The 123,196-nt window shown below is 35.7% G+C and overlaps 7 protein-coding genes, 3 long non-coding RNA genes and 2 other non-coding genes across 15 annotated transcripts; 9 read left to right on the forward strand and 3 right to left on the reverse strand.

The window, feature by feature from the left end:
• Positions 1-11,375: 11,375 nt before the first annotated feature.
• On the forward strand, positions 11,376-15,803 carry LOC122044055 (solute carrier family 35 member F1-like). Its single transcript, XM_042604598.1, has 10 exons — positions 11,376-11,427; positions 11,508-11,544; positions 11,815-12,074; positions 12,804-12,880; positions 14,433-14,515; positions 14,773-14,824; positions 14,993-15,061; positions 15,206-15,292; positions 15,371-15,432; positions 15,514-15,803. The coding sequence occupies exons 1-10, from the start codon at positions 11,376-11,378 to the stop codon at positions 15,593-15,595; spliced, it is 861 nt and encodes a 286-aa protein (XP_042460532.1). The 3' UTR covers positions 15,596-15,803.
• Positions 15,804-17,385: 1,582 nt separating this feature from the next.
• On the forward strand, positions 17,386-38,637 carry LOC122042479 (COP9 signalosome complex subunit 3-like). Of its 3 annotated transcripts, none has more exons than XM_042602623.1 (12): positions 17,386-17,667; positions 18,581-18,696; positions 18,782-19,028; positions 23,278-23,335; positions 23,409-23,498; positions 23,886-23,948; positions 32,319-32,540; positions 33,186-33,275; positions 33,506-33,664; positions 33,750-33,871; positions 38,233-38,305; positions 38,377-38,637. In XM_042602623.1, the coding sequence occupies exons 1-12, from the start codon at positions 17,483-17,485 to the stop codon at positions 38,440-38,442; spliced, it is 1,491 nt and encodes a 496-aa protein (XP_042458557.1). In that variant the 5' UTR covers positions 17,386-17,482; the 3' UTR covers positions 38,443-38,637. The 3 variants fall into 3 exon arrangements, with proteins under 3 accessions (XP_042458557.1, XP_042458558.1, XP_042458559.1); XM_042602624.1 differs by having other exon boundaries at positions 32,319-32,504; XM_042602625.1 differs by lacking the exon at positions 32,319-32,540.
• Positions 38,638-54,773: 16,136 nt separating this feature from the next.
• Positions 54,774-56,945, reverse strand: LOC122044056 (U3 small nucleolar ribonucleoprotein protein MPP10-like; the record flags this gene model as incomplete). Its single annotated transcript, XM_042604599.1, has 7 exons — positions 56,912-56,945; positions 56,058-56,158; positions 55,922-55,963; positions 55,748-55,816; positions 55,112-55,183; positions 54,984-55,037; positions 54,774-54,905 (listed from the first exon to the last, which is right to left on the reverse strand). Coding segments are annotated over exons 1-7 (504 nt in total), but the record flags the coding sequence as incomplete, so codon positions are not given.
• A 582-nt stretch (positions 56,946-57,527) lies between these two features.
• Positions 57,528-57,879, reverse strand: LOC122040100. Its single transcript, XR_006128506.1, has 3 exons — positions 57,845-57,879; positions 57,672-57,760; positions 57,528-57,576 (listed from the first exon to the last, which is right to left on the reverse strand). It is a non-coding gene; the product is annotated as an uncharacterized LOC122040100 (long non-coding RNA).
• Positions 57,880-62,109: 4,230 nt separating this feature from the next.
• Positions 62,110-62,794, reverse strand: LOC122040101. The gene is made up of 3 exons (XR_006128507.1): positions 62,659-62,794; positions 62,318-62,359; positions 62,110-62,217 (listed from the first exon to the last, which is right to left on the reverse strand). It is a non-coding gene; the product is annotated as an uncharacterized LOC122040101 (long non-coding RNA).
• A 17,640-nt stretch (positions 62,795-80,434) lies between these two features.
• LOC122042480 (eukaryotic translation initiation factor 4B2-like) lies at positions 80,435-92,656 on the forward strand. Its single transcript, XM_042602626.1, has 3 exons — positions 80,435-81,714; positions 90,013-90,447; positions 92,252-92,656. The coding sequence occupies exons 1-3, from the start codon at positions 80,531-80,533 to the stop codon at positions 92,274-92,276; spliced, it is 1,644 nt and encodes a 547-aa protein (XP_042458560.1). The 5' UTR covers positions 80,435-80,530; the 3' UTR covers positions 92,277-92,656.
• Positions 92,657-93,197: 541 nt separating this feature from the next.
• Positions 93,198-93,270, forward strand: TRNAA-AGC. Its single transcript has one exon. It is a non-coding gene; the product is annotated as a tRNA-Ala (tRNA).
• Positions 93,271-93,310: 40 nt separating this feature from the next.
• On the forward strand, positions 93,311-96,433 carry LOC122042481. Its single transcript, XR_006129262.1, has 3 exons — positions 93,311-94,730; positions 94,828-94,980; positions 96,130-96,433. It is a non-coding gene; the product is annotated as an uncharacterized LOC122042481 (long non-coding RNA).
• Positions 96,434-97,235: 802 nt separating this feature from the next.
• TRNAA-AGC lies at positions 97,236-97,308 on the forward strand. Its single transcript has one exon. It is a non-coding gene; the product is annotated as a tRNA-Ala (tRNA).
• Positions 97,309-101,938: 4,630 nt separating this feature from the next.
• Positions 101,939-105,349, forward strand: LOC122042482 (plant cysteine oxidase 2-like). Of its 2 annotated transcripts, none has more exons than XM_042602628.1 (5): positions 101,939-102,006; positions 103,282-103,400; positions 103,537-103,693; positions 103,790-103,993; positions 104,984-105,349. In XM_042602628.1, the coding sequence occupies exons 1-5, from the start codon at positions 101,955-101,957 to the stop codon at positions 105,106-105,108; spliced, it is 657 nt and encodes a 218-aa protein (XP_042458562.1). In that variant the 5' UTR covers positions 101,939-101,954; the 3' UTR covers positions 105,109-105,349. The 2 variants fall into 2 exon arrangements, with proteins under 2 accessions (XP_042458562.1, XP_042458561.1); XM_042602627.1 differs by having other exon boundaries at positions 101,945-102,551.
• Positions 105,350-108,928: 3,579 nt separating this feature from the next.
• LOC122042483 (auxin-responsive protein IAA30-like) lies at positions 108,929-111,427 on the forward strand. Its single transcript, XM_042602629.1, has 5 exons — positions 108,929-109,222; positions 109,857-110,101; positions 110,715-110,856; positions 110,969-111,030; positions 111,146-111,427. The coding sequence occupies exons 1-5, from the start codon at positions 108,975-108,977 to the stop codon at positions 111,181-111,183; spliced, it is 735 nt and encodes a 244-aa protein (XP_042458563.1). The 5' UTR covers positions 108,929-108,974; the 3' UTR covers positions 111,184-111,427.
• Positions 111,428-115,081: 3,654 nt separating this feature from the next.
• LOC122040102 (chitinase CLP-like) lies at positions 115,082-116,503 on the forward strand. The gene has a single exon (XM_042599462.1). The coding sequence runs from the start codon at positions 115,218-115,220 to the stop codon at positions 116,457-116,459; it is 1,242 nt and encodes a 413-aa protein (XP_042455396.1). The 5' UTR covers positions 115,082-115,217; the 3' UTR covers positions 116,460-116,503.
• The last annotated feature ends 6,693 nt before the right edge of the window (positions 116,504-123,196 follow it).

The raw sequence follows: 123,196 nt of genomic DNA on the forward strand, positions 1-123,196 counted from the left end.
GTAGTGGAAGCTCAAAGAAAGGAGGTCCTACTTGGCTGGCTACAATTGCAAGTGAGGCTCTGGTGCTTGTGGTAGCAAGGTGAATACGTGATCATTGAGTTTGTGGTGAATCTCAGGCTATGACAAGACTAAGCAATGACAGTCTCTCTTTCTCCTAGATAAGTGCTTTAAGAATTATGTTGGGATCAGTGGGAAGTCTAGATCGGTTGAGTTTTTCAGTTATCCTAATTTCATCAAATTTTAACCAAATTATGTCCAGTTTCTCAATTTGACCAAATTCAATTGATTCCATTAATTTCATAATAAAGTCAAACTATTTCTTTGAATCTCTAAGCTTTCCCTACATAGTTGATCATTGCAAGATGTTGATTTATCAGAATCAGATCAACCTTTGCCGATGCTAATTCAATTCAAGCGATCCATATCAGTATCAATGGATTTTCCAACCATGGAAGATCTTGGTTGTGTGAGTTAGAGTGGGTGTGTTTGCAACAAGCACCTGCGCCTCACTTGCAATTGCAGCCGGCTCATGTAGAATCTCCTTCTTTGAGTTCAACATCTTAGCAAAATGCATTTTCTCCTAGCCTTCTGTTGCAAATTCCTTTGAGTCTCTTTACTACATGATAAATCTTGCCTTTTTTTCAGATCCATGACCTACGTATGAACAAAAAAACCTCACACACACTCCACTTTAATTATTTATTGGTGGCATTCTCATTCATTTTTTTAAAAAAAGATACATGTAAATGGTGCATTCCATCCTTTTGAGTGTGCATACTTGAGTGGAGGAAGAGGAAAGAAAGGAAGAAAACTAGGGAGGAGGGAGGGGAAGGGAGAGGAGAGAACTTTTTCTTGTTTTGTCCTTGAAAATAGAGGAAAGAAGAGAAAATGCCAAATTAGATCTTTAATTTTGTTGTTCTTAAGAGCTATGTGGTTAAAGTAGTCCTTTCTCATCTAGTTGGAACCAAAACTAAGAAAGGAAGGCAAAATTATTCTCTTCTTCCTCCTTCCTTTTTCTTGGTTCCAAAATAGGCAAGGGATTCTTACTCCTTTCCTCTGTTTTTTCTCTCTTGCTTGTGCTTCAACCCTCGCATATAGACGTGCCCTTGAAGTTTTATTGGGGACTCAATGCTAGAAGAGGCTATTGCCTTTGAAAGTGGAACGAAGAAAGATTTAGTGCATATTTTATTTAAAAATTACAATAGAAAAAAAAAAGGAATATTGAAAGTACAATCACCTAATTGGTCCATTAAAACCTAAACCTTGTGGCAATTTCAATAACCGACTAGGTTCACATAATCCTTGTACAATCACCTCTTTAGAAAATTAGTTTTTTTTAACAAAAAAATTATCAATTACTTTTAGTTTTGGTATTTGATTAGTTTTTCTCTATAAAACCCTATATATATAATTCTACTACCGAGTATAACTAAATGCTTAATGAGCTTAGCCTCATGAGAACTAACATGAACAATGGAGAGAAAGACATAAAGAATATGTTGCTAAGTGGATAGAACAACAAAAACCAAACCTTTAACCTACTATGTGGGGTCGATATTCTCCTATGTCATTGGACTCGATCCTCTATTATATCATCATTTATATTTAAATAATTTTATCCTACTTCATCATTGCTAACCAAGTCTTCTTAGATTTCCCTTTTCCTCTATTAATGTGCGTATTTGTCATGGCCTCACATTGCATAACTAGACATTTATTGAACCCCTAAGTACATGCTTATACAATCTTAAATGTGTCTTTCAGAATTTTTCTAGAAATAGGGGCAACCTCAACTTGTTTTAATGTTGATAAGTATATTTTCTATATAGTTGGCAAAATGTGGATTAACTTAACAAGTAAGAAAGTCATAAAGAATATATCGATAAATGGGCAAAGAAAAATGTTTCTTATATATTTGGAATAATTGTGTGGTACACAATTTATATCATAAAATACGTTACAATTCAAATGTAAATTGATAGTGCTATTGTATGCGAACTAGAAAGAAAAAGAATATTCAATTCAATAGGATTTCATATTAATCTTATTTTATATGATTTAAAACTAAAAAACTACTCAAAAGTTTAGTCTAATCAACTAAATATATATTTAACTCGTTAATAAATTAGATTAAACCTAATATATTGGAAATTAAGCTAGAAGAAGAAAAAATGATGAATCTTATATTATATGATAAGTATAAAGGTCGAACAAAGTGGAACCTTGAAGTAAACAATAACAAAATAGAAAAAAAAATCTTGTCATGCCGAGTTAGAAAGTCGAAGATAGCCAAGGTTATCAGGATTGAAATCCTGTCAAAGACAAAGAACGAGAAGAGGTCTCTAGGTCTTAAAATTTTAACGAGAAGAGGTCTCTAGGTCTTAAAATTTTATTAAAATATTTTAGGTACCCTTGTTCCCTAGCTTTATGAATGCTATTATTTGCCTTTTGCTTAGTTTGGCATAGTAAAAGGATACATCTCCTACTGCAATATAGTATATGAGAGATGATGTAGATATTAGTTATAAGAACCTTAAAACCAAATCCTCTTATATGAGAACCCACTTAGGCTCATGAGAACTAACTTTAAAAATTAAGAAAGTCACAAAGAATATGCTTATAAATTGACAAAAGAAAAATATTTCCTATACATATATCATCAATCTGTTATAATATTATCCTAGCTTGCATCATTGTCCATAACACAATCTATCATCTTATGTCTAGAGGAAAAGCATGCTTTTTTTTTTATGAATACCATGTTGATTAGGATATCGCATGTTAGACCCTATTAAGTTGGTAAAATTTGGGATGTCAATTCGGGTGGGTTGGGTGAGTTCGAGTCAGGTTGAAGCAAAGATTTTACAAAAAAAAAAAAAAATCCCAATCCGACCTGAACCCGAAACACAACTTGAAAACCCTAAACCCGAATAACCCGATTAAAAATGACTTTTTTTTTTTTTGCTATTTTTCCTATAATTCTTCACTTTTATCAAATGCTTCATGATTATCATACTAACTTTGATATTGATATATATGATTTTCAAAATAAAATTTGATTTAATCTAAAAAAAACCACTAAACTCTAAATTCAGGTCAACCTGAACCCAACTCGAAACTAACACAACTCAAAAACCCCCCAACTCGAACTTGACCCAAAAACCTCCAACCCAAAACCAATATTTTTGGGTCGATTTGGTTAGGTTGGTGGATCGGGTTTATTTTTGACACCCCTAGATAAAGTTGATTAGTTAACTATTTATTGCTAAATCTGATATTATTTTTATTTTGCTCTCATACCATTTTAAGATGATTCCTAACCACTTATCCTAAAAGCTCGAGATATTAGAAAAGAGTCCAATTTATATATTTATATTATTAATGGATCCAAGGAACTTATTTTTAGTGACTAATCAAATCCAAGTCATTCTTTAATTGGATACATGACCAAGAAGATTATTCTATTTATCTATTATGACATCACCAACCACCAACACAAATATGTTTGTCTAAAACAATAATGACTGAGTCACTAATAATTTTGATAAAGTGTTCAAATAAAATTAGAATGAATTAGATAAGAAACTATTAAATTTTGGTCGAATATGAGTGTAGAGTTATAGAGGAATAATCTAAGATTGATACCAATTTTAAAATTTGCATAAGCATTAAAACACTATGGACCCTTATTTAATTGATCAATGAACTTATATTAAAAAGTTATAGCGATGTTGCACTATTTTTTATTTGCTTCTATTGAGGAAGCTAAGAACGAAATTTTCAACGATTATATAAAAAATTGGACACAAAAGAAGAGAGAGACATTTATAAAATAGTTCAAGAGAGAGACATGAAGACAAGAGATTTTATCCAAATAAAATGTATTAAAGATGAATGTAACAGGGTACTAGTAAATAATGGTGAAATAAAAGAGCGATGGAAGAGGTATTTTTATCAACTTTTTAATGAAGGTTTAAGTGACCAACTTACCAAATGTAATTTAAGTAGGTCAAATGAGTATAGAAATTTAATTTTTTTCATTGAATTCAAACTTCAGAAGTAGAGCAGTTAATTTGGGTTAGGCCCGTTGGGTTGGTCAACCCCGTTAAATAATTTAAGCGGGTTGGGTTGGAATTTTATTAACCCAAACCTGTCGCAGGACGACCCGCCTAGGCCCTCGGCCCACGCCAGTTGGCTCGCGACGAGTTTGGGTTGGCCTGCGGATTGAGAAATAAGAACACCTAATGAACGATTCTAGGGATGACAATTTCACCCGAACCTGATAGAGGATCCGATATCCGACCTGAATGGAGGAGGGTATGAAAGGACATCAATACCTGATACCTGACCCGAATACCTGATTAGATAATATATATACATATATTGAAGAAAGTTTTCTTTTCCAAAAATTAACTTACTATTTTTGTTGATATTAAGAGGAGATTATATAGATGTTTAATCTATTTTTTTTAATTTTCTATATATATATATATATATATATATATATTTTAATAGGTTGTTAATTTTAATATATTTTTGTTGAATGATAATAGTTGGATAGAAAGAAGAAAAATTATAAGTATAGAAGATACCCGATTCTTTAATGGGTATGGGTATACCTATCGAAGATCCTATACCCGATGGGTATGGGGACGGAGGATATTGAATCCGACCCATTGCCATCCCTAGACGATTCCACCATCGATCCACTTTTGGTGAACATCTCTAGCAAGGATACATGGCAACTTGGCAAGTGAGTTTCAAGATCAACAAAGCAAAACAATAAGGAATAGATGGAAATGCTACAATCACTCGAGGCATTTGAATAAGTCTGTTAATCCTTCATGTACGTCTTTATTTTCAAGGGCCAAAACAAAATCTAGAAAGCTTTCGAAGTCCATCTCATGAGTATTACCCCCTCCAGCTTTACTTCAGCGTACATGCTCATCAAAGACTTTGTACATAAGCAAACAAAGAAGAGACTTCAGGTTGTGCATGCTGTTATGATACATTTCCTATTGAATAGAATTTTTTTATCATGGCATTCTAGGTTCTTAAAAGCAGTGAGTGTTTTTAAAACATAAAAAATGATAGCGTCCTATGCTGCACAGAAGTTCCTATTGTATGGAATTATTAATCTAGCTAAAGAACAACATAGTGGTAGCATTAGGTGTCATGAAGGAAGTTCACATGAAAAATGGGCCGACTTGTGGGTTCTCTACTCGTTTTTATTTTTTAAAATTTTTAATGGGCCCGTGGGTTGGTCTGCCTAACCCGTCTTGGATTGGATTGGATGGGATTGGGTTGGTGATTTTTCAATCCGTCGAGATGACAGGTTGGCTCGCCTCGTCTCGCTAAATGGCTAGCCCACCATGAGCCGACCTGCCCCGCCACGGATTGACTCGTCTAACAGCTCTATTCAGAAGTAGAACCAGTTTTAAATGGGATGCACAATGGAAAGACTGTTAGACTGATATTCCGATAGAGGTATAAAAGTGCTTAAGGAAAGGTATTGAATGACTTACAAAATTATTTAATATGATATTGAAAATGAAAAAAATGTTTGATCAATAAAGTGTTAGTACTCTAGTTCCCTTATATAAGAATAAGAGAGACGTATAAAATTATATAGGGCTATTAAACTAATGAGCTATACTATGAAATATTGGGGAAAAAGTAATAGAAAAAAATTTAAAAAGACCACGGTACTGAAAATCAATTTAGGTTCATACTTGGAAGGTCGATAATAGAATCTATACATCTTCTTAGACAACTAATTGAAAAATATCTAGAGCAAAAATAAGATCTACACTATTCACTTAGAAAAAGCCTATGATAGAGTCCTAACAGAAATTATATGGAAAATTCTAGAAAAGAGAGGTGTTAGCGTAATATATACTAAAGTAATTAAGGATATGTACGAGTATATAACGACCAGAGTAAGACTTCATGTCGAGTAAATGTAGCATTTCCAATAAAGATAGGGTTACATCAAGGATTAACTCTAAGTCCCTATCTTTTTATACTAATTATGGATAAACTCACTACACACATTCAAGAATTACCTTTTTAAGCACGGGCACCTACTCTTGTAGTGTCCCATCTCTCCACACTCAAAGCACTTGATGTGGACTTTCCTGCTCCTCTCGATAGAAGTGGTTGAGTGTTGAACTTCCAAGACCTCTTCTTCACTTGCCTTGAATTACTCGTCTTCTTCTTCCTTCGAAGATGTGGACGATTCCACTTCTTCCTCCTCTTTGGATGTTGAACATGTGTCCACATCCGATTAGTCCTTCTCCTCCTCTTGGACTAATGAGCCCTTCTCCTCGGGCTCTTTCACTTCTTGTGTTTGTGAGGTGTTCCCATGATAAGCAATTACCTTCTTCCAAAGGTCACTTGCATACTTGTATTCACCTACACTAGACAACACATTAGAAGGCAATAAATTTAATAAAATTTTAGTTACCTCCTTGTTCGCCTACCATTGTTGCTTTTTTTCCTTGGTCTAATATTATGGACGGAGACACTTTCCGTGCTTGTGCGTTGGAGCTTCGAAAGGATCTTCCAATTCAATCCAATGGTTCCAATCCATTTGGAACCATGTCTCCAATCACAACCTCAATATTTGAAATCTCCTTGCATGTTTGGAAGAGGATTCAGATATCGCATCCTAGTGCTCCCTCCGACTTCATTTCTTTCTCTAGCACTTGCTCCTTCTGGCGGTTAGTCCTTCAAGAGCGCTCCTTACTTTGATACCACTTGTTAGGACCTTGATCACCGACTAGAGAGGGGTGAATAGCCGATCACCCATTTCGTTCACTTCCTATATATTCGTTAGTGCATAGAGGAAATACAAAACTAATACGAATGCAAAAGCCAAGAACAAGAAAGGAAACAAACAAACCCTAACATGTTTCGTTTAACGTGGTTCGGAGATAATACTCCTACTTCACGACGTGTTCGTAAGGTGGACGATCCCTTCGGTGGATCAATCCCTGGTAAACTTTGGTTAGTGAACGACTCCTCAGTGGAGAAACCTCGCCACAAACTCGATCATGCGCACTTGGATCACGAGAGCTTAGAGACTCTAATTAGGGGTTAACCACCTCTAATTTTGTCGCCCAAGCCAGCTATCCCGAGCTTCATTATATAGAGCTTGGGGAAAAACATCCAAGCTGTTTTCCTGCTACCAGCTGATTCGTAAAGTCACTAGTCGATCGGCCTATATGGAAAATCGACCGTTACATTTTAACGGCTCGATACCAGGCAACTGGGGAAGATACTAGTCGACTGGTCCACTTCGATTGAGAGAATAGAAATATTATGTTCTCTCCCAGTCGACTAACCAGTCGACTGATGAACATACTAGTTGACTGGTCACCCTAGGCTGAGCAAATAGAAGCTCACACTTGTTGTTTCTCAACTACCAATTGATTGGGGCATATACCAGTCTACTGGTAAACCCTAACACTAGGGTTTTTACTCTGAGTACAATCACTCAACACTCGTCCTTGCCCGCACAACTTAACCTTGCCTTCTAGCCTCCTTCATTAGCCTTGTGTTCCTCAGATACTTTCTCATCCTTCACGTTTTGTCTTCAAGAGTTTCCTTCAGCCTTGTCCTTGTTGTCTGGTCTTTCATTGACAAGAGGCTCCTCACCTTCGGGATTTCAACCTTGCCAAGAGTTCCTCGCTCCGGGATTTTATCCTTGCCAAGAGCTCCTCGCTCTGGGATTTCATCCTTGTCAAGTCACACTTGGATTTACGTTGCCAAGATCACACTTGTACTTGTGTTGCCAAGATCACACTTGTACTTGTGTTGCTAGATCACACTTGACTTACTTTTGCCAAGATCACATTTGGACTTTTCCTTTGCCAAGATCGCACTTGATTTTTCATGTTGTACCTGTCACCTGCACATTTAACAACGCATATCAAATACAATAAATAACCTAACTTAACCTTTGCTCAAACATCAAAACCTAGGGTCACACTGATTGCTCCAACACATAGTGGGAAGAGCCTCGCTGACGCTTAGACCAACATCCGATCAACAACTTTGAGAATCAAAATAGCCATCAAAATCAAAATGGATAACTTCAAAAGTCAAAATGAGCATCCGATTGAAAATCTTAAAGGACCAAACTTTCAATTCGATCAACAACCCCCAAAAAATTTTAAATTGTGGCAATTTCATTCAGCAAATCCTTTCGGCATGTTCATTCAGAATAAATTTCAATCTCCACTTGGTAGCTCCAACAGGCAACTTAGCTATACCAAGTGGCCCATTCGGGTTGTACACCATGCCTCCACCCTACAAAGCATTCGAGTCATACACTGTGCCTCCACCCTCCAAGGCATTCGAGTCATACATCGTGCCTTAAAGCTTTAAGGAATTCAGGTCATATACCGTGCCTCCACCCTCCAAAGCATTCGAGTAATACACCATGCCTCAACCCTCCAAAGCATTAGGGTCATACTGTGCCTTAAAGCTCTAAGGTATTCGGCCATACAGGTGTGCCTTCATTGTCCAAAGCATTTGAGTTATACACGTGCCTCAACCCTCTAAGGCATTAGGGTCATACATTGTGCCTCCAACACCGCGCCTCCACCCTCGAAGGCATTCGAGTCATACAATCCTCCAACACCGTGCTTTCAAGCTCTAAGGCATTCCGGCCATACACCGTGCCTCCACCCTCCAAAGCATTCCGGTCATATACCGTGCCTCCAACACCATGCCTTCAAGCTCTAAGGCATTCGGGTCATACAACGTGCCTCAACACCGCACCTCCAAGCTCTAAGGCATTTGAGTTATAGACCATGCTTCCAACACCGTGCTTCTATCTTCCAAGGCATTCAGGTCATACACAATGACTCTAATATCGGGCCTCCACTCTCCGAGGCATTCGAGTTCAACACCATGCCTCTAACGTCGTGCCTTCAATCTTAGAGGTTAAAATCCATACTCTCGTGCCAATTGACCGAGTTATAAGCGAATTTGCTCTTGTGTCCAAGTTATAGACTCTTGTATGGCTCGGTTGAGTTATAAGCAAATTTTCTCTTGCGCCTAAGTCTCAAACTCTTGTGCTGATCGGTCGAGTTATAAGCGAACCTACTCTTGCGCCCAAGTCCCAAACTCTCGTGTCGATCGGCCGAGTTATAAGCAAACTTACTCTCGCGCCCAAGTTCCAGATTCCCGTGTCGCTTGACTAAGTTATAAGTGAGCTTGCTCTCAGCCCAAGTTTTAGACTCTCGTGCCGCTCGGCTGAGTTATAAGCGACCTTGCTCTCGTGCCCAAGTTCCAGACTCTCGTGCCGCTTGGCCGAGTTATAACCAGCTTGCTCCGGCGTCCAAGTTCCAGACTCTCGTGCAGCATTGGCCGAATTATAAACGAGCTTGCACCGTGCATGCCGATCGATCGAGTTATAAGCCAGCTTGCTCTCGTGCCCAAGTTCCAAACTCGTGCGCTCTACCGAGTTATAACGAGCTTACTCGCGCCCAAGTTTTAAACTCTCGCCGCTCGGTCGGGTTATAAGTGAGCTTGCTCTCAGCCCAAGTTTTAGACTCTCGTGCCGCTCGATCGAGTTATAAGTGAGCTTGCTCTCGTGCCCAAGTTCTAAACTTTAGTATCGCTCGACCGAGTTATAAACGAGCTTGCTCTTGCTCTTGTGCCCAAGCTCCTGTCTCTCTTCTTGCTCATATAAATTATAAGCGAGCTTGCTCTCATGCCTAAGTCCTAAACTTTAGTGTCGATTGGCCGAGTTATAAGCGAGATTGCTCTCACGCCCAAGTTCTAGACTCTCGTATCGTTCGATTGAGTTATAAGCGAGCTTGCTTTCCCGCCCAAGTTCCAGACTCTCATGTCGCTCTGCCGAAGCTTGCTCTCGTGCCCAAGTTCCAATTTCTAGTGCCACTCAGTTGAGTTATAAGTGAGCTTGCTCTCGAGTCCATGTTCATGACTATCTTGTCGCTCGGACTAATTATAAGCGAGTTTGCTCTCGTGTCTAATCCCAAACTCTCGTGCCGATAAACCGCGTTATAAGCGAGCTTGCCCTTGTGCCCAAGCTCCAGACTCTCGTGCCATTCGACCGAGTTATAAGCGAGCTTGCTGTCACGCTCAAGTCCCCGACTCTCGCGCTGCTCAACCGAGTTATAAGTGAGCTTGCTCTCGTGCCTAAGTCCCAGACTCTTATGTCGATCGGCCGAGTTATAAGCGAGCATGCTTTCGCGCCCAAGTTCCAGACTCTAGTGTTGCTCGATCGAGTTATAAGCGAGTTTGCTCTCGCGCCCAAGTTCCTGGCTCTCTTGCCGCTCGGACGAGTTATAAGCGAGTGTGCTCTTGCGCTTAAGTCTCAAACTCTCGTGTCGATCGACCGAGTTATAAGCGAGCTTGATCTTGCGCCCAATTTCTAGACTCTTAGGCTGATCGGCCAAGTTATAAGCAATTTTCCCCGTGCATTTCGTCCATTCGGTCGTACGGTCACTTGACTAATATTACCTAAACAAGTTGTCGCAAAATAGTGCCGAACGGAAGATAATCAAGTCAAGCGTTGTGCTAATACACCAAGGCGAAAACCTTTCGATTGGTCGAGGTAATGCTTGCTCGAGTCAGTAGTCGTTTAAGCACTACTCACATGAATTGGTGTACACACATTAACATAACGCCTAGGAAAAATTTGAAGGCTGAGAAACACAAAAAGACATGAGTGTCTAGTTAGTCGAGTTTGCAGCCTCCTTCGACTAGACTTAAAGGGGTAGGTAAGGCCCCCGAAATTGGGGTCGAAGTCAAGAAGACCGGATGATATGGCTGTCAAAGTCAAAGGGGTCGGTATTGTCGCACAGTTTCGTCGAGTAGTCCAATCGATCGGACATTTGGTCTGGTCGGACACCGAGTCCCCCCTAGCCAGATGAAATCCCGTGCCGGTTCAATCGGGCCCCATATCTGAGCAGACCTCTAGTCGGCCGGACTCCTTGTTCGGTCCGAGCAGATACCGAGCTTTCAAGAGGCCAGTACTGAGATGTCCAACGCTCTTTAGCCTATCGCACCTTGCCACCGAACTCCCGTCCGAGTGGATATCCAATCTTTAAGAGGTTGAGTCCTCAAACTAGTCAGTGCTCTTTAGCCGATCGGACTCCTCGTCGCAAATTAGATTCGACCTTTATCACCAAAAGCGCATTAATGACCCATCAACCCAACAACCTAATATTCCTTTTGACGTTTTGTGTAACCGTTGTCAAAGAATAAAGAAGTATCCCTTGTGCACGCTATACGGAGGAAGCTTCTACCCTGCAATACACAGAAATGATGAGTTTATTTCGGAAAAGTTGTCAGAATGTCAGAATAGCCGGTTCTTTTTCAGAAATGCATTGATATCCATGCACAGAGGAAAATTAGCAATATATAAGGGGTCTCCTCCTACAGGTGCAGGTATGTGCGCACGCACACATCCACATTATTATTCTACTATTCATCTTCTTCTTCATTTCGCTCGGCTATTGTTCTGACAGCGTTGGAGTGCCTGCGCCGAGACTTCTCCCTTGTCTGGTGACTAACACTTTCTTCTCCCAATTCTTGTTTTTGCTGCGCAGGTTCGTCCACATCATCAACGTCTTCAGAGCCACCTAACTAGCGCATCATCTTCCCCACTTTCAAACAGGAACATATACCATTGGACCTCACTAATAAAAAACTATAATTGATGTATCTCATGCCATTTAGCTGAATTAAATTTCCAATTTCATCTAGTCTTATATTAGTGTTTGCTAGTTGTACTTATATATCTATGCAATTTACAATATTTTTTTCTTCTTAAAGTTTGGGTTACTACTGCTCCTTACCTGTTAAACTTGATTCATTGACTTCTTTTTTTGTTGTAGTTGTCTTGTCTTACCAGTACACGTCTTTGACAAGTGTCATGCTCCTGGATTGTTGGTCAATTCCATGTGTTATACTTTTCACTTGGCTGTTTCTGGGTACAAAGTATGGATTCAGGAAGTTTGCTGGTGTTGCTATTTGTGTTGCTGGCCTTGTTATGGTAGTATTTTCCGATGTTCACGCTAGTGACCGTGCACAGGGTCAGTTGATATTTATTGAAGTGGTACAATTCTGTTTTTTAATTTCTCTGTTACTACCAATGTCTTTGACAAATACTTTTATATTGTTATGGTGATTGTACTATAGTTTCAATAAATGCACCATCCAGGATTGTTTAAGTTTGATTTGGCTTACTTGACACACACTATAACCCATTTGAATAGGTACATGAAGCAATTTTGTTCCAAAATAAAATTACCGAAGTGGCCAAATCCAATCAATCCATCAAATTAATTTGATGAAGGCAGAAGAAAGATGAATGATATACCCATTCAGCATTATTGTTTTAAGTCAATTTTTAATTCATTTACTAGTTTTGCAGCCAAACTTGTGCTATTAGAAAATAGTCTCAAGTTTAATAACAAGTTAATGAACTGAGGGGAATTTGTTTGATCCATTACATGTCTGTCGGCACTCATAATACCAAAGAAATTATATTAGTAATCACATTCAATTGGAGCATGGGCACTTATAATGTCAATGAAATTAGATCAGTGTTCATTCATTCTATTTCCTTCGGAAATAACAAAAATAAGAGAATTTAATTTCTGATGCCTTTTCAAATCTTTATAGTTCACGCAATGTGAACATCTGATCAATCTTTATAGGCACCTTTTATCTTGGAGGATAATCCAGCAACTATGTGGAATTTGTGCAGCATTTTGATTAATTGACTTACCCTTTCTCCTTTTCCTATTTCATTGTTATAGGAGGACCAAATCCTGTGAAAGGTGATTTGTTAGTCTTTGCTGGCTCTACACTCTATGCAGTTAGCAACGTTAGTGAGGTGTGCTTCACTTCCTCATACCCGCCACTATATTTTTATCTAATAATTTTATAGTTTTTACTTTATTTTGTTTCTATTTGTACTCTCAAGGAAATAATGGCATATTAAATGATTGTTTTTCCCTCTTTCATAAAACATGTCTAGTGAAGTCAATAATCTGATAATTCAACTACTTTCTGTTTAATGTAAGTCTTTAGGTATTGATTTTCTAAGGCAGGGACTTCTTCTATCCTGTTGATATGTTGAGTGGTGTGTAAGAAGAAAAGACGTATAAAAGTATGATTAATTGGAAGAAAAAAAATAGAGATCTTTGGTTCGTAGTCTCTAGTAGGATCTCATTGATACTAATGCACGAGCATCTGTGTTTGTGCAACCATGTGGTTTTGTGCAGAAAGATTGCAAGGAATCTCCTTGTTTTACCACTTTCTCTTTTTGTCAAGGATTTAAGACCATGGATTGGGCCTTTCCTGATAGCTTAAGCATTTAGGTATTTATTTATCCACTTGACTAAACATGATATTGGAGCTAACATTATGAGCTCAAAACCTCTCATCGTCTGTTTCCCTATGTATTCTACTATGCTTTGCTTTTGGTGAAGCTTGGTTTGAGAGGAATGGCATTTGAATTTGATGCTTCGATTATTGTTCTTACATCTAAAAGGGTAATTTAGTGCACAAAGTTTCCACCAATGCGGGTCCTAGGAAGTGTCGCAACATTGTGTCTATTCTACATAGTCTTATCTTGCATTTTGCAAGAAGTTATTTCGTGACTCAAACCCGTGACCTCAAGGGCACATGGCAGTAGCTTTTACCATTGCCCAAGGCTCCCATTCATTATTGTTCTTACATCTGAGACCAGAAAAATAAAATCATTTCTGATAGCTTAGTTTTTTGGTCATAGTAAATCTAATTGAACTTAATATGGTATTAGACCAGAATTGAAGTTATGATAAAATCAGGGTCGTATGTTCAAAATTCAAACGATGCAAGACAGTTTTGGTTATTACTTCAATCGGTTCAGTTTGTTTGTCCAAAACTCAAGGGGAATATGAACAATACAATACTGGGTCGAGCCATTTCCTGACATCTTAAACTTTTGGGATAGTTGTTTGCTTCTTTTTATTTTTTATATTATTTGTAAGAACACTGGGAGATGCATTTACATTTTTCAGCCATTAATAATCTTGACATGTGATCAGATTAGATAAAACTCCATATGGTTGTTTATTAAGTAATTGTAAATTGTTCTTCCCAGGAGCTGCACAACTCTTTATTGTTGTTCAGTAATCTGAGGAATCTCATGAATCATGACAGCATAACCTTGGGTGAGAAATACCGAGATCATCGAAGGACATAATCTATTCACTGAAGAAGATTGTTTTTTCATTTTCCCTTATAGTCTTTTCTGTCTATAGCATCTTTTATGTTTTCTTCCTGTTTTATAAACTCTGTCTAGCCTTGCATATCTTTCTTGCTTCAACACAAACTTTAACAAAAGTGATTCATTCTCAACTAAGGAAATTCTTTTCATCTTGTTTTTTGCAAATGATCAGGAATTCATCATAAAGAGGTCAACTAGAATCGAATTGATGGCAATGCTTGGAGCATTTGGAGCTGTTGTCAGTGCTATTCAAATGTATCCTTGTTCATTTTGCGATGGACATATATTGCAAACTTTAAATAGCAAGCTTCCTCCTTACTTTGATGAAGTCTGATAAAATAATAGATAACTATTTACCACAAGGAGTGTTTAAATAGCAAAAGATAGTAAATGAATTTCTCAAGTAATCAAATGCAAAACACATATTAGACCTTTGATTAAACCAGTTTTGTTCTCTTATTGGTTTGGAACATCGATTGTTTGTTTAATTTTTTTTCCTCAATTATTCATAGAGCCATTCTCGAGCGGAATGAGCTTCAAAATGTCAATTGGACGGCTGGAGCAGTAAGTCTATTCTTTATGTTTGTGCAACCATACATGCATGCACTTAAAGCTTAATACACAACAAGAACTGCAGTTGTGAGCTAAAACAAAAATATTATGCAATAACCATCAAGATAGACAATAGCACTGTCATAGTCCCTAATTTAATTTTCTGAATATGTATTTCAGGTACTACCATTTCTTGGGTTTGCATTGGCAATGTTCTTATTTTATTCTACTGTCCCTATAATTCTCAAGGTAGGCTCGATATGCTAATGGATTTATGATTTGTTACTTATTGTTGAATAGATAGTTCAAGATACAAAACTAAAAAGGTGTCTGTTTATCGAGCTACTATTTGGATATAAAAACATCTGTTTAATTTGTTTCATCATCATTCAGATATGTGGAGCCACAATGCTCAACCTTTCACTACTGACCTCAGACATGTGGGCTGTTCTAATCCGAATCTGTGCCTACCACCAGAAGGTTAGTCACTTTGCCGCGGCAAAAGATTGAATCGTAAAAGCTAAAGGCTAGAGATAAATCTCTTTTGGTTCCTTGCAGGTGGACTGGATGTACTTCATAGCTTTTGCAGGTGTCACGATTGGGCTCATGGTTTATTCGTGGTATTTCTTAGTCGTCATTGAGTTCTTCATCGCTCTGTCGTAGAAGATTGAATGAGCAACCTTTCTCGTCGATTTGTGCAGGAGCAGGGAGGATAAGAGTTCTGAGGTTGCAAAGGACAATGAGGCTGCAGGGGACCGTAATGTGAATCTGAACAGCTGTTGAGGCTCTGCCAATCCTCAAGCTTAATCTATCACGAGTTTGCTACCATAGATATCGAAGCAAATCCGCGGGGAATTGCTTATTCGATTAAACGATGCGCGGTTGTTTGAATGATTTTTTGATGGAACATACAAAAGCACAGCATGATCAGAACACAAATCGTGATCAGTTGAGTGTTTGTCTATTTTAAGTACCATCTTGTTCTTGTTCTTCTTGGTTGTCAAACATAAATAATTCATTTAACTGAAAGTAAAAAAAAGATAGATATTGATCTTATGAATCTGATCATACTTTAATTTCTCATGATAAAGTTTTGCAAAGCCAAAAAAAAAATAATAATCAGTCATTCAAAGCTTTAAATAAAAAATAACATCGACTACGGGTTCTATAAGTGCCCAATTTTAAATAAATTTTAGATGCTACTAATTTTTATTTATAATAAATTTTATTTTTTTTATCTATAGTATTACTCCGTTGCATCGACTTTAAACAAGTTAAAATGCATATTTTACGAGATTTATTCAATATCGTTACAAATTAATATCATATTAATTAATTATATTATTTATATAATTGCTCATTTTTTATTCTCCCACGAAAGAGAATATCCTAAGATGTTACGTCTAAGAAGACTAATTATTAAGAAAAATTAATTTGTCACTAAAAATCAGTATTTTGAAAATCAACTTCACAGTATTCATAAGTTGTATTTGGAGGCCCACGTGCTGACCCATATAATTAATGTAGGTATATTGTCATTCATAAGTTTGGGATTGAAATGTCTTGTTAGTTGCCTCATCTTTTTACGTGTAATATTATTATCGGATAAAATCTTCATGATTTATCTCTTTGAAGAAAAGTACTATTAAAGTGACGATTTTATCTTTTTACCAGTATTTTAGAGTTATCTAATAGATAAATAATAATTAAATTATCATTGCTCTATCAAATATTTGTTTTATTTTTTAATAATCTAAATATTTGATTCTTCAAACTATTAATTTTGAAGGTGATTATCTATGAAAATATTTTATCAACTATCATAATAAATTAGGAAGTACTCGTAAAGATCTATTTAAGAGTGAAAAATATCTATATGTACCATAAGTTATATTTTCAAGTTATCAGATATATAAATCATAGAAAGATTATTTATCTATAATAATTAAATTATCATTGCTTTATCAAGAAAATCATTATTTTTTTAGTAATTTAGATAGTTAATTTTTTAAATCGATTAATTTTAAAGATAATAAATTTAGTCTCATGAAAATTTTTCATCAACCATAGGATAAATTGAAAAATGCTCATAAATACCTATTTAAGTTAAGAAAAATCTGTATAGTGCTTTATAAATGAAATTTAACCTTTAAATACCTGATTAATCACTAGAAGAACCTAAACCGTGAGGTAAAATGATCCTTTGACCTTAGTTTTTATGTTAGTCATCCAGATAATTAATTTGGAAAGGTTGATAGAGGGGAGAACGTAGAATTTTAATAATATATTCAGATAATAACTAGTAACATATTTCTTTAGATTTTTGATAAATAACTATTTTTTAAAAAATAAACTATAGAAAAAATGATATTAAATATGCAAATATAAAAGCTATATTTATAGCTTATTTACTTAGAAAGACAGATTAAGAAGAGAGTCGAGATAAATTTCACCTCTTACAAACTTTGGACCAGGCCGGGTTCCCATTTTGGCCCGGTCCATTCATCGGCCCGTTCGCTGACCCATTGCGACATTGGTATTAGACGAAGGGCCGGCGAAGAACCGAAACCATCGACCGGCTTTTGAGCTGCTTCTCATCCCGAGCCTCGTGGGATTCAGTTTCAAATTCAATCAGGAGGGTCTGCGATCGGCGAGGGGAAGAGCACGGCGATGGAGTCGATTGAGGTGCTGGTGGCGCACATCCAGGGCTTGTCCAGGAGTCCCGACGAGGTCTCGCACCTCCACTCCCTGCTCAAGCAGTCCGAGGACGCTCTCCGCTCCCATGCAGCTCGACTCGCCCCCTTCCTCTCCCAGCTCGACCCATCCATCCACACCCTAGGCTACCTTTTCCTTCTGTGAGTGAACGCTGACCCTTTTTTGTCCTTCGCTTTATTTCCTCCGCCGAAAGCTACGCTCTTGTTCTTCCGTCTCTAGCTTCTTTTTTTGTATGTTTTTTTATTGATTTATTTTTGTTTTTAATGCGTATGTTTAATCACTTGGTGATCAGGCAGAAAGCGCTCGTTTGATCACGCGCTGACAACCATTGTTGAGAAATTTATCCTCCTCCCATCATATTTTTACATAAGACTGTACCAAAAAAAGAGAGTCTGAGTGGCTTCAGAAAGTCCCGGAGTTGTGAGAATATGCTAAAAAAATGAAAGAACTGTGAGATCGAAATAGAGGTAGTGTGCTATGTTTAGAATCAGTTGTGTTACTTAAGTTCGTGAATTTAGAAACTGCTGTCACATTGTGGCTTTAAATTGATTAGTGCAAAGAGGATTGAAATGATTCTAATCTTCAGACATTATAGTTATCCAGTTTGACAACTATTTATGCAGTTCGGCCTACTGCCAATCAAATAAATTATATATGCGTAGGACATAAAATTCTAGCAAATATGTACCAATCAACCATTATTTAGTTCAGTTCATGTACCTCCACATGCATCTGAAGGGTTCTTCCTGAATCAACTGAATAAGTTATAAATAGAGTCAGTATTTTTTCTTTTACTGGTCATCCATTCATTATGTACCATATGAGCTGGAAATGAAATCAATTTTCTTTCAACTGTAGCATTGGGGTTATCCTTTATATCTTTTTGCTGATAAGTGTTAGATGTCCTTTTCTGAAATTATTTTATTGTTGAACTGCACTTAAGAGTGCCAATTTGTATTGAGACAATTTCTTCCTGTATAAGTTTGCCTGTTGTTACTCTCTCTTTACTTGTAAACATGGTTCATGCCTGATTTTAATGTGCTTGTCTTGAAGGGAAGCATATTCATCTGGGTCAATCTCAGGGGAGGAGGCTTCCGGTTTTCTTTTGACTGTAGTGGAATTTATCAACTCATGCTCAGCAGAACAGATACAGCTTGCACCAGAAAAATGTATGATTTTTGACCTGTAAATAAGAACTAGTTTCTATGTTATAAATCTTATTTGTCTGAGGTAAGAATTGTATTTTCTCTGCAGTCATTTCTGTTTGTAAGAGTTTCAAGGATCAGGTTATGCAGCTTGGGGTTCCCATGCAAGGAATAGCTCCCTTGTGGATGGCTGTCCGTAAACTCCAAACTTCCACAGAGCAATTAACTACCTTACACTCGGATTATCTTCTTCTGTGTCTTCTAGCTAAGTGCTATAAAGCGGGACTAAGCATTCTGGATGATGACATCTTTGAGGTTGATCACCCGAGAGATCATTTCCTCTATTGCTACTATGGGTTAGTCATTCGATATGGTTTCATTGGCTGTCATTATTTTGTTGAGAATTATATAATAAATATTGAAAGTTATACCCTCTTTATCCATCTTATATAACACAAAATAAATCATGATTTTGTTGATCTACAATCAAATTATCTGAAATTTACATATTAAAGGGAATATGATCTGGAGGTTCACTTTCTGAAGCTATAGAATGTTAGAATTCAAGGAGCAATGGAAGGCAATTTATAGGATGCCCTTGTTGTCTTATGTGGTAGCCCTCCACTATCTACACATTCTTTATATTACTATTGTAGTTTCACCTTCAAAATGTCACGATATCATGTGGTATTTTGCTCACACAATAAGATCTGAGCAGCTGTAAAGATAGAGGATGAAGATCAAAGAACAGGTAGGAAAATGTGATCGGTATTCAAGAAATATGCTTGTTTTGGGAAAGTAGGTTCAGGGAATTGTTTAAGTATATGGAGTTGCACTCAGCCCTTTTTTTAAAACTCAATCAAGGCGTTGAACCTGTCAACCTGATGATTGCAGTTTTCTTGGTTCAAGAAATTTAAAATTCAATTCAGTCAGGATGCTGCAATTATTTAAACTGGACCTGGTTGGCCTCTAGTTAGACATGACACCTAATAGTTATGGGATAGTCTACAAGATAAAACTATTGGCTACTGATAATGGGAATACATTCTTGTTCATTTGATAAAAATTCATAATTCTTTTAGGATCAATAGCTAGATTAGTCATCTCAATAAAATAGCAAATTTCTTTTGTGGATTCACATGTTATCCAAAACTTAATCCCTAATATTTCCCATCACCTGCATAATGGTGGAAAATTGCCAATTTTCTAAGATTGGATGAAAAAGGTTGTGGTTGCATTAGGGGTGGACAACCAACATTAAAATTGTCTAAACTTGTCATAATTATTGTGTCATTTGCCACTTTTTAGTAAGTTTAGATCATCACTTTTTAGTGCTCAGGGGGCGTTCACCACTTGGATACCTCAATATGCACGAAGTAGGCTTGGAGGCCTCCTAAAATAGGCCCATCGTAGCAATTCTTGGATTTGATGTAAAAATAAGCAAGAGTTATCTTATTATTATAGGCCAAGATGGGTAAAGAAACTAACCCATAACTATAGGATAAGGTTAGCAGATGACATTATTAGGAGTAAAATAAATATATATGCTTACAATAAATACAAGTTTTAAACTTTGTTATATAGGAAAATTAAAATAAAAAATGTATCATACCAAATAAATACTATAAGAGTAAGGTTTTCAATAAGTTAAGAAATTTGGTGATAGAACTATTGTGCTATAGTTCACTTTAGGTAATGAGATTCCAAGTGTTAATGCTTATGCCCCTCAAGTAGGATTGAATGATCAAATAAAAATGAAGTTTCAGAGAATAAAGATGAATTGTTCATGGTATATTTATAATTGATAACAAGGATTAAGGTATTAAGATGTGTTGCTTGACATAGGTGGAATTTACCATTTTGCCTGTTGACTAATATTGAAACGTTTTGGCATCAACATTGGAGTAGCAACTTGCAGCATAAATAGAGAAGGTGAAAAGACAAAGAGGAATATCTTGGAGAGAGATGGGGAGGGGACGAGTTCCATGTGTTCAACGAGGGCCGGCTAGTCAAGAGAGATGGTAAATATAATTTCTAACCTTTTAAAAATACTATATTCAAATTAAATATCATTGAGTCTATCTTATACATAAATTCATGTCAAATCTTAATCTTAATCTTAATCACCATGTCTACGATGGGCTCTACCAAACCTAATTGACTTTCAGTTGAGCCTAGTTTACAATATTGGTTTGGTTTAGTTTAATTATTTATTTATTTTATTTAAATTAAAACTGGTTTAACTTTTGAGAGATAGTGTGAACAAGCGATAGAAAAATTAGGGTTGAATGGAATCGTGTTGAGCCTCTCTTCTCTTCCTTTGGTTCGAATGTCAAGGAACAATTATTTTTTGATATGGCGCTTTAATTACATAAAATTTATTTATTTAAGTTAAAAATAAATTATTTTTAATTCATTTATTGGAATATTATTGAAAATACATGATGGTTGCAATATCTGTGCAATGTCTATTTTTTTTTTAAAAAAAAAACTCTATCCAATCTAATTTGAAGGGATTTTTTTAAATTTAAATTTAATTTTATTGAAAAAATAAAAAAACCAGAATTTTTTAAAATTTTAATTAGACAAATCTTCAAGTTTTAATTTTTTTAAAAAGATTTTATACTTATAAAATTTAATAAATTTAATTACAAAATTGAAGATTTAATTTAGACCTAAAATAAAATATTTTTATGTCTCAAAATTTGAAAAATTTCGGATCTCTTTATTTTTTAAAAACTTTAGTAATTTTAGTCATGTATTTGAATTATTTCACTAAATCCAAGAGTTTTATTTAGGTCTATGAAATAAAATACAAAAAACGATGTTTAATGAGATTTGTCAGTTGTGCCAAATGTGCTCAGCACTAACTTAGGTGGAGGAGAAGCAAGCAAGATAGAGGAAGAGGAGAACGAAGAATAGGAATAGAGGAGAACTAGGCGAATGAGGCAGAGAAGAGGAGAATTGAGGTACATAAATGAAGGAAGAGGATAACGAGGTGGTAGAAGAGGAGTTAGTCATGTACTACAAAGAATCTTTGCCGCATTGAGAATACTTCATTGTACAACTTGTTTTGTCAGGGTACCAATCTCGGACCACATTACAAAAGTTGACTAACCTCATACTTCTAGCAGAATCATTGCTGACCTCATACCACATCACAAAAGCTTGATTGACCTCAGAGGAAGCTTCTAAGTGCATTGGATGTAATGTTCCTATGACTCTAGTCGTTCTGTGTGTTAATTTGCCTGTGGAACAAGATGTTTTGCCAGTTCCTATAACTGCATTCATTTAGTGAGATTCTAATCCATGGTGATGACTTTATAATGGTGGATTTATGAATTAGATATGGTGAGGTGGGAGCAAAATAAGGATCTCAGGGACAAACACACATATAGTGACTAGTGAGGGTCAAAAGCCAAGAAGTGACTATACCAAACATTCTTCTTGAGGCTAATTTGATCTCTTCACTTTAGTGGAAAGGAAAAAAAGAAGAGTTTTTACTTTCCTTAAAAAAAATCCTATTCTCTAGATCTCCATGGAATTATGTAAAAAAAAAAGGCTTGAATTGTACACTACATATGTCACTTTAAAATGAAAGGACTGGTCTCATAGTTCTTGGTGTGTGAAGTGGTGCTTCTTTTTCTAGGTTGTACCTAGACTGAAAGGAGTTGTCTTTGAGGTGGGGGTGGTGGGAGCAATATGAGGATTTGGGACAAGTGCATGAGATTTTTTCCACCAATAATTTTATTCTTGTTTAGTCAGAACTTAGGGATGTGGTTGCTGCCACCGTAACCTTTCCCCTTCAACCTATAACTTTCCTCAATAGAACTAATCAAATCCTGTTAATTAACTTGAATGATGCTAACTAAAGTTTAGATTCCATCTGAAGTTTTTAGAAAGCCTATTGAGGCGTTATATGGCTGAACATGTCACCTATAGCATGTGGCCTAACCACTACATAACACATGTTTTTTTCCAGATTCATATACAGTCAGTATTTTTTTTTAAAAAAAAATATTGATTATATTGAAATATTGTACAATTTAAAAAAATGTATAAATTTGCCTCTATAATATATCAAATTAATCAACCTAATCAATCATTGTAAAGAATATTTACAGCTATCTCTTTATAATTAAATTCATCGCCTTGAGTAATCCAATCTCTTTTAAGATATTTTGTATATAAGAATCTGAGCAATACAAATGTGACATACAACACAACATATAATAAATTAGGCTAATCAGCCATCACAGTTTAATTCACATAACAAAATAATTATTTATTGAGCTAAGCAATGCATATGAATTCCTTCTTTTTTTTTGTTTATTTGGCAAAATTAATTTAATCTAATCAATATGAACATTACTTGGAGTTTAGTAAGCTAGGATTTGTATAGCCTGTATGACTTTTTTGTGGGTTCTTGATGTGTAAGCTATGTGGCTGCCTTACCGGCTTAGGAGGCGGCCTTTTAAAATAAATGATTCCACTGCATTGCTGCAGGCGGTTGCATATATATGCTGATTCTGTCTTCTCTTTTTTCTGGTTGGATTTTTTGACATGTTATACTCAAGTTATGATTATTGAAATTTATTGCAACAGGGGAATGATAAACATTGGATTAAAGCGTTTTGAGAAAGCATTAGCGTGTCTTCATAATGTGCGTAAATGGTATAAGCAATCTGATATCTAACTGATTAAATAATTTATGGAGCAATGGGCATATTTGTCAGGTTGTTACTGCACCGATGACTACTCTAAATGCAATATGTGTTGAAGCATACAAAAAGTATATTTTGGTTTCACTCATCCTGAATGGACAGGTATGCTCTGTATTTTCTTTTTTTAGCCCCTTACTATGTTTTCTTGAATTATAATGCGCATCTGGCCCAATGAACCTTTGTGAAGTATGTAAGATTGTGGTAGATTACAAAACAATTTTTAAATCCTTAGCAAACATCTAGCATTTTGCTTAAATCTTGAGCAATAGATTGATTACTGGAACAAAAAGTGCTTTATATAGGATTCAGAAGAATGACTCTTGAAACCTCTTGCATTATTTGTTGAATGCTTGCTAGTATAGGTTGTTCGTTTTTCTGTAGTCATACATCTTTCCTTAATACCATAAGAAATGACATAGTTAATTCTTATTTAGCTTCTATGCAAAGTTTTTAGTATGCTCATTTTAAATTGAGTTCAAAATTGGGCAGGTTCCATCATTCCCAAAGTATACTTCTTCAGCCGCTCACAGAAATCTGAAGAATTATACTCAGGTTTGCATCAACTTCATAACTATTATTTCCTAAAAACGAAACTACATTTCTTCTGTATTATTTCCTAAAAAAAAAAAAAAAGGAGCAACCATTTGCAACACTATTGTTGAGGACAGTATTGTTCTATATCGTTGTCCTTTTTCTACAGTAGTTATCTCATCAAAACTTAATTCATTTTCTGCATAATACAACCTTTAGTTAGTCTCTTTCAATTATAACTCCTTGTCACAAGTTGGAATCTTTGGCCACTTTTGCTTGTGTGGATCGAGATGCAAAGGAAAGAAAAAGGAGAGAAGAAAAGAGGGTTGCTGTGTATTTGTGGAGATGAAGTTTGATGGAGATGAAGAGGCAATAGAAGGCAAGGGGTGAATGCATTTGCTAAGTAGTGGAAGCTCAAAGAAAGGAGGTCCTACTTGGCTGGCTACAATTGCAAGTGAGGCTCTGGTGCTTGTGGTAGCAAGGTGAATACGTGATCATTGAGTTTGTGGTGAATCTCAGGCTATGACAAGACTAAGCAATGACAGTCTCTCTTTCTCCTAGATAAGTGCTTTAAGAATTATGTTGGGATCAGTGGGAAGTCTAGATTGGTTGAGTTTTTCAGTTATCCTAATTTCACCAAATTTTAACCAAATTATGTCCAGTTTCTCAATTTGACCAAATTCAATTGATTCCATTAATTTCATAATAAAGTCAAACTATTTCTTTGAATCTCTAAGCTTTCCCTACATAGTTGATCATTGCAAGATGTTGATTTATCAGAATCAGATCAACCTTTGCCGATGCTAATTCAATTCAAGCGATCCATATCAGTATCAATGGATTTTCCAACCATGGAAGATCTTGGTTGTGTGAGTTAGAGTGGGTGTGTTTGCAACAAGCACCTGCGCCTCACTTGCAATTGCAGCCGGCTCATGTAGAATCTCCTTCTTTGAGTTCAACATCTTAGCAAAATGCATTTTCTCCTAGCCTTCTGTTGCAAATTCCTTTGAGTCTCTTTACTACATGATAAATCTTGCCTTTTTTTCAGATCCATGACCTACGTATGAACAAAAAAACCTCACACACACTCCACTTTAATTATTTATTGGTGGCATTCTCATTCATTTTTTTAAAAAAAGATACATGTAAATGGTGCATTCCATCCTTTTGAGTGTGCATACTTGAGTGGAGGAAGAGGAAAGAAAGGAAGAAAACTAGGGAGGAGGGAGGGGAAGGGAGAGGAGAGAACTTTTTCTTGTTTTGTCCTTGAAAATAGAGGAAAGAAGAGAAAATGCCAAATTAGATCTTTAATTTTGTTGTTCTTAAGAGCTATGTGGTTAAAGTAGTCCTTTCTCATCTAGTTGGAACCAAAACTAAGAAAGGAAGGCAAAATTATTCTCTTCTTCCTCCTTCCTTTTTCTTGGTTCCAAAATAGGCAAGGGATTCTTACTCCTTTCCTCTGTTTTTTCTCTCTTGCTTGTGCTTCAACCCTCGCATATAGACGTGCCCTTGAAGTTTTATTGGGGACTCAATGCTAGAAGAGGCTATTGCCTTTGAAAGTGGAACGAAGAAAGATTTAGTGCATATTTTATTTAAAAATTACAATAGAAAAAAAAAAGGAATATTGAAAGTACAATCACCTAATTGGTCCATTAAAACCTAAACCTTGTGGCAATTTCAATAACCGACTAGGTTCACATAATCCTTGTACAATCACCTCTTTAGAAAATTAGTTTTTTTTAACAAAAAAATTATCAATTACTTTTAGTTTTGGTATTTGATTAGTTTCTCTATAAAACCCTATATATATAATTCTACTACCGAGTATAACTAAATGCTTAATGAGCTTAGCCTCATGAGAACTAACATGAACAATGGAGAGAAAGACATAAAGAATATGTTGCTAAGTGGATAGAACAACAAAAACCAAACCTTTAACCTACTATGTGGGGTCGATATTCTCCTATGTCATTGGACTCGATCCTCTATTATATCATCATTTATATTTAAATAATTTTATCCTACTTCATCATTGCTAACCAAGTCTTCTTAGATTTCCCTTTTCCTCTATTAATGTGCGTATTTGTCATGGCCTCACATTGCATAACTAGACATTTATTGAACCCCTAAGTACATGCTTATACAATCTTAAATGTGTCTTTCAGAATTTTTCTAGAAATAGGGGCAACCTCAACTTGTTTTAATGTTGATAAGTATATTTTCTATATAGTTGGCAAAATGTGGATTAACTTAACAAGTAAGAAAGTCATAAAGAATATATCGATAAATGGGCAAAAGAAAAATGTTTCTTATATATTTGGAATAATTGTGTGGTACACAATTTATATCATAAAATACGTTACAATTCAAATGTAAATTGATAGTGCTATTGTATGCGAACTAGAAAGAAAAAGAATATTCAATTCAATAGGATTTCATATTAATCTTATTTTATATGATTTAAAACTAAAAAACTACTCAAAAGTTTAGTCTAATCAACTAAATATATATTTAACTCGTTAATAAATTAGATTAAACCTAATATATTGGAAATTAAGCTAGAAGAAGAAAAAATGATGAATCTTATATTATATGATAAGTATAAAGGTCGAACAAAGTGGAACCTTGAAGTAAACAATAACAAAATAGAAAAAAAAATCTTGTCATGCCGAGTTAGAAAGTCGAAGATAGCCAAGGTTATCAGGATTGAAATCCTGTCAAAGACAAAGAACGAGAAGAGGTCTCTAGGTCTTAAAATTTTAACGAGAAGAGGTCTCTAGGTCTTAAAATTTTATTAAAATATTTTAGGTACCCTTGTTCCCTAGCTTTATGAATGCTATTATTTGCCTTTTGCTTAGTTTGGCATAGTAAAGGATACATCTCCTACTGCAATATAGTATATGAGAGATGATGTAGATATTAGTTATAAGAACCTTAAAACCAAATCCTCTTATATGAGAACCCACTTAGGCTCATGAGAACTAACTTTAAAAATTAAGAAAGTCACAAAGAATATGCTTATAAATTGACAAAAGAAAAATATTTCCTATACATATATCATCAATCTGTTATAATATTATCCTAGCTTGCATCATTGTCCATAACACAATCTATCATCTTATGTCTAGAGGAAAAGCATGCTTTTTTTTTTATGAATACCATGTTGATTAGGATATCGCATGTTAGACCCTATTAAGTTGGTAAAATTTGGGATGTCAATTCGGGTGGGTTGGGTGAGTTCGAGTCAGGTTGAAGCAAAGATTTTACAAAAAAAAAAAAAAATCCCAATCCGACCTGAACCCGAAACACAACTTGAAAACCCTAAACCCGAATAACCCGATTAAAAATGACTTTTTTTTTTTTTGCTATTTTTCCTATAATTCTTCACTTTTATCAAATGCTTCATGATTATCATACTAACTTTGATATTGATATATATGATTTTCAAAATAAAATTTGATTTAATCTAAAAAAAACCACTAAACTCTAAATTCAGGTCAACCTGAACCCAACTCGAAACTAACACAACTCAAAAACCCCCCAACTCGAACTTGACCCAAAAACCTCCAACCCAAAACCAATATTTTTGGGTCGATTTGGTTAGGTTGGTGGATCGGGTTTATTTTTGACACCCCTAGATAAAGTTGATTAGTTAACTATTTATTGCTAAATCTGATATTATTTTTATTTTGCTCTCATACCATTTTAAGATGATTCCTAACCACTTATCCTAAAAGCTCGAGATATTAGAAAAGAGTCCAATTTATATATTTATATTATTAATGGATCCAAGGAACTTATTTTTAGTGACTAATCAAATCCAAGTCATTCTTTAATTGGATACATGACCAAGAAGATTATTCTATTTATCTATTATGACATCACCAACCACCAACACAAATATGTTTGTCTAAAACAATAATGACTGAGTCACTAATAATTTTGATAAAGTGTTCAAATAAAATTAGAATGAATTAGATAAGAAACTATTAAATTTTGGTCGAATATGAGTGTAGAGTTATAGAGGAATAATCTAAGATTGATACCAATTTTAAAATTTGCATAAGCATTAAAACACTATGGACCCTTATTTAATTGATCAATGAACTTATATTAAAAAGTTATAGCGATGTTGCACTATTTTTTATTTGCTTCTATTGAGGAAGCTAAGAATGAAATTTTTGAACGATTATATAAAAAATTAGATACAAAAGAAGGAGAGAGAGACATTTATAAAATAGTTCAAGAGAGAGACAGGAAGACAAGAAATTTTATCCAAATAAAATGTATTAAAGATGAATGTAACAGGGTACTAGTAAATAATGGAGAAATAAAAGAGCGGTGGAAGAGGTATTTTTATTAACTTTTTAATGAAGGTTTAGGTGACCAACTTACCAAATGTAATTTAAGTAGGTCAAATGAGTATAGAAATTTAATTTTTTTTCATTGAATTCAAACTTCAGAAGTAGAGCAGTTAATTTGGGTTAGGCCCGTTGGGTTGGTCAACCCCGTTAAATAATTTAAGCGGGTTGGGTTGGAATTTTATTAACCCAAACCTGTCGCAGGACGACCCGCCTAGGCCCTCGGCCCACGCCAGTTGGCTCGCGACGAGTTTGGGTTGGCCTGCGGATTGAGAAATAAGAACACCTAATGAACGATTCTAGGGATGACAATTTCACCCGAACCTGATAGAGGATCCGATATCCGACCTGAATGGAGGAGGGTATGAAAGGACATCAATACCTGATACCTGACCCGAATACCTGATTAGATAATATATATACATATATTGAAGAAAGTTTTCTTTTCCAAAAATTAACTTACTATTTTTGTTGATATTAAGAGGAGATTATATAGATGTTTAATCTATTTTTTTTAATTTTCTATATATATATATATATATATATATATATTTTAATAGGTTGTTAATTTTAATATATTTTTGTTGAATGATAATAGTTGGATAGAAAGAAGAAAAATTATAAGTATAGAAGATACCCGATTCTTTAATGGGTATGGGTATACCTATCGAAGATCCTATACCCGATGGGTATGGGGACGGAGGATATTGAATCCGACCCATTGCCATCCCTAGACGATTCCACCATCGATCCACTTTTGGTGAACATCTCTAGCAAGGATACATGGCAACTTGGCAAGTGAGTTTCAAGATCAACAAAGCAAAACAATAAGGAATAGATGGAAATGCTACAATCACTCGAGGCATTTGAATAAGTCTGTTAATCCTTCATGTACGTCTTTATTTTCAAGGGCCAAAACAAAATCTAGAAAGCTTTCGAAGTCCATCTCATGAGTATTACCCCCTCCAGCTTTACTTCAGCGTACATGCTCATCAAAGACTTTGTACATAAGCAAACAAAGAAGAGACTTCAGGTTGTGCATGCTGTTATGATACATTTCCTATTGAATAGAATTTTTTTATCATGGCATTCTAGGTTCTTAAAAGCAGTGAGTGTTTTTAAAACATAAAAAATGATAGCGTCCTATGCTGCACAGAATATGTTCCTATTGTATGGAATTACTAATCTAGCTAAAGAACAACATAGTGGTAGCATTAGGTGTCATGAAGGAAGTTCACATGAAAAATGGCCGACTTGTGGGCTCTCTACTCGTTTTTATTTTTTAAAATTTTTAATGGGCCCGTGGGTTGGTCTGCCTAACCCGCAACCCGTCTTGGATTGGATTGGATTGGATTGGGTTGGTGATTTTTCAATCCGTCGAGATGACAGGTTGGCTCGCCTCGTCTCGCTAAATGGCTAGCCCATCATGAGCCGACCTGCCCCGTCACGGATTGACTCGTCTAACAGCTCTATTCAGAAGTAGAACCAGTTTTAAATGGGATGCACAATGGAAAGACTGTTAGACTGATATTCCGATAGAGGTATAAAAGTGCTTAAGGAAAGGTATTGAATGACTTACAAAATTATTTAATATGATATTGAAAATGAAAAAAATGTTTGATCAATAAAGTGTTAGTACTCTAGTTCCCTTATATAAGAATAAGAGAGACGTATAAAATTATATAGGGCTATTAAACTAATGAGCTATACTATGAAATATTGGGGAAAAAGTAATAGAAAAAAATTTAAAAAGACCACGGTACTGAAAATCAATTTAGGTTCATACTTGGAAGGTCGATAATAGAATCTATACATCTTCTTAGACAACTAATTGAAAAATATCTAGAGCAAAAATAAGATCTACACTATTCACTTAGAAAAAGCCTACGATAGAGTCCTAACAGAAATTATATGGAGAATTCTAGAAAAGAGAGGTGTTAGCGTAACATATACTAAAGTAATTAAGGATATGTACGAGTATATAACGACCAGAGTAAGACTTCATGTCGAGTAAATGTAGCATTTCCAATAAAGATAGGGTTACATCAAGGATTAACTCTAAGTCCCTATCTTTTTATACTAATTATGGATAAACTCACTACACACATTCAAGACAGTACCGTGATGCATGTTGTTTGCAGATGATATTGTTTTGGTAGATGAAACACATGAAAGAGTAAATGTTACATTAGAATCTTGGCGGGAAATACTAGAAGGGAATGTTTTAGACTTAGTAGAATAAAGACAAAATATATAAAATTTAAGTTTAGCAATATTAGACATAATGTGACAATTGTTACGATAGGAGATGATGAGTTGTTTGGAACCAAGAGCTTTAAATATTTAGGATTAATTTTACAAAATGATGGAGGGATTGAGAGAGATATTTTACATAGAATACAAGCAGGATGATTGTAATGGAGGAGAGCGTCGGGTGTCTTATGTGACCGTAAAGTGTCTCTAAAACTTAAAGGAAAGTTCTACAAAACCACAGTTAGACTTGCTATGTTATATGGAGTTGGATGTTGGACTATGACTCGAGCACATGAGCAGAAGATGAAAGTTGTAGAGATGAGGATATTAAGATGGATGTGTGGACATACGAGGATGGACAAAATAAGAAATGAGAGCATTCGAGAGAAAGTCGAAGTTGCATCTATTGAGGGAAAACTCTGAGAGACATGTTTAAGATGGTACGAGCATGTACTTAGACGACCAATAAATGCTCCAATTATGTGGCATAAAACTATAATAAACACACATATCAAACGAAGAAGAGGAAGACCAAAAAAGACTTAGTTAGTAATAATAAAATAAGATAAAATTTATTTAAAGTATAGATGATGATATAGTAGGAGATAGAGCTCAATGGTGTAAAAGGATCCATATATCCGACCCCACCTCGTGGGATAAGGCTTGGTTGTTGTTGTTGTTGTTGTTGTTGTAACATATTGCCACAAGGTGTGAATACAACCTTAACGACAACAAATTTTATCATAAGGAGAGAATGAATATTAAAGCACAGAATCCATCAAACCCAAAACACAAACCCAAGTTACAAAGAAGGATAGGATCCAAATATAACATCAACTTTACTACCACATAAGGGACAGGAGAGCAGGAGGAAGGGAGAGATGAACAGAGGAGGGGGGAGTGTGATCCACCCAATTTGTTTAAGGAAAGAGGACAAGCAAAAAGAATGGAAGAATCAAACTGACAATATTAAGTATCTTCCTCACTTTCCTTGCACTCATATATTAGTGTGCATTGATCAACACCCTCCCTTCCTTAATTCCTGTTTTAGCCCCTTCTCGACCTTGCTTGAAAGCATTTGTTGATCTGCCCTGCTTGCGCTTGTGCCTCATTGGCCTCGTTGAAGTCTGTGACTTACCTAAGAACCTTGTCAACATTGTTCTAAGTTCTTGTTGACCTCCACTACTGTGCCTTAGCCATCGTCAATCTCCCTCATTGTGGCACCTAAGCCTTTGTCGAACTCCCTTGTCAATACTTGCAGAATAATGAAAATTATGAAATTACTTGTCTTCCTTGCTATCCTTTCCCTTACATGTCACTTGCAGGTTACCAACTACCCTCCCTCCCATGCCCGTCGCTCAAGCTCACATCTACCTCGCACGAATCCTTGTCAACCTCATCCATATGCACTTGAGCCCTTATCAACCTTGCATGAGCGCTTGTCACTCTCCTATGCTCGCTCTGAAGCTCCCATCAACCTCGTCTCACACTCATCGACCTTGCTTGAGCCCTTCTCGACCTTGCTTGAAAGCATTTGTTGATCTGCCTTGCTTGCGCTTGTGCCTCATTGGCCTCGTTGAAGTCCGTGACTTTCCTAAGAACCTTGTCAACATTGTTCTAAGTTCTTGTTGACCTCCACTATTGTGCCTTAGCCATCGTCAATCTCCCTCATCGTGGCACCTAAGCCTTTGTCGAACTCCCTTGTCAATACTTGTAGAATAATGAAAATTATGAAATTACTTGTCTTCCTTACTCACCTTTTACATGTCACTTGCAGGTTGCCAACTACCCTCCGTCCCATGCCCGTTGCTCAAGCTCACATCTACCTCGCATGAATCCTTGTCAACCTCATCCATATGCACTTGAGCCCTTATCAACCTTGCATCAGCCCTTGTCAATCTCCTTTGCTCGCTCCGAAGCTCCCATCAACCTTGTCTCACACTCATGCCATCACGGATCTCATGCAAGCTCACATATCCTGGAAATTGTTTTCCTAGAAGTATGAATGGCACTGTTATATTTTAGCAGGGTAAATAGAGGAGACAAACTTCAACTTAGTGATCTCCTCTTTTAGGAGACGAAACACAACCTTTTTATACAGCCAAACCTTAATAGAGTCCAAAATTTGACTTTTAATGTCTCGTAGTTTGTTTTCTTGTCTATTGATGTCCATTAGACAGATAGTTCTATTGAGCATATATTAGAGACATGTTGATATATTGATTATTATAAACTACATGTTAATGCAGTAGACTATACTATTGCATTCATAAAACCAAGTAATCACATAAAAACTCTGATGTTTGTTGTCTTCTTTATTAAGTCAGATTAACTTAAAATAAAAACTGGTTTTAATGCTTATTTATTAAACCTACCAATTACTTTTAAACAATAGTTTAATTTTCGACATGGAAAATATGCTATCTTATGGGGAGAAATTTTGAAACATATTTTACACTCCGTCTTTGCATGTTGACTTGTACTAAATGTAAGCCCATGTATTCCCATTATGCTGTTTATTAATACATGGACTTGCAATTGTTGATGCTGATAAAATGGCTCTTAGGAAGCTGTTTATTGCACTCTTGGATTTAGTTTGTAAAAGTTTGGTCGAATCTCAGCAATTGTGAATTTATTTTTGCAGCCTTACGTTGATCTTGCTAATTTCTATGCCAGTGGGAAATTTTCCGAATTAGAGGCCTGCATCCAAACGAACCAGGAGAAATTTCTATCTGTAAGTTATTTAAGTATTTCTGTTGTTATGTTTGAAACTGATAATTTTATATTCCCGTCTAACTCAGGTTTGTGTATATATAGTTATGCACAAATTTCAAACTTTATTTGTTTGTTCATTTTCTATTGGCATGAAATAAATTAATTCCATTTACACTAGTAATGGTTGATAACAAGGTAATAATTAAAAGTTATTTTACAATATGTTTAAACTAATATCTTATTTTTCAGGACAGCAATCTTGGTTTAGTAAAACAAGTATTATCTTCCCTGTACAAGCGCAACATCCAGAGACTGACACAAACTTACTTGACCTTGTCACTCCAAGATATAGCAAATGTTGCTCAATTGAACAACCCTAAAGAAGCTGAGATGCACGTACTCCAGATGGTAAGTTTGGGCATAGTTGTTCCTATCATAAGTTGATGTGTCAGTTACCAGTTAATAATGACAAAACTTTGCATAATGATGTCAGATCCAGGATGGAGAGATATTTGCTACTATTAACCAAAAGGATGGAATGGTGAGCTTTCATGAGGATCCTGAGCAATACAAAAGTTGCGGAATGACAGAGCACATTGATTTTTCAATCCAAAGGTATAGTTTCGTGAACTTCCACTTCATATTTGACTTGTTTCAATTTCCAAATTTCATGACCACTATATTGACCAGTGCCTTTTATAACATGCTTCAGAACCTTTGACTCCGCTTCTGTTATTGATTTCCACTCTTCTGTTTCATAGTTGTGAAAAGCACGTGCTTGGCTGCGCCTAGGCGCAAGGCGTAGCCAAGCATGCCATTTGCACCTGGGCAATGATCTAGGCTACTTGAATGAAGCGATCTTAAGTGCACGCCTTTTGAAAAGTTAAAGCGCGATTTCCCTTGCCTTATTGAAGTTAAAAAAAAAAAAAATTAAAGCCCAACCCATACCTTTAATTACCCTTTAAATTAATTAGATTGTATTAACTTGCATGCATGCAACATATTTTTTTGCGTGACTCTTCCTCTCTTCTAGAAAATGAACATCAACCTCTCTTAGTTCCTTGCAAACTTATTTCATTGATTTTCTCTCTGCGTGACTCTTTCTCTCCCTTAAAAAATCAGCATCAACCTCCTCTCCCCTCTCACTTATTTCACTGATTTTCTCAATGAAAATCAGCACCACTGTGGCTGCTGAGAAATCAATTTTCAAAAATCAGCACCACTCTGATGGTGTTTTTCAAAAATTGTATTTTGAAAATCAGTAGCACAGAGAAATCGGTGAAATAGTTTGTGAATTTGAATACTAGTGATTTTATATTTATATTATTGTTTAATAGTTTATGAAATATTTGAATTTTGTTAGTGAAATATTTTGGCAGAAATTCTCTATATATGTTTGAATTGTAAAAATTTATATCCAGAGCGTCTTACTTTAGTAAAGCATGGGCTTTACCTTACGCCTAACGCCTCAGGCCCCACAACATCTATGCACTTTTGGTCGCCTTACGCCTTAAATAACTATTGGTCGCCTTACGCCTTAAATAACTATGTTGTGTTGCTATTGTACCTTTAACTTTTTTACTGGGATTTCAGTTTTTGTCTTCTATGCCTTACTCTCTCTGAAAGCAGCTGAACAAAAACCTATTAAGGTTGACGAAAGTCAGCAGAAACAGGGTAATGAGAATTGAAATAATCTGAAACCGAAGTGAGTGATAAAAATATAAAATATAGTAATTCTAAGGCATACCTATTCTTATGCCTCGATTTCAAATAAAATTAGGCGTTTTAACAGAATAAGTAAACATTTTCTGTAAGTCTATAAATACATGTAATTATCTTTATGAAATTCATTGCAAAATGATATTTTGTTTCCATACTATATCCGAGCCCCTTTTCTAGATTAGGTTTTCTAAAAGTGGTATTCCTCTCTGGGGAGTTCCATATTAGTTACATTTTCTCTATTTTTCTTTTCTCTTATCCAGTCATGTATATGCATTGCATGGAGTAGAGCACTGCTATGACTAACACGTGCTTGCAGAAGTCATTTCCCGTGCCATACCAACCACACGTTGCTGATGTGTTACCAATCACACATGCATGACAATGTTGACAGATAATTGCTATTTTTAATTTCTTGTTCTACTTTAATTGCTCCAATGTAGGAGGAATTTTCATGTACTTCTCACTCAAGTAGGGAAATTGATCTATATCGTTGTCTGAAGTGCCTTCAGTAGTTGATCTTTCATCAAGCAGAGAAACAATCAACATTGATCAGCTAAAGTGCTTCCATTGCCGCTATCTTGGTGTCTTTTTGATAAAACCTTCAAATACTATATTTCCGTTGAGATCTTTTTCCTTGTTTGTGTAACAAGCTAAACATAGGTATTATTTATGCTCTTAACTTGAGGAAGAAGAAGTGTTAGATAATAATTAAATTATAATATAGTCTAAGGTAAAATTAGTTATCTTGATTCATGTTTAAAGATTTTATGGAGTCTATAAATACATGGAATTGCCCTTTATGAAAGACATTGCAATGCAATATTTTATTTCCACACACTTTCTATAATTAGGTCCTGGATCATGAGTTGATGGTTTTACATCATTAGTTTGCTTTGAATCCATAGGGAAGCGACCTAATGGATATGAGCATGATTAATGATAGAAAATATTGAGGACCTAGCAAAGAATTGTTGGTTTTGATGGAATTTGAGAAGCTAGTAGTTACCACTGGCTTTCATGGTTTAGTTAAGGGCATTAGTTTGGACAGGTGGATAGTGCACATCACATTATGCATATAGTGGAAAAGTATCTAAAATCTAGCAAAATGGCAAATGAGATACTTCTCTCCTGCCTTACAACATATCAGTCCAACCTATTCTTTGTTTGTCAATGCTCTCTCATGTAGCCATGACAATCAGTTTGTATTACTTGTGTATCCATTGAATGTGTCCATTACTACTGGTGATTACAGAGCCTCTGATGACTCAATGAGTGATTATGTTATGTAAAAATGCATTGGTAGGAGAGCATTCTGCTTTAGAGTGAAACACCCAAAATACATTGGTAGGGAGCATTCTGTTTTAGAGCAAAGCACCCACACAAGTAGGTGTGGACGAAGTAGATTCATCAGAAAACCTTTAAAGCTAGGGTAAAAAAAAGAGAGGAGAATTTCTATTGTCTACTTTTCTTTTTATTAGGTTGATGCGACCTCATCCTAGTATATTCATGTTGACATTTGCATCTCATTCTGACATATATTGCACAAACTGATGTGAAAGTTTAGGATTGAGTCATGTAAGGTGACCTTGTATATTCTGTTATTTTTAGGATATTTCCTTAAATAAAGTCAATAAAATACTATTCAAGTTAAACACGTCTTTTTTATCCTCGCAGTCAACCTAACTGCAAATTTGAGATTCCGGGAAAAGTTAAGATTTTGCTATAATTTTCATATTTAGGTACATCCAAGTTATCAATCAAATTGAATTAATTTGAACCAATTGGTGAACCATTTTGGATCACATCTGTAACAGTGGCATTCAAGTTTGTTTGGATCAAAGAATATTATACTGTTGGATTTAGATATACATCAATTCCTTCAGCAGGATTTAGAATTTGAGGACTAAAACAATAAAAGGTTCCCTATGTTTCATCATTTACCTATTACCGAAGCAATTTCATTCAATAAAAAATATGAATCAATCGAAGTGCAATGTCAAAATTGGCTCTTAGATGACATAATATATCAGTTTGTATTAAATTTGATTAATTAATTATATTATGGACTAATAAGAAAATTTTAGAAAAGAAAATGGTGTGCACATAGAGTTATCGATCAAATATAAACTTCTAGAAGCAGGGTGTTGTATTTAATTTACCTTTTTAAAACTTATTGTGTTATTGCCGGAGGTTGGATTGTCGAGCCTAATGAAGTTGATTGGGTAGTTCTCTCAATCTGTACAGCTTGTTACACATTATGACTCAATAAAGCATGAAAACATCTTAGATTATTTTTCCCTAAATAGTTTTGTTTCTTTGAATGCCTTGTCTGGTGCTTCCTTTGTTTTAACCACACTATTGGTGTTGAGTTTAAACTTAAACCATCCTAATATGCACAGTTTTTTAAAATGCTTAGTTGTGAATTGGCTCCTCCCACACGAGGTGGTGTTCATTTAGTATGATCTTTGAGGTTGTGTTTCCTACACTGGAAGGGCCATCAGAGGGAAATGTGCATGGGGAAGGGCTTGCCCAAGTGCCGTTTATTGCTGTTTCCTTATTTCCAGAGTGGAGACAATATTTGGCATGATTTTGACAGGAAATTCTGGTCAGCAATTTTTTTTCCCTGCTGCCTTACTGCTGCTATTGCCTTCTCCACAGTGAACTGACAATTGGGATTCCTGGGCCATAATGTTGAAATATTATATTTATGGCTAGAATTTTTGACTTCCTTAGCAATTTATTTGACATGCAACTTCTCCCTAGAAGACTTATTTGCAACATAGTAATTGATAACTTTGTTTCGAAAGAGTGACACTTTAGTATTAAGATTATTGGTAAAGAAGTAATTTAGTATCATCATTTTTTTCCTTTCATTTTTGACAGAGTAAACATAGAACATCTTTAAATGAAAACTTCTTAACTTGTGTTGTTTGTGAATCAAATTTCCCCTTCATGTTGAAAACCTTTTTTTTTTTTTCATTTTGTGTATCACGTCCCTGGTATTATACTACAATTGTTCATATATGCACAAACTAAACTAAATTACCATTTATTGTTTCTCTTACATTTGCATTCTTGCTTGCTTACTTCTGTAATTCAGTAAATGACCATTTTGTATCTCCTTGTCTCTGACGTGGTTTAGGTGCCTCCTCTTTATCATCTTGTTCCCCACTAGCACCATTTTCCACAGTTTCTGTGGTACCTTTTCGCTATCATTGTCACCAGACATCCTGATTCATTTTCTTGAATTGCAGGTTAATGGCATTGTCAAAGAAGTTGAGCTCCTTGGATGACAATCTTTCATGTGATCCCCAATACTTGTCAAAGGTGAGTTAAATGAATATGTTCCCTCTCATCACTAATCCATTAAAGCTAATCAAAACTTCATGATAATGCAGGTTGGGAAAGAAAGGCAGAAATTTGATTTCGATGAGTTCGATTCTGTTTCTCACAAATTTATGTGAACCTCAGCTGCAGGATCAATGGCAGGGAAGTTTCTGTTGCCAATGCTTTATCTTGTCCAATAGGAATCATCTTGTCTAGTCTTCTCATCCAAAGGAGTTTCCAAACAGTGTCGGATGACTTTGTTTTTGAACCATTTTATGTGCATCATCATCATAATTGTTCTTTCGAGTAATCTGAGGACGCCAAATTTGACAGCTGTGATGTGCTTGTTTTACAGTTTGCCCGCTCTTTTACAGATTTGTGAAGTTATCGTTTTGCGAGGGCGAGTTACTTTTATAGTTTTCTTTGGACTGATTTTATCGATGATTTCTCGATAGTTTAGTTTCAACAAATACAGTGATCATTTGAGAATTATTTGTTATGAACCGGTAAAAATATTATTGCAAACAGTTGTTCATTGCCACAGTTTTTGTAGTCTTTGAAGAGGATCTAATGCTGTTACAGGGGAATTTATGAACATCAGACATTCTTTCCAGTAGAACTATTATCACAAGTAACAATATAACGTAAATTAAATGCCTCCCGGTTATGATGTAGCGGTCCAGGCTATCCAACGGTTAACTAGACATCAAAATTCTCAACCGCGGTGCATTGTATAATTTTTTTTTTCAAAGGGATGATAAGTTTAAAAATGTTAACCGTTTGTATAGGTCATCATGAGTATTTTCTAATTTATTTTAATGGTGGATGATATTTTTTTATAAAATTTTATCAGTTACTTTCATGATTAGCCCGATATTTAGATTATTGAAAAAAAAACGTCCATTAAAGAATGAGTATAAAAGTAATCATAGATTCCTAGGAATGTTTCTGACAAGGGTAGGATAATCAACATGCATATAATTTTACTAAAATTATCTTGATGAGGCATTTTCAGAGTGTAAAATAGTTGTGCTTGATTTAAGAAAAATTTAATAAAATAGATGTTTTTGAAAAAAAAAAGTAAATCAGGTGCTATCAAAATTAAATCGGCAAAATTAATTTTATATATAATTTTCATGTCACAAAGTTAATTTTATATATAATTTTCATGTCTAACAAATTTTATTTCCATTCTATGCATGTAAAATTTATTTCCTTCAATTTCCTCATGCAAATATCGTTATCTAATCGACTCTCATATTTTTTAAGTACAAAAAGTCTAAAAATGAGTATAATTCCTCTTAAGTTCAACACTTTAAACTAGAATCAAATATATTTTATATCAAAATTATCTCTCATATTTTTTAGGTATAAAAGTTTAAAAATAGGTATAATTCCTGTTAAATTCAGTACTTTAAACTAGAATCGACTATATTTTATATCAAATTGAGCATGACTTTCTAATTGCTCCTCAGATTTTTTAGGTATAAAAAAAAATTTAAAATGAGTATAATTATTATTAAATTTAGCACTTTAAACTAGAATTGAGTACATTTTCTATCAAAATTCTCCTCATATTTTTAAAGTACAAAAAATCTAAAAATGAGTATAATTTTCGTTAAATTCAGCACTTTAAACTAGAATCGAGTATATTTTCTATCAAATTGAGTACGATTTTTTTCCTACTTTATAATTCCTCCTAAATTCAGCATCATTTAAAGAAAATCTAACATATTTTCCATCCAATTGAGTATCATTTAAAGAAAATTTAGTACATTTTCCATCCAATTGAGGTGGAAAAAGAGTCGTGCTCAATTTGATAGAAGATATATTAAATTCTAGTTTAATGTGCTAAATTTAATAAGAATTATACTTATTTTTGCAGTTTTTATACCAAAAAATATTAGAGGTAATTAGGTAAATTAATGTCTATTATATTTGACTGAGGAATAAAAATAAAGATTTTTATCAATAGGAACTCTATACAAAATTTTGTTTCTGATTAGAGACTGAAGTGCATTTTCCCAAACTAAATTAAGAACATGTCATTCTTAAAACTCTAAAAAAAAATATTGTAGCAATTATTTATAGGAGGTCAATAAAAAATTATAAATAAATATTTTTATTTGTAATGTAACATAAAATCACATATAACAAAACTTAGGATAACATGATCATACATATAAAAAAGATAATGAACCTAATTATTTTTCAGATTTTTGTTGCAAGTATCTACGATGTTATTATTAGGATGGTTTCGACCATTCGAGAAGAGGGAAATATTAGGTCTCCCAAGCATTGTACTAACTAGGGGTTGATTCAAGTTTATGTTGGATCGATGAGTTTCACTAGAGGGGAGGGGGGGTGAATAGTGATTAAAAATATCGTAGAGTAAGCACGCAACGGAAAAAGGAAAACAAAAAGAGAGCAACGCTAACATAAGTAATCTTTTACTTGGTTCGGAGCCTATGTCGACTCCTACTCCAAGGCTCACACTCGTTGAGTGCTTTCGTTGGACAATCACTAATAATTCGAAGAAATATTACAAATGCAGTACAAGAATTATTTAGTAAAAGAAAGCCGACAATAAAAAGAACAGAAAAGAGTAGCACTTGTCGGAGAGCTTTCGCAGCGTCGCAGGAGCACAGAAGAGCAGATCGTGAGTTCTTTCGTTGTTCTTTAGTTCCAGCCTTTACCCTCCTTATATAAGAGGTTCGGGGTGCCTGGATCCTTTCAGACACCCTGAATATGACGTAGCCCAGCCAACCAGGGCGCTCCACGTGGCGAAGTGAGATTGTGGATAAAACTTGCATTCCGGGCGCTCGGACTCCATTTTCGAGAAACTTCATTTCCATGCAAGAAAATGTTAGCCTGAAGCATAAATGCAAAATATCCTGCAAAACAGAGTGTTAGCACAGTTTATAATCAAAATAGGATAGTAATTAGATTCCGTCTCCTCGAGACCGGAATCTAGTCACAATCTCGACAAAGATATCCGAAATGGATCTAAGTCGATCAACGTCTAATGTTCCCTTCCCGGGAACGTGTCCTCACATTCACTCCCCTCTAGTGACTTACCTCCACTTACCTGTCCGACGTTCGGTCAGCCCTTCGACCCATCTGGACTTCGTGCCAGCTATCCGATCAGCCCGTCGACCTAGCTGGACTTCGTGTCAAACGTCCGGTCAGCCTGTCGACCCATTTGGACTTCGTGCCAGCTATCTGGTCGGTCCGTCGACCTAGCTGGGCTTCATGCCAGGCATCAGGTCAGTCCGTTGACTTGTATGGGCTTCTCCTGCACACTCAGTCAGAGTATTAGATAACAACGAAACTAACTTAACATGTTTTGTCATTCATCAAAACTTGAGTTAGACCGTTAGTGCTAACCGCATCAACAATCTCCCCCTTTTTGATGCAATGTCAACCTGGTTATATTAGTGAAAAAATATGCAAGAAAAAAACAAGCATTTATAAGGTTGTTAAGTTAGCTTAACTTTGTTTCAGCTTTGTTTTACGTTTAATTTTGTTGTTTAACTAACTTAAACCACCTAACCCTCCCCCTTTGGCATTCATCAAAAATAAACATGGAATAAATGATAATTAAAAATGCAAGGAAGTTTACAAATGTAAGTCAGATTGACTTGGGGGAGTCGAAACATAGAAAACATTTAAAAATTTGCTTTAAACTTTAGCTTTTAGCCTTTGGAAAATAGCTAAGTTTTGAAAAGATAGCTAATTTTAGCAAGATAACTTAATAGTGAGTTAGTAAAATTTGAGTGATTGTTTAAAGATAATTTTTTTAAAAAATTAATATAATTTTCAAAATAAGTTTGCAAACTTAAAACACCTCTTTAAACATAAGTTTTACAAAAATAAAATTTTCAAACCAAGTTTATCAAATTTCAATACTAATTTTCTTTAATTTTCAAACTAAGTTTGAACTTGAAACACTTCAAACATAAGTTTATAAGCTTCAAGACTAATTTTATTTAATTTTCAAGTATCAAAGTCAAGTTTATAAAATCAACATTAAGTGGATAAAATTAATTTTCAAAATTAAGTTAGATGCAATTTTCAAAACTAATTTTGTAAAATTCAATTTTCAAAACCAAATAAGATCTAATTTTCAATAACTTAGATTGAAAATTTTAATTTTCAAAACTAAGTAAAATTTAATTTTCAAAATTTAGTTTTATAAGAGTTAGTTTTAAAAATAGGTTTATCAAATTAGATTTGTAAAGATAAGTCAGATTTTTAAACACATTGAGAATATTTTTAAGAAAATATTTTTTTTAAAAAAAACTAATTTCAAAATAAAGGGAAAATTAGTATGAAAATAATTAAATCTCCCTCTCAACCTGACATAATTTTTTTAAGTAAATATATTAAAAAAAAATTAACCTTCCTCTGAATTTGATATTTCCTTAATTTATCTTTCCCTGAATTTATTACTCCCCCTGAATTTATTACTCCCCCTTAATTTATTACTCCCTCTTAAGTTAACCTTAAGGTTTGGGTATGTTAAAATTTGTAGCCTTAACACATTTTTGTACTTAAGTGTTTTAGGGGATTTAGTAACACTTATATTATTTATATAATTATTTCTATATCCTTGGTATAATTGTTCATATAAGTTTGATTAATCAATTATTCTAAAAATAATTGACTTTAGATTCAGGTGTAATAAGTTAAACTTTAGTTTAAGGTTAAATAAGATAAGTTATTATTAATTCAATAACAATTAATCATTATCAATAATTTATTGATTAAATTTGACTTGATTCAATAATTTAATATTTATTAAAATAATTTAAATTTTATATTAATTGATTGAGTTGATTAATAAAAGTGTTAGTTATAATTTAACATTTCATTTACTTCTTTTTTTTTTTTAAGTAGGATTAACTTAGTTTAAAGTTAGTAGTAATTTGAAGTTAAATTTATTAAAGTTATTAAACAAAGCTAAGTAAGGTTCAATTATGTTTTAATTAAAAGGATTTTTTAAATGATTTTTTAAATAATTTTTAAAAGGATCATTAAAATGATTTTTTAAATAATTTTTAAATGATTTTTTTTAAAATAATTTTTTAAAGAATTTTTAAAAAGATTTTTAAAATGATTTTATAAATAATTTTAAAAGAATTTTTAAAAGGATTTTTAAAAGAATTTTTAAAATGATTTTTTAAATAAGTTTTAAATGAATTTTAAAATAATTTTTATTTATTTTATTTAAATTTAATTTAATTTAAATTAATTTAATTTAATTTTATGTTTAGTCCTTAGTCATCTCACCCGATCTAAATTTTCAATTAGGGAATCCTATAATTTTATAAGATGAGTTAAGTTCAGTTTTAGGGTTTGATTTAACTTTGTGTTAGATTCAGGTTTAGCTTTGAGCTCAACAAATAAGCATTCTTTGGATAAACTTCTGGCTATGGTGAGTCACCTGAACATCATTAGAGTAACCATGCCTTCGAGGTTTTCCAAATAATCATATCCACTGAACTTTATACAAAACCTTGGTCTAACTAGTTAGGATCCGCAAAGGGTAGCTTCGGTTAGTTCCACTTAGCCAAATGCACCAGGTCGAAGTCATATCTTTCTAGACATACATAGACTAAGCTTCTCTAACGTACTATCATCCAAAACTTCACCAGTACCGTAGGCCAAGTTAAACTTTGTCCCTTTTTATTTTAATCCTAATTACCCTACCGTGTAGGTTAGTTTCGGTTACCCTGTCGGGTAGATTATTTTTGGAGATACCAACTAGTTTGGAGCCTACCCCTAAATTATAGATTTTTAAAAAGATTTTTGTATATTTTTATTTAATTTGTAAGTTTTTAATTTTGAATTAATTAGATGAGTAAAAGGAGTGTATTTAATGTTTAAATTTTCATTTAATTTTAATTTTATTAAGTTAATTGAATTATCTTTCTTTAATAGCTTATTTTTAATGTTTAAGTTTTTATTAATTTTTAAATTTGAATTAATTAAATTGTTTGAATTATATTTCTTTAAAGATATATCTTTTAGCCTTTTATTAATTATTAATTTTGAATTTTCTAGATTATCTTTATTTAATATGTTATTTTTAACATTTAATTTTAAGTTTGTTAAATTTAGTTTTGAAAGTGTTTGATTTTATCCTTATATTTTCTTTACCTTTTAAGTTGATATGATTAGTGGAATTTATTAGATTAACTTTATCATTAAAATTTAATTTTTTTGTTAATTAAATTATCTAGGGTTTTGATAGGATTTTCTAGATTGATATTGTCTACATTATTAAATAATGTATTAAGAAATTTATTAATTTTATCTAGATCAATATTGACCTTGTATCTTTATCATTTGAATTTTCAGATTTGTTTAGGTTTAAATTTGAATTTTTAGGTTTATTAATTATTTTCAGATTTTCTGTATTTTCTAAATTAGTTAGATTTGTTTTATCAGAAAATATCCTAGGGGTATTTTTACAAGTATTGTCAACTATACTATTTTCACATAAATTTTCAGAAATATTCAAATTAACATGCATATTATTTAAACTACTATTAGCAGAGGTATTTTGGTAAATATTACTAACCTTGAGCGCAACCCCTAATTTAGTAGGTCTTTCCATTGGATCTGACTCGAATCCGGATTCAATTATGACTTGATCGTCTAACTCCAACGACTCCTCATGAAGCTTGGTCAGACAGGTCCAAAACTCGCGGGCATCCTTGACTTTTCCTATCTTGCAATTAACTTTGTTAGGTAATAAATCTGAAACTAACTTTATTACATTTTGGTTTGCTTCTGAGTTTTGTGTTGATCTTCTCAGTGCCAAGCCATTATCAAAGTCGCTCATGAAAACGAAGCTTTCCATCTGCATCCTCCACAAATTGAATTCGTGACTCTCGTACATCTCATATGCAGCCCCGGTCCTTCGACTCAAGAGGCCCAGGGCAGAAAAAAAAGTACAAAATAAATTTTTAATAATATACAATTCATTTAAACGATTTCTTCTGACATTTCTATTTGTAAAATCGTCTATAATATTATCAGTTTCAAAAATTTTCAAAATGTTTTTCTCAATACATTTTTTATTTGTTTACCAATTTATAAATTGCAACCTAAAAGGATAAAAGTAAAAGACAATATCAAAAGGTTCTGAAATATGAATTTGGGCTCAACTACCCAAGACCCGAATTACATACCTATAAAGATAAAAGTAAAATACAATATCAAAAGATTTTGAAATATGAATTTGGGCCCAACTACCCATGGCCCCAATTACATGCCTATAATACATAATACTAAAAAAAAAAATGGGCCATCTCAAATTCTGGGCCCAGGGCCATCGCCCAGTGTCGCCCTCCTCCAGGGCCGACCCTGCTCATATGGAGGTGGTTCGTTGATGCTCAATCCTTCTAGAAGAGGCATTGGTCTTGCATATAAGAAAATAAAAGAAAGATCCCAAGACTTGGTCTTGGATTAGCAGTGCTGGAGAAAAAATATAATATTTCACCAAATTTTTTTTTAACGAAAAACGATATCTAATTTTTCTTATAAAAAACCCCTTTGTCTGATTGGTGATTGCACCAAATCATAGTGGTACCTGCTTTGATACCACACGTTGGATCGATGAGTTTCGCTAGAGGGGGATGAATAGCGATTAAAAATATCGTAGAGTAAGCACGCAGCGGAAAAAGGAAAACAAAAAGAGAGCAACACTAACACAAGTAATCTTTTACTTGGTTCGGAGCCTATGTCGACTCCTACTCCAAGGCCCGCACTCATTGAGTACTTTCGTTGGGCAATCACTAATAATTCGAAGAAATATTACAAATGCAGTACAAGAATTATTTAGTAAAAGAAAGCCGACAATAAAAAGAATAGAAAAGAGTAGCACTTATCGGAGAGCTTTTGCAGGGTCGCAGGAGCATAGAAGAGCAGATCGTAAGTTCTTTCGTTGTTCTTTAGCTCCAGCCTTTACCCTCTTTATATAGGAGGTTCGGGGCGCCTAGATCCTTTCAGGCGCCTAGATCCTTTCGAGCGCCTTGAATATGGTGTAGCCCAGCCAACCAGGGCGCTCCACTTGGCGAAGTGACATTGTGGATAAAACTTGCATTCCGGGCGCCCGGACTCCATTTTCCAGCAACTTCATTTCCCTGCAAGAAAATGTTAGCCCGAAGTATAAATGCAAAATATCCTACAAAATAGAGTGTTAGCACAGTTTATGATCAAAACAGGATAGTAATTAGATTTCATCTCCTCGAGGCCGGAATCTAGTCACGATCTTGACTCAAATATCCGAAATGGATCTAAGTCGGATCGACGCCTAATGTTTCCTTCCCGGGAAAGCGTCCTCGCAGTCACTCCCCTCCAGTGACTTACCTCCACTTACCTGCCAGACGTCCGGTCAGCCCTTCGCCCCGTCTGGACTTCGTGCTAGCTATCCGGTTAGCCCGTCGACGTAGCTGGACTTCGTGCTAAACGTCCGGTCAGAATAAATTTTATTGTACTAAACCGTGTATTATTATTTGATATAATAATACACTTCAAGGAGATATTAAGTGTGCAATTCACTTAACCAAAAATAAGTATATTCAGAATTATTTAAAAATAAAAAGATAGAAGTATGTCTAATTAATTAAATGAAAGGCAGAGAGAATATTTTTTACAAAAATGGATAAAATTGAGGAAATAATAATAATGAAATGTGATAACAATATAAAAAATCATACTCTCATCCTCAACTCTTCATCATTTGCAAAGAAAAAAAAAACACATATACAAAATGACAAAACTTAATACAATCCCTAGAAAATGAATATTACAGCGAGACCAGACTAGTCATTATCATTTATCAAGAACTAAATGAGAGTCTTTTAGGCTCAAAGAAAAAAACTCATATTTTTTATCACCTAAATTAGAATAGTTATAAATGCTAGAATGGAAACAAAGGAAAAAATCAAAAAATTGTTGGACAAATAATCTGCCGGAGATTCTAGGGAATTAGCTAAATTTAAATACACAATTAAATTCAACTTATTTTTTAAAATGGCCTGAGCTAATAATCTCAAGCTACCAGTAGGGGTAGATTTCTACCAAGTACTGAGTGCAGATTAGTCGAGTAGACAAAGGTCGAGCGAGTAGGCCAGCTGAGTAGGCAGTATAGCCGACTAGGTTGTGTAGTAGATCAGGCAAAAGACAGACTGGTAGATCAGCCGAGTGGGCAGCGCGGTCAAACAGAGAGTCCGACCGGGCAGAGCAATCGATCGGGTAAAGTAGAGCAGTCGACTGGGTGGTTCAGCTGAGCGGGCTGAGAAGCTGAGCAGTCTGAGAGGCTGAGCAAATGTGTGGCCGAGTTATCGGGCGAGTGAGCGGTTGAGCAAGCGAATCGGCGAGCGAGCGAACGATCGAGCGAGTGAGCGGTCGAGCGAGTATTCGGCTAGTCAAGTAGAAAACTGAACGGCCAAGAGAACGTGCAGCCGGACGTGTAAAGCAAGCAAGTGGCTGGTTGGACAGAGCAATAGAGCAACTGAATGAGTGAACGGCTAGACGGTCTTGCAATTGAGCGGAGGAAGAGGCCGAGCGAATAAGCGGATGGGCCAGTAAAGAAGCCAAGCGGGCGACCAAGTGAGTGAGCGACCGACCGAGCAGAGAGGTCAAGCGGACGAATGGGCCAAGGCCTGCGATGGTCGTAATTTCTTTAAAATAGTTTCACCCCACCTCCGGCTGTGCTTTGATGTTTACTTGGGTCATCTGTTTCCCAGGATAAAACGGTTAACAATGATTCCCATCAAGCACTGGTGGTCATAGCGAACTGAGTGATACCCGTCTACTATCACAGACACTCTGTCAAGTAAGAGTTGCACGACAAAGAAGGAGGAGAATGGAGATGGAGAGCTACTGCTGCTTTTCTGTGTGTCTTGCTTAAGACCATGGTCTCCCTTTATATAGGAGCACCATCCCTTACCAGCATTGAATGGAGAGTAATTGTCATTCAATATCCAGGATTAATAATAGTCGGCGACGATCAATGACCTACCATTACTATCCAGGAGGTTACAAAAATAATTGTTAATGCTCCTATTACCTTCTTGAGCAGCAAAAAGAATCCACATGGAAAAATATTGGTTATTCCACTTGGGCAAATTTTGCCCCAACTAGTCCGACATTCGACACGCACAGGTTGTACTCACACACAAGTAGGTATGGTTTAGTGCAATCCAGACCCTGGATTTGCACCCCTCCTGCGTGCCCATGTGTGAGAGAGAGAGCCTCTCCTCAAGCATTTGTTCACATCATCGATGCATGGAATCAATATAAATCAACTAATATACCTTGAAACTTCCAATATGAGACTCAAGTCCCATTCATAATAGAGAGTTTCTTTCCTCTTCCACTACTTCTTCATTCACATATATCCAACACTCCCCCATATAAATGGAGATAGGGTATGTGATAGCATTCAATAGTTGAGTTTAGTATAAGACAGGTAGGTTTTACCCTTTGAAATTTCTTTTGTGAAGATTTGTTTGCTTACTGGCTGATAGTATATACGATATCCTTGAACGATTCTGCTGTCTATGTAAGCATTGACATATCTCATCCAAGACGCTCCCTGATACAACTCAATTCTCATAAGTGTGTTCGTTCTTGACCATGAACACACCTGATTCTATGAGAAGTTCTGAGAATTGTGCCTTTAATTCTCTTCGAAGTTGACCCATTTTTTTCTCACATAGGTGATCTATTAAGAGTATTCCTCATTACTCTACTTGGATCATTAAAAGTCGTATGCTCAACCTCCATCCTTCACTGATCCATTGGGTCGTTCTCCCATAGTGAGCAACTTTGTCGGTACAATTAGGTTGTCCCTTTGAACCTAGTTCTTCGGATCTCCAGTCTGCATAGGTTGGGTTTCCTTTGCACCAACATTTCTCATTAACATCAAGCCCATCCCTCGCGATGAGCTTGTTGGTTGCTACTCGAAATATCATACTCGTTCCCCTGTACAAAAATTTTGTACAAGTCCTGAACCTTTCCTAACAACCTATTGTGTTTTTTAGAAATTAAATTTGGAATCGCAAACAGAACTTAACATTATTGATTCCAAATTCAACTTATATGTTCTTAGAGGTTTAGACTTGGATCACAAACGATGCTTAACATTATTAATCCAAATCCACCTATGTTACAAATTTGATTAAATATTTATTTCAGATATCGGCTTCCAGGTTAAACATGGCGAGGCACTAGGCCTTCTTGGGTATGAGATCATCCACCACTTCTTAGACAAAGTCTTTCAATGAAATTTAATATTTAATCTCCTTATAGTAATCCTAGGTTTAACCATTAAGAACAATCAAATCACAAGATCGAAAAATATAAGAAACACAAAATCAAAATATAAAATTGATTACCTAGAATCATTATCCTTTTGTGTTTGGTATTTCAAAATTCATACAAAGAAAAACTAGTATGATGCGGAACAAGACAACTAGTTATACCTTTCTTTGTAAACAAAAAAACTCTTGATCTTCTATTGTATTCCTCTCCTTCTCTTGGATGTCGTGTGGGTGACCAAGAAGAAATCCACCTAAGCCTTCTTCTCTTTCTCCAAGCTTCGGCCACCAAAGGGATCTAGACAAGAGAGCCTCCTTTCTCTTCTTCTTCTCCTCCTAGTAACCGGCCACCAAGACTCCTAGAAGAATAGATGTCGCCGGCCACCAAGTGGAAATCAAAGGAGAAGAGAGAAAGGGAGAGGGTCGACCACCAAAAGAAAAGAGAGAGGAACAATAGAATAGAGTTGTGTCTCACGAAGGCACCCTCCCCCTCTCTTTTATAATCCTTGGTGAATCCAAAAAAGGAAAGTTTTATAACAAAAATAAAACTTCCTTTAATTACTCTATATTGGCTGACCACCTCTTGTAAAACCAAACAAGGAAAGATTTTAAACAAAAATTAAAATCTCTCTTTTAAAATATCTCTTTTGTGGTTAGCTATAAGAAGAATGTTTTATAAATTAAAATCTCTCTCTTTTAAATCCTTTTATGGGTATCTATAAAAGATAAGATTTAAAAATAAAACTCCTTTTATATCATGGTTACAAAAAAGGAAAGTTTTGTCAAAAAAATTAAAATCTTTCTTTCACATTATAGATAACTACAAATAAGGAAAGATATCTAGTCTCTCTTTTAATCCTTTGTAGAAAATCTATAAAAGGAAAGATTTTAAAATTTAAAACTCTCTTTTAAAACCATGTGGATGAAAACATAAAAGGAAAGATTTTATTTTTAATAAAATCACTCTTCCCTTTCACACTTGGTCGACCCCTTGCTTGGGCACCAAGCAAGGCTTGGCCGGCCCTAGCTCAAGCACTAAGCTTGGCTTGGCCGGCCCCTTGCTTGGGCTCCAAGCAAGGATAGGGGCCGACCCCTAGCATGGGCTAAGAGGCTAGGCTTTGGGTGGATATAAGACTTCATATAAGAGGCTACAATAAGGACCGAGAGGAGTAATTGGTTTTGGTCGGTCTCCCGATGAACTTGAGCTTCCCGTGTTCGTCCCGAACACCCAACTCGAGTTCATCAATAATAACTCATACCACTAAAGAGTTATTATTGAACTACCGCACCAATCCCATATTACTATATGGGCTCATTCTTATCATGAGTGTATTTGTCTCCCTGTGTTTAAGATATAGAATGCCCACTAATTAAATGAGTTACTGACAACTCAATTAATATCTAGCTCCAAGAGTAGTACCACTCAACTTCATTGTCATGTCGGACTAAGTCCACCTGCAGGGTTTACATGGCAATCCTTATGAGCTCCTCTTGGGGACATCATCAACCTAGATTACTAGGACACAGTTTCATTCTATAATCAACAACACACCATATAAATAATATCATTTCCCAACTTATCGGGCCTATTGATTTAACAAGCTAAATCGCACCCTTTGATAAATTAAAGAAATAAATATTAAGTATATGTGCTTGTTATTATATCATGATTAAGAGTACACACTTCCATAATAACAAAGGTCTTGTTCTTTTATGCAGTCAGTATAAAAAGAAACTACCTTAAATGGTCCTGCTCAATACACTCAGAGTGTACTAGTGTAACTTTATAGTCAAGATAAACTAATACTAAATTACACTACGACTATTCCAATAGTTTGTCCTATCTATCTTAGTCATGAGCTACTATTTATAATTTATAAGGAACCGATAACATAATCTTCTGTGTGTGACACTGCACACCATGTTATTTACAATATAAATTAATTGAACAACTACACTTAGCATATAAATATAGATATTTGACCAATGTGATTCTTTATTTCAAAAATAAATGTTTACAAAAAGCTAGGCTTTTAGTATACACTCTAACAGAGCTTGCAACTAACTCTCTATTTAACCCCTTGGTTAACGGATCTGCTAGGTTATCCTTTGACTTCACATAATCAACATTGATAACTCCCGTTGAGAATAATTGTCTAATGATATTATATCTACGACGTATATGCCTAGACTTACCATTATACAGATGGCTCTGTGCTCGACCGATTGCTGATTGATTGTCGTAATGTATGCAAATTGTCGGTATAAGTTTCGATCATCTCGGGATTCTTCTAAGAATTATCGTAGTCATTCAACCTCTTCACCACATTTGTCTAGAGCCACAAACTCAGATTCCATCGTGGATCTAGTTATTACTGTTTGCTTAGAAGATTTCTAAAAAATGATTGTACTTTCCAGAGTAATACATATCCACTCGTACACTTAGAGTTTTTATCCAACTCACATTGTTGTATCCTTCAATCACAACAGGATATCTCGTATAGTACAGTCCATATTCATGAGTATACCTTAGTACTCTTGTTATCCCTTTTCAGTGCTCAACACCAGGATTACTTGTGTATCAACTCAATTTACTTACGACATAGGCCAAGTCTGGTCGTGTACAACTCATCAGGTGCATTAGATTTCTAATTACTCGAGAATACTCTATCTGAGAGATACTTTCACCTTAATTTTTGATAGATGTTGACTCTTATCTATCGATGTTCGTGCCAACGCAGTATCACCCTTGGTGAATTCTCAAGAATCTTGTCTACATAAAAAGACTAACTAAGAACAAGTCCTTCTGTTGTTTAAGAATTTTGATTTCCAAAATTATATCAGATAGATCCATGTCTTTCATTTCAAATCTTGAGTTCAATATTTCCTTAGTGGATTTAATTATCTTATCATTACTCCCAATAATAAGTATGTCATCTACATATAGACACAAGATGATGTAGTCATTCTATATGACTTTCATGTAGATATATTTATCATACTCATTGATTTTGAATCCACATTCTTTCATGGCATTATCAAATTTCTCATGTCACTGCTTTGGTGCTTGTTTCAAGCCATATAATAACTTCACTAATCTACAGACCTTATTTTTTTGACCTGGCACAAAAAACCCCTCAGGTTGCTCCATGTAAATTTTTTTTCTTCTAAATCCCTATCTAGAAATGCTATCTTTACATCCATTTGATGTATTTTAAGATTTTATAGAGCAGCTATAGCTAACAATACTATAATAGAAGTTATTCTCGACACGAAAGAATACATATTAAAGTAATCAAGGATTTCTCGTTGTCGGTATCCTTTGATTACTAATCTGGCCTTATATTTATCAATTGTGTCATCTAACTTCACTTTCTTCTTGAAAATCCACTTGTAATCCAGTGGTTTACTTCTGGGAGGAAGATTCATAAGTTTCCAAGTGTGATTTTGCAAGATAGATTTTATCTCAGGTTTAATTACCTCTCTTCAATGATGTCCATCAGAAGAACTTACTGCTTCGAAGTAACTTTGGGGCTCACTTTCCAATGTGAAAGTGATAAAATCTGATCCATAGGGTTTTTCTACCTGAGCTTTTTTGCTCTGTCTAAGGTCAACCTCGATTGGTTCATCATTATCTTCTTCACCTTGTGTTCCATATGCCCATTTTGAGGAGCTAGCATCCTCTCGGGTCTTATACAGAAACACATACTCGAAGAACGAGATATTTCTAGATTCTATTATCAAGTTCTTGTGTATATCCGGTATTTGTGACTTATACATAAAAAATCGATATGCACTGTTATTATGTGCATATTCAATAAATATGCAATCAACAGTCTTTGGTCTTATCTTAATCCTTTTCAAATCAGGCACTAACACTTTGACAAGACACCCTCACATTCGTAAATATTTGTCCAACGGTTGTCGTCCATTCCACAACTCATAAGGGCTCTTAGAAGAGCATTCATCATCTCCTTTATAATTCAATTCTTACACTCAGCAACTCCATTTTGCTGAGGAGTATAAGTGTTGGATTGAGAATTCGCTAGAAGGGGGGTGAATAGCGATAAAAAAATTTATCAAGTTACGCAACGGAAAAATCAAAAGACAACAATGCTAACAAGATTCGTTTTACTTGGTTCGGAGTCTTTGTCGACTCTTACTCTAAGGCCCGCACTCGTCGAGTGCTTTCGTTGGGCAATCCACTAGCAATTCGAAAAGGTGTTACACAATTGAATTACAGGAAATTGCTAAAAGAAATTTCGACAATAATAATAAGGAAAAGAAGAAAGAAAATACTTTTGTTGGAGTAGCCTCGCGGCACTACAAGAAAAAAGCCTAACAACAACGATTTTTCACCGTTGTCGTAGCCCATTTTGAATTGTTGTTAAAGGTCGTGTTGTTAAAAGGGGTGCCCAAAGACAACAGTTTTTAACCGTTGTCTTTGAAGGCAAAGACAACATTTTTACAACAGTGAAAAACTGTTGTCTTTTCCTTCAAAGATAACAGTTTTTCACCGTTGTCTTTGAGCGTCTACCTTTAATAACAGGGTCTTCAACAACAGTTTTAAACTATCTACGACAACGGTGAAAAACCGTTGTCTTTTTTAGAAAAAAATAAATAAATAATTAATACACAATTTTCCAATATTATAAATCATTCAAAATACTAAATTTCAAAATAAATTTTAATATACAATTTTCTAACATTCAAAAATAATATTTATAACATTCTGAAGAAATTTCATAAGCAACCAACAAAATTTCATAAGCAACCAACAAAATGATAACACTATTAAAACAAAGGTAGAACAATATAACACAAGATTTTCTACTTAGATGTCGGTGAAGAGGAGGGATTGCAGCTCCTAGTGCTCCTTAATTTGTTAAAGTCTCTTCATTTTTTTAGCTTGTCGGCATTCTTCCCAATACTCTTGAGGACACCTAAAAAGAGCAGAATGAAATTATGCAATCCTGTGCACAAGAACTATGTAATTCTAAGTGGTGGATCATGTCTGTCACAAGTTCACCACTAATTTTTTTGACCATTATGCACAGATTGTAGACAAGCATGAAAATAAGCAGAACTATAAATAAAAGCGAATAAAGGATACCTTTCAATCTTTGAAATCTTCTTTTCTGGTTGGCCCGTCTCCTTTTCCTCTCTTCTTTTGTTAACTCTGCCTCTTCTTTGATGTTTCCTTTTCCATGAAAAATCTCCTCAGGGGCAAGCATAGCCGCATCTGAGACGGCCAATGGAGCAACCTGCAAAACCATTGTATTTCAGTGACTCGAAACTGTTTTTACCATAAACTAAAAGACAACTCCAAAAGATATTTTTACCTCTTCCATTGCTAGAGCAGGTACATTGACTTGTATAGACATGTCCTCAATAACCTACATCATAACTTATGGTCAATCAAGAAATAAATACTAAAAGAATTAAACACTTGATAAGCTTTGTTGCTAACCGGCTTTGGAGCAAAATGGAAGTGAGACAGCGCATCCAACTTTAAGGAAATCTTTTTGAATAGCATTGTTGCCTGCAGGCATAAAAGAAAAAGTGTATGAGAAAAGCTGAGAAGCTACACAAGCAGCCAGATGTTATCGCAGATCAATACAATAGATCTAGTGGATCTGTATTATTAACAAATTCAGATTACAGATATCCCAATGTCAGGTTTTTTTGGCTATAAAGTAAAGTCATTATATGCATCAGTAAGAAAGACATCTATCGATAATATAATCTTCCATCAGGACTTCTAAGAAAGTTTCCCAAGTAAAGAAACAGAAAGGAGGGAAAACCCAAAGAGCTTGAGAGGTTTCAATATAATTTCTCAATAGTGAGAATACAACAGTTGTAAGGAGCTTAAAGAAAATGCGTCGATGAAGACTTATAAACTGACACCTAAGACATACAAATTCTCATTCTCATCAGCCATCAATCACTAAACTATGATTACTATCCTACCAGCAGCTGAAATTAGAAATTGAAAAAAATGCAGATAATTTTGGTAAAAATAGCTACTAATTGCCAGGGTTCAGTTTGAGTTTTTATGACAAAATTTACCACATAGGAATAGTAAATAAGTGGACAAGTAAAATACCTCAATCTTAAGTTTATCAGAAGTAGAAAGAAGAGCTGGAGCTAGACCTGTCTTCTGCGCATATTCTTCCTAAATTACAAAAAAAAATGAGAGAGAGAGAGAGAAGTGAGCATAGTCTATGTATCACGCATTAGCTGATTAATAAAAATGATTTGCATAAATGAAGCAGCGAACCTCATATATCTCGGCAAGACCCTTCTTACTCTTATTTTCATCCTGTTAAAAAGTCCATTATGACATTGTTCCCACTTAGAAGTGTTCAATTTATATATCTTAATGTTGCCAAATTTAGACAGAACAAGAAAATTACCATCTCTTTGGTCTCCTTAGGGGGTTTAGATGGCAAGATAGGTGCTCTTTCAACGTCATCAAAATGACCCTGGAAGCAATCATAAACTTGAATTAGATTGTCTGATGATGGCACAAAAATAGTATATCCACAATCCTGGAACTGACACTGATTGACTAGGCTTAAACTGAATCTTTTATTATTAATTTAAAAATAAAGGTGAACGCTAAGACTAGGTATGCACAATGACCGGTTAGCCAGATTGGGTAGTTCATCTGCTAAGAAAATTACCATCAACAGAGGATAAATACTTTTGTAAACGAAAGTCCAAGAATAAAAGGTTGTAAAGATAATTACTTAACACTTCTGTTAGATAAAAAAATAGAAATTAATTCCATAAGTTTGCCTAAACATAATGCTAGAGCACCGAGAAATGCACTTCCTAAATGTTGTTAAATTGTAAAATGAGTGATTTTAGCAAATAAACCTACTTCTGACAAACTATATGTATTATCACACATTTTCAGTAAAAATCTTACAATAACTAGCACATTTAATTGCTCTGCTTGCACTATTGTACAGTCACAAAGAATATTGTTCATCAGGCTGAAATCTAACTTTAGAATATCTTAATCATTTTAGTAAGGACTGAAGAGTGAAGAGCATTAGTTGATCATTAGTTGTTTTTGTTGTGTCCAAAAACAATTGGACCAATCACACTGCAAAAATTGTTGTAGAATTTAATATTCATTGGCGTGCTTAGCCATTCAAGGACTTTAATGTTCCATGTTCATACAATAAAAACTTCTGGCATGATGAAATCAAATGTCAAGCAACAGTATCTTTATGCCCTTCACAAGCCTAAAGCAACAAACAAGCAAACATATCATCCTTTGGCGCATACTCCATCTTACATTTTATAAGTATAAAGTTGACAAATTAAGATATGACATACAACGATTGTACACACCAGAAGCTCTACTGATCTGACTAATCATGTCCACTTTATCAGCATCTCTACATGATGATGCATTTAATTAAATTCCAGATTCCATCCTAGTTCAGTAAATATTCTGAAACTTCCTACGTCCACATTATAAATTTTTCTTTCAACATTATAAGAACACTTTATAAATCTGACAACAGATACTTGGAGTAACTTGCACCAAAATACCACTGATTTTGATCAACAAGAATTCTGACAATAGCAGAAGCTTCAACAAATAAATGTTTATATGAGTTAGAAAATACTAGCGCCCTGTTGGATAAAAGTTTCAACAAGGAAAAGGGACATGGAAACACTAGACAGTGGATGCTATTATAAACACAATGTTCCAGATTGGGCCAAGATTATAATGAGTAACAACTCCCTGTCCTACGTCTCTTCCAATCCACAAATGAATTTAGAAAATAACAACTCAACATGAGAAATCCTTTGCAATTTCCAAAAAAAATCAATTGTCAAGAAACAACACTGCATAAGAGAAGAAACTTACCCAGGTTTAGAGTCGGTGGAACTTGTAGGAGTATCGGCCTTCGTCTAACCCATGCAAGAGAAGAGACAGAAATGTAAGTAAATAACGAGACATATTGTATCGATTTACAAGGATGAGTAAGAACGAAACAACACTCAACTGCAACGGCATTTGTGATCAAATTCCTTCCACTGAGCCTACCGGAGATCCTTCCATCGGATCTAACAACCAAGATGCTTCCTTTCGTTCCTGAGTGCCAAAGGAACAATCGTCATATCTTTAGATCCCAAATCAGTAATAGTTATCTGATTCGTAAAAGAGGAGAAAAAAAACCTGGAAGAGATCTCGCAGGGGATGCAAAGAGACGCTTGTGCGGATCAATACGATTTGAGAGGAACACTGCCGACTGGAGTGCTGCCACCATTTCCGAAGCGAATCAAACCCAGAGAGAGGAGAAAGAGGAAGACGAGGAGTAGGAGGAGTAGGAGGAGGAGGAGGACGAGAAAGGTCGAGGCTTGAGGAGGAGGAGGCGGTGAAGATGGCTGAAAGTAAAGGCCGCGAGGAGGAGGTGGCGAGGCCGAAAGTTGAGGCGGCGAAGAGGGCGGTGAGGAGGGAGGCGGCGAAGAAGACGGTGAAGAGGGTGGTGAGGAGGGAGGCGGCGAAGAGGGTGGTGAGTAGGGAGGCGACGAAGAGGGCGGTGAGGAGGAGGCGGCGAAGAGTAGGGTTTTGGGAAAGAGACAGAAAAAAACAAGGCGTAAAACAGACAAATGACGAAGGAGAAAAAGTGGTGAAAGAAAAAACAATTGCATTTAACAACACTTAATAGACAACGGTTTTTAAAAACTGTTGTCGTAATCCCAAAAAAGCGCACATAGACAACAGTTTTAAAAAACTATTGTCGTACCCTTTAAAAACCGTTGTTGTATCCCCAAAAAAACACAAATAGACAACGATTTTTAAAAATCGTTGTCATAGGCCAAAAAAATTACTAAAAGACAACAGTTTTTATTAAAACCGTTGTTAAAAGGCAAAAAGACAACGGTTTGGTATAAAACCGTTGTCGTTTGAGTGTTGTTGAATGACGTTTTTCTTGTAGTGCGGCGTCGCAGGAGCACATGATAGAAGATCTTGTTGTTGTTCTGCTCCAGTCTTCACCCTCCTTATATAGGAGGTTCGGGGCGCCTAGATCCTTTCGGGGCATCTTGAATGTGACGTAGCCGAGCCAATCAGCGAGCTCCATGTGTCAATGCGGCGATAGGGATAAAACTTGCCTCCGAGCGCCCGAACCCGTTCCGGGCGCCCGGATCCCTTCCGGGCGCCCGAATTCCTTTCGGGTGCCCGGACCCTTGTCTTCCAGCAGTTTCCTTCCTGCAAGAAAATGTTAGTCTGAGGTAATTATATATCCTACAAAACAGAGTGTTAGCACAGTTTATGATCAAGTAAAATATTAATTAGATTCCATCTCATCGAGACCGGAATTTAGTCAAGAGTTTAACTTAGAGTTCTGAAATGGTTCTAAGTTGGATCGGCGCCTAAGTTCCCTTCCCGAGAACACGTACTCACAGTCACTCCCCTCTAGTGACTTACCTCAACTTACCCGCCAGACGTCCGGTCAGCCTGTCGACCCGTCTGGACTTCGTGCCAGACGTCCGATCAGCCTTTCGACCCGTCTGGATTTAGTGTCAGCTATCCGGTCGGCCCGTTGACCTAGCTGGGTTTCGTGCCAGTTATCCGGTCGGCCCATCGACCTAGCTAGCTGGGCTTCGTGCCAGACATCCGGTCAGCCCGTCGACCTGTCTAGACTTCTCCTGCACACTTGATCAAAGTTTTTAGAACACAAATGAAACTAACTTAACCTACTTTCACTACAACAAAAACCCTCATAGACATCGGTTTTCCACCGGTGTCTATTTCATTTTCAACCGATGTCTATGAAGCCGATGTAAAAGGTCTGCCATTTTAGACATCGGGTTAAAACCGGTGTAGTATCACTTAACGACACCGTTTCATCAACGGTGTAAAACCGATGTAATATTGTATGTTTATAACACTAGTTTTGACAGCGGTAAATGACCGATGTAAATTTAGTTAATAACACCAGTTTTGCAACGGTGGAAAACCGATGTAATATGGATATTTTTTAACAGCACAAATTTAATTTCCGAAACAATGAAAAATCGATAGTAATAAAAAAAATACATAAATATTCACAAATTACACAAATATTCTTCATTCAACAATATCCATAATATACACAAATATTCACAAATTATATAAATAATCTTCTTACAACAGTATCCATAAAATACCCAAACATTCTTTTTACATCAAAAGCTAGCTAATAGATATCAAAATCAAGGTAGAACATTCTTTTAACAACACATCAAGGTAGAACCGCACTTCAAATGTAATCTAGCATGCATTCAGCCCACTCGAACCACACTTCATCAATTTCAACTCTGGAGTACTTGAGATTTGTAAACTGTAAAAACATATAAATAATATATTAGTAAAGATGCAATTTTGAAAGCTGGAAATGGTAAAGATGCAATTTTAAAAGCTGGAAATGGTAAAGATGCAATTTTGATTTATTTATTTTTTTCTAAATATCTGCTCTAGCTCTAACGAGGCCAATCTAGTTTTTCTGATCTCTATCCTTCTAACACTTCAAATCAAGCATTTTGAAAGCTTTTCCGTCTGATTTTGCAATGAGAACTACCAATAAACTAAATTTGGAATGCAAAATATCTAAACCAAAGAAAGTCCCTTTCTAATTGATACTTGCAACAAAGATAATCCATAATACTTTATACAAAGTTAATTCATGATCAGGACCCAATAATCCATCATATGTCAAATAACTAAAACAAATGTGTACATGTATCAAATAAAATAGAATACTAAGTTTTTAAAGGCTGCTGTGGAAGACTATTGTTCATAATGATATCTATTTTTGATATGAGAAGGTGAAGAAGTGTTTTCTTGTCATAAAAAAATTACTTTGAGCTTATATGAGTACTCAGATAGGTCAAAACTGCAGCATATAAATTCTGTAGTAATGGTAATGGTGGAGGCATACAAAAGAAACTTAGCAACTGCAAAAAAAAATGACAGCAAGAATGGATGCCTCGACACATTTAAGATATCAATAACCTTACTCTCCTTCATTGACTCGGTTGCATTTTGCAATAGGGCCTGCACAAGGATAGACATAGAAGTAAATGACAGAGGAAAGTATGCAACTGAACAATCACATTTTGGATATTGGCAAACAAATTCGACTAGACTGACCATTCGAAAGTTGTCGAACGATATGTGATCTTCTCCGTTTGGTGCTAGCAGCTTAAACTGTGATCTTAGATAAAACAGCTGATCCTCTGTTAGGGCTTTGGATAGCGCCTAAAAAGTGCGATGCAATAAAAAAATATTAAACAAGTAAGATAGAGTATACAACCATTGTATAAGTTCTACATGTTGTTGTAAGACAGACTTCGAGGTTTTGATGAATTGAATATGATGGGTGCAAAATTGTTTGTCTGAGAACCACTGTTTGTATGTTTGTTGTCCTACTGCCTTAAGATATGATAAGAATAGGTTCAGCAAATCAGCAATCAAATTTTAAATGATTTTTATTTTTTTAAAACTATTAGGTTGGAGAAAGCCTCAACACAGCTTAATCATGATAATGATTTATCAAGAATACCAAGTCTACAAGATTTGAAATTTAAGCACACATTTACCGGGTTTGTAGAGTAGTAGCTCTAAGATATCCATATTGGGTTTGCCTTCTAAGTCATCTATTGCTAAAGCCAACTAAAATTCTACAAATCCAAAGCCAACTAAAGAATAAAAAAGACCTGCTAGAAAAATCTGAAACAATTTCAATTGGCATCTTGAGGTGATCAAACTCAAAAATGTCTTCCAAGTAGCCAAGTTAAATATGAGTGCCACGCGATGTTGACAATTATTAGTTTGTAACCCTTCCCACTTTTCTCTTTCCAATCTAATATTACTTATATCCTACTCAAGGTTATTATTACTTCTCATCATTTGTTGTTGTACTTTAATAGATTTATGTTAATGCAACAATTCTTATATGATGCTTTCATAAAAAATAAAAGTTGAAAAAAGAGGACTCTATTCCATTACAGCAAAAATCTGTAAAATACTTAAAATATAATGCAGAAAATGATAGGTTGAATGACACATTCAAAAACTTCAGTGGCAAAGGAAACTCACAACAAATGATACCAAAGAAAACAACAAAAGGAACCCATAACAAAATAGGATAACATTTTCATGTTTAACATCACCAAAAAATCAATCAACTAGACCATGCCACTAAACAATGCTCACCTGGTTTAACAAAATTGGAAAGGCCAAAATCAATCAACTTCATCTGAGCATTTTCATCTCTGGTGGTGAAAAGAAAATGTTGTTGTTAAATACAAGGAAGAAATATTAACAGCGCTGAAAAATATATGTTGAAAAAGAAATGAACAGCAGAATACCCTAAGTTGCTCCTGTAAAATAAGAGATCTAAAGTAATATCATGTCTGCATAAATTGAATCAAAGTTCTCTATGATACAATCCAACCTATGGCTTTAAATCACGATGCACAACACCTTGAAGATGACAAAAGGTGATTACACTCAGTATTTGAATAACTATAGCTTTTGCATCCTCCTTTGAGTACCTTCCACCTCTTGAGAACACAAGGGAAAAAAAGCAATCAAAAGTTATTAATTTTCAAATTCAAATAATCAAATAGATATAAATTATGGCCAATTAAATCACTTTTTTACCTGGATAAAATTCTTTCTAATAATTCTCCACCTTCACATAATCTGGAAAAGAGAAAAACATATTGTTGAGTTCCAAATTAACAGAAGTACTACATAATTTTTTTTAAAAAAAAAATTGCTGCCCATCATCTTAGAAGTGTTCATTTTAAAATTTGTATGGAAAAGTATTATCATTTTTCCTTAGTGCAGGATACAAAGTGGAAAGCAAAGAGGCATATTAGTAGGATACTACATGCAAAAAGTTTTGGATATATCAACTCTATCTTGTGACATGGAACAAATATCAGATGTAGAAACGCTGTTACTCATTGTTAAGCTAACTAGAGTTAATTAAGACATACTCCATGACTACGTAGACGTTAAGTGCATCCTCACATGCATCATAAAATTTGACAAGATTATTATGGTTGGACAAGGCTTTGAGGATTTTGACCTCTCTACGAACGTCTTCAATTGATATTGGTGTTGTCATATGTAAAAACAAGAAAGAACCTGTAAAGTTTCAAAACACCCATTACAATGTTAAAATGCACTAACAATATGAGGCATGCATGATAGCAAGGATACACTTTCCAGCATATTAAGGAAGAAGTCTCATTTCAGTGACTTTTGACAATTCCAAATCATCATTACTTTCTGAATCTGAGCTTTCGGACTCTTCATCTTCGTCGCCTATCTCAATCTGATGAAGAATCTAGCAAACAGTACATAAGCAATAAAGCAAAAAACAACATAGGAGCCATCAGCCAATCTGACTATCCTCAATGGTGTAACTCAAATTTGCCCCTCAAATAATTCAAATCCTTCAGGACATTATTACTATAAAGAACCATTCTCAGCTAGTAATCACCAACTCAAATAGGCAACCTCAAGCACCAACATATAGCTATCCAAGAAACAGCTTACCGGTAGCCCCTTAATTCATGCTATCCAGGACATTTTATACCTGTCTATCCCTTTATGAATTGAACAAATCCATCTGGGTTCTTTGTATGCCCAGTAAAGTATCTGAAACAGACAGGGAGGACAAATGAGAATTACAAAATCTTGTCATAAAGTGGAGAAAAATGTTGCTTACCAAACCAGCAGGACTACTAGAACACCAGCAGCTATAGTCAGCCCTACTATACCAATGAAGGTAGCAACAACATTCAAGCGTACCTATAACAGAAAGCAAGAAAAAAAAGTAGGCTTGACAGTAAAATTTGCACGGGGCATAAAATAGAATTCACAATTCAGAAAAAAGCTGCAGTGGAGTTTCTCCACCAGTATCCTCTGAAATACTAGCCATCAACAAACCCCATTCAGTATTTATCCCAACTACAGTTACCTGAATGAAAACAAAAATTATTAAAATACTGAAAATAGACTGAACAGAGTTTCTTGTATAGCAGATAAAGATTCGCATACTCAAATTGAAGTTCAAATTACTTTCTTACAAGAAGTTAAATTTAATCTCTAGAAAAGATTTCTACTCATAAAAAATATATAAAAAATTATTATGAAAAAAATAGTCCAGGCAATCACATACCAACATATTACCATATCCATCAGCAACCTTGCATCCAGACATTAGAAAGGGTGATTTAGGGCAACTTCATCCAAAAACTCGAACACAGATAAATTCCAATAATAATGTTGCTCAATGGTAACATTATTAACAAACCAACTAATTAACTTAAACAGGAGGATAAGACTATGCCGATTTGGGAATCGAAACTAAACTTCGAATTATCTGGAAGATGAAGGAGAAGTAGAGAACGCACTAGGCCTTTCTTCAATAGCTGCGCCGACTCCCTCACCTGGACTTTGCTGCGGCATCTCCTCGGAGGGGCGTCGTCTTTGAGGACGGCGCAGCAAAGGCGGCGACGCTTGCGGAAGGGCTTCGAGAGGGGAGCCAAAGCTAGTAGCAAAGCGATGGTGGCCCGATTATTAGGGGGTCAGAGATGATGCCGAGGGAAGCAAGACAACTGCGTACCTGGAATGAGAGGTCGAAGGATAAAAACCCTAACATCTAGTGATGGGGAAACGAACATTTGGCTGCGTACCTGGAAGGAGGCAGAGGCGGAGTCTCGTCAGCGATGGGATGAAGATAGCGTTCTTCGTGTCCGGAGCCGAGATGCCTGCAAAGAAATAGAGACTCGATCATGGAGAAGCAAGGGCGTCGTTCTAGGAAGGGGGTGGACGGCGCGATATAGGTTTAGGTTTGGAGGAAATATTAAAGTGTTTCAAATTTCGGCTAAGTATTGGTGGGAAATTAAATTATTTTATTTTATCATAGACACCGGGTTTTAAAAACCGCTGTTAAAATCGGTGTCTATTAACGAAAAAAAAGGCGCTCATAGACATCGCCTAAAAAACTGATGTCTATGAGCTAAAATCTACGCTCATAGATACCGATTTTTGGAAAAATCGGTGTAAAATACTCAAAGACATCGGTTTTTGCTTAAAACCGTTATTGTTTAAAACCGTTGTTGTTCCACTGATGTCTATGAGGGATTTTGTTGTAGTGTTTGTCATTCATCAAACTTGAGTTAGACCGTTAGTGCTAACTACATCAACAATAAGGAACTGTTATTTCATGTTTGATCCCATGTTCAGCACACAACTCAGTGAACGGTGATACATATGTAGGTGTAGTGGAGGCCGGCAAGAGGGGGGGTGAATTGCTGAAAACAAAAAATAAAACTACCCTCCTCGGATTTCGACTCAATTAATGCAATAGTGATAAATTAATAAAGCAATACGAAAATATAGAAAGACAGAGAAGACCGGGAGTTAACCTGGTTACAACCAAGACGGTTGTTAATCCAGGGCAATGAAGAGCTCAGTAGAAAAATTCTCCTTTTCTGAAGGCGGAAAAGCCTTTTACACTTTGGAAGCTTAGAACTATTGCTAGGAATGGCTACACAATGATTGCTTGAGTTGTTGATTATTTCCTAGCTCTAGGAGCCTTTATATAGGTCCTGGAAATCCTATCCCGAGGGTCCAAGGCGCCTTCAACAAGGTTTAAGGTGCCTCCAGCTCGGTCAGCGGATAAAACTTTATCCGCAGCTCAAAACGATCAGTTTAACCTGTTGAAGGCGCCTTCAACAAGCCTGAAGGCGCCTCCAAGCCTGATGGAGGCTCCTCCAAGCTGGCAGGTCAAATTCCAGCTTGCTTTCTTCAGCTTCCGACGCTCCGATCTTTTGGGTGATTGCGGCCAACCGGAATAGGGCTCACCCGAACCCAATTCCCGGCCTTTTCCTCGAGCAGCCTTCCATCTCGGCTTAACGTCCCTCGAACGCCGCGCACGCTCTTCACGCCCACCGGAGTACTCTTCGGACGCACCGAGCCCGTCGGCTCCCTTCCCGTGCCGTCCTTCTCGCTAGCTGCGTCTTCCGCTCGACTTCTTGTGCTCCTAAGCTCCTGCACACTCAAACACAGGGATCAAACACAAAGCAGGACCTAACTAACTTGGTTGATCACATCAAAACACCACGGGGTCCAACAACATATTCACCGTCTCGGTCACTTCGAACCACCTTAATTTTTTTATTAAGTTGGTTTTTAACCTCATTTTTATAGAGAGCAAATTTCTCTATAGCTTCATCCTTACTTTTGAGAAGATACACATAACAGTATTTTATGTTGCCATCTACAAAAGTGATGAAATATATATTACAACAACGTGTTGGCATATCTTTTAGGTCACACGCGTTAATGTGAATTAGGTCAAGTGGTTCTTTACTTCTTTCAATATGTTAAAAGGATGATCTTGTTATTTTCGCTTCAACACAAATCTCACACTTGTGTTTTGGGTCAAGGTGGAATATAAGTATACTTTGCATGTTTATTAATCTACGCAACATATTATAGTTAACATGTCCTAGTCTGTAGGATCGAAAAGCACTAGAGAGGGAGGAGAGGTGAATAACGCTTGTGGCTAATTCGTTTGTTAAGAAATAATCGAGTAAAGACGTAGCGGGATAAACAAAAATCAATTGTAAACACCAAGGATTTACTTGGTTCGGAGCCTGTGACGACTCCTACTCCAAGGCCTGCACGTAAGAGTGCTTTTAATGGGCAATCACTGTAGCTTTGGAAAGTTACAACTTGAAGTGTAGTTTTAATGCAATAATTGAAAGTATACCGACGACTTTTCAGATCTGGATAGTCGTGCTTTTGGTCGTCGGAGTCGCGTCGCTTAGAAGCCGGAGTCGCATCGCTCGATCGTCGGAGTCGTGTCGCCCGATTGCTGTAGTTGCATTACTGAGTAGCAGGTTCGTCTTGTAGAGCAGTGCACAGTAGAAAGATCGCAATTGGAAGTGTGTAATTGTCTCTGCCCGAACCAGGCTTAAATAGCCCATTTAGGGTGCCTCCAACCTCCATAGGAGGTGCCTCCAGCCCGAGTCCACAATGTTGATAAGCTTCCGCGGCATCTGCTACTTATCCACCCGAAGGCGCCTCCAAGCTCCATGGAGGGCGCCCTCCATCCAGCGTTCAAGGCGGCTCCCATCTCCTTGGAAAGCGCCTTCACTCCTTGCTGCGAGGCTTTCATCTAAGGCACCCGAGGCACCTTCAAGCTCCATAGAGGGGGTCTCGGGTACTGTTCATCCGAGGCTTCCCTTGGGCAACTTCATTCCTGCAATGCATATTAGTCCACAAACAAAATACCCTGCAAAATCAAGTTAGCATAATAAAATACAAATAATATAAGTATCTAACAATCATCGGACCGTCCGGTTCTGACTTCGGATTTCCCTCCGGAAATCTTAGGTCGAACCGATGCCTACTGTTCCCTCACTGGGAATGCGTCATCACCTACTCCACTCAGGAGAGTTTACCTATTGCCAGACTGGTCCTCCAGACCGACTGGACTTTTGCTCAGCGCCCGAGGCTCCCGATCTTCATGTTGGATGTCCGCTCCACGACCCGTCCAGACTTCCATCTGGTTCGCGACATTAGGATTTCAACTTAGAGTCCTCGACTCTAGGATTTTGCCCAAAGCGCTCGACCCGCCAAGACTTTCCACCTATGGTTACCACCCCTAGGACCTAGAGTTACCACCTCCAAGGGTTTTCCACCTACCTAACCGCAGCTAGGACTTTTCCTCACCTAGGATTACTGTTGGAACCCCAAGGTTATTTTGGTGTGATCAACAAGTTAAGTTAGGTCCTGTGGTGTTTTAACCTTGTGTCTAAGTGATATCAGAGCAAGGACGCCTCAGGAGGACTAACCGCCGACTGAAGCAACGAGGTCGCCGGAACGAACATCTACCCACCAACATTCGAGGGTGAGTTCGCTTTTTGGAAGCGACGAATGCAGGTTTATTTTAAAACTGATTTTAATATGTTATTAATAATGATGTATGGTTATGAAGCTCCAAAGGATACAAAAGGATAAGAACTTGAAGAACATCAATGGACTGACGAGCAGCGCGATGAATTCATGACAACGGTAAGGTTGAATCCCGCCTTCTAAGTGTACTACCTATCCAGGATCTCGAAAGAGTCAGAAAATACAGAAGCGCAAAAGAACTTTGGGAAAAGTTCTTGAAACTCTACGAAGAACCATTTGAAGTCGACTCCTCGATGGACACCGAGTCGTCATTAGAAGAATCCGAGATAGAGGAAATTGTTGGGACAACCCTAACAGCCGAATTCCATCCCGAGGATACAGAAAACTCATCCCAAATAAGCATTGATGAAGGGGGGGAGTCTTCGGAAGAAAGAAACTCAATAGGGGGAGCATCAAAAGTCGACAAGGTAAGTCAGGTACGGTCTCCACCTCCTGACCAATTGCTTAATTCGGTTAAAATACTGTCGAAAGATTTTTTTCGAGTTAAAAATTATATTATTGAAACATTTTTACAAATTAGGAATTAAAAATAAAACAAAGAATGGTGAGTTTAAAGAAACTCTAGCAATAGATTGTCGATTAAGAATCTCACAAGAGAAAATGACATGTTAAAAGAACAAATATAATTTTTTGCATGTTCAAAATTCCCTGCTTTAAATTTGAGAAATTATGACAAACTAAAATGGAAATTTAAACATGACTAACCTAAACTATGAATTAGACTTAGCGTGTTCAGTAAGAAAATTAAACAGCTAATTTCCTTATGAGACTTTGTCTAAGAAAGTGGTTGTTGCTCCAATAACCAAGAAGGTCTAGTGCCTCGCCACTGCTTGGAAGCTAAAATATTGAAATAAAATGTTTAATTAACTTATTGATAAAGTATTGAAAGTAAATAATGCTTTAAAATGTTTTCTAAACATTTTTTGGAAAAATTTCTCAAAATTGTCTAAAAATTGCCTAAGTTAGAATTTTCTTTTACTTAGAAAATTTTCTTGCTTAAATTTTTTTTCCCTCAAAATTATTACCCTTTGATTTTTTTTTTAACTTAGAAATTTTCTTTGAGATTTTCTTTCACTTAGAAATGTTTTCTAAAAATCATTGAAATAATTTTCAAAATTTTCTAATTTTCTAATTTTTAACCTTTAGATTTTTTTTGGAACCCTATTTTTTATGTGATCAAAGGGGGAGAAGGAAAAGTATAAGTCTAGGGGGAGGTAGACTATTTTTTTTTTTTTACAGTTTTTCTATCTTTTTGCACTTTACTACAATATTAGTTATTTCATTTTTATGTCTATTTACCCTAGCTTAACTTAGGTTACCCACATCAAAAATGGGGAGATTGTTGGAACTCTAAGGTTGTTTTAGTGTGATCAACAAGTTAAGTTAGGTCCTGCGGTGTTTTAACCTTGTGTCTAAGTGTGTAAGAGCTTAGGAGCACAGGGAGTCAAGCGGAAGACGCAGCTAGCGAGAAGGACGGCACGGGAGAGTGTGTCTGAGGGGCGAGACACTGCGGAAGAGTACACCGGCGGACGAGAAGGAAGCGTGCGGTGTTTCCGAGGGAGAGAAGCCGGAGCGGAAGATTCCTCGGGGAGTGATAGCCGCCGTTTTGCATGTCACCAGGCTCTTCAAATTAATAAAGATTGGGAACTTTGTAAACTCAATAAAAGAGATGTAGCAACGAGTCCTGAGTCATATTTTTCCAAGAATAGCTAATTAGTGTGTGCAAATTCTAGAATTGATTCAAACCAAATTCTTAAATCAACAAGGTCAAGAATAGAATCAAAGAAAGATTACTCTCTTCTAAACATGATCCACTTCCTTCTAACCAAATGAGCATCAATTAAATTAGGATTTTTATGCATCATTGAATCAAATGAGTCAATTACTATATCTTCAATCTACAATCACAGTAACAACAACTATAATAACTAAAACTAGAGTTTCTACATTCAATGCCTGAAACTTAGCTCAATCTTGCATGAACCGAAATAACATTCAACACATAATCACACTCATAGATTAAGTAATTCATTCACATCTCAAACTTGCACCAAAAGCTCAAGTAATTCTTTCACCATCAAGTTTCAATCTCAGTTACTACATACCCATTTAAAAGAGCAAGAGTTTTCCGAATTCAAGAATTGAATCTACACAAACTTATGGGAATCGAAATAGAAGATTTAAACTAGAAAGTAAACTATTTGTGTAGCTTAAGCAAGATCTGCATTGCATATGTTCAAAGAACTCAGATTGCAAATGCTAAGAAATCAGAAACAAATTGTAAACACATTAAGTAACTGAACAGGGCTTGGATTATAGAAAACTAAAAGAATTGTAAAGCAAAGCTAAGAAATCAACGGAATTGTCAATCTAAGGAATCAGATCATAAGATCTGAGCAGGTATAAGAAATGTAAATAAAATTAAACAAGACAAATGCATTCCACAACCAAATCCCTGAACAAAACCTCTCTTCCCTGCCGTGTCACTGATCTGCTTTTGGGAACGCCCTTCGAGCAAATAAAAGTGACATACCGAACCTCCAGCTCATTCAAGAGATGTCCAAAGCTACTGAGAACACCCTAATTAGCTCGGAATCACTTGAATTCGCCAGCCGCCGAAGAACAGAGGATTTCTTTTCAGATTCGCTTACTTCCGGAAATGCAAGGTGAAATCGATGATGGAATGGAATCGGAAGTGCTGGGGAACGCCCTCTAGCACCTCCGTCGGATGATGGCAGAACCAGATTAGGGAACACCCCTTAAATCTTGGCTCGGATGGAATCGTTGGAATCAGAACCACGAATGGGGAACACCCTCAATTCGTGCTCTACTCTTTGCTTGTTGGTCGCCGGATCGTTGTGAGTTTCGCCGGAAATGAAGAGATCAGGTTCTTAAATCTGGAAGTGGAATGAGAGCCTCGAAACGAAGATGAACAGTGTCCTGATGTCGCGAGGAGACACCAAGCTCCACGGAGTCACTGTAGCATCTCAGGTTTTAAAACAACTCCCTCTCTGATCGGACAATAAAAAATGCTTCAGTTTTGATCGACAGTAAGAACATCTCGGATCTAGATCAAAATCTCTAGGTCTTCATCAATGGTTGTAATGTACTTCCTCTTGGCTTGGATGGACTAGATCCTTGACGGATGGCTCAGATCTCTCCGATCTTCAATGGACGGTTCAAATCACTCCAAGGCTTGATCGCCTTGTTTAGCCCTAGATTTGATTGCAAATGTGGTCTAATCTGATCGGGTCCATGACCCTTTTGATGCCTACAAAATAATAATCAAATATTAGCATCAAATACCATGATGACAAACTAATTTGCAATTAAGTCTAAAATAAATGTAATGCATGAAATATGGTGTAAACATAGGTTTTATCTATGAACAAGATCATTAAAAACATGGATTATGAATCAAAATAATGTAACAAAATCATGGTTATCATGGAGCAAGAGACGCAGCTAGCGAGAAGGTCAGCACGGGGTGCGACTGAGGGACGAAGAGCTATGGATGAGTACGTTGGCAGACGAGAAAGAAGCACGCGATGATTCTGAGGGACGAGAATCCGGAGCGGAAGCCTGCTCGAGAAGGCCGAAATTGGGTTTGGGCGAGCCTTATTTTGGTTGGTTGAAATCACCCAAGCGAGCAGGAGTGGAAGATCTGGACCGAGGTGAACGAAACCGGAGCAGAGAGCCCGAACCAGAAAAAGTCAACTCTATTGACTTTCTTGGTCTGGGCGCCCGGAACCCTTCCGAGCACCCGAACCTGGAGTTTATCAAGATCGCGGTCAAACACGATCTATGCGAGGAGGGATAAAGTTTTATCCCCTCCCAAGCGCCTGGAACCTTTCCAGACGCCCCGACCAAGGCTATAAATATAGCCTTGGTCCAAGAAGCTCTATAAGACAAGCAATTCTGATTACAACACTTGTATGCTTTCATTGTTAGTTTAGCTTCTTATTTTCTCTGTGCTTGAATGTTGTAAGAGGCTTCTCTGCCCGAAAGGAGATATCTATTGCACTTCATTCTCCTTGGATTAACAACCTCCCCGGTTGTAACCAAGTAAACTCCCTTGCCTCTACTCTTTTACTTTATTGCTTTTACTTTATACAAGTGTTCTTTTGAAAGTCCGAGAAGGACAGTTTTCTTTTTTTGCAAGGCTATTTAACCCCCTTCTAGCCGACCAAAGCGGTCCCAACAGTTATCGCCTCTTAGGATCTAGGATTACCACCCCCTAGGGTTTTCCACTTGTCAACCCGCAGCTAGGACTTTTGCCTAAGAACACTTAGGACTTTCCTACAAGTTCATTTAAACTTATTAGATCATAAGACAACTTAACTTTGGACCCTTTGACATAATCAAAACTCAGGTTCAATCCTCGGAGGTTTCCCGCACCAACATAGTCTACCATTCCACAAACATGAAGACTCAAGCATATAAGTGGAAGAGCTTTCGTTTTTATTTATCTTAGGCTTAATGAGCATTACATTGAGCTTGAATAGCCCATCATATACATAGCTCTTCCCGACAAATATTCCATTCTTAGACAATACAAGTCTGTTTGATCCAAAAATAATGCAAAAGTCATGCTTGCTTAACAGTAATCCAGACACTAGATTCTTCTGAATCTCTGGAAGATACAACACATTATTCAAGGTAAGGTTCTTACTCGAGGTCATCTTCAGCACCACTTTTCCTTAGCCCATGATGTCCGAGGTTACTGAGTTTCCCATAAACAGTTTATCTCCATTGACTTCTTCGAAGTTGTGGAGCAGCTTCTTGTTGCAGCAAACATGTTTGGTGACTCCAGATAGTTTATCTCCATTGACTTCTGTTGAAGCAATCTAGGTGCCCTAGGTTTTGATGTTTGGGCAAAGGTTTAAGTTAGGTTTATTGTTGTATTTGATATGCATTGTGAGTGTGCAGGATATAGGTACAACAAGGAAAGCCCAAGTGTGATCTTGGTAAAGGAGGAAAGTCCAAGAATGAGTCTTGGCGGTGTAAGTCCAAGCATGTAGTCTTGGCAACGTAAGTCCAAGTATGACTTGGCAATGGATGAAGTCCCGGAGGTGAGGAGCCTCTTGGCAAAGGAAGACCCGACAATATAGACAAGGCCGAAGGAAGCTCCAGAAGGCAAGACGTGAAGGATGGGGAGACATCCGAGGGACGCGAGGCTGATGGAGGAGGCTAGAAGGCTAGGTCTAGGTTGGTCGGGCGAGGACGATGTTAGTTAGAGCCCTAGAGCCAATCATTTGATGATTGTATGGACTCATGTATATCATATTCATGTATATATATTAAGGCATTTGGTTTTTGGTTATTATGCTTATTTGTATTAGTGCTAGATAAAATAAGTATAGTAACGTCCTAGAGTAGAAAGGTTCTTACCTATATCAATCGATTGGTTGAATCGATAGTGAGATGATATAGGGAACACTACTCTAAATCATTCCTAGTCAAGTATTAACATTCAGGGACAATGTTAATATAATAAGACTAGCATGTAGGTCAGCTCGATGACTTGATCTCACAAGTCATGGATATAGAGATATCAAGCTGACACATGGGTATGCATTAGAGAATGTATACTGAATGACCCGCCATGAGAAAGTATCATGGATCGTTATATGAGTGTCATATACTTTCTCATGTGGCTATTAGTATGACTATTAGTCCTTTGACCTGAAGTCACCATGGATCCCTACATAAGGAGTTATGTACTTTGGTTTCGTCAAACGTCACCCGTAACTGGGTGGACTATAAAGGCGATTACTGGGTATATAACGAATTATGTAGAGGGATGTGAGTGATGTAGATGGGATCTATCCCTCCCATATGACGGGAGCGACATCGGTATTCTTGATAGAGTTAGACCACGAAGTGCATGACCATGCCCAAATGAGTCAACATTAGATGTTGAGCTCATTTGATCGAGTGAGTCTACTTGGAGTTCAAGATTTAGATTGATTAGAGGATGACACGGTCTATGCCTCACATTGATCAATCTAGATGTCTAGGATAGAAGGACAATGTCACATATTTTGTGAGGAGTCACAATTGGTAGTCACAAGGTGATGTCAGATCTCGACATTCTTGTAACTTGGGTAGTAATGATGTGTTGCTAGATACCGCTCATTACTTATGCTCCTAAATGGGTTTATGGCATTGCCAACGTTACAAGAACCTATAGGGTCACACACTAAGGACAATTAGATGGAGATTTGGTTCATATGATGAACCAAGAGGATTAGATTCATTTGATGAATCATATTGGATTAAGAGTAATCCAAATTGGGCTAATTGAGTTAGACTCAAGTTGATTCATGTATTTAATGAGTCTAATTTAGATTATGACTCATTAAATTAACTTAATTTAATGAATTAGATTTATTATATTAAGTTGGCTTGAATCATATGGTTGGATTAGATCAACCATGAGAGAGATTTGATCAAGTTTGACTTGATTTGAGAGGAAGAGAAAAAGTCATGTTTGACTTGACTTTTTGCCACATCACTAGTGAGTTGGCAAGATGTGGACCAATAGGATTGCTCCACATCATCAATGTGTGCCACCTCATGGAGGTTACAAGCCTCCATAGCATTTAATGTGGCCGGCCCACATTAAATGAGGAGGTTACACTTGTTGCCATGTCATTTAGTGAGGTGGCAAGATGTGGACCAATAGTGTTGATCCACATCATCCTAGAGTGTCACCTCATGGGGGTTACAACTCTTAATGGTCTCCACATTAATTGGAATTAATGTGGGGGTTACACCTCCTAGAGTGGCCGGCCACTTGATGGCTAAGGGGTTGTTTGAATTTCCTCTCATTGATTCATTCACTCTTCTTCTCCCTTGGGTGCTCTCTCTTCTCCTTCTCCCATTCCTTGGCCGAACACTCCATTGGTGCTAGCACACCTTGTGTTTTGGTCATCTCCTTCTACTTGTGTCCGTGTGGATACATATAGAGGTTGTCTACTTTGACAACTAGAGATCCGACGACATCTTGGACAAGCGGGAACGCGAAGGGCTTCGCTACAAGGGTAATGATCTTAACTTTAGTGTAGATCTAAAGTTTTTACAAACTCGTACAAGAAAAAAAGTTTTTTCGAAAAATTTTGTTTACGAATCTTTGCACGAGATCCATGGCTTTGGGTGACTCGGGGTTTCCGCGAAGCGGAAAAGCGGTTTTCGCGGTCCGACGAACCCAACAGACGAGTGCATGAGAGATTGTACTCGGAGTAAAATCCTAGTTTTAGGATTTTACTGTAGCGTTACTGTAGCAGTACTGTAACGTTACTGTAGCAGTCGACTGGTGCATGGACCAGTCGACTGATGCACTGTAGCAGAGAGCCATTGAGAGAGTCGTTGGGCTGGCACCAGTCGACTGGTGCATGGACCAGTCGACTGGTAACGGGCAAATCAAGTTGCTTATTTGTTCCAAGCTCTATAAGAAGGAGCTTGGTATGGCCTGCCAAGGTGACGAAATTAGACTTGGTTAAAGCCTAATTAGTAGTCACCAAACGTGCTCAAGGTTCTCTTATGTCCAAGTGTTCTTGGTTGGTGTTGTGGTGAGGTTTCTCCACCCACAAGGAGTTGCTTGAGTAGCCGGAGTTTGTCGGGGGTTAATCCACCGAAGGATCGGGATCGTCCACCTTACGGACAGCCGTAGAGTAGGAGCAAGTTATCTCCGAACCACGTTACATTGACGTGCATTGGTTTGCATTTCCTTTCTTTGACTTTAGCTTGCATATTCGTATTTAGTTTCGTATTATTCTGCTGTGCAACTAACGAATACGTAGGAAGCCATCGATTTGGGTGAGACGCTATTCACCCCCCCTCTAGCGGGCACATCGATCCCAACAACTTCTTCAAACTTCTTCTTGTTGATGCCTCATCTGGGTCATAATTTGGAAGATTTGGGGTTCTTCTGTTTCGAGCTTTGACCGTGCTCAACCAAGTTGGATTTAACAGTAGCCTGAGAGAACAGCTTTCTCTCTGAACTCTTGTTGTCTTCTTCTATGTGAAGTCTAATAATGAGTTCCTTCACATTCATCTCCTTCCGCTTGTGCTTCAGATAGTTCTTGAAGTCCTTCCAGCCGGGAGGCAGCTTCTCAATGATAGTAGCCACTTGGAAGGTTTCACTCATAATCATCCCTTCTAAATGGATCTCGTGCAAGATCACTTGAAGCTCCTAGACTTGGCTAATCACTGTCTTGGAGTCAACCATCTTGTAATCCAGGAATCGGCCCACGATGAACTTCTTGGCCCTTGTATCCTTCATCTTGTACTTATTATTCAGGGGCTCCCACAGCTCCTTAGTCATACTCTTCATGCTATATACAGCGTACAACGAGTCGGCAAGGCAATTGAGAATGTAGTTTCGGCAAAGGAACTCAGAATGAGTTCATGTCTCCACTACACTAATGGTCTGCGCATTAGCATCCTCAGCATGCTTGGGAGGGTCCTCGGTCAAGAATCGAGATAGATTGAGCATGGTCGAGTAGAAAAGCATCTTCTGCTGCCACCTCTTGAAGTTTAGTCTACTGAACTTCTCTATCTTTTCCCCATGCTTGATTGACATAATTCTAATCGGGGCAGAGAGGGTCTTTATGTGTTGAGTCTGTTGCACCTCAACACTTTGTTCTATGGTCATCTCAATAGAATCGAGTCTGTTTTAAGATTGTTGGACAAACAATCCATCGGAGATTCTAGGGGAATTAGCCGAATTTAAATACACAAAATTAAATTCAACTTATTTGTTGAAATGACCTGAGATGATAATCTCAGGCTGCTAACAGGGACTGATTTCTGCCAAGTATTGAGTGTAGACTGATCAAGCAGACAGAGGCCGAGCGGGTAGACTGGCCTAGTAGGCAGTATAGTCGATCGAGCTGTGTAGAAGATCAGACAGAGCTGACCGAGTGGTAGATCAGTCGAGCGAGCAGAGTGGTTGAACAGAGAGTTTGACTAGGCAAAGCGGTCGATCAAGTAAAGTAGAGTAGTCGACCGAGTGGTTTAGCCGAGCGACCTGAGAAGCTGAGTAGTCTAAGAGGCCGAGCGAATGTGAGTCCGAGTTGTCGAGCGAGTGCGCCGCTGAGCGAGCGAGCAACCAAGGGAGTTTTCAGCCGACTAGACAAAAAACCAAGCGTCTGGGCGAGCATGCGGTCGGATGAGCGAAGTAGACAAGTGGCAGGTCGGGCAAAGCAGTAGAGCGACCGAACGAGTGAACGACCAGACGGCCATGTAGCCGAGCAGAGGACTAGGGCGAGCGAATGAGCGAATGGGCGGTCGGGCAGGCAGAGAAGCTGAGATGCCAAGCGGGCGACCAAGTGAGCGAGTGGTTGGCCGGGCAGAGAGGTTGAGCGGGCGAATGGACCAAGGACTGCGATGGTCACAGTTTCCTTGTAACAGATTCGCCCCACCTCCGGTTGTGCTTTAAGGTTTACTTGGGTCGTCTGTTTCTCAGGATACAATGGTTAACAATGATTCCCACCAAGCACTAGTGGTTACGGTGAACTGAGTGGTACCCGACTGCTATCATGGGCACTCTGTCGAGCAAGAGTTGCACGACAGAGGAGGAAGAGAACGGAGGTGGCATCCCTTACCAGCATTGAATGGCGAGTAATGGTCATTCAATACCTAGGGATTAATGATAGTCGACGACCATCAATGTCCGACCATTACTATCCGGAAGATTACGAAAACAATGGTTAATGCTTCTGTTACCTTCTTGAGCAGTAAAAAGAATCCATGTGGTAAAATATTAGTTGTTCTACTTGGGCAAATTTTGCCCCAACCGATGTGGCATTTGACGTGTGTAGGTCATGCTCGCAAACGAGTTAGCATAAATCAGTGCAATCTGGGCCTTGGATTTACATCCCTCTGTGTACCCATGCTTGAGAGAGAGCCTCTCCCCATGCATTTATTCACATCATCAATGCATGGAATCAATATAAATTAACTAATATGCCTTGAAACTCTCAATGTGGGACTAAAGTCCCATTCACAATGGAGAGTTCTTTCCTCTCCCACCACTTCTCTATTCACATATATCCAACAAAAATTTGTGATTGTCAATACATCTAAATAAAAGTTAAACTTAATGTTTATCAGAGATGCGAAATGGTAGAGGTATCTAACTCGCTCTTGCTAAAAAATAATAAAATCCTTCATTTTGATTGGACACAATATGGACGAATGCATTAACATTTAAACTTAAGCAAGCAAGGAGTATAATAGCACCAACCATATCAGCATGACAATGTTAGGAGTGGTTTCTCTTATGCAATCTCAATGAGCGAGAGAATCACAAAGAGGGGGGAGTTAGAAAAGGAGAAGAGGGGAAACTTGAAAATAAAACTAACATTTTTATTTTACATTGATGGATAAAATAAAAAATTTCTAATTCATATTCTTTTTTATCAGAGGAGGAGGAGAAAGCGTCACCGACACAAGAGAAATATAACGAGAGAATGCTATGTTGAGAAATATTGAAGAGGAATAGATTAGATCTTATAAAATAACTTGCATAATTAAAAATAAATTTAAAATGTTAAAAAAAAACCCTTATGACTATATCTGTTGAACCATAATTAGATCTTGAAATCCGAAGTTTGAATTAAAGAATGAGATCATGTAAATCTTTTATCATGTGGACCTTATTTTTTCCACTCTATTAAAAAAATATACATAATGGTCCCAATTTTTAGAGAATGTTATCATGCAAATCTTTTATCATATATGTTCTATTTTTTTTCCATTCTCTTAAAAAATATATTCATAAGAATATATTTAATATATTAAAAATAATGAGTCCTAATAAAAATTAGGGTCCTAGGTATAGACCTTAATGGCATATGCCTAAAGCTGCTAACTATGGATGGAAACGAATCAAGCTGGCTCACGAACTTTTCAAGCCAGTTTGAATAATATTTGATTTGTGTTCGAAATTATTAAATTCAAGTTGAACTCGAACATGTTTGACAATTTTTCGAGTCAAATTCAAATCTATAATATTTTTTCTATAATATTTTGTTCGAGTGTTTACGAGCTACTTGTGAGCTTTTATTTAATTTTATTATATATTTTTTATTTATTGTTTTAAAATTAGCATCACTGTGGTTCTAGTTTTTTAAATGTAATACCAATGTAGTGCTGATTTGAATAATTCGAATCGAATTTGAATTTAAGACATTTTGAACTAAAGTTTGATTTTGCTAGAATCAAAGTTTAAATAATTGGAATTGAATTCAAGCTCAAATTTCATTTTTAATTGACCTAGAGCTAAAATTATTTATATTTTCAGACTTCGAATTAAATTCGAATACCATATATACTTTAGAGCTCAAATTTGAATATTAATATTTTCATACTATTTTATTTGATTTGTTTACACTCCTAGTGCTAACTAAAGATGTTAATGGTTAATGAAGTAAATCGAGAATGAAAGATGAAAATAGATCGATATATACGAATGTGTTAGATTATAACAAAAGGTAATTACACCTCTTAGAACCCGTTCCTAGATTATGTGAAGGGGAATAAATCACGAGGTCAGTTTATAACTGATCGCCAAGTTATATAGGGGGTGGGAGGGTTTTTTTTTCTTGAAGGTATGTATCTATCGGAAATTACTTCTTTACCCCATTGTAATAAGTCGATCACCCTCTAACTAATTGAACATCCCGTGAAAACGTATACAAATATGTTAGAAAAAAAATGATTAACCAGGTTGGGTAACGTCGAGCCTGGGTGACCGACCCGGCCCCACGAAAGTTTCCCACCAGCTAACTGGGTAAATCAGGAAGCGCTCGCAGTGGGCAGCTAAGAGCCTAGCATCCTTTAGTTGTGTGCCATATTCGAAGAAAAAATTCATACAAATTCGCTTAGGGCTCGAGCCGTAGGTGTCTGAGTGACAACCTGGATGCTCTGCCGCTGCACTATAGCCCCGGGGGCAAAACTAAGGTAGTGTAAACTTTTTATAGTGACTGGGTCCACCGCTTCGCGACCCCATACCCCAGAAATCCCCGAAGAGATTTTTTGGAGAGTCTCAGTACTACTTGGTTGATAAGAGTGTCCCACCGCCGGAGCGGCGACCTCAGTCAACAGGCCCCAAATTGGAGACTTTTAATTGATAAGAGTCTGCGCAAGTGGGGGCTCGAACCTGACACCTCAGTCAATGGGTAACACCGTCATAACCAAAGTACTCCTAGTTCAGTTGTTAAAACTAAGGTAGGATAAACTTTTTATAATGACTGGGACACCGCTTCGCGACCCTATATCCCAAAAACCCTCAAAGGAATTTTTTGAGAAGCCTCAGTACCACTTGGTTGATAAGAGAGTCCCACCGCCGAAGCGGTGACTTCAGTCAACAGATTCCAAATTAGAGACTTTTAATTGATAAAAACATACGTAGATGAGGGCTCGAACTTGATACCTCAGTCAATGGGTATACAAATATGTTACAGCAATGATGAAAAGGAGCATTGGAATGAAATGATGCATATGTGTAGCATATTGAATTCATAAGAACTACATTCACACAAGTGATTGAGTTTTTTTTTTAAAAAAAAAACTAGTAGGTGAAATTATTTTGAGCAATTAGTCTTGATGATAAAAATTAATCAATAATAATTTTGTTTTATTTTTACTTAATTTATTTTGCCATGTTATTTAAACTATTATGGTGATGCTAAACAACGAAACTAAACAAAACTAAACTAAACGAGCTTCGCCCGGCGCACTTTAACCGAGTCCCGTGTGGCTTACGATAGTACCTCCGATGGTCCACAAATACGATGAACCCTAGTGCCTTTTCGTGTTTCTGATTCCTCTCCTCTTTCTCGATCAAAACCTATTTCGAGCTCAATGTCCAAGGCGTGGGGCGGCGTCGGCGCATGGGCGCTCGACGCCGAGCAAGCAGAGGCCGAGGAGCGCGAGCGGATGGCCGCGGATATGCCTCCACCCAACTCACTCCTCGCCGGCGAGTCCGCACAGAGCTTCCCCAGCCTTAAGGAGGCGGCTACCTCCTCCAAGCAGAAGAAAAAAAAGGGCGTCACAATCCCCCTCGCGCAGTTCAACGCCGGCAGCTTAGGCGCTGGCACGGGCGGGCGTCGAGACGCCTTCGAGCCGAAGGGTCTCACCCCTTCCGAGATGAGCCAACTCCCTACTGGCCCGAGGGAGCGATCCCAGGAGGAGCTAGAACAGGGCCGCTTCGGCGGCGGGTTCCGAGGGTATGGTGGTGGAGGTGGCGTCCGTGGGGGTTTTCCCAACCGTAGGTCTGACGAGGCGGATGGTTCGTGGGGCGGCGACGGAGGTGGAAGGAGGGGCTACGGTGGGTTCAATGAGGATCAGCGGAGGGGGCCTAATAGGGCTTCGGATTTTGACCAGCCGTCTAGGGCTGACGAGGTCGACAACTGGGGTTCAGGAAAGAAAGCATTTGCTCCTCAACTGACCGAGGGCGGGAGGCGGGATTCGTATAGCTTCGTGGGCGGTGGCAGTTCATCTAGGGCTGATGAAGTAGATAACTGGGCTTCCGCAAAGAAGACACCAGCATCTAATTACCCTAGCTCTGGATCTAGGTATGGGGATTCTCGTACCTTTTCTGATTCTGATCGATGGGGTAGGGATAGAGAAGGATCAATACCGAACGATCAGAGAAGACAAAAGATTATTTTAGATCCGCCAAAGAGGGATGTTGCTGCGTCGAGTGAGCCTCCAAGAACACGACCAAGTCCGTTTGGGGCTGCGCGTCCGAGAGAGGAGATTTTAGCAGAGAAAGGCCTGGACTGGAAGAGGTTGGACTCTGATATTGAGATTAAGAAGACCAGCAGGCCTACTAGTTCACATTCAAGCAGACCTTCTAGTGCACAATCAAACAAGGCGGGAAGTCCACGATCACAATCAGTATCTGCTGCAGCAGAAGTGACAGTGAAGTCTAGACCAAAGACGAATCCTTTTGGGGATGCAAAGCCACGAGAGATTCTCTTGGATGAGAAAGGTATAGATTGGAGGAAAATCGACAAGGATCTGGAACACCGCAGTGTGGAAAGGTTTGGACTCATTTTTTCGTTTAACTCGTTCCTCACTCTAAGTAGAATTTGTGACTATTGACTCTTTTTTGTTTATTTTTTTTTCCACTATTTGTGTGACATGACTTTATTACTTTTTTTTTAGCCATTTGGTTTCATCAATCTAATTGAAAATAGCTTCCGGAGTTAATCGCGTAGCAGCATCGAGATGTGTTTTTTTATGTTTATATTGCTCGTATTTTCCACCTCTGTTTTTGTGGGATTCCTATGATTTGACAATACAAATATAACTTGAATGGCCTTGCGCACTGTTCCTGACTTAAAAAAAAAAACTCACTATACTTAATTTTCCGACATATGTTACGTATGTCACTGTGCTTATTAAATTGTCCTAGCAGAGCACTGTGTTAGGCTTCGCGTTTTTGCTTTAGATGACAAATGCTTCGAAACAATTCCTACTCCCTTACTTTTTTGGTTGTCATTTAGCTCAAAACTCTGAACTTCTGAATTTAGTAATTGCACTCGTTGTCTTTATTTCTATTCGGAACTTTGAAACTTAAAGAAAAAGAGGAGAAAACGATCAACACAACTTGGAAATAAACAATTATTGGATTCTTTCACAGTCATCTTTTCTTATCTTTACACTCATTATTTAAAGGCTAACTACAAGGATGCAAATGAAGATAATTAAATAGTTAATGTTGGATCACTTTTCAACTTGATCCAACCATCTTGCTTCATTGTAATCTGCTACTTTGCTTTAGATGAGACTCTAATATCTAACAATTACATTAAATCTGTATCTGCTTGTATTCTAATCCATGCAGCTGGTAGTAGCTCCCTTTATTGAGAGGAGATTTATAATATATATATATATATAAAGTAAGTGGTATTTAGGTTTTCCTATGAACACATAATGCATGTTTGCTATGCCTGCACTAGTATAAATTCTTTTTTAAGAAACAATCATTTAACCATGGGTGCCCTATGTATTTGACGTTGGCTATTTTATTCCTTCATTGAATTCTATGCAAAGAATATGATGTTATAGTACTTGGACAAAGGCTTCTTGCATTATTGATGGGTTATCTTATTGCTTTATTACAAAATATGGTTCAAGACCGGCTTAGACACTTCTAATGCTAAATTGTCTCATTCTTTTTAGAACTGAACAATATTAAACTTGATTCAGCCTAAAACACAATTAAAGAGACAAGCTTCGAAAGTGATACAATATGACCCAAATGTATAAATGAGTTGACACAAATTTATTTTATAAAGAATTCATTTTTAAAAATTAATAACTTTTATATTCTATAAGTCAATTATTTAAAGAGTTAAGTTAATCTTATATCTCATTACATTATTTTTTTTAAAAAATAAATTATTTTGATATTATCTCATATAGTTTTTATTGACTGAATGACACGATCCCTTTATGACATGATTAAGATGACATGAATTGTCATCCCTAATCCTTTCCAATTGTGCTTGAGATTAACATGAGAGGTTTCTTCAAGAGATATAATGTTATTTTATGAAAATATATAAAAAAACTATTCTAACCACTTCATAGAGGGTGATGTTATTGATTTTGAGTAATTCAAACTAAATTTGACCTCAAAATATTAAAATAGTATATTGTTTCCCATTAATTAAGGGAATGTCCTATTGAAGAAGTATTCTGTATATGTGAAAAGTTGCATATAACCTTTCGCATCGACAATGAAACACTTGGATGTCTTAGACTTAGTTGTTTGAGGCATGTGGCGCCCAAAAGTGCATAGGTGTTCTAGGGCCTGAAGCGCTAGGTGCAAGATGAGGCACATGCCTTACTGAAGTAGATACTTTGGGTATAAATTTTTACAATTCATATATATATATATATATATAGGGAATTTCTACCAAAATATTTCACTAACAAAATTCAAATATTTCACAAACTATTAAACAATAATGTAAATATAAAATTCACTAGCATTCAAATATTGAAATAGTTTATCTTCATAATCAAAATCAAACTTCAAATTAAAGAAAAATCAAAATCAGTGGAATGAAAATTCTAAACTAACTTGCAATTCGAATTTGTGAGGAATGAAAAAACAACATCATTAGAATGTAAATTCTGAACTAATTTACAATTTGATTGAGAGAAACAAAATAAAACTGATAAGAAAACTTATAACTTAAATCCGAGGAAAAAAACATGAAACAAAAGGAGAAAAGCAAGAAAGTGCAGTCAAATCTAGAAGACCGATGTTGATGTTGTAGGTGAGAGAAGAGTTCACATTGGAGAAGGGAGTGGAGGGGATGGGAGGTTAATTTTGATTTTTTTAGGTGAGAGGAAGAGTCATGCAAGAGAAAATCAGTGAAATAAGTTTGCAATGGACAAAGGGAGGTTGATGTTCATTTTCTAGGGGAGAGGAAGAGTTAAGCAAGAAAAATGTATTGTATTAATGCAACATAATTAATTTAAAGGGTATTTAAAGGTATGAGTTAGACTTTTAAATAAGATATTAAAACTTCAATAAAGTAAGGAAAATCATGCCTTAAACACGACTTAACCTCTCAAAAGGCGTGCGTTTAAGCATGCTTCATGCACTGCACTCGGGCCACTACCCCAGCGCAAATGGCATGCCTGGGCATAGCCAGACGCGTGCTATTTTCTCTTGGATTATTCTTGAGGCACTTTAGAATTTTCAGTACTACCTCTAAATGATCATGACACAGGGCCTTAGGAAATTGATTGGTAACACAGATTGTGAATGGTATATTTGGTTCTGTAACTGTGAGGTATAATGTGTTGCCTCTGTAGATGATAAGAATAATATGCTTTTTTAGATGGAGAGGTTAAATGAAATACTAAGTGATTAGAGATATTTTTGATCCTAAACTATGCTCTAGGGGATCACATTAGATTATATATATACTTTCAATTTGCATACTAGATTACTCTCCTCTTGAGTAACATACCTTGGATATTGCTCCAATGACACTTCTTTCATGAGGTTAGTATGGAGGATGACATTCTCATCAATCAGTGAAGGAGCCATGCAAATATAATGCAAATGAGGTCTATATCTGGTTGACCATAGCTTACTTCACTTGCATGTGAAATTGCCTCTAAAATGGCCTTAGCAATGGAATGTGTAATCATAAAGGTAGAATAGAATTATTTGAGTTTCGGTAGCATTGTGTAGAATTACATGTTAGAATTATACAATTCACATTTCGTATTATATGATATGATATGATTTAAATATAATCGATATGATTCTTTTATATAAATCAGAAGTGAAAGGAATCGTGATGATTTAATCCAATTTATTATGATTTGATATGAATCTCATTTTATACGGTTATAAACATACGAACAAAATAAATTAAAATTCAAATCTAATCTCTAAGACTTACACATTATATTCATTGACCTAGAAAAAACTTATAATAGAATGAGGGAAATTATGTATATATGAGGATATGTATGAGGATGTAATGACAAGAGTGAATACTCCATGTAGGTTAATTAACATGTTTTCTATAAAGATAGAGTTATATCAAGGATTAGAGTCCATATCTTTTTACATTTGTCATGAATGTACTCATTGAAGACGTTCAAGATACATTACTATGGTGCATGTTGTTTACTAATGTCATTGTTTTGGTCGAAGAGATATGTGAAGGAGCTAATATTAAGCTAAAATCTTGGTGGAAAACACTAGAAGTAAAATATTTTAGGTTTAGTAGAGTAAAAATAAAATATATGGAACCTAAGTTTAGTCATATTAGAATATAGAAGATAATTGTTAAAATAGGAGATGACAAGTTATGTGTAACTGAGAACTTTAAGTCTAGGATTGTTTTTGCAAAATGATGGAGGTGTTAATAGAGTTGTTTTCCTTGAGATACAAGAAGGATGAATTGAAATGAAGAGTGTCAAATGCTCTGTGCGATCATAATGTACGTTGAAATCTTAAACGGAAGGTTAACAAAACAATGATTAGACTTGTTATGTTATATGGAGCTGATGTTGGGGTATGAATTGAGAAGATGAGAGTCATCGAGATACAAGGATAGACAAATAAGAAATAAGAACATCAAAAAGAAAGTCAAGGTTTTGTCTATTGAGAGAAAACTCTAGAGACACATTTAAGATGATATGAACATGTAGAGACTAATAAATGCTCAAGTTAGACGTATGAGACCATGACAAATACACACATCAATCGAGAAAGAGGGAGATAAAAAATGACTTAGTTAGCAACGTGATAAAATTCATTTACACCCTGTTTGGAAATAACTTAAGTCATGGAATTGAATTGAATTCCATTATGAATTGAATTCCATAAGGAATTGAATTCAATTCTCATGTTTGAAATGAATTGCAACTTAAGTTATGGAATTCTTATGTTTTACCATTTTATCCTTCTCTCTTTTTTCTTTTCTTTTTTTTACAAAGAAGAGAGAATGAGGGCACAATGGACATAATATGGAGAATTGAATTCCCTATCTAAATCACACATAAAGATGTGTGATTTCCTTTTGCCTTGTTTGATGGAATTGGAATTGAATCCCATATCAATTTTTAGCTAAAAAATCATTCCAAAGCATGGAATTCAATTCCAATTCTAAAAGGAATTGAATTCCATATCATTCCAAACAGGCTGTTAAATATAGATGAGAATATAACAGGGATTGAGCCCAATAGTGTAGGAGGATCCATATAGCTAATCACACTTAGTAGTATAAATGTTTGGTTGTTGTTATTTAAATCTAACCACTAAGAAATTAAATTAAGCCCCAATATTAGACACATTAAATCTAAATTTATTATAAAAATAAAGAATGAATTTTGTATTTTGTACACTAGAATTATAATGATCATAAGAGTGACTTGTCAAAGTTTACACAGGCAAAATAGGATAAAAATTATCAAGTGGAGATAAAGTGTTTGAGACTGTCAATTTCAACTCAACACCTAACAATAGAGAAGAATAAAATCTCGTCTCATTGATATATAAAATCATAATAAGGATGAAATCAATAGTGACTTAAGGTGTCATGTCTAAGATGTCCTTCATTTCTATCATAAAAGCATTTGACAAGTTATTTTTTTCTCTTTTCATTTCAATTCTTAATGGAGTTAAATAACAAGTTATGCATTGTCATTAATGGAGGATGCAATATTTAACTGACTTGATAATAGAATTATGTAATTAAAGGAAATATTATATTATTTTAAATACTTTTAGATATGAAAGCTATTAAAAATGAAATAAAATTATTTTAGCATATTTTATAATTTTTTATTTGAATCTTATAATTCCTTGTCTAATATGATTCACAGTTTGATAATGTATCAAAATGATTCACGGTATGAATCTTGATTTGAGAACCTAGTGCAGAAGCACATTTTATTGTCATTGTTGGTAAACATACATCCAACCAACATGTTTTCCCAACTAATAAGATTCTCATTTAAGACTTTTAATAAACTAGAGACCATCTTCTCAAGATTAGGAAGACTCTGTTGACCAACACATTTATAAATGTACAGAGGAAGCTTAGAGGGCTCAACCATGAATAGATGAAGGTGGTGCAAATGGTCTACCAATTTGGAGGTTCATACTTGATTTTAATCACTTTCCTTGCTTGTGAATCTTAAATGGAAACAATGTTACCAATATATATATATATGACAATTTAAAATTTTAGTGAGCTTAGTAATTATTAACAAATTCAGAAGGAAATGAAAGTACATTAAGTACAAAGGAACATAGTATATATGGAGCAACAGAAACTTACCAATATCTTTTGCAATACTCATAAGTAAATATGGCAATAGTAAGTGAACGATTAAAGATAGAAAATAAGTGGATGTTATAAGACACGTATTTAGAGGCATTTAAATCAAGGATCAAGTAGAAAACCAGTGGAATGCATCATAAATGCAATATAAGTGCTTGCAAGAGATAAGTCAATCTTGAGTGTAGATATATGTCACAATCTAAAACTATAGAAGACTAGTGTACTCAATTTGAACTAGGATAGTGGAGCTTGATCTAAAGGGCATTGTAACAATGAACCACCTTGAGTGACTATTTTGACTGAGCCATGTGCAGTTTCTAAAGGATATTGTGTCTACTGGTATGATCTCCATGGCTTCTCTAGCGACCTCTGCTGTGACAACTCTCTACATGATGAGTGATTGAAGCAACTTTGTCTACTTGAGGGATCAAATGGTGTTATAGATATAGTAGATGTCCTCAACATCCTCAATTCCTCATATAAATATTTGATAGGGGGAAATTAAGATGCCTGCCAAATGTGAGTCATCACTGGCTCTAGTACTGGACAAACTGTGTGACAACATATAATGGCAAGGAGTTTTTCGAAATGATCCTGTATAACCTCAATATCCTTATATTTGATGCGATTAAGAAGATATTTCTAAGATTAACAACAGTGACTTGGAATCAGCCGATATGTGTGGTTATCTTTGTGTTAGACTGCCACAACTGAAAGAGATTGTTGATTGATTACATAGTAGGCTTGAGAGATATGACCTGTGTACTAATCGTTAGCTTTGTCTAGGTCTCTAATAACAAGATCAGTAGCAACTATGCTTATAAGATTGAGATTAATAGATTAATGGATTACCAGGAGGCAAGCAACTAAGTGTCAATCCACTCCCATGAGGTCTTGCAAGCTTAGGAATTTTGGCTACTTGGGTGGAGAGGTGTGTTCCAGTTGATCTTGGCTCATGAACTAGATTTTGATTGTAGTGATCGTGGAGCATAGCTCTCCGTATTCAACTTTCCCATAGTAATATTTGTGGAGACAAAAAGCTAGGAGCACTAGTAGCGGGAGGAAATTGTGAAGTGGTTGTGGAAAGTCACATTTGGGATTGAAGACATATCTTGATGAAGTCACCAAAACATAAGTGAAGACTACAACTCTTGCAGAAGAAGAATTGATGGATATAATTCTTCATTGTGTATTGAATGAAAACAGGTGTTCTTCATAATGATTGAAAAAATGATGGAATTTGAATAATCAGGAAGGCCTGCAGTCAACTCTGTTTTGCTTAATGATGGTTTGACAAACTTGCTTGCACGGGGCTTGCAAATTGTTTTGTGCAGTGGTTTGTTTACTAGGCATGAAATGGAAATCCTTAAGTCTTGAGGTGATGAGGTGAGGTAGTGCATGCATTAACTATGATACTACTAATTGGAAAGATGTTAAAGAGTTGTCTTTACCTAAGTAGTCCCTCTGTCTATGTCTTTTATTGATTAATATAAAAATACATCTTATAGCTTGTACTGAATAGTATTTACAACTAGGTCCCTAGTATTTACTATTTGGTCCCTAACAATAATGTTAATAACAATGGTTTTGAGGGTATGGTCCATATGCATAGATGGTACTGGCTTTTAATGTCACTAACACCATTTTTATGAATGTTGAAAGGAAAGAAAAGAATGTGAGAGAAAGGAAGGAGCGGTATCATGGAAGGAAGGAAGAGAAAGAAAATATGGTAAAACCTTGATTATTTTTTATTGTGGAAAAGTCCTCTGCCCATTTCACTCCAAGTAATGAATTTTTTCTTGGATTCACTATAAGTGGATCCCTTCTCTCGGAAACCAACAAAATCACCCCAAGTAAACAAGGTCTAACTGTTCTCTTATCTTCCTTACCATAGAGATTCTTGCAGGTTGCCCCTTGAGTCTCCTCCATTCCTTATCCTATTTTAATTTCTCTCTAATCTGGTTTTCAATTATAATCTGTTGCATATTGCTAGTGTTACTGTCTCACTGTTGCCTCTTCCTTAATTTTGTTTCCTTTTGTTCTCACCAACATCTTTGAGATTTGAATATCCTGTACTTCTTTCTACCTCACTTCCCTTGTACTTCTGTTTTTTCTCCCTTTTTCCCCACTAAAATAACTCTTGCATAATTCATTCTTTCTTTGTCCTTTTGTTTTAGAGGGTCGTCAAGAGATAGAATCATAGAATGATTATACTTATCAACTTACTCGTGAATCTGTGTTTTCATTCTGCTTTTATTTTAAGAACATTTCTGTTACATGAATAGAAAGAAATACAATTAGAATTAATAACTTTTAAAGATATACATGCCTTGCTTTGTCTGGACAAGCCATAGACTAGCACGTATGCCTCAGATAATACCGTGCTTCAAGCTTACGTTTGGTTGGATGCTGTGTTGTAGCCTTTCAGGTCTGGCTTGAGTGTGGGTATCGGGTGTTGCTCTTGCATTTATGTTTCTTTTTGATAAGCTTTTTTTGTGAACTGATTCTCAGACCTGAGACTGATGAAGAAAAGGTGCTGAAAGAAGAAATTGATAAGCTGAAGGCATTGACTATAGAAGCTGAGTCAGACATTAATAGTAAGGTTGTAAAACTATCTTCTGAAGAACTTTCTAGGCTCCACGAAGAGATAGCCAACAAGGAAAGAGATCTCGAACTTATAGCATGTCAGTTGAATGACAAGGTTCGGTTTGGCCAAAAGGTCACAGCAAATTCTAGACCAGGATCTGCAGCTGGAAGGAGTGATACATCATCTGCAAGACCACCATCTCGGTCTGGCATGTCTGAAAGTTCTAAGAGTGTTGAGTTTGTTGATGCACCACAGTCAATAAGTGGGACAGAGGATGCTTGGAGAAAACCAATGAACGATAGGCGAGGGCTTCACGTCCGGAGAGATAGAGGCTTCTTTGACAACAGGAATGGGAACAGGTGCATCATATACCCCTTTGATTGTTTTTCTTGCTCTTTTCGATGGTATTATTCATTATCTCTTTGGGAAATCATGCCTTGGTGGCCATTTATGATTCTTGTTTTACCACATTTTGTTATCTTCATGAAATTATCTTCCTTTTCTGTTGTTGATTTAGGTTTTAAAGTATACCTAGTCTTTTAGGGTTTACCATCCAATAAATTTAATTTAAGTTAGTGGTTCCTTTCTTTGGTTAACTTTTAAGTTTTGAGTTGTTGATTTACTTTGAGATTACAAGCATAAAACATGAATACAGAGTTCATTTTTTGAGTTGGCCAATTTTGATGATTTAGTCTTAATTAGTGTTTGTCAATACTAAATCAAATTGGATTAGGACTTGTTTGATTTCCTCAAAATTTGGAAGTAGCTTTAGCAGTAAAAAATTGCAGTTATCAGAATAATTATTTTGCAAATGTATGGTTTATTGTTATCTAAGTTGCAATTTTATATAAAATTAAGCCGGACAAACTGCAAATGTTATTTCATTATCATTCATGTTTATCCCAACTATTTAGGGTTAATTATATGCATCTAATGCCTCCCTTTATTTTTATTGAAAATAATATAACTAGTGATATTCAAATTTGTTATATATATATAATTACGTTGTTTAGCTAACCCCACCTAGTGGGATAAGACTTGGTTGTTGTTGTATTTTTTTATTACGTTGTCTAATGCTTTATTTGATGACTTGTTAGTAATTGCATTTTGTGATTGCCACCTACAAGTGATATTTAAACGATTTTTTAAAAAAATGAAAATGTTGATATGTCATCATAGATATATAGACATGGATAACAGATTATTTGATACCAATCCATTTATTTATATATGGTCAGAAATAGAAAATTATCAAATATTTCAAATAGTTTTGGACCTTTTGGTTAGAGTCAAGTACTATTAGTGCATGATTTTATATTTTTTTATCATACAATATAAAAAAAGATAAAGAATTAGATTATATTTCTTCAACTAGGTTTAAAGATACAAAATCAACATGGTGTTATAACTTTGTAAAATTGATATAGACAAACAAAAAAAAGTTTGCTAATAAGTTGTGTTTATTCTTGTATAAAATTGAATTTCTAGAGCTTGTTGTAGTGAAGTATTGGAATATTTTAGTCATCTTTACAGAAATATTATCGCATTGGTCATCATTACTGCAATTGCAACAAGGTTAGGGTGTTTGTAAGCAACCAATCGAACAACATAGCTGCAATTTCATTAGCACAATTTGCGTTTGCCTGCATTAATTCTTTATGCATTACTTATTCCAAGCACCAAACTTGCCCTTTCTAGGTTTCCTCCCATGTTCTTTGGCTGGTAGACTGATAAAGTAGTTTTCTGCTGCAAATACTCATCCTTTGATTAGCTGTGAAACTTAAATGTTCTTAGAAAACCTCTAGTTAGTGCTGGAGTGCTATTTTGGGCAATCTTTAATTTTAAACTTGTCGATGCAAACTACAATTACTAAAAACAGTTGGCTTTGATATCAAAGAGTATAATTTCACTCCTACAAACTGTGGCGAAGGGTGACCGACCTCTCAAATTATTTAAACAAGTCTTGTTTACTTCTTTATCAGATGAATTACTTTTACAACTTATTTCTTTGTTAAGCTGTCCGGTGATAATTCCTGATCGGTTTTTTACTGTTATATTATTCATTCTTTCTCGGATTGCCTCAAATTGTATCAGAGGAAAAATTTTGTATTTCTGATCGACATTGTTCTTGTTTTATGTTTTTACTTCTTTAATGTTTTTCAGGTCCAGTGCTAGGGAGGGTTGGTGATGTCGATACATTGGCTTCAGACAGTAAAAACCAGCAACGGTGTCAATTTATTAACTCTTCTATCTTGTTTCATTTTTGGTCTGCAGTTGGAGATGAGACTTGAATGGCGGTGGGGACTTTTTCATCGCCTAATTTATTGCTGCATTTGTGCGGTGGAAACTTTTTATTTTTCAATCATGTCTTGGCAAAAACATGGCCTATTTTTACCAACTGTCGAATCTCTTCATCATCATTTTACTTTGTTTCTATAAAACTGCAGCCAGTCCTTATGAACAGAAGTTAAACACTTGTCTTGCATGCTTTCGTGTAACTATGTTTTGTTTTATACATTTGTAGTTAAGATGATGGACGAATTTTAAAAAATAGTTGCATTTGTTAAATGGTTAGCTTGTTTGATGAACTCAATTTGCATAGTTTGGAATGATCACTATGATCATTTTTGTTTAGGCTTTGAGCAGTATAGGCTTTCAATCATCGACTGTAATGCAAATTTTTGTTGGAAAACATCTATTTCTGATAAAACTGTTTCAAATCTATTGCTGCACAAAATGTTAAATTTACATGCGAACCGATTTCAAAAGATAATCGGCTACTAACTTGGTATATATTGTGACGAGTTATATTAATTGGTCTCTAACTAGTGAGATTGGCCACATTGATTTATATCTATAAAAATTCTAATAATTTTAATACTTTTTAACTGCATTATTCAAACTCTTTCTGTAATTAAAAAATATATTCTCACTTTTTTATATTTAAGTATATATTTATTTCAAATGGCCTAAGAGTATTTTAAGTATGTGGCGTTAAATATTTTCTTTCAAAATGAAAATGGCTAGGCTCTTATTTGTTACCAATTTTTCGGATCTAAATGTTACTTAAGTTTAATTAATAAAGATATAACTAAAAGTTAAAATCAATGGGGATGTAGCTCAGATGGTAGAGCGCTCGCTTAGCATGCGAGAGGTACGGGGATCGATACCCCGCATCTCCAATTTATTTTTAGCATTAGATCTTTTTGCCAGTGGTCGCTACTCCCTCCCTTCTCCGTGAATCTCCTTCTTCTTCCCCCATCTTCTCGTTTTCCAGGCCACTAATGTTTGTCTGCGTGGAAGGCATTCTCATCTTCGGGCCTCGAGTAAGATATTTCAAAGCAACACGATGGTGGCCGGACATCACCAAATCGCCTCAGAACTGTCCTCAAGATCATTATCCAATCAAGCTTAAAGCAATGGGGATGTAGCTCAGATGATAGAGCGCTCGTTTAGCATGCGAGCAATGGAGATGTAGCTCAGATGATAGAGCGCTCGCTCTTGCATCTCCAGATATTTTCCTAAATCTTTTTGTCGACGACCGTTCCTCCCTCCTCCGTGGATCTCCTTCCTGTCTAGCCTTCTCCCATATCTTCCCGTTTCTAGGCCACCGATGTGTTTGGTTGCGTGGAAGGCATTCTCATCTTCCACTGGGGCCTCGAGTAAGAGATTTGTAGCAGCACGATGATGGGCGGGCATCACCAAACCGCCTCGGAAGTGTCCTCAAGGTTGTTGTTCGAGCAAGCTTAAAGTAATGGGGATGTAGCTCAGATGGTAGAGCGCTCGCTTAGCATGCGAGAGGCACGGGGATCGATAAATGTTTTGTTGGCATAGATCTTTTTGCCAGCGGTCGCTACTCCCTCCCCCCTCCGTGAATCTCCTTCTTCTTCCCCATATCTTCCCGTTTTCCAGGACACTGATACGAGAATCGATACCCTGCATCTCCAGATATTTTCCTAAAATCGTTTTACCGGGGGGCGTTCCCCCTTCCTCCTCCGTGGATCTCCTTCCTGTCTAGCCTTCCCCCATATCTTCCCGTTTCCAGGCCACCAATGTGTTTGGCTGGGTGGAAGGCATTCTCATCTTCCGCTGGGGCCTCGAGTAAGAGATTTCGTAGCAGTGCGATGATGGGCGAGCATCACCAAATCGCCCCAGAAGTGTCCTCAAGGTCACTGTTCAACCAAGCTTGAAGTAATGGTGATGTAGCTCAGATGGTAAAGTGATGTTCAACCAAGCTTGAAGTAATGGGGATGCAGCTCAGATGGTAGAGCGGCGAGAGGTACGGGGATCGATAATCCGCATCTCCAGTTTTTGGCGTAAATCTTTTTGTCGGCGGTCGTTCCTCCTCCCTCTTCTGTGGATCTCCTTCCTTTTCCGTCCTGTCTAGCCTTCCCCCATATATTTCCGTTTCCAGGCCACCGATGTTTGGTTGCGTGAAAGGCATTCTCATCCTCCGCTGGGGCCTCGAGTTGGAGATTTCGAAGCAGCGCGATGATGGACGGGCATCACCAAATCGCCTCGGAACTGTCCTCAAGGCCGCCGTTCAATCAAGCTTGAAGCAAGATTGGTACTAGCTACTCGTTCTCCCAAATTAGGACGGTCCTCAAGGCCGATAGTCACAATCCAGCTTGAAGCATAATCGGTACTACTTTCTCGTTTTCCCAAATTAGGTTTTCCTCAAAAGCTGTTCTTCTTCAAAGAGTCAGGCTTGATGGATACGCTTTCTGTACTGTTTGCAGGTTGAGATCCATGGACTGGTGAAGATATTCATCGATAGCTATAATGCACAGACAATTGCTACGATATACTTCTCGTCAAGGCAGTTACTGCATTAAATTGTTCCTCTTGTCAAACATATAATTTCTGTGATTTATGCATTCGATGGCTCTATGGTAATACTTGGTTATTTCATTGAACCATTGATCTTAACCTGGCTAGCTTACATGAGTTTCTTCAACTTATTGAATTATTTGATATTCATAGATACCATCCATGTATTTGCTTAAATTATATTCTTCAAATTCTGGCACACTGCAATCTTGTTATTGACACTTTTCTCTGAATCCTAACTGTGGCAATAATTAAGTAAGGTTTAAGGCATGGAAGTAGCCTCATTAGTCTGCATGCTGGATTCTACTTGTATTTATCTTCATCATTCCCCATGGTTTGAAGTAAACTGAGAAATTCCTGAGTTTCTCAAATCTGTACACTGGAGCAGAATGGACGAGAAAGACTGATCTTAGTGATAGCACCAACTTTAGATTTTCAGCACTATTTATCTTTGTGACTGTTTGCATTTGATCAACTTCTATTTGCAATATATAAACTTAATCATTGTCCAAGCCGCACCTTGGCTGAAGCTACATCTAATGCACTTGCTTTTGCTGGTTCATCCTTGATCAATAAACCTACATAGGTTTCTTCTATGATATCAAATTGTAAGACATTACATACTTGATAACATAACATTGATAAGTTATCTGCTTTAACCACTATCGTTCATCTTACTCACAAATTTGTTCCTTGGTATGAGGTTGCCTATTTCAGTATTGCTCTTCACTAAGCACACTTAATTATGAAGTTTTGCAAACAAAGCTAGTTATACCAAAAAGGCGCCTCAATGTTCCATTAAAGACAAGCTACACTCATGGTTCACACACTTCTCATTGTCCCTTGCATGTTAGATCTAGTTGCTACTATCAAACTCTTTGCCAATTGCATGTTGATCACACTATTTGCTTAACTCCACTAGCAAACCATGTATGTTAAAAGTTTAGTTTTAGATATTAATAATTAATCACACATTATTTGGTCCTTTTAAATGGAACAAAAAAATAGTTTGAAGTTTTCACTATTTCCTCTTTCTTTGTGTTCAGATCAATGTGCAATTTGAAATCCATATTCATGAACTCAGAAGTGACAAATTTGGAACTTCTAGTCATGTATATAACATAGTATTTCTCTAAAACCTTTCGGTTCACCCATCAAAGGAAGCATTTCCTCTCACTGATAAAACAAAGAATTCTTCTTGTTGATTTCAGGGGGGAAGAAAGCCTACAGATGCATATCGCCCTCATCAATGATAACTATCTGCATAACAAGTGTTGACTGGAAGAAGTATGGAAAAGGACATAGGAGAACAAAGAGAAAAAGTACGAGGATGAAATAAGTTAGATTTCTCAAATATTTGATTTATTGGTCTGATGTTTTTATTCATCTACTTACATTAATCAAAAATGATAAGACAGTTTATGCTGGTGTTATCTCAAATTGCTTCACTATGATTAAAACAGACTACATGGCGTTTTAGGAGAGCCGAAAGTTAATTGGAGAGTGGTTATACATCGTCTTCTCTTGCCTCATCTCCATATTCTTCTGTTCTCTCCTGTTTTTTATGATTAAATAATATTATATTGATAATTAAAACAACAGTGGGGATGTAGCTCAGATGATAGAGCGCTCGCTTAGCATGCGAGAGGTACGGGGATCGATACCCTGCATCTCCATTTTGTGCTGTTTGTAGCTTTTTGATCAATGAATGAATTCATATGGCTTGGCAATCATTATACTAACACCTATTCAACTGTAAACATTTCTTCTTGTTGATTTCAGGATGATTACTATCTACAAAACACTTTGATAGGAAAATGGGATTTTTTTTTTTTTGGTTGGAAAAAATTGATTTCTTTTTTGTGCCATCTCCATATATAGTGCTTAGATTATTTAGATTGGTGTTTTCTCAAATTGATATCAAGAGCTTAAGCTTCTTTGATGATTGCTTCGCTATGATTAAAAGAGTGACATTGTTATCATTCCTTTTAAGTTATGGTTCTTTTTTTCAGTTGTTCGGATTCATATATGCTTAAAAGAGTAGTTATATATTGTTTTATGAAAGATTTGTAATCATGTTTGAAACTATTTTTTTATTCTTTGAGATTATGAAAGATTATGCAGCTTCAGTAGTCACTAACTTTCAATCAACGTATTTATACTTTCTAATTACGTATTCAAAAAAGTGCAGTTAAAATTATTCTTTTCAACTTAATTTAATATTTTATATTTAAAATAGTTCAGAAAATTGCTTCAAAAGTGGCAACTTTTGTCAGTTAGAAATGTGATAGTATTTCAGTAAAATTTAAACAACAATGGGGATGTAGCTCAGATGGTAGAGCGCTCGCTTAGCATGCGAGAGGTACGGGGATCGATACCCTGCATCTCCATTTTTTGCCGTCTTATTTCTATTTTAATTTTTAAAATAAATGTGCTCCCTCAAGACTATCCTCAAGGTCGGCATTCAATCAATTATGCAGTGAAATCGGGAATTTCTTGTCTTTCCAAATTGGTGATGGATATCAATGACCTTTTTCCCTTTCTTTTTGCAAAGAGTCAAGCTCAAAATCATCTTCTCCTCAGATGAATATTCACTTTTCCCTTGTTGATTGTTAACGTGCAGCTTGGGGATTCAACTCACATTTAGGATATCATTGTAAGCATCGCGGTATTGCGGTCCAGTAAACTCAATATTAAATTATATAAAAAATGATATACTTCTTTGATATAGATTGGCTAAATTCATCTAAGCATACTGTAGTTCTCAATTAGTGATTCCTTTAATTCTCTAATATTCACTTGTGGCAGGTCTTATGGATTTGCAATTACTATACTAACATTTCTCGTCGAGGCAGCTACACTCCTTGGAGAAAGAAAGCTCAGTTGCATCTATTTGTTCAACTGGTCGAACTGGTAAGTTCTGAGATTTATGCATTCATTGGGTGTCGATGATACTTGCCAATTTAATTGAACCAATAATTGTAACTAATGCTTATACAAGTTATTTCAACCTATCTCTGACAGAAGAATGAATTCTTTTCTCAGAATGAACTATTTTGTATGTGAATCTTACACTATTATTGTTTTTGTAGATACTATAGCAATGCCGCCGCACCGTGATGTTGTTATGGGACTTCGGTAGCAATTTATCGCAGGGACGGATCTTTTAACCGCAAGATATTGGCCTCTTTGAATGTTGTACTCCTCAAACAAGTCTTCCTTGTATATAGTGTGATGGATTCTTGCTCTGGCCCTGTTCTTAGGCTCATTGATAATTAACTTCTACCTGCTAAATTATCATTAAAAGTATCAAACTTCATTAAAGGAGAGTCTTGTACATCAAACTTCGATTTTAGGAAAAGATCGAATCATATTGAATTTATTGTACTATCTTGTAATATAATTAAGAGATTGTTTATGCAACTCGTGACCTCTAAGTCACATGACAGAATTAAACTTCATTGTTAGAAAAATAATCAACTATTTATTGATTAAGATGATTAATTAATTCTATCAATTACATGACTTTTATTATCATCAAAAGAGTTTTTTCTTTTGAAAGAGTCAACTACTAAGATACAATCTAATCTAGTGAAAATGTTCCCTAGTTTAAGGTAAGATTGTCTTGAAATATCATTAAACAATAGATTATTGACAAAATACAAACTTGATTGAATTCTCTAGTTTAAAATTGGTTTTAATAAATAAATAAATAATAAATGGTCATCTAAAATCTGGATAGTAATTAAAAGAGTATGGATTGTTTAATCAAATTTATAACTTAAAGGTTAAGTTCTATTTGACCTTTTCTAGATGTAAAGTTAGAGTGGACTTTATTAGATTTGAATCGACACGATAAATCGGTTTCCTTCCCTATCCTGCTTTTTAAAGTCTTGCCACGCACGCATAGCACTTGCCGACGTGGCCATTTTCTGTTCTTTTTTACTGCAAACCGTTGAGCGGATCGTTGGGTTGGAACGGTCTGGCACATGGTTGGCGCGTGCGCTGATGGTGTGTGCCTGGTCAAACTCCATGCAAGCTACTTTGGGTCCGATTTCAAGCGATAATTACAGAAATGCCACTACCGCCACATTATTATCATCAGTAATCCAGATTTGGTGGGGGTGGGCCATAGCTTTAACATTATACGTATTTGTGAATTTTAGGAATAAAATATGCACAGTTAGGTTAGATATTTTTGGAAAGAAAATAAATATTTTCCAATCTCTTCCTTCAGATGTTTATATGCCACAGTTAAATCTGAACTCTAGTTAGATCTATGGTCCATCACTGAATAGTCTAATCATGAAACTTTACCTCTTCCTTGACATATTTAGTTAGTGTTTTAGGATGCTCTTTGTTTTTAAAAAATAAAATTGTTAGAAGGCAAATGGTGATTCATTTTGTATTATATTTTAAAATTAATTTTTTATTTAAGTGCTATTATATATAATCTATGTGTCGGGACATTAAGGTAGACTCTCTTTTCTTAGTTCAATGCGATCGTAGTAGTTACAAGATATAACTGTTATAATATATATAATATAAAAATTTTCGAACTTATCAAAAAAATATTATATATAGAGATATGACTGTTATAATATAATATTAAAATTTTAACTTGGATCAAAATTATTACATAGACTATTCTTATATCAAAATACTCGTTATAAACTTCGTTGGGCTTTCTTAAATTTGATCACTATCACTCAAACTTAATCAAAATTATGTAAATATTATTATAGTAATTATAATCTATAACCGCTAGTAACAATTATGAATACTATTATAATTATTAACTTCGTGAATGTATAAATTAAATTTTTTACCGCTTAAAAGTAGAACATATCTTGACTAAAATAGGGTCTTTTGAAATAATTATATTTCATCTTCTTAACCTCTCTTCTTACTTAATCTTTAATAGAGAAAAAATATAAAAATATAATAGATAGAGGATCATTTTATAACCTTTTATTTATACATTCATCAACTATATTTTATTGAATCGTATGAGTAAGTTTTAGTATTACCCATTTACATACCCAACTTTCATAATATCAAAGATATAATGATATATATATATATATATATATATATATATATATATATATATATATATATATATATATCACGTTTCCATTATATTCCTTCCTTCTTTCCACATTCAAATTTTTCTACGTTTAAAATTTTCTCAACTCATTCAAAAATTCATTTTTTTTTTGTCAAATTCAAGACCTGAGAGCATTGATACAATATACATTAAAGAGGCTTGTAATAGTGAATTAGTTTTGGTTTGAAGTGGTTTGTCAATTGTCAATTTTTTCCAAAACTGACAGACGGTTTTACAACATTAAAAAATTTAAAAGTTTATTTTTTTTAGATTAAGAGTCTTAGAAATTTGTTAATGGTATTGGTGAGTGAGTATCATTATTTTAGGCTTTATAATGAACTTATGATAAATTTTATATAATAGTTACATGTTTAAAAATTCATTGTTCTTAATTTAAGATATCGAATTCAAATCTAAGAGTATCAATATATTAAATAGATTTTTAGGAGTACACTGTGTTTGATTTGAAGTGATTATTTGAAATTGGTTGATGGACATGAAAAATTTAGAATTATTTTAAATTAAAATTAATGTACTCATGTAAATATACTGAATGTATACTATACCCTTAAATTTGAATTTAATGACATAAATTGAGAATAATAAATTTTTAATGAATGGTATTTTCATCTTTCTCTAAATTTATTGATTGACCAATATAAACCGAGACATTAATTATAATTGTGATTAGAAATAAATTATAATAATACAGGTCATTTAATAAATTAAATGATATGAGGTTTATCCCATATGTGTCTGCTGTGTGTCTGTATGTACTTTTCTCTATATCCGTGGGATCGATGATCTATATTTATTTTAATAGTATTTAAGTGTCTTTAATTAAATTAGAGTATTTTAATAAACTTCAAAAAATAATTCTTAGCGTTGAAATAATTATGATTATTTAATAAACATAATCATATTTTACTATCATAAAATTTGTAACATTGAAATAAAGATAATATTGGGATACACGAGGCAGCTTTTGATAATTAATAAAAAGATGCATTTTTAACTATCCTTATGAAAAGGGACGCCTTTTAATTTTTTTTACCTTATATATATATATATATATATATATATATAAACTAAGTCTTAAACTTAGATTAGTATGAAAAATTTCTAATAATATATAGCACCGAACTGTAGATCACTGGTTAATATGTTTATGAAGATTATTAATAAATCTTAGAATTATTTTTAATATTAATAGAAAAAGGATATTAAGGTATATATATTTTATTTTGGATTCATTAAAATTAATTAGTAAAAAAAAAATTTAATAAAATTATAAGATAGTAAAAGATATTATATATATATATATATATATACTAATTAATCACATTTCTTATTTATACCATCCTAGCTGTTTTTCAAATATCATTTGCTTAACATAATAGAAAACAAATAATATCTCATAAAAGATAAATTATTAAAACTAGATTAAACAACTGTATAAATTATATACGTCAAATAAAATATATTATTGAAATCACTCATCATCTATTCCATATTAATTTTAAACGAGTATAAAGATAACTACTTGCTATATTTTATATTTCATAAACCAAATTAAGTAACATTTAATTCTATTTTATCTATGTTATGTAAGTCACAAAATGCTTTCAAAAAATTCTATATTTTAAAACATTTATTATTCACTGCTCACATTGTAAAATAATTCTATTTTAATATTAATAAAATTTTATGGGAATTTTATAGATTATCTTATAAATATCAGTAAATAATTTGAGGTTTCCATAAAAAGAGTATTTTAAACCAGAGGATAATTCTAAATCCGCGACGCCGACCGGATCAAGGACGACGGAAACCCCTGGCGATACGGAAGGGCAATTTGGTCTTTTCAGTCATCGCGGTCCGCGGTCATGTCTCAAATCTGTGTACTGATCGATAGCTGTTTCTGGGATGGGGGAGAGCGGAAGAGTTCGGCTCGAGACGGCACTGTCAGCTGTGCATGGTATGGTGGTGGTCGTAGAGCAAAACAAGCAGTTTTCTCGACGACAGGCAGTTCGATGGCCCCTGGTTTTGCTCCCCCCTTTCGACCTTTATACTCCCCCGATCCCACCGCACCGAATTTCCATTCTTTCCTGCTGTTTCGGCGGATCCCGACCCTTTCCCCGACGTTTTCTTCGGCGATTTTGACTTTTTGTTGCTTGTCCGTCGAGATTCGATTACCTGGAGCCGGTAAAGTTGCGGTTTTGGGAGGCTCCCGGTGCGAGGAACTTGAGTTCTAGGGTTGGGGTGCTTTGGGATCGATGAAAGTAGAGGCGAAGTACGCGGAGGAGGATGAGGTGCGGAAGAGGAAGGGGGAGAGAGCGGAGGGGAAGAGGAACGGGGTGAAGCCGCTGCGAAAGCAGGCGTGCGAGCGGAGGATCCGGAGGCGGGTGCAGCCCGCTTCGACGACGATCCAGCGTCTGTTCTTGGCGTGCAAGACGGTGTTCAAGGGCGGCCCTGGGACCGTGCCCGAACCCAAAGACGTCGAAATGCTGCAGCATCTCTTAGGTATCGGTCCCCCTCCACTCATCATCTCCTCGAATGATCTCGATTCGATCTGATAGAGCCTCAACTCGCTACCGTAGCTAAATTCGTTTGGGAAGTTAGTATCTGGATTGATCTGTGTAATTTTATCCATCTTTGTTCCATGTTTAGAACACAGTTGATTTTGATCAATTATAGATGCTCTTCTTTGCTAGCATCTAATGTGTCTACATCTTGGCTACTTGAAAAAGAAGGCTAGTAGTACTGTGAGGGATAATTCATACTTGTTTTGATCTTGTTGAAGCTTTGGCTGCATCAACATTCTAGATGATCCTCACAGACTTATATCTTGCACGATTGCTTACATTGAGTCAGTCTTCTTTGCTTGATTGAGTTAAGATTTTAGAACTATCTCTATTCCTTTCTTAGTTGTTTATCTTAATCGATGAGGTTGAATTATAAGGAATTTTGTCATGTTCTTTTATTAACTGTTGATCTTCGTCTGAAGTGGATGATAACTAGGTGTCTAGGAGAGTGAAAGTCTCATCACTGGCATTCAGAAATCTTGTCGACAATTTCATTCAACCAAATTTTATTTGCTCACCTTATTATTTCACAAATAGATCAGATATAGTCTCCAGATATTGAATATGAAGCAGTGTTTGCAGGTTTTTTTTTTTTGGGGTTTGTTCTTACTTGGAAATAATTATATATTTGGGAGGCCATGTTTAACTTATTAATAATTGTTTTCCAGATACAATGCGACCGGAAGATGTTGGGCTAAGCACAGATACACTTCTCAAGCTTAAAGGTCCTTCAAAAGGGACCCCAAGGATCACATATGCAGTAATATACAAGTGTGACAACTTTTCGGTAAGATTCAGTAACTATAATCCAGTATTAGGAATATGTCTATAAACATCTGACAATATAAAAATTGTACTATATACGAAAACACTTCACTGTGAACTTTTCTGGTGCGCTTTGATTGAATTTTGTTTCTTTGCAGATTTGTATATTCATCTTGCCACCAAGAGCAGTTATTCCTCTTCATAACCACCCTGGAATGACTGTCTTTAGCAAACTATTACTTGGATCCATGCATATAAAATCGTATGATTGGCTTGACCCTGATGAATCAAATAACCTCACCTCTTCATCTAAAAGTAAGATTTTTCTTATGACTACATTTCATTCATTTTTAAAATTTTTTTGCATTACCAATTGCTTACCTGATGGACAACGTATGATGCATTTTGCAGTGAGACCAGCAAAGGTGGTCCTTGATTCGGATTTTACATCTTCATGTGACACATCTATTCTTTATCCTACAACTGGCGGGAACATTCATACCTTCACAGCCATCACAACCTCTGCTGTGATTGATGTTCAAGGCCCCCCTTACTCGAAAGAAGAGGATCGTGACATTACATACTACCGGGATCATCCCTACTGGAAATATCCAAGTAAGCAGTTGTTTAAGGAGTTGCTTCATGCTTAGCGAATCACATAGTGGTGTATTCTCTGATTTCATTTTCCCCCAGCTATATTGTGATTTTTTTCCCCATGCGATACATGTTCTTGTGTTGCCTTACATACGCTGTTAGGTTGTTTGTAGGTTTGTCAAAGTGAAAAAAGGGAACTTCCTAGCTAGTAGATTCCCGAAAAGATGTATGAATACTCATTTCATAGAGGTTTTACCTTGAAGCAACAATTAGTTATTCGTCCTATATCCAAATACAAGTATCGAGATGTTTGGGCTGTTAAGCCAAGAACCCCCTGGAACTTCAGAATTGCCGATCCTGGAAGTTTCGGCAATTCAATGCATTGAAGTATCAAAAATAGGCATCAGCTTGGTAAAGTTGTGTCCGATAACAAAACTATAGGATTAGAAGTCAGCTTGCTGGTAGAATCATTAATATCTATTCTCTACCATTATGAATTCAGTATTTTGCCCATGAATCTCATCTGAACTAATTTATTTTATGGTATCAACTTGTGTGATCAAGTTTACATATGGAATTGTCTTTTAGACCTTATTTATTCAAATAAACTGGCAAGAAAGAAGGAGAAAATAGTATAAGATATAAGAAATGTTATTTGCTACGACTTGAGTCCTAGTGGCACACTTTCTTGTCTCACCACTCCAGACCTTCACTACCTCGTATGGCCTCGACACTACTGTCTCTGTCTTCCTATCAAGATGGAGATGAGGTTCTCCCTCCTTGTTGGCACTACCTTGTTTGTATTGACAGACCCCAGCAATCAGAGGAGTCAGGACAACAAATATGGATGGTAACCAATGATATTGTTATGAAGAACCATTGAGATTTTTAACGGTTTTTCGTGTTTCTTTTGACGGAATGCTCTATGTACGATTCCAGTTCATAATTGTAGAAATATGTCTCTTCATCCTCTTACCTAATTTATATTAAAAAAATAAAATACTTTTTCAGATGGTGTTCCTGCTGGAAATGGTGTGATGGATGATTCTCTTGGATGGTTGGAAGTAGTCGATATCGCTGAGGATCTAATGATGGATGGTGTTCAATACTTGGGCCCTCAGGTCATTGATGTTTGATGACAATTGTAGCCAGTTCCAGGCCAATGCCACTCCATACAAAATCATCAAAATACTCTAGTGATTTCAACTTGTCATTTGCTCTTAAGCATTAATCATGTTAATTCACTTAACTAAGTGGCATAGATGTCACACAGTGCTTTGTTGATAGTTAGGAAGTGTAACAACTGCAGTTTAAAAGTTTGAGGGTGCTTGATGATTTTGAAACTTTCAAGGAACAAAAATCTGTTTTTGAGTTAAATATCGTCATGGCTGTTATTCTGCATATTTTCTTTTTGTAAATTTTTGCATTTTAGCCATTGTTCCTTACTTCCTTTTCAAACTGCCATTTCTGAGTTTTAAAATTGCTAAAATCTGCATTTATAATTTTCAAACTTTCGTCATCAACCCAAATTATCAAGGGTAAAAATCAAAAGTGTATTTTCTAATTATTGTTTCCTTTAAAAAGGTATTTAAAAAAAAAAATCAAAACAAGGTGTTGTTATATTTTTCTTAAAAGTATTTTTATTTCAGTGATGAAAGTTCTGTAGTAAATTATTTTGGGCAAAAAGTATTAGGTTGTTATTATTAATTATGAAAAGGATGTCTTATTTTATATTTTAATTAAAATAATTTTTTATTTATTATAAATAAAAATGATAAATAATGTGATACTGAATCTCGGGCGATTGGTTTGTTAGGAGTTTTGGGACGAGGTGCTCTAAGTATTTAGGTTGGGGGTTTAGAAGCTCATTACATAAATATATTATAATTAAGGATTAAATCATAAATATCTAGATAAAAACTTGATATTTTTTTTTATTATTTTATTTATTATGCAGCTACATAGTATAGTTCTAATATAAAAAAATCTATTATTGTTGTAGCAATTATTGGTATGACTGCAATTAGTAGTTAATTTTGATCAAATTAATTTTTGTTAAATTGTCTTAATTTGATTAAAATCATTACCTATAGAGTATTTTTTATAAGATATTTTATATCAATTTAATTAAAATTATAATAATTTAATTAAAATTATTTAAATATTGTTATACTAATTATGATCAGTAATTATTATAATATATATATAGTTGTTATAACTATATTTAAAATATTATTTACACGTCACCTCTGAAAAAGCAATAAAGCCCATTATATTAACATCTTTATTTTATTAATATTTATTCATATTAATTTTAATATTAATATTTATTATTTATAAATTAATTTCACTGTCCACTGCTAATTCAACAATATTGAATGACATGTTGAGTGTTATAACACTTAACTATATTAATTATAATTAATATAGTATTATAAAACTCATTCATTAATATCAACGTGGAATAGCGTCAGAATACAATTTTTTAAAGGAAAAAATAGGGTATCTTTTCGATAATAAATAAAAAAAATATTCTTTTTATAATTTTAATAAAAGAATTTTTTTTTTTTTGTTAGTTTTGCCCTATCACTGGTTTTACCGAGTTGAATATATTGTTTTGATTTTCTTTATAAAAAGATTTGCTTTTTTCTCAATTATGAATCTCACAAATCTATGATAGAGCTATGCTACTTTTTGTTGTCCCAACGGATATAATTACCTGGTTAAAAGATATAAATTTATTATAATAAGATAGAAATTAATTTTTGACCTCTGGGATAAACTTAATCCCCTTTGCTACAAATAACTTTTTTATCAAGTCAATAATGATATTAATGATTGGGAGTGAAATAATAGGAGTTGAAAATATTTATGTATTTTAAAATCTTTAAAAGACCCACCTCGAAATTTTAAAAAATAAATAAAATGATCATTAGATATTAAATAATTATTTTTAAAAATATTGCATTGTAATTTTTTTTATTACTTTGTATTGCAATAATTTAAGCCTTAAGTAAAATATTAATAGATTGTAAAGTCACAAAGTTGGTTTTAATCAGGAGGTGGGATGATATGCAGTTATTTTCCATTAAAAAACAAGGAGTTAAACTTTTTATTTTGAAATAAAATATGTTTTATAATTTTTATAATGTAAATTTATTTGTAAAATAATTGGTATAGTAAAAGAAAATATAATTGTGTGATAAGACAAATTAATTTGTTAAATTTTTTTTTTAAAAAAATGTTTGTCATAACTTGAAATGCCTCTAAATTTACAAATTAACCTGCAGTATCATTTACATAATTCTTTTTTCGTGTATATATATATATATATATAACATAACTTGAAATGCCTCTAAATTTACAAATTAACCTGCAGTATCATTTACATAATTCTTTTTTCGTGTATATATATATATATATATATATAAACCTTCTTTAAACATCTTTTTTTTTCTAAAGCAAAAATGTTATTTTTTTAAACTTTTTAATTTAAATTAATTTATACAACAAAAATGATACAGAATATATACTATAATTAAATTAAATTAAATCAATTTGTGGGAAAATCTTATTTCAAAAGTATATTTTTCATCTATTTTCTAAATTTATGGACATATATTCATTAATATTTTTTTTTATCAAATTTATAAATAAATTAGTAAAATTAAATTTACTAACCAACTAAAAAAAAATTAAGAGTTTTATAAATGATTCCAGTTCAAACCAATTTAAAGAAAAATAAATAAATAAAAAAACGAGCCAAGTTTGAATGATTATTTTCAATAAAGATGTCAATTTTAAATTTAATTCGACTCAATTTTATTATTTTACCCAATAAAATCTTATTCATCCAGTAAATTTAGAAGTCTAGTTGTACTTCGAACAGAATGTGACATTCCTTACGAGTTTAGATCATCTATCCCAAAATATTTTTGTCCTCGTGTCTCTTTATCAATGAGACGAATCAGATTCATATTACGAGAATATCGCACATATCTTAAGAATATCATAATCATAGATAAATAAATACAGGGACAAAGTTATTTCAGAAAAAAGATCTGAACTGATTTCTTATCGGTCCCGAATGAGATTCGATAATCATTGAATCTCGTGTAGAATAGCCTATCATCACGCAAATCTAGCAATTTGCCGAGGAATGTTGCCGTCAACCTCACCAAATTAAGACAATTTCTTTCTTGTTTATTTTCCGTTTAGCAATTAATTAAAAACTAAATAATTTTTAACTAATTAATCGCAGGTCCGCGGCTGCGGCAACCTTTCTGGGCGACACGCGGCCAACATTAAGAATCTCCTAATTTGTACCGGCTGATTGACCCACCAAATAAAGGTTTGCTCCCGCTCGGGTCCCATCGCTGAGAGACGCCATCGCTGCCTCCCGCAGGCCGTCAATTTTTACCTCATTGAGTACGTCAACCTGACGCAAGTTTTCTTTATCGCTATCGTTCACTAATCCAGACATACCCGGTTTTTAATTGGATTTAATAAAGTGGCCCTTTCACCTGTGAGCAATAGTAGGTAGGGTACCGAGCGAAAATATGTAACCATAAATAAGTGCTAATGGAGGTGCTATGATTCGAGCGTGTGTTTTTTTATTGGAGAAATCTCATTTTACACCCCAAATTTACTCTTTTTAAATAGTGTGAAAAATAATATATATATATATATATATATATATATATATGAAGTAAATAAACCTCTTGCATATATATGAAGTAAATAAACCTCAAAGGTTTGCAAGAGGATTGTCTACTAAATACAATTTTATTTTATCATTTAAAATTTCAAAATTTAGCACTGTTTAGTTGGAGTCTGAATACATGTAATTATCTGAATTCTAAGAGGCAAATGGCAAAGCTTGATAATTCTGGGAATAAAAATGAAATTTTATCTATCTATAAATGGGGTAGGGTCGGCCGCTTTCTGCTTAGAAATTTTACTGGAAGTGAATCGGAATCGCAGTGGTGTGATCGCCGGAGAAATGGCAAGTGGATTGGGGCTGGAGGCGACCGAGCTGCGCCTGGGTTTGCCCGGCGTCGGAGGGGAAGGCGAGGGCGCGAAGAAGAGGGGATACGAGGAGACAATCGACCTAAAGCTTCAGCTCCAGACACCCGCCGATGTGAAAGAACCGGTGGAGGCCGCCGATAATATGGTCAAGAAGATGCCAAGCGTCAAGAACGTTGCTCAATGCGGCAGCGTTGTCGAACCGGAAAAACCACCTGCTTCCAAGTATGATTGAAATATCTCTATTAGCATAAATTTTAAACTTTTCGTGCTTTACTTCAATTTCTTATCACAAATGAAGTTTTTTCCACATAAATTAGTGTATAGTTGCTTGTATAAATTATGCTCGAACCAACCACCTTCTTGCAATTATTCTCTCTGTGTAGTTATTTTTGCCTAATTTTTAGCATATGATTTAAAGTTGTTTTCGTTGGAGTAGGAATTTGATCTCATTCTTTTTGAGATTATACCGCTGGCCTATTATGCAGATCTGCATCTAAAGAAATTTATTGGTACTTTTTTCTTCTTTTTGGGTATCTTAAAAGGATTATAAATTTTATGGAACTCGACTGCACATCAAACCATCTTACTTCAATAACAACAAAATTTATTTCCAAAATTCTCAAACAAAAGTAGAATGAGATCATTCTTGCGTCAATTCACATGGAATCAAATAAAAAAGTTAGTAAACCTTTCCTCTAAGATGAAACTTAAAAGAAGAGAACCTGTAACACCATTAAAATGCAATTTTCTATTCTCAGTTTTTACTAGCACTTTTGGAGCTATTATGATATGTTTTATATCCAAAGTTTAGTTCGATCTGGATCCTTCATTGTGAGTTTATATGTCTACGAATCAGGGCACAGGTTGTGGGTTGGCCACCGGTTAGATCATTTAGGAAGAACATCCTTTCTTGCCACTCTGACAAGGGGGGCAGCAACATGAAGGAGGACGGTGAAAAGTCCTGCAACTCGATGGCCTCCTTCATGAAGGTGAGCTTGGATGGTGCGCCATACCTGCGTAAGGTGGATCTAAAGATGTACAAGAGCTATCAAGAGCTCTCCATGGCCTTGCAGAAGATGTTCGGCTCCTTCACCAACAATGGTATGCATGAATGTAATTGAGCACGCCTTACTTGTCTTAATTAATTTAAGCAATCGCCATCACTGAATTATGATTGGAGACATACCATGCGAGAGACAGTGCACATGAGATGGTTCAGAATCTGTTTAATTGGTGGCTATTTCTGTAGCCAGATCAGAGCAGTATCATGTAGGCCAACAATGTTTGGTACAGTGGAAGCCTATTTTGCATTATTGGACTTACAGTTCTGGCTACATTAGTGACTTAAGTTGACACTTATGATTATATACTGAAAAAGCTAGGTTGATGCAAATACTCTGTGATAAGTAATATATATCAGAGAATTGCCCATCTAGATAAATGTTCTTTATTCTACTGGGGAAGAAAGAACAATGATTGTCTCCAAGTTGAATATTTTTGTTTTACCATGGATAGAGTGGTGTGTTTTTGGTGTTAAAATTTTAGTTGATTTTCCAGAAACTGAAAAGCTTAAGTTTACTAGACATGTTTATGATCTAACACCAATCTCATGCCCAATGTATGTTCATATAAATAATTAAGCTTTCATGATCAGCTTGAAGATAGACTTGAGCAAGATTTAGAGAGTTAATGTGGTTTCTTTCCCACGTATCAGGAAACTGTGGCTCGCAGGGAATGAGTGGTAGGGACTTCATAAACGAGAACAAGGTGATGAATCTGCTGAATGGATCTGAGTATGTCCCAACCTATGAAGACAAGGATGGAGACTGGATGCTTGTCGGTGATGTTCCATGGGAGTAGGTTTCTTTCACCAACTTCCACATTGCATTTTGAGATATTTTATACTTCCCTAATAATGTTAACAAACTCGCATCATCATTAATTTACTCCAAAATAATTATAATACAGGATGTTTGTCGACTCATGCAAGCGTTTGCGAATCATGAAGGGATCGGAAGCCATTGGACTTGGTGAGCATCTTTATCAAAAATCTCTGTTTTGATTTATCAACCCTTAATTCAATGCATATATCTAGCAATTAATCTCAATGTATATCCTGGAACTTATTCTTCTCTCATATTGTAGCACCAAGAGCTCTGGAGAAGTGCAAGAACACAAGCTGAATGTTTTGCCCAAAGTAAAACGTCAAACCCAAACTTCTCTCCGGACTTGGATGTGGACATCTGCATGCTTATTGTGCTTCCATATATATCAATTACTGAGTTGCATAGAATAATTTTGTTCATTATCTTTTTGTGTGTGGACAGGAAGCAATGCTATTCAAGATTATGTTTCTTTGTCTGTTTTTAATTAATGATGTCGGTGTGTTTAATTAATGAAAAACTATTCTAGTTATTATTATTATTATATAATGAGTGTGTGTTTTTATTACTTGAGTCTAAAATAGGGAAAATATGATGAGATGTTGTTTCTTTTAATTAATATGGCACAGCCAACTGGAAGTGGGGTCAAAGTAATGTGCATAATGATGGGGTATCTGATTTAGGTACTATTTGATGAATAGGATAATAATCTGTAGACCCTTAATACATATTTGATAAATCAGGTAATTATGTTGGTGCTCACTATTGAAGCAATTATTAGTGTGGACTGTGGACTTTCATAGAAGTTTCATGCAGAGATAGAACAAAATATAAAATAGGGATTGAAAATAGCTTGACAGCAGAGCATTGAGTACATTATATGTAGGAGACAAATTAGATAGAAAGTTGAAGTTCAATAAAGATGAGTACAACACTGCTCAGGACCAACAATAATGATACTTGTACACTATGCCTTCCGGATTATATGACTTGATTGGCTCATCATTCTTTCTAGAAGTCTAATATTTCTGGATCTAATCAGCTAAAATCTAACAAAATTATGGGTGATGTAGTCATGGAACCTTAGAAACTAAACTGCACATCTCATTTACAGAAAGTGATTTCAAGGTAAGTGTTGCATGGCATAAGGTGAGAATACAAACACCAAGAAAATTTAAACCAGATAATAGTGTTCATAAACATCTTTTCTTTTCTTATCCACTCTCTTCAGAAAATGTTTTGTAGTTACCTTGTGTTATATATACATCTGTCTTACTTTTGTCATTTCCAGTGAAGGAGGACCCCCATCTGCATACCATTCAACTTGGTGGTGGACCTGAGTGGCTGGATGAAAACCCACTAGTGCATCCACAGCCAGTTTTCAGAGTTTGGATGGCCATCAGTCTAACTTTCTCCTTGAGTTAATGCACTGTTTCCACAACCAGAGTATGTCATCAGCCAAGAATCTTCCTTTTGGTGCCATTAATAATTGATCATGAACTCTATCTTGCTTTCATTTTTCTTCTCTTATACTGCACTCAATCAATTAGTTCAGTTTCACCTAGTGCTGGGCAAGATTCTTTTTGTTTGGTGCCAGTGGTTGATGGACTCTCTGCTTTCATTTTCTCCTAATTGCAATTACCAATTAGTTCAGTATCATGCAAAGCTACTATACCAATTGGGTGAAGGAGAGTCTTGGCGCAAGATAAAATTATTGCTGTGTTTGAGTCTCATAATTAACCTCTTGCAAAGTAAAATAAGACTGCGTACAATAGATCTTTCCCCATGACATACGACGGGAACTTTGTACACTGAGTTCCTTTTGCAATTACCAATTAGTTTAGGATCATGCAATGCTACTAGAGCTGTAACCGAACTGAGTACGATAATCCGAGTTTAGTATTGTTTAAGCTTGTTTGTTTATCATGCTGGCGTTCAAATTTATCTTTTAAAATTTTTGAGCTTTTACTGTGCTTCACTTGCAAAATGATTGTCCTTATAGTTTAATTAAATAATTGATTCAATAAATAATTAAAATTTAGATTTATTTATTTTTGAAATAGTGTTAGAATTTTTAGAACTCTGAAAAAGTAATGGATACAACTAGCAGTCTAGCACTATAAATATACACTTAAGTGTGTCAAATGGTTCGGACTACCCATGGCATAACCTAACTTGGCGTGATTCGGGTCATACCTAGCACGACCCACCAAAAGACTATGTGTCATGTTACGTTGTTTGATTAGGTTGGGCGACGAGGGCTTGGTTTTTAATCGTGTTTAAATAGTTAAAATATTGCAATTTGATCAAAATACTTTTAAATTTTATAGAAATGACTAATTTTGAAAGTATTTTAATCAAATTAAGTTTAAAATTATCATCCTTGATTACTCATCCAAATAACTCACCTTCTATTATTCTCATTATCTAAACTCATATTTTCTCAATGCTCATTCTTCAACTCAGATTCTCTCTGTTTCTCTATTTATGTATTATTATATTTCCCTTTCTAAGTCTCATAATTCCTCATAAAGCTATCGGACAAAATAAGATAATATTTTAGTCTTAATTTTTTTCTAATGATTTATTTAATTTTAAAAAAAATTATCGTATAAGTTATGAATATTCTTCTTTAACCAATATAAGGTCATGGTGTTGTATTAGTGTTGAATAACTTGGACCATCTAGCTTTGAGGTTGACAATGTAAGTATGTCTCAAATTATTTCATATTTATACCCTTGGGAGATTCATTCATTAAACTTCCCTAAGTGCAAGAGAGAATTTCCTTATGGTCAAAAGTTGATTCAAGGGCAAAGATCAAAAGTCCAACGTGACAACATTTATCCGATCATTGGTGTTGAATAAATACTGACAAGTCTAAAGTTGGTGATGTACTTGAGTTATAATAAAAAGATGATTATGTTTATTTTAATGTCCTTATAATTTATTTTTAAATTATATGATAAAAAATAAATTATAGAGTCAATTTATAGTGGACTGTTAACTAAGGTCGGCTAGTGATAAGGGAGACAAGGATGAGAGCACATCTAAATTTATGATCATTTCAACATTATCTTTAACAATAATGCATAAAGAGTCGACTATCAGAATTATATAAAAAGAAAACTGATAAGGGAGACAAGGATGAGAGCACATCTAAATTTATGACCATTTCAACATTATCTCTAACAATAATGCATAAAGAGTCGACTATAGGAATTATATAAAAAGAAAATTTCTTGAGAGACCAAAGAGACCTCCACCTCAAGGCCATCCATCTAAGGAGGTCTTAAAAAAAGCTCAAGTAGATTAATTTTTTAAATTCTTGAATGTCTTAAATAATTACACATCGTACTTTTGAAATATTAAATCATAAATTAATTTTAGTCGATGATCTATAAGCTGATTCTATACTTTATTTTTTTTTTCACATAATCTAGGAAGAGACTGTGTATTTGGAATAAGCATAATAATATTTTTACTACAATAAAATAACCATAAAATCATAATCGAATGCTAAGCTAGCTATGAAATTATTATTGTATGATCAAGCGGTCATTTGACTATAATGTTACGATCCATTTTGACTATGCGTTTGAACAACTAGAAGTAGGATAGATAATAATTTAGTAATTAAAAAAAAAGTAAAGTTTTTTGATTTGGCCTTATGATGTAAAAAAGTTCGTAACATTCACCTCAAACGCTCCTTTATTGTTTAAGGTATTGTGAAAGGAAGATAAATTATGGAACTAAATGATATCTTATGGTTCTCTAACGGAATGAACCGCATGTGATTTGAATATTACTTTTGTGAGTCAGCTATTGGGGCAATTTTGATTTGGACACTTAGAAAATAGTGGGAGGCTAGAGATTAATATCGTGGAAGTCAAAAACAGACAATAGGAATACGTACATTGTATCTGATTGTCTGCTGCGCTATTCTTTCGGCCTAAAAATAAAAAAAAATAAAAATAAAAATCCAGCAACCTACACTAGATTCCACACAATGCCACATGATAAAAGCAGTCAACATTAAATAAAAAAGAAAGTCGAGATAAGATCTACATGACAATAATTAACTAAATTAAATTAAATTAATTAATTAATGCATCCACCTACACATTCTCACGCCTCAAGTATTTTCCTCGAAATATATAATTCTATAGATATCCTTGTTTATTAACAAAGTAATTCAGTTGAATTTAAATTTATCACCAGACGTGCTTTGCATAATCTTTTCATGTTCTCGATCTTCGATTTTATATTTTAATTTTTTTCCTATTTATATTTTCTCCCAATCTCGAACAAATCAAGCATCAAATTTAATAAAGAAATGGTAAAATTCTACGCTGTTTTCCTCCTCCTCTTCTTCCTCTGTTTCACATCATCATCCCCTCCGGCGGAAGCCTTCCCGCCTCCGGCGAACGCCTTCGTCGCCGCCATCTACCGTGACCCTGCCACCTCCCTCTACACCATCCCCGCCGCCGCTGGAAACCGCTCGCTGGTCCTTGACCTCGCCGGCCCACTCCTCTGGTCTCCCTGTCCCGGCCGCCACCCCACCATCCCCTGCAACTCCTCCACCTGTGCCGAAGCCCGCGCCTTCCCCCCTCGCCATTGCTACAACCGCCCCTCCCCCCGTCCTCCCTGCGCCTGCACCGCCACCGTCGGCAACCCCGTCACTGGAGCCTGCGCCGCCGGCGAACTCACCCTCACCGACGTAATTCTCTCTACCACCGATGGCCATCACCCCACCGCCGTATTTGACGTCAACGGCATCATATCCTCTTGCGCCCCCACAAGCCTCCTCAGCGGGCTTCCGGCTGGCGCAGCCGGCGTCGCCGGGCTCGCTCGGTCCTCTGTCTCCCTCCATTCGCAGCTCGCCGGAAAATTCTACTTTAAGAGCAAGCAGTTCGCACTCTGCCTCCCTAGCGGAAACTCCAGGGACCCCGGCGTCGCGTTCTTCGGCGACGGCCCGTTCTACCTCCTCCCGCCGCCTGGCATCGACGTCACCGCCCTGCTCACCTACACGCCGCTCCTAAAGGATCCAAAATCCTCGGCGTACTACATCCACGTCAACGGCTTCGCCGTGAACCAAAAGGCAGTGCAAATCCCACCAGGCAAGCTCGCCGACGGCGTCAAGTTCAGCACCACCGTCGCGTACACCACCCTGAGGAGCGACGTCTTCAAACCCCTCCTCGACGCCTTCGATGGAGCGACGAGCGGGATCCCGAGAATGCCGGATGCGGCGCCGTTCGAGCTGTGCCTGAACAGCTCGGCGCTGGGGTCGACGCGAGTCGGGTACGGCGTGGCGCCGATCGACGTCATGGTGGGAGGAGGCAAGAACTGGACCATATTCGGGGCGAATTCGTTGGTGGACGTGGACGGGAGCAGGGCGTGCTTCGCGTTCGTGAACGGAGGAGCCAAGGCGGAGCCGGCGGTGGTGATCGGCAGCTTCCAGATGGAGAACAACTTGATGCTGTTCGACGCAGGAAGATCGAGGCTCGGCTTCACGTCCACTCTGTTTGGCATCATGACCACTTGTTCCAATTTCAATTTCACAATGGGAATCATGTAATCGATAAATAATTTAAAATAAATAAATAAAATCATATTACCTATTGCCACTCTGATTGGAGCACTGATCAGTTCACTTATATGGGTGGAGTTTTATGGACGCTCCTATTATACAAGATCTATAGAATTCTACCTATAAATCACTTTTGGTTAGGAGTGAACTAGAGGTCGCGGTTAGATGGATCCGACTGCTCTGTTTGGCACTGTGTGTGTTTTGTTTTTTTTTTTTTTCTTTCATATTCTATTTACTCTCTATTTACAATCATTAACTTCCTGATAGATTTCTGTTTATCGCTGTTAATACGGTATGATACGAAGGACTCCAAAAGTGATATGAGATTAAGTATGACGATGATATGACCATTAAAATTAAGGTGAGGTGGTGATGTCAGGATATGTATGATCAAATGAATCATTTTTCTTGAGTAAGGCGTACAGTTTATTTCCAGTCGCTCCATGTCAGTCGGACACTTAGGGTTCAGTCTCTTATTTCTCATGGACATGACTCTCAGTTTATTCCCGGTCAACTCCAGTGTCGATCGGATACCCAGAATTCAGTTCCTCATTGCCTATGGACATGACTCTCAGTTTACCCTTATGCTCTCGTGTGATCCGTCTTTGGTGAGCGCATGCCCATGGGTACTATTTGCAGGCACTTTTTCCTACCTCTCGTGGGAAGATCTGAAGCCAGTAGTACATCTTCAAGTTCTGGCTTTCGGTCCTCTCCCCGTCAATCTACTCTTATCACCAATCCCATCTAACCCAACTTCCGAATGGGATAAATCATCATTAAATATTAAATTTTGCAATGATTTTATTTGGTAAATTGCTTTTCCCCCCTCCCCTGACACGCGCACCTCCCCTCCCCCCTCTCTCTCTCCCCTTTAAATGTCTGTTCTGCCCCTCTATCTTTTTTGATTTTTTTTTATTTTTTTTAGTTTTATTTTTAAATTTAATTTAATTTATTAATTTTTTCATTCATACTTATATATTTTTAAATTTCTATTTAATTTTAATTTTTTTAATCAATTTTATTTATTATTTTTCATTAATACTTATATATATTTATTAATTTATTTAGTTTTATTTTTTAATTAATTTTGTTTATTATTTTTCATTAATACTTATATTTTTTAAATTTTATTTAAGTTTTATTTATTATTTTTTAATATTTATTTAGTTTTATTTCTTTAATTAATTTTGTTTATTATTATTATTATCAAATTTTTTAAAATTTTTTATTTTATATAATTTTTAAATTACTCTCTTCCTGTAAATTATCTTTCTAATTTGATACTTAAATTATCCCTCATCCAACTATTGACACATGTCATAATCTTCTCTTCCTTTAAATTATCCCTCCCTCCAACTATTGACACATAACACATGTCAGAATCTCTCACCCTCTTTAAATTACTCATCCTCCAATCATGTCAATGGTTGGAGGGAGGGATGATTTAAAGGGAGAGAAGATTATGACATGTATCAATAGTTGGATGAGGATAATTTAAGTGTCAAATTAGGAAGATAATTTACATGAAAGAAGTAATTTAAAAATTATATAAAATTAAAAAAATTTGATAACAATAATAATAAATAAAATTGATTAAAGAAATAAATATTAAAAAAATAATAAATAAAATTAATTAAAAAAAACTTAAATAAAATTTTAAAAATATAAGTATTAATGAAAAATAATAAACAAAATTGATTAAAAAATAAAACTAAATAAATTAATAAATTAAATTAATTAAAAAATAAAAACTAAATAAAATTTATATAAAACTGAAAAAATAAGTATTGATAAAAAATAATAAATTAAATTAATTAAAAAAGAAAATTTAAAATATACTGAGAGTTATTTTTAAACAAAAATTAATTAAAAAATTAAAACTAAATAAAAATTAAATGAAATTTAAAAAAAAAAGAAAAAAAAAGAGGAGGGGGCTACATGCGTCATTTGGCCGGGAGAGAGGGAGAAGAAGAGGGGGTGTGTGTCAGATCGGGAGGGGGGAAAAGCAGCTCTCTTTTATTTATCATATAGGATTTAGGATTTAACGATTTATTATTTAGTTGGTGATAAAATTTTTATTTTTAATTCGCTTCCTTCGTATAAATAATTTATTCTATTTTTCTATTCTACAATAATTTGGTTCGTTGATTTAGATTAGTTATTAGGATAGTTGGTATGGGTGATTTAATATGGTATATCGATATCGATATTAAAATCGTATATCATATACCATATTGAAAAAATTTAGTATAAGAAAATTTATACTAATAGCGTATCGAAAAATTTTCAGTATACATTTCATACCGTTTAGCTTAAAACTTCAATATCGGTACGATATATATACCTTACTGAAATATTAAATCCCATACTGATATTGAAAAATTTAGCACGGTATAATACTGTATCGAAATTTTTAGTATACCAAAATATCGATATATTTTGGTATATTCCGATATGGTAAGTACAATATATTTTTAGTATATTCTAGAATTTTAGGGTTGGTCAACCTTACCAGTACAATCACTCCGATACTCAAGTTAGTTCTAGATGTAGGAATAGAACTCGCGGACACGAGAGAAAGAGAGAAGAAAGCATGAAAGTGTTAGATAATTGTGATTTAATGGATAAGAGTCACTTCCACATGAGAAGAAAACTCATCCTTCTTCCACTTACCTCTATCCATTTTTATATAGTCCTCTGGATGGGAATCTCCACATAGCCCATCAACAATGGAAGGTTGTCATGCTCATGGTTGCGGTATGAAGATTTTGACTAAGGAAGTCTTGCACTGTGGTCGTACCATTCATGACATAATGGTGATGGAGGATTCACAGTGGCAAGTCGCAGACTTAACCCAGTGTTTAGCCAAGACGACGCAAATTATTGAGGCTCATGAGCTTTAAGATCGTGGATTTGAATCTTCCTTCAATCACTCTTGTCACCAACAGACTATATATCAGGAGCGCTATGGTTAAGAGGAATCCTATGGATACCTCGATTTTTGGGTTGAACTAGCTGAATATTTTGGTACGTTGCAAGCAGAGAGTTTTGTCAATTGGATATGAAGTGGAGTGGATCTTCGATTATAAGCAAGTACCAAATCCGATGAATGTGAAGTTAATTGCTATCAGACTCAGGGGGTGAACATCGGTGGTGGGAACAGATGCAACACTCACAAGATAGACAAGAAAAATCCCATACTGGGAGAAGATGAAGAAGAAGATGAGGGAACACTTCCTTCCTTTTGGTTACACCCAAACTCTATTATAGCGACTCTACTCGTTGACACATGGCGTGAGATTGGTCAATGAATATACAAAAGGTTTCTTCTAGTTAGTTGTCTGAAATGACTAATCTGATACATAGGAGCAGAAGGTGACACGGTACTTAGGGTGGCTGCGCTTGGCCTTGCAAGATACCCTCAGCCTTCATTTGTTTTGACAGTTTCAAAGGTCTACCAACATGTACTGGTGGCCAAAGAGTAGCAGAATCGAAAACCAATGGGAAGAAGCGAATAAAACAACAATTGGCCAGTTCACCCTTAGAATTCTCATCCTTCACAGCAACAGCCACAGCAGTAGCCACGACAGCAACCGCCACATGTTTACTGTAAGACCCTTATCAGATGTTATCAATATGGTGAATAGGGATGTATGGCGAACCAATGCAAGAAACCTGTTCCTGCTGATCTGAAAGGCAAAAATTTACTAATCGAGGAAGACGTGATAGAAGATCCAACAACCAATGGCAAGCTAGTGTATAAAGCTGAAGACATGTTATATGGTGATGGTCATAAGACTTTGGTCGTGTGCAAGAGTCTGTTGATTCCCAAAAGCGAATCAGGGAATAAATGATTGAGAATCAATATTTTTCATACTACTTGCATTGTTGCGGATAAAGTCTATAAGATAATCATCGACAACAGCAGTTATGAGAACGTAGTATTCGAGGAGACTGTCTAAACATTCCAACTGAAGATCAACGGTCATCCTAAGCCATATAATTTGTCTTGACTGAATAAAGATAGCAATGTAATAATAGTAGGAGATGTCTCATTTCTTTTTCAATTGGTATCAAATATTATGATAGTGTTTGGTGTGACATGGTGGGCATGGACACATGTCATGTACTGTTGGGGTGACCTTGGCAGTATGATCATAGTGTCATCCACGGTGGAAGAAAGAATACCTATACTCTTTACATGAAGGACAGAAGATTGTATTGGCATTGCGGCTAGAAGAAACCACTCCAATTCCGGTAGCTAAAACTATTAATTTGCTTTATATGTCCATGTTTTTAGATGAGATAGAACAGAGCAACGTTGTCTATGCTTTGCTGCCATGTTTGAGTTGTATGATCGTAGGCACGTGAGAAGGGGGGGGGGGTGAATCATGTGATTTTAAAACTCGTTCTTTTTCAGTTTTTTAGAATTGAGTGCGCAATGGAATAAAACTAAGTATAAAAGTAAAAAAACATAACACAATTGATTTTTATTTGGTTCAGAGCCTTCGATGACTCCTATTCCAAGATCCAGCTCTTTAGATCTATCCATGGATAATCCACTATCAAGTTGTAAAATCGGATACAAAGTATGAAGAAAATGTAACACCCTACACTTTCCTTTTGTAACTATATAAAACATACACAATAAAAAGTAGTTACCAACACAAAGATGTTGAAATGGATGTGCTCGTGTGTTGGTGTTGATTTTGTAGCAACAATCAGATGTAGTCGAGTGGTATCACAGTAGTATTGTGAAGATGGAGTAGCTAGACGATCAAGAATGAGCATAGAAAGTTGTCTCTGAAGCTGTTGCTCGAAGCTCCTTTTATAGGCATTTTCGGACACATGGACCACCCCGAGTGCTTGTACTGAGGCTTATCCGATCCTGCTTCATCGCTGGATTATCCATCCCCAAGCGTATGGACCACCTCTGGGCGCTTAAATCGTTGACTTGGCTGAACCTTGATGAAGCTCTATCCAATAGCCTCTATCCACTCCCGAGTGCTTGGACCACCCCAGGCGCTTGGACACTGATGTGCGCTGGCTAATCAGAGCACACCAACTCATCTACATGAGTAGCTGGATTTGGGCTAATCCAGGTGCCTAGAGCCACTCAGGGCGCTTGGACCTCCAGGTGCTTGGACCCTTCATAGGCGCTTGGAAGCCCTTTCTCCTGGTTTCAGTTTCCCACACCACAGAATTAACACAACAAGCATAATATGAAAAAAATAAATATTTTAATAGTCTTGGGACTGTTTGTTCCTAACTTCGGGTTTATTGAAATCTTACGTTGGACCGACATCTACTGTTTCCTTAACTCGGAACTCGTCTTCACTAGATCTCTCCTCTAGTTCATACCATGTAAAGCAAACTTCACATGGTTCGAGCATATTAATTCAGAGTTTATTTAGGCACTGAGAAATGGAATCTTACACCAAGTTATATTCAGGAAAAGATACAATAGAAGGCATAATAAAGATCACTACTTCAACCAGGGTTCTCCCAATCGTAACAGATCCGCAGCAGTAGAAGAGTTCAACCACGGGCCAAAAAAACACAAAAATCACAAGACAAAATAGATCTAAGGAAAACGGCAAGCAAACCCCAACAACGTTTCCACCTTTGGCAAATCCAGTGCCAGGGCACCAGTAAAGATCCCCAAACCACAAAGATAAACCGGAAGCATGAATCAGAAGTGCCGAAAATAAGCAAAACGAAAGAGGAACTTTAATCACTTCATTCTATATTTCAAAATCAAACGAATTCAGATCATCGAATAATTTGAAATTCAACAACAAAACCAACTAATTAGCGCAGTGGTTCAATGAAAAGAAACAAAAATCTTAACTTTAGAACTCCATAGCGAAGTCAACAAGTAAAGAAGGGTACCGTGATATTGACCGGAGTAGGCAGACATCTCGAGTTGAGAAAGCAAAATCAAACTAGAACACGAAAGAATTGCACGGATGCAAGGATTACCGAGGGGAAGATCGACTCGTGGGTATTAATAGGAGGCGAGGATTGAGGGCTGCTTCCCCCCCCCCCCCCCGGGTCAACCCACACCTCCTCCACCTCCCCCGCTCTCTCCCTGCCAAAAGACGCATGTACCCCCTCCACCTCCCCTTTTTGTTTTTTTGTTTTTTTTTTTAATTTCATTTAATTCTCAATTTGTTTTAATTTTTTAATTAATTTTATTTAAAAATAACTCTCATACAATTATATTTTTAATTTTATTTAATTTTACTTTTTTAATTAATTTAATTTATTATTTTTTATCAATACTTTATTTTTCAATTTTATATAAATTTTATTTAGTTTTTATTTTTTTAATTGATTTAATTTATTATTTTTTATCAATATTTATTTTTCAATTTTATATAATTTTATTTATTTTTATTTTTTAAATAATTTAATTTATTATTTTTTTTCATAATACTTATATTTTTTCAATTGATTTTTTTAAATTTTAATTTTTTATTAATTTTTTTTAATCAATTTCTTTATCAAATTTTTTTCAGTTTTATTTTTTTCAATAATTTTTTTTATATGTTTATAATCTTTTATTTATTTTTAGTTTATATTTAAAACTAAAAAAAATACTACCAATTAATAATGAACACATTCATAACTTAGGAACAAATATATTTTTTCCAAATGAAGAGTACATGTAATAATACAAAAAAAACATAAAAACATATAAAAATAGAAATTTTAATCAATAT

The sequence above is a fragment of the Zingiber officinale genome, chromosome 2A, assembly GCF_018446385.1.
Source record: "Zingiber officinale cultivar Zhangliang chromosome 2A, Zo_v1.1, whole genome shotgun sequence".
In the NCBI taxonomy this organism is placed as follows: domain Eukaryota; kingdom Viridiplantae; phylum Streptophyta; class Magnoliopsida; order Zingiberales; family Zingiberaceae; genus Zingiber; species Zingiber officinale.

What these genes read in the sequence shown, in the direction of transcription:
- LOC122044055 (XM_042604598.1), top strand. Translation starts at nt 11,376, where the DNA reads ATGCACAGAGGAAAATTAGCAATATATAAGGGGTCTCCTCCTACAGGT. An exon ending in CGCTAGTGACCGTGCACAGG is followed by an intron (nt 12,075 to 12,803) that starts GTCAGTTGATAT and finishes TCATTGTTATAG; the next exon opens with GAGGACCAAATCCTGTGAAA. An exon ending in CTGTCCCTATAATTCTCAAG is followed by an intron (nt 15,062 to 15,205) that starts GTAGGCTCGATA and finishes ATCATCATTCAG; the next exon opens with ATATGTGGAGCCACAATGCT.
- LOC122042479 (XM_042602623.1), top strand. Translation starts at nt 17,483, where the DNA reads ATGGAGTCGATTGAGGTGCTGGTGGCGCACATCCAGGGCTTGTCCAGG. An exon ending in CATTAGCGTGTCTTCATAAT is followed by an intron (nt 23,336 to 23,408) that starts GTGCGTAAATGG and finishes CATATTTGTCAG; the next exon opens with GTTGTTACTGCACCGATGAC. An exon ending in AGATGCACGTACTCCAGATG is followed by an intron (nt 33,665 to 33,749) that starts GTAAGTTTGGGC and finishes TAATGATGTCAG; the next exon opens with ATCCAGGATGGAGAGATATT.
- LOC122042480 (XM_042602626.1), top strand. Translation starts at nt 80,531, where the DNA reads ATGTCCAAGGCGTGGGGCGGCGTCGGCGCATGGGCGCTCGACGCCGAG. An exon ending in GAACACCGCAGTGTGGAAAG is followed by an intron (nt 81,715 to 90,012) that starts GTTTGGACTCAT and finishes ACTGATTCTCAG; the next exon opens with ACCTGAGACTGATGAAGAAA. An exon ending in GACAACAGGAATGGGAACAG is followed by an intron (nt 90,448 to 92,251) that starts GTGCATCATATA and finishes AATGTTTTTCAG; the next exon opens with GTCCAGTGCTAGGGAGGGTT.
- LOC122042482 (XM_042602627.1), top strand. Translation starts at nt 102,305, where the DNA reads ATGAAAGTAGAGGCGAAGTACGCGGAGGAGGATGAGGTGCGGAAGAGG. An exon ending in CCTCACCTCTTCATCTAAAA is followed by an intron (nt 103,694 to 103,789) that starts GTAAGATTTTTC and finishes TGCATTTTGCAG; the next exon opens with TGAGACCAGCAAAGGTGGTC. An exon ending in TCCCTACTGGAAATATCCAA is followed by an intron (nt 103,994 to 104,983) that starts GTAAGCAGTTGT and finishes ATACTTTTTCAG; the next exon opens with ATGGTGTTCCTGCTGGAAAT.
- LOC122042483 (XM_042602629.1), top strand. Translation starts at nt 108,975, where the DNA reads ATGGCAAGTGGATTGGGGCTGGAGGCGACCGAGCTGCGCCTGGGTTTG. An exon ending in GTCGGTGATGTTCCATGGGA is followed by an intron (nt 110,857 to 110,968) that starts GTAGGTTTCTTT and finishes ATTATAATACAG; the next exon opens with GATGTTTGTCGACTCATGCA. An exon ending in ATCGGAAGCCATTGGACTTG is followed by an intron (nt 111,031 to 111,145) that starts GTGAGCATCTTT and finishes CTCATATTGTAG; the next exon opens with CACCAAGAGCTCTGGAGAAG.
- LOC122040102 (XM_042599462.1), top strand. Translation starts at nt 115,218, where the DNA reads ATGGTAAAATTCTACGCTGTTTTCCTCCTCCTCTTCTTCCTCTGTTTC.